At 31.7% G+C, this 116,322-nt stretch overlaps 3 protein-coding genes across 7 annotated transcripts; 2 read left to right on the forward strand and 1 right to left on the reverse strand.

The window, feature by feature from the left end:
• Window positions 1–1,474: 1,474 nt before the first annotated feature.
• On the reverse strand, window positions 1,475–36,032 carry LOC139519924 (protein FAM184A-like). The gene is made up of 17 exons (XM_071312244.1): window positions 35,871–36,032; window positions 32,249–33,121; window positions 31,249–31,369; window positions 29,026–29,207; window positions 28,244–28,450; window positions 26,112–26,234; window positions 24,690–24,851; window positions 23,888–24,009; window positions 22,447–22,597; window positions 21,493–21,705; window positions 11,852–12,005; window positions 10,936–11,063; window positions 9,653–9,837; window positions 7,208–7,354; window positions 6,509–6,626; window positions 5,686–5,793; window positions 1,475–5,070 (listed from the first exon to the last, which is right to left on the reverse strand). Exons 1-17 carry the CDS (start codon window positions 36,009–36,011, stop codon window positions 4,906–4,908), a joined length of 3,300 nt encoding a protein of 1,099 aa, XP_071168345.1. The 5' UTR covers window positions 36,012–36,032; the 3' UTR covers window positions 1,475–4,905.
• Window positions 36,033–36,482: 450 nt separating this feature from the next.
• LOC139519925 (tudor domain-containing 6-like) lies at window positions 36,483–79,281 on the forward strand. 2 transcript variants are annotated; one of them, XM_071312246.1, is made up of 23 exons: window positions 36,483–36,680; window positions 37,818–37,926; window positions 39,611–39,659; window positions 40,353–40,444; window positions 43,999–44,137; window positions 44,803–44,901; window positions 46,232–46,269; window positions 47,033–47,058; window positions 48,166–48,726; window positions 51,508–51,576; window positions 52,355–52,451; window positions 53,112–53,181; window positions 54,219–54,336; window positions 55,323–55,501; window positions 58,540–58,641; window positions 59,340–59,555; window positions 60,006–60,268; window positions 61,430–61,633; window positions 66,259–69,830; window positions 71,795–71,908; window positions 73,064–73,234; window positions 74,368–74,583; window positions 75,762–79,281. In XM_071312246.1, the coding sequence occupies exons 2-23, from the start codon at window positions 37,826–37,828 to the stop codon at window positions 75,830–75,832; spliced, it is 6,567 nt and encodes a 2,188-aa protein (XP_071168347.1). In that variant the 5' UTR covers window positions 36,483–36,680; window positions 37,818–37,825; the 3' UTR covers window positions 75,833–79,281. The 2 variants fall into 2 exon arrangements, with proteins under 2 accessions (XP_071168347.1, XP_071168346.1); XM_071312245.1 differs by having other exon boundaries at window positions 36,540–36,680; window positions 47,033–47,121.
• An 18,800-nt stretch (window positions 79,282–98,081) lies between these two features.
• Window positions 98,082–114,702, forward strand: LOC139519926 (casein kinase I). Of its 4 annotated transcripts, none has more exons than XM_071312247.1 (8): window positions 98,082–98,546; window positions 98,640–98,746; window positions 99,624–99,750; window positions 100,698–100,796; window positions 101,483–101,710; window positions 104,407–104,481; window positions 106,296–106,515; window positions 111,345–114,702. In XM_071312247.1, exons 1-8 carry the CDS (start codon window positions 98,421–98,423, stop codon window positions 111,350–111,352), a joined length of 990 nt encoding a protein of 329 aa, XP_071168348.1. In that variant the 5' UTR covers window positions 98,082–98,420; the 3' UTR covers window positions 111,353–114,702. The 4 variants fall into 4 exon arrangements, with proteins under 4 accessions (XP_071168348.1, XP_071168349.1, XP_071168350.1 ...); XM_071312248.1 differs by having other exon boundaries at window positions 106,296–106,509; XM_071312249.1 differs by having other exon boundaries at window positions 101,483–101,701.
• The last annotated feature ends 1,620 nt before the right edge of the window (window positions 114,703–116,322 follow it).

Genomic DNA, 116,322 nt, shown 5'->3' on the forward strand with positions numbered 1-116,322 from the left:
TCAGCAATAAATATGGCATAAACAGATGGACATTGATTCTAGGTTGTAAAGTAATATTTTTGCTTTTCATCGTTTTTTCTTTGTTTCTTTTTTTAATTGTCTTGAATCAAGATTTGTGATGTGGTGTATCTTAATGAGTTGTCTTGCATTGATGATTTTCGTTGTATCTTTTCTTGAATAATGGAAAGAAAACGTAAAAGAAATACAATGGAACAATGATGTATTGACAACAACCGATAAGGAAATCCGGGAACAAGAATAGAAACTTGAATATACTTATTTTTTATGTAAAAAGTTAGACATATATATGTCTCTGGTAAAAATTAACAAAATCACTCTTCATACAAAGCCTTTCTTACCCCATTACAATACTGAAATATGCTACTTAGGATCATACATCTAGAATTTAAAATCAATATATACGAATAGATGTGAAACAAGTGGCAGAAAATTTGTAGCCTATGTGGATGATGCGATTTGCTGAGTGCACTCACCAAGTTGGTCATGGTCATGTCCTATGGTTTTTAAAATCAAATTTGTCCACACTATTGTAAATATCCTGCTGCTTAATTCTTCTCTGAAAGTTTAATCCATCTCATATAGCCATGAATTTTATTTCATAATATTACAATTAAAAATAGTTTCACTCTTTCAGTATGCTGTTTTTCTATAGTTGACAACATTTAAAGATACATGTAGACAAAAAATACCAAAGGGACATTTAACTCAGAAGTAGAAAATAAATCGACAACGCCATGACTTAAAAAAACACAAAAAGATAAACAGACAAACAGACAAACAGACACACAATAGTACACACAAAACACAACATATAAAATAAAGGCTGAGCAACACAAACCCCACCAAAAACTGGGTGATCTCAGGTGCTTTGTAAGGGTAAACCGATCCAGATTCACATGTGACACCCGTTAACATGAATTCATATTCATTCACACCAAAGGAATGTTGAAATTTGAAGGATACTTTTATTTATATTGTTAGTTTTTAAAGATGTTGGTGCACTACTATGTGTTTTACATATCTCACATGCACTCTTAATCTGCTCTATGGTTGAGTTGTTGTCTTTTTGACATATTCCCCATTTCCATTCTCTATTTTACTTAAACTTAAGTTATTCTCTGGAAACTCAAATGTGTCTTCAGACAATGCCGACCTCGACAAAATATCAATATATAAAAATGAGGCTAACATTTTAAATTTAACAGCACAACATCAAAGACCAGATGACACAGATTCCTTTTGATGAGCTGTTACGTTAGTCTCTTCATGAGGGGGTCAAACTAGATTTGAATCCATTGGAAATCTGGTGTGTTTATTCTTTAGGTTCATACATTTTGTTAAAGTCAGGTAAATCTTTCAATCAGGCAATTTTTGATCAAGTATTCATTGGAAATTACTCTTTCTTATCCATTTAAAACAACCAGTTTTGGTCATACAAAGAATAACAATCAAATATTTGATAGTTTGTATTTATTTATAGCCATTCCAACTATAAAAAAAACTTACATATAAATCAACTTAGCCACAACTCAACATAATGTAATGTGTTATTAAATCATACAACAGGTTAACAAAACCATTAAAAAACAAACAAATGACTTAGCAACTCTAGAAAGGTTTATATAAATAAGGTCAAACAGAACCAAAACATTATTTTCATCAAACAGAACCTGTTTAATTTGCAATCATGTTTTTTTTAACTTTCTTTTAACTAGAACCATAAAATACCAACGCAAGATCTTATAATTTTTATTATTTTGTGAATCAATCTGACGATAGAATAAGAGACCCTGCATATGAGAGAGCATTAACTACCAGTACCAAAAAATATCCAAGTTCTAGTCAAACAAAAAAACTAAAATAGTATATAAAAATACAAGAAATTAATATTTGGACGGATGATGATAACTATAAATGAAGACACCTTTAAACAATACTCTTGTTATTAAATATCATAACAGTACTTATTTCTACTTTATTTTACATTATGTTTTACCTCAGGGAATCTGTTTCCTTCATGAAGATTTATTTTTTCATATACTTAAGGTATGGACACTATTTTAAACTAAGTGCTTTAGACATTTTTGTTGAAACAAATACAACAATTACCGGCATTTCATTTGGATTAAAAAATTAGGAATTTGGACACAAACAGGTGACTTATAAAATTTGGACATAAACAGGGAACTTATAAAAATCCTCTTATATACAAATTATTCAACAAAATCCTGCAGGCAACAAATATTGTTTTAATAGACATTATAAATATCCAATTGTTAGCACTATCCCAATATGTTTGAGCTGATTAATGTAAACACAAATATTCAAACTCTCCATATGTTACTTCAAAACTAAAAAACAAAGATGTTAGTTGAAAAAGTGGCAAGATTGAACCCAAATTACTGACATTTCACAGAATAAAATCAATAATAAATCTAACAGAGGCGTACGGAAAGACCTGAAACATTACAAAATATGAAGAGAAAAAAATAAAATAAGTGGTTCTTTCATAAAGCGTTACCAAATTATTTGACTTGTACAAAATATTAAGAAAAACAAATACTACTTTTTTTTTTAAATTGTTCACTTGCATGACCAGTACACAAAATCAAGGAAAACATCTGTGTTTATATATATATATATAATGTATCAAAACATTGATAAAGTTTTGGGCCAACAAGGAATGTCACTTTTTAAAAAAATATCATTTATCAAGATTTGTTTATTTAATAGTGTATAAATGATTCTATTCTCAGGTTACAGGTATGTAAACAAGAAAATTAGTAACACTAAAGGAAATGCCCATTTTCACAATTTTTAATTACAGTTTTTTCTTATTCAATCCACAAGTAAAACTCATCTGACAGTCACTAGATTGCTTTGAGGGCAGATTCTACATAACAGTAACCTGTATCTTACAATAAAGAACTACCAATTTTTTTTAAATGGTCCAGAAAAAAAAACTAAGCTGAACCCTTTATTTACCAGAAATCAGTCTGAAGTTTTGTAACTTCTAAGCTGAACCATTTCTTTACCACAAATCAGTCTGAAGTTTTGTAACGTCTAAGCTGAACCCTTTCTTTACCAGAAATCAGTCTGAAGTTTTGAAACGTCTAAGCTGAATCCTTTCTTTACCAGAATTCAGTCTAAAGTTTTGTAACAAGACAAACAATTAACTATTGATAATAATTAGCCCATTGTAAGCTAAAACATGTTTACTCTGAACAAATCTTTAGAACAAAAGGGGTTCACTTAACACAGATTTCTCTGAATTCCATTTTTCATGATATTCATTCCATGTGGGGAATCATTGTGTAATGAACTATTAAATTCTTGGTTGCAGACCTTGCTCATAACAAATCAATGCTAAATTCAATACTTTTTAGATGCAAGGTTAAGATAAGGGTTGAAAAAATATCTACAATTAACTAACAATATGGGTCACTTATTGAAAAACAGGGTTGCAATTTAGTTTATTTCTTCATTTGATACATTTCTAGAATATAAACCAAAGTATACAAAGACAAAGTAAATAAAGACAAAGTAAGAAATACACAAAAATTGGTCATTTCCAAACAAATCACAGTATTTGTACAGTAGGTATTAAAACATATTAATAGCAAATAAACAATACATGTACATCAAAATTGAAAGTATCACAGTTACGCTTCATTGAATATAAACTTTATCATAATAATATAAACTAAATGCTATATCACAGCCTCATATAAGAATGATTTTGAAGGAGTTTCTATTTCTATATGGTTATATCATACAAAAAAAGTCTTCAATTTGTAAAACATTTCTTATCCACATAATAATTATTTGTATTTTGCATATCAATGAACTTCATAGTTCCAGTGAGAAATAAGCTAAAGGCAAATACTGGAAAAATCAGAATAACCATGTGATAACATGGAAATTTACATAAGCACTAAATTTTCTTGTATTAATAAAGATAAAAATAATTAAGACCTGAGTGATGAATAAATATTATATTCAGAAAAGTTTCCATCTTGATTTGCTCTAGATTTACACAAATGTCACACAAGAATTTGCGATGCAACTGCAAATTGCTATAAATGCATAGAAGTTAAAAAGATCATTGTCACATTTATGTTTTATTTCCCTACACACATTTTTCAATAACTGAAATTTGTGAAAACAAAATGATCTAGATCTGACCAATACAATTTTAAGGATGTACTTAGGTGAGGTTTTGGAATAAGTGTCAAATGATCGGACTCCTTGGTGTTTTTCCATACGATACAAGGTAAAATATTTTGCCCCATAACACCAATTCATCTTTTAACATAATACTTAGTAGTTCATAAAAGGTCATTTGGCAAAATTTAGGCAGATTCTTAATTTTCTTTCTTTTGATTTGAGACCCAAATAATACCAATGCAAATATAAGGTAAAAGTCGGAGTCAGCCTTTTCCCGTCATATTTTATAAATCAAATATATCGAAAAGGAGCTCCATGACCTATCAATATGTTTAGCTTATTTTGATCCTTTACAATACTCTTCCAGCTTAAAGTATCAATTTTGAATTCTTAATTTATTTGATTTTACCTTAGCTCGCCTAAGTATATCCTTAATATATATATTTATTCAAAGGGACTTCAGAACACAAAATTCCCATAATTTGATGTTTTTCCTCTATTTTACTGCATTATACAGTATTTAGTGAACATTTTTTGAAAAACAGTAGCTGGTATCAGCAGTTTTGTAAAAATTTAACTTTGCTAGCAAACATATAAGGCATCACTATGGATTACTTATATCATACATTTATATAAAATACATATTAATGTCACTTTCCATTGAACTTAGCTAGCATGGCAAATACACATTATATTAACAATTGTAACAATATCCTATCATTTCACAAATTTTTTCGTGAAACTGGGTAATGGCCGTGATGGATTTAAGTTCCCATTGTGTAAAGGAGAGTTTGGTAATGGATCAAGTTTTTGGTGACTGCCATTCAGATTTGGCGAGCTTGAATGTTTCATGGGTAGATTCTTTTCCCCTTTCTTTGGTTTCTGAAATCAGAGAAAAGACAGATGATAAATGATCAAAGAATTTTTTGTTCAGTAAATACCAAACATTTTGTTACTAATTTGAAATGTCAGATATAATACAAATATAAAAATACTTAAACTATCACATTTCCATGTTCAGTGAACTGCAAAATCAGTGTCGAATTATGTTGGTATTTGAGAGCCACTAATAAGTCTAACAGGAAGCTTAATACAATTTTTTATGATAAAAGAGATGATTTTTCATTTCCTATCATTAATTATCCATTTTTAGATGGTGATGCTCCCTTGTCACCAACCTTTGGTGTTTATATATCTCAACTTGTACGATTCGTTCGTGAATGTCAAAACGTATCAGATTTTAGCGAGAGAAATTTAATTTATGTATTACTGAAAAATTATTACACCAGGGTTTTCGATATCACAAACTAGTCAAAACATTTACTAAATTTGCCAATGATGATTGTGATCAAGTTTGGTTTAATTTGGCCCAGTAGTTTCAGAGAAGAAGAATTTTGTAAAATTTAACGACGACAGAGATGGACGCCAAGTGATGACAAAATGCTCACTTGAATGGCCAGATGAGCTAAAAAAGAAAGTAACAACACACTAGCTTACCTTTTGTTGCAATGGGTTCATCACTCCTACATTGGGAGTTGTGTTGAATACTTTGTTGAAATTAGTTTCTCTGTTGACTAGTTCCATTTGGTAGTACCGTTTCTCATCCTGGAAAAATGATTAATACAATTTTTAAACTACAGTCAAACCTGTATTAACAGACCACACAAGTAAGAAGGCAAAAATAGTCTCTTAATACAGGTAGTCTTTAACACAAAGTTGGTCATCAAGTGCAAAAGTCAATTTTGACAATTCTTCATCCTATTTCTTGACCCCAAAGACTGAGAGATGGTAGCAGCAAATTAGTTTAACCCCACCACATTCTATAAGTTGTGGTAGTTTGATGTTAATTTGTTGAGGTTCAATCTCCAAGAATAACATGACCGCCCAGTGGATGTGAATTTCAGTTTCCTGACTTTTCCTCTGAAGTCTGATCTGTGTTACATAATCAATTGTTCACTCTAAAAATTACAAAGACTTATAAGAATTTCCGTCAGGAGCATGTAGTTCACTGGTTGTCCTTGGTTCATGTCTGTTATAATTGTTTTGCATAAATTGTTTTGTTATAAATTAGGCTGTTTGTTTTCTCAATTGTTTTTCCTCATATTTTTCATGTGAGGGCCTTTTCCAGCTGACTATACAATTTTTTCTCTTATTGTTGAAGGCTGTATGGTTGCCTATAATTGCTTTCATCCACTTCATTTGAACTTTGGTGGATATACATGTACCAAAACCTAATTTTTAAATGGGTAGGTTTGTGTGTAAAGCCAACTGTTTCCCCTTCCACACTTAGACTACAGGTACCAAATCTGGTAAAACTTACAATTAATTGTTTCATTCTCTGTTCTTTTTCAATGATTGAATGTCTTAGTTGTTCTATCAATTCAAGATCCTCTGGTCTTGATTCCCTATTACGATACCTCTCTGATGCTTCTTGTAAACTGAAAATATATACATGTATATAATTAAACCATTAAAAAGTGTTTCAAAATAATAGTATAATTAAACCTATAAAAAGTGTTTCAAAATAATAATATAATTAAACCTATAAAAAGTGTTTCAAAATAATAATATAATTAAACCTATAAAAAGTGTTTCAAAATAATCTGAATTAAAAATATAAAATTAATTAAGAATGTTTCATGCTAGCCAAAAGTCTGATGCCACCAGCCTTTAACAACCAGCTTCGCCAAGAAAGAGATGGACAGCAGATTTAATGTGATAAGTGTGACACAATCTAAAAAATTCTTGTCAAAAACAGTGAACACTTAAGTGTCAAGTAACAGATAACAGGAATCCCATTTTAAAAAAAAACAGTTAACAGTGCAAATTTTAACAGAACAGATAACAGACAGTGGGTTGAAAACAGTTAACAGAATAATTTTATCTCAAATAAAAACACTTTATAAAAAAGACCAAAACAGGTTAACGTAAAAAGATATTGAGACAAGACAAGACAATTCTACAAATTTTCAATGTCTAAAATTATTATTTTATAGTCTTTAGAGTCTTCCATACTTACGCTATCTGTGTTTCTGAGATTTTATCTTTGAGTATTTCTTGAGCTTCAGTAAAATCTTCCATCATTTGCTCAATCTCTTTGTTGTGGTCAGTTTTCACATTCTCTAAATCATTCTTAAACTGTTTGGTCATAACTTCTTCTTTTTTCCTGTTCAAAATGTACAGAATTATTAATGATAATTGTTCTCCCACAGAAAATTTGCCTTTCATAGCTTATTGTGTAGATTAATAATAAATTTATGTCAAAATTTTGCCCTGCAAATTCAACAATATTTTTTATTTGACAAGCTGTCATATTCAACAATTTAAGGGCATTAAATGGCAAACATATAAATTATTTTAAGCATAATTTTTTTTATATTCATGTTTTGATGGCAATAAGTTTCCCTTACAACCTTTTTCTCCCATGAAGATTTATTTCTTATTTCACACTAAAGAGTGCGCTATATGGATAAGTTATAACAGAAATGTGTTAAATGGGTTTCCATGGTCACAACATAATACTTTTCCCTTGTAGCAACAGACATTTGTGTTTTCTTGAATAACATACAAAACACGAATGTAGGACAGAAAGGTCACAGGACAAAAAGTCACAGGATAAAAAGTCACAATTCAGTTTTGAGATTATTTTTCTTTGGACAAGAAAACATTTATTTTGAAAATATTTTTTTTGTATTTTTCTTAAAGTCTACACTCATGTTCCATCTAAAAGATTCTTGATGCAACTATAGATCTTAAGTATTGAAAATGTCTGATTTTTATGTTTGACAACAGAATCAGACCTATAAAGTCAAACTGTTAAGGTACAAAAGAGAAGAAGAATGTTTTGTGGTATTTTCTATTTTAATAAAATATCATTTTTGCAATAAAATAAATAGGTTTCATGACACCTGTCAATATTTAATTTCAATAATAAACTTGCCAAATGTTTATTTATTATATATTAAAATGACATAACTTGAGTTGATATCAAGTAATGAATATCAATAGAATTTACCATTGCCAATAAAGCTAAAAAGCTGGAAATTTGAATGTTATTCCAATCTGAATTCAAGAACAAAGCAACATGATGTATTTAGCATAATTACAAAACACATGGACTTCTATGACTGATTTAGTGATGAAGATTATAGACTTTTTAGTTTATCTTGGTCTGATATTTTTAATACAATTATATTAACTTATGTGCAATTTTCTATTATAGCATTATCTTTGCATTTTCTAAAAAATTTGTTATAATAAAATTAAAGAAATGACATTAAGCACTCTATTTTGAAAAATTACAGTAATCAGTACAGAAAGATATCAAATATCTATACAATACAGCTGATAAAGACAATTTCAATCTTTATTGATAAGTAACAAATTTTAAAAACTTCTTAAAACAATACAGCTGATAAAAATTCAATTTCTATCTTTATTGATAAGTACATGTAACAAATTTTAAATACTTCTTAGGGGTCATCTATAATTGTCAACCAATTTTCAAAGTGTACAAAATGTACACTTAGGGGAGAGGGTTAAAATTCAACATTTTTACCGTTCGCTTTTTTTTAATTTTTTGATTTTTTTCCTATAGCAGGGTTCGATTTTTTTTATTACCGTGATGAAGCCATTTATCATCTATGCATTTGAAAATAATGTGAAATTGTACATTAAAAGTAGCCTGTTTTAAAATATATGTGATACAGATTATGATGGCTCACAGTCAGATATGTTTCAGGTTATTTTCAATGCAAAATGTCTATATCAAACTAATCTATAATAGACAGGATCTTCTTTTTTTATTAAGAATGATTGATTTTTGTCTTGAAATCTGAAAATGGTTAATATACACTTTTTGAGGGAGGGTGTGGGGTCTGTAAAAGTGTATGTTTTGTACACTTTGTAAAATGGTTGACAATTTTGGATGACCTCTTTTTTAAAACAAGAATGCGTTCATAGTAAACAGATGCCCCACTCGCAAGATAATTTTCTATGTTCAATGGGCTGTGAAATTGGAGGTAAATACTCTTATTTGGCATTAAAATTGGAAATATCATATCATAGGAAACATGTGTACTAAGTTTCAAGTTGATTGGACTTCATCTTCATCAAAAACTACCTTGACCAAAAACTTTAACCTGAAGTGGGACAGAGGAATGAACGATAGAACAGACGAACGAACGGATGCACAGAACAGAAAAAATAATTTTCTAGATGTAATTGTCGAAGAACCAGTAGGATTATGTTTTTCAGTCCCTGGACAAGTGCAAGATTCAGGTTTATGGCATGTGTAATTCAATTTTTAATTCTAAATATTCTTTTTTCTCAGTAAGAAATACTATATATTTTCTACAGTTATCTTGTCAACAAGGGTGTATGTAGGTGATGAGTCTGCTGACCCCACTGAATCTGTGTCTGCAATCAAAAATTGACAGAGTTTGAAATAGTTAAAGGTACCTACTTGATTTGAAGATTAGCATCACTTCTAACTTTGAGTATTTCCTTCCCTTTTCCCTCCAACTCTCTAAGTAATCTTTCAATATTGTCTTTCAGATCATGTATTTCATCTTTAAGGTTGTTTATATGTCGTTCTCTATGACCTATTTCACTTTGTAACTCTTCAGTTTTCATTTGATGATCTTTGTCCTAAATACACAGAATTAATTTATACATTAAGATTTTTTAACACAGAACACTTCTTTATGTTATTTTGTGAATCCTTACTTTTGTTGTTTTTGGAATATAATCATGGGTTTTTAATTTGTTTTTGAATGTGTGGTTCAGATCTTGCACATCTTAAACCAATGATAATTGTGCATTACCTTAGGGTTGATTATTTTTTTTATATTTTACAAAAAATCCACAAAAAAAGTTTCAACTAGTATACTTATTCTCCTAGTATGAGTATGAAGTATAAGGCAGGGATTGGCATTCCAAACAAGAGGCTCGTAAGAGCTTGGATCGTTCACCTGATTTTTTTTTAGCTCAATTCATTCATCAATCATGATTTATATTTTTGAGTTAAAATGTATATCAGTGTTTGCTTAAAAATGCTACTTTTTTTTTGTTTTGGTCATATATGCCTCAATATAAATATCTAAGTTATGTTCTTAGTGCTTACGAGATGAAATGTAACAAGCATTCTGTGAGTATTGCATGGCAATAAATAATCCCTTACCGTTTAACAATCATTGTATTGAAACAAAATTCTAAGTTGATCTATAACTTGTTATGGTGTAAACTAAATCAAGTCAATATCTTCAAGCATGACAAATAAAAGTGTTAAAAACTGATTATTACAGTGAATTTTCTAAGTCAAAGGACCATAACTCTGTTGAAAATCATCAGACCTAAACAAAATTTGAACTTGATCTGCATTTTGTCTCGATAAAACTATATACCAATTTTCAAATCAATATTTTCAAGCATGACGGAAAAAGTGTGGACAACTTATTCTTTGAGTGAATTTTCTAAGTTCAAGGACCATACCTCTGAAAAAAATCATCAGACTGAAACAAAATTCATCTGTAACTTGTCAGGATAAAACTATATACCAATTTTCAAATCAATATCCTCAAGTATGATGAAAAAAAAAAGTGTAGGAAACTTGTTATTTGAGTGAATTTTTCGAAGTCAAAAGACCATACCTCTCAAAAATTCATGATTTGCATTATTCCATGTGTCAGAGTGTTATTGTAATATAATGAAATTCTTTCTTATTGTTAGCAGAAAATAAAGCCAAACCTTCTGCCTTGAAATTTCTATTGATCTCTCCAACTCTATCCTAGCTGTGTGCATCTGTGAAGCATGGCTTTTTTCTACTTCATCTACAAACTGCTGATGCTGAGTAGATAGCTCATCTCTTACATTAGCTAAAATTAATATACCAATATTACATAACACTGATTATACTTCATCTAAATGACCTTCATTCTGCCTTTTTTTATACAACAAGGTTACAAGTGTTCCTTATTTCATCTAAATTTCTTCTTACTTTGTGTCATTAAAATAATATGTATATCATTGTAACTAAGACTACAATCACAGGTTCCTGTAAGGGCTATTCCAGAAAAAAATGTATGGGGGGGGGGGGGGGTTGGAAGGCACATTACATTAATAATACATGGGTGATGGGTATCAGAGCAACTTTTTACACTATAATGCACTATAATTCTCAATTACAATTGTCTCGGTGGTGGGTGCTGACAAAAACTGCCTTCCAACCCCCCCCCCCCCCCCCCCCCTACATTTTTTTCTGGAATAGCCCTAATGAAATATCAGATTTTTTAGGTGTAGCCAAATTTCCTGTCTTCTAAAAGGTTCTTATTTTTACTTTTTGCCCATTTTGTTAACAATGTGAATCCATAAATGGTACAAGAAATTGCAATCAAAATTTCTGGATTTCATTTTAAAAAAGAACAAATACATTCTTACTCGCATCGTATAAATTACAAAGTAAAGCAATACCTTTACATGGAAATTAACACCCTCATAAAATTTGCATAAGATAGTGTTAATAGAATAGATCCTTCAAATATAAACTTAAATGACTGTCCCTAAAACATAAATGCTTAGCAAACAATTTACAATTATTTTGATCTTAAGATATCTATTTTAAATTTCATTGAGTTGTATTGCTGTCTTTAAAGATTTGTCATACCTATTTTTTCATTGTGTTTCTTTGACTGTGATTCCAGATCAGCAAGACGTTTATCTTCTGCTTCTGACTTTACACCTTCTACAGCTGCTTTGTGAGCTGTCAAATGAACTTGCATATCTTCCATATGTGCTGACTTCATTTTTCTCTCTAATTCCTGAAATAAAGGTCATAAATAAGTTTATAAATATTTTATAACTATTTTCTAGTTATCTTTGAAATAATAAATGGGGAATGTGACCATAGGAGACATATGATGCCCCTGCTTGCATATAATGTATAAAGGGACATAACTCAAGAAAGGGGGGGGGGGGTGCATAAAAACAGCACTTGTTTTGCTTTTTATTGTCAGGATGTTATCTTGATGATTTATTCAATATGTGGTGTTTGTTCTCAGGAAAGCAACCTTCCAGATTTTAATCAATAACTTATATGAATTGCAATTCTGTACCAAACAATTCTTTTAATAAAATGCTTGGCTGAGCACAGCCTGATACACCTGCAGTAGTCGAACCCTGAACAGTTGGTGCAAGTTTGGACACAATATTCGAGGTTACATGGTACGGTCTGAATTGGGATTGTCATCAAATTTTTGACATAATATATAAAATACAAAAATGTAAATGTGTTGAAAGATCTTAAACGTTTAAAATGGGTAGAAATATTTGTATTAATTTTCAATTGAAGATTTCTTGCTATTGCTCAATAATGTGCAATTGAAGATTTCTTGCTATTGCGCAATACTGTGCAATTGAAGATTTCCTGCTATTGCACAATACTTTATATAATGATTTACACATCATATTTGGTGTGCATCTCCTGCCATATCAGTATTTTTTGCTTTAATATACAAATAAGAAATATTAATCAATGCAAAAATTTACATATATAAAACAAGAGGCTCTCAAGAGCCTGAATCGCTCACCTTAATTCTTTTAGTTAAATCTCTCATCAATGATTATTTTGGCTTTTCAATTTATCTAAATGTTTTTTGGATCGTCCTATTTTCTTCAAAAGCCAAAAAAAATAATCATTTTCTCCTATGTTCTATTTTAGCCATAGGAGCTATGTTTCTTGACATACAAGGAAATAAAATATAAAATTTATACTAGATACTCTGAAACTCATTTAGCCTAAGTTTGGCTGAAATTGATACAGCAGTTTCAAAGGAAAAGATTTTTTAAAGTAAGTCAACATGATGAACAAATTGTGAAAAAAGTCTTTAAAGAGCAATAACTCCTTAAGGGGTCAATTGACAATTTTGGTCAAATTGACTTAATTGAAGATCTTACTTTGCTGAACATTATTGCTGTTTACAGTTTATTTCTATCTATAATTATATTCAAGATAATAAACCAAAAACAGCAAAATTTCCTTAAAATTATCAATTCAGGGGCAGCAACCCAACAACAGGTTGTCTGATTCATCTGAAAATTTCAGGGCAGATAGATCTTGACCTGATAAACAATATTACCCAATGTCAGATTTGCTCTAAATGCTTTGGTTTTTGAGTTATAAGCCAAAAACTGCATTTGACCCCTATGTTCTATTTTTAGCAATGGCGACCATGTTTGTTGATAGATCATAACTTCGGATACAATTTACAAACTAGATACCCTAAGGAACATTCAGTTAAAGTTTGGAAGTATTTGGCCCAGTAGTTTCAGAGGAGAAGATTTTTGTAAAAGATTACTAAGATTTACGAAAAATGGTTAAAAATTGACTATAAAGGGCAATAACTCCTAAAGGGGTCAACTGACCATTTCCGTCATGTTGACTTATTTGTAAATCTTACTTTGCTGAACATTATTGCTGTTTACAGTTTATCTCTATTTATAATAATATTCAAGATAATAACCAAAAACAGCAAAATTTCTTTAAAATTACCAATTCAGGGACAGTAACCCAACAACAGGTTGTCTGATTCATCTGAAAATTTCAGGGCAGATAGATCTTGACCTGATAAACAATATTATCCCTTGTCAGATTTGCTCTAAATGCTTTGGTTTTTGAGTTATAAGCCAAAAACTGCATTTGACCCCTATGTTTTATTTTTAGCAATGGCGACCATGTTTGTTGATAGATCACAACTTCGGATACAATTTACAAACTAGATACCCTAAGGAACATTCATTAAAGTTTGGAAGTATTTGGCCCAGTAGTTTCAGAGGAGAAGATTTTTGTAAAAGATTACTAAGATTTACGAAAAATGGTTAAAAATTGACTATAAAGGGCAATAACTCCTAAAGGGGTCAACTGACCATTTCCGTCATGTTGACTTATTTGTAAATCTTACTTTGCTGAACATTATTGCTGTTTACAGTTTATCTCTATTTATAATAATATTCAAGATAATAACCAAAAACAGCAAAATTTCTTTAAAATTACCAATTCAGGGACAGTAACCCAACAACAGGTTGTCTGATTCATCTGAAAATTTCAGGGCAGATAGATCTTGACCTGATAAACAATATTATCCCATGTCAGATTTGCTCTAAATGCTTTGGTTTTTGAGTTATAAGCCAAAAACTGCATTTGACCCCTATGTTTTATTTTTAGCAATGGCGACCATGTTTGTTGATAGATCACAACTTCGGATACAATTTACAAACTAGATACCCTAAGGAACATTCATTAAAGTTTGGAAGTATTTGGCCCAGTAGTTTCAGAGGAGAAGATTTTTGTAAAAGATTACTAAGATTTACGAAAAATGGTTAAAAATTGACTATAAAGGGCAATAACTCCTAAAGGGGTCAACTGACCATTTCCGTCATGTTGACTTATTTGTAAATCTTACTTTGCTGAACATTATTGCTGTTTACAGTTTATCTCTATCTATAATAATATTCAAGATAATAACCCAAAACAGCAAAATTTCCTTAAAATTACCAATTCAGGGGCAGCAACCCAACAACAGGTTGTCTGATTCATCTGAAAATTTCAGGGCAGATAGATCTTGACCTGATAAACAATATTACCCAATGTCAGATTTGCTCTAAATGCTTTGGTTTTTGAGTTATAAGCCAAAAACTGCATTTGACCCCTATGTTCTATTTTTAGCAATGGCGACCATGTTTGTTGATAGATCATAACTTTGGATACAATTTACAAACTAGATACCCTAAGGAACATTCAATTAAAGTTTGGAAGTATTTGGCCCAGTAGTTTCACAGGAGAAGATTCTTGAAATAGTTTACGACGACAGACGACGGACGACGATGGACGCCAAGTGATGGCATAAGCTTTAGGTGAGCTAAAAATGCCAATGAACCCCCATTTTTCTTTATATAAATCTTTATAAAAGAGAGAGATTTATATCACATGGCACAATTATATTCATGTGTATAGAATTGTAATTCTACATAATTTTCTAACTAAAATGCCCATCTAAAAACAGAAACATACAATCGATGATTTGTTCACTATGATGTGATGCATCCATGAAGCAATGTCAACAAGCATACACAATGGGTAAAACATGTTTTCACAACCATTACACAAGGATAAGAAGAAAATATATAAGAAGTTCAATTTTTACATGATTATGGAAAAAATAGTCTGAATAATAGCATTAATTGATCATATTTAAATGTATCCTGTCTTTGTTTGTCCAATATATGAGTTGACATTCATGACTGGCTAAAAATTTAAACTGGAATTTTTCTGTTAACAAAAATGCATACTATATTCATGACAAATTTCACCCTTCTTGAGTAAAAAATGGAATTCTATAATTTAAAAAGCACTAACCAAAAATCAAGAGATCAATACCAAGATCATTAAAGAAAGCAAGTTTGCTAACATATCCTAACCAGGTGCTCCCCAGGGCGCAGCTTTATACGACCGCAGATGTGGAACCCTGAACAATTGGGGCAAGTATGGACACAACATTAAAGCTTGATACAGCTCTGAATTTGGATTGTGATCAAATTTTTGACATAATATGAGTTTCTGACACAAAACAAATGTCAAAATCTTACAAATCTATTGCACAATATTGTGCAATTAAAGATTTCTTCTTATAACTTTTAAAAAATTTGGAATTTGAGAAATTTGGAAAAAAATTAATTGAAAACTACTACCCTTTTTTGCAATTAGTCAAAAACCTGACATTCCTTTATACATAATTTACAAGAAGAGTAAGGGAGGTATATCTGAACATACCTGATACATTGTATGTTAAATGCTTTTGAATTACCTCCCTTACACTGCTTTAAATTGTCTTAATTGTCCATTGACTAGAAAAACCTTGTGTTTCCCCCCTAATTCCAAAACATTTTGAGCCATAAACCCCCAAAGTCAATACTAACCATCCCTTCATGGTATGGAAACTTGTGGAATAATTTCAGAAAGATTCATACACTTAAACACAAGTTATCGTTTGAAAACTGCAAAAATGCTCATTTTGGGCCCCTTTTTGGCCTCTAATTACTTAACTATTGGGACCAAAATTGATCCCAACCTTCCTTTAGAGGTATTAAATCTTCTGGTAAAAATTTATAGAGATTCATTCACTAAAACTTCACTAAAGTTATTGTCCGGAAACTAAATATGTCTTCGGACGACGACATGATAGCATTATATGAAGCAAAATTTGTTTGGCGATGTATAAAAACATGAAGAAACGGATATTACAGCTGCATTTATTTCTCCCTTCTATACAGCTATATTTCAAAATATTAGAAAAGCTTGCAAAGCCTCTTACAGTCTTTTACTAAGTTTCATTAAAATGCAATACATGTATATCAAAGTTAAGGTTGGTGTTAAATTTTGTAATTTTTAAAGAATATGCAAACTGATAAGAAATACATTTGAACATATACAAATTATTTTCATACTATTAATATACATATGAGTATGGTAAAGCCTAGAATCATAAATAAATGTTATACAAATACATGTATCTAAACTTTTCCACACTTTCAAGTTAAAACAAAATAAGTGTCAAGGAACATACAATATTGCACAGAAGTGTGTGAGTTCAGCATGAAATAAGCAATCATATATGTTTAATTTTTGCACTCTATAGCTATATGTTACACAAACTATTTCATGTGACATTTAATTGAAATGATATACTTTACATAGGAAGACCCAAACAAAAGATTTTTTTTACATAAAACAATAAATTCTAGTTCATCGCCTGAGGTATCTGACACAATGCACAAGAACACACAAGCACAAAAGTCCTGTAGGAATGTTATAATGTAAAGGCATGAATATAAAACATGGATCAATCTGAACAATTATTGTGAACCCAATGATACTTTTCCACAGATTAACCTGCAAGTTACCTGTTGATTTAAACTTTTTTAAGTAACTGTCCCATCTAACAAATAGTTCACTGTGTAGTTAATTCACTTGGACCTTTAAATTTCTTCTAGGAGAAATCTATCACTCACAAATTAATTTACCTGAACGAAAAATTGAACTGTCAATGATGAAAATACATGTACAAATACTAAATAAGGACTCATTGAAATTGCATGTAGTGTTGTATTTATTCAATATCAATATAACATTTTTAATTGTTTCAATATAAACACTGTTTCAAAAACTAAAAGTTGATTTCTGATCAAATTTTTAATACTTTACCTATTTTAAAGTTTGCTTTTTTGTGTTTGACAAATAATAACTTTAAAATAAAGGAGTAGGTTCAGTAAGACCCCTTCTTGGCCCCAAAATATAGCAGTTTTACAAAAGTGTGAAAATGTTATCTTTCAGCTATTTATTGGAAAGTAAAATGCTTCAGCTACATAAATATGGGCTATTTTTGATAATACAATGCACATATATCGGGTACTAATCTCATTAAGTCATGCTAAATTACTAAAATCTTCATAATTTTAGCATTGTAGTCAAATTTTAGACAGTTTCTGTCTTAAATGAAAGTGGCCGCATTTGTGTTCATTATAATATTGAATTGTAAGTTGAAATTGATGATAATACAAAACATATATAAAGGTTGAAGATGAACACATATGCAGCCACTTTCATTTTTGACAAAAAACATCTGAAAAGAGACGTTTTTTTGGCATATTTGATAGATTTTTCATATTTATAATATATAAGCTTGAATCCGAGCGTTTTAATGACTGAATCAAATAAAATCTTTCACATAAACGAATCGAATCAAGTGAAATAGACATTTAAGTGTTTAAAAAGAGTCCAAAATCTGTCGTTAGATGAACCTGAAATTTGAGGCCAAAATCTGCCCTTACCGGCACTACTCCTTTGTTTAAATTAAGGTCTTGATAAATGTATTCTATAACTGAACATATACAAAACATGCAAATGCTTTGGAACAATACCAAATTTTTTGTCAGAAATAAAGTTTTTATGATTAGATCCATGTTTATATTGAACAGATTGAAAATGTATTATTGAAATTGAATAAATACAATCATGCATGCAGTTTATGCAAGTTTCTAAAAGTATTTCAATAAAAAAAGAAGATAATTTTTTGGTCAGGTAAACTAATCAAAAAGGTCAAAGTGAAACTAGATGTGTCGAAACATCACGAATGGCCCTGTCTCAAAAAACTGAAAAATCTGCTATTTCAACAACAGATGTGGATACAAACATGATGGTAGTCTCATATATCAAAAATCACCTCAAAATTTGAAGGAGTATAGAAAAAAGTCTGTGTAAAAAAAATATGATTTTCAACAATTTTCAGTCTTAACTAGAGGCTCTAAAGAGCCTGTGTCGCTCACCTTGGTCTATGTGCATATTAAACAAAGGACACAAATGGATTCATGACAAAATTGTATTTTGGTGATGGTGATGTGTTTGAAGTTCTTACTTTACTGAACGATTTTGCTTCTTACAATATTATCTATAATGAACTTTGCCCATTAGTAACAGAGAACTATGTTTGGTAAAAATTTACATAAATTTACCAAATTAATGAAAATTGTTAAAAATTAAGGGGTCAATGGACCATTTAGGTCATGTTGACTTATTTCTAGATCTTACTTTGCTGAACATTATTGCTGTTTACAGTTTATCGCTATCTATAATAGTATTCAAGATAACCAAAAACGGCAAAATTTCTTTAAAAATTACCATTTGGAGGGCAGCAACCCAACAACCAGTTGTCCAATTCATCTGAAAAATTCAGGGCAGGTCAGATTTGCTCTAAATGCTTTGGTTTCATAGTTATAAGCCAAAAACTGCATTTTACCCCTATGTTCTATTTTTAGCCGTGGCGGCCATCTTAGTTGGTTGACCAAGTCATGCCACACATTTTTTTAAACTAGATACCCCAAAGATGATTGTGGCCAAGTTTGGATTAGTTTGGCCCAGTAGTTTCAGAGGAGAAGATTTTTGTAAAAGATTACTTTAATTTACGAATTATCTCTATCTATAATGAACTTGGCCCAGTAGTTTCAGAGGAGAAGATTTTTGTAAAAGATAACTAAGATTTACGAAAAATGGTTAAAAATTGACTATAAAGGGCAATAACTCCTAAAGGGGTCAACTGACCATTTCAGTCATGTTGACTTATTTGTAGATCTTACTTTGCCAACATTTATTGCTTTTTACAGTTTATCTCTATCTATAAAAATATTCAAGATAATAACCAAAAACAGCAAAATTTCCTTAAAATTACCAATTCAGGGGCAGCAACCCAACAACGGGTTGTCTGATTCATCTGACAATTTCAGGGCAGATAGATGTTGACCTGATAAACAATTTTACTTCATGTCAGATTTACTTTAAATGCTTTGGTTTTCGAGTTATATGCCAAAAACTGAATTTTACCCCTATGTTTTATTTTTAGCCGTGGCGGCCATCTTGGTTGGTTGGCCAGGTCACGCCACACATTTTTTAAACTACATATCCCAATGATGATTGTGGCCAAGTTTGGTTTAATTTGGCCCAGTAGTTTCAGAGGAGAAGATTTTTGTAAAAGATTACTAAGATTTACGAAAAATGGTTAAAAATTGACTATAAAGGGCAATAACTCCTAAAGGGGTCAACTGACCATTTCGGTCATGTTGACTTATTTGTAAATCTTACTTTGCTGAACATTATTGCTGTTTACAGTTTATCGCTATCTATAATAGTATTCAAGATAACCAAAAACGGCAAAATTTCTTTAAAAATTACCATTTAGAGGGCAGCAACCCAACAACCAGTTGTCCAATTCATCTGAAAAATTCAGGGCAGGTAGATATTGACTTGATTAACAATTTAACTTCTTGTCAGATTTGCTCTAAATGCTTATGTTTCATAGTTATAAGCCAAAAACTGCATTTTACCCCTATGTTCTATTTTTAGCCATGGCGGCCATCTTGGTTGGTTGGCCGGGTCACGCCACACATTTTTTAAACTAGATATCCCAATGATGATTGTGGCCAAGTTTGGTTTAATTTGGCCCAGTAGTTTCAGAGGAGAAGATTTTTGTAAAAGATAACTAAGATTTACGAAAAATGGTTAAAAATTGACTATAAAGGGCAATAACTCCTAAAGGGGTCAACTGACCATTTCAGTCATGTTGACTTATTTGTAGATCTTACTTTGCCGACATTTATTGCTTTTTACAGTTTATCTCTATCTATAAAAAATATTCAAGATAATAACCAAAAACAGCAAAAATTCCCTAAAATTACAAATTCAGGGGCAGCAACCCAACAACGGGTTGTCGGATTTATCTGAAAATTTGAGGGCAGATAGATCTTGACCTGATAGACAATTTTACCCTTTGTCAGATTTGCTCTAAATGCTTTGGTTTTTGAGTTATAAGCCAAAAACTGCATTTTACCCCTATGTTCTATTTTTAGCCATGGCGGCCATCTTGGTTGGTTGGCGGGGTCACGCCACACATTTTTTAAACTAGATACCCCAATGATGATTGTGGCCAAGTTTGGTTTAATTTGGCCCAGTAGTTTCAGAGGAGAAGATTTTTGTAAAAGTTAATGACGACGGACGACGACGACGACGACGGACGACGGACGACGGACGCCAAGTGATGGGAAAAGCTCACTTGGCCCTTCGGGCCAGGTGAGCTTAAAAAAATTATGAAAAAAAAAATTCACCCCCAAACCCCCATTTTTTTTAACCCCCCTTTCAAAAATCACCCACAAACTCAATCCCAGCTTTCCCTGTTTTGTGATACCTTGCATTGCAATTTTAGAGTGATCCATTCACTTAAACACAAGTTATTGTCTGGAAACTAGAAAATTGCTTGTTTATTGCCCTTAATTCCTGAACCTTCAAGGTAATTACCCCCAAACTAAATCCCAGCCTCCTCTTTTGATATGGAACCTTGTTGTACAATTTTGGAAAGATCCATACACATTATTGTCTGGAAACTAGAAAAATGCTCATTTTGACCCCTTCTGGGCCCCTAATTCCTTATTGTTGGGACCATAATCCATAAAATCGATCCAAACCTTCCTTTTAGGGTTTCAAACCTTGTGTTTAAGTTAAACTAATGTTATTGTCCAGAAACCAACAGTCTTCGGACGACGCTGACGACAAGGACAACATGATACCAATATACAACCACAAATTTTTTTTGCGGTTGCATATAAATGATCACTAAACCATTTATCTTGAATTCCCAAGAAAATAACTTGCTTTAAGCAAGCATTTAGACAGGTAAATGACCTAGTATTTTAAACAATGACTCTTACCTCAGCATCTTCATTTTTCTGCCTCAGTAACTTTTCTTTTTCTTGTTCATGCGAGGACTCTATAAGTTTGACGTTTTGTGAGTATTCATCTTGAGCCTCTACCATCTTCCTCTCTAGTTTTCTTTTCTCTTCTTCAGCCTCCTTCCTCAATCTCTCTATTTCCTCAGCTGATTCAGAGTAACTCTTTGATATTTTACTTTCCATACTGGCCATCTGTTAGAGGAAATTAAGATTAAGAATTGGGGCTTCTACAATTTTTTGTTGCTTATACCTAGACATGATCCATATAATTCTTGATTTTTATAGATACATGAATGCACTAATGTAGCATCAAAATAACTTTCCAAGTTATAACAATTTGACCTCATTATCAATTATGTTCTAAAAAAAATATTTGATGAGTACTCATTGAAGAAATGAATTCATAACAAGCAATAAGGAATGTTATATTAAACTCGATGACGACCGCATATTTATCATGTTTATAGATTGGTTAAATAACCAGTGGCGGATCCAGAACTTTGCCTAAGTAGGGGCCCGCTCCAGTCATGCTTCAATGATTCCATATATAATCAACCAAATTTTTCCCACGAAAGGGGGGGCCTGGGTCCGCCTATGATAACTGAACATAATTAAGGTAATGGTAATCAAAGCGACAGCAATACAACGGAATACCCTCAGGGTCATTGGCTGTAAAAACAGCTGACACTCAACAACTTCACAGGTAAACGCGGCGTCTTCAACTTCAAATATTGATTTGTATCATATGACTTTGCCCCCAATTCTTTTAAATCTCTTATATTCTTGCAGAAACTTTGAATTAAACACTTAACCCACTCAGAATTCTAGATTGCTAACAAACTTTCCTGAAACTAGAGTATTTATATTTCCCAATGAGACCAAAAAAAAAGTACCAGACAAAAACTAACTTAACAGTCCAATTTAACGGTTTACCTGTTTCTGCAACTCAGCAATGATTTTTTCCAACCCAGCTTTGCCTGCTTTCATTTCCTCATCTTTAAGTTTTGACAATTGCTGCAAAGCAGCTTTTCTTTCGTCATCCTTCTGCTGTGTGATGTCATGTTTTAATCTAGATGATTCAGTTCTAAAATGATAAAAGAAAAAAACCTTAAAATTCTACATCGAGTTTAAAAATAGCACAGAAAAGCTGATTGAAGATGAAGTTAACAATATCATCTCCTTGGCCAAATATTCAGCCTTTTTTTTTAAGAGGCATGAGAAGTGAGTCTAAATAAAATAAATGTTCATTAATTACAGAAAATAGATTTTTTTCTTCAGCTTTATCATAAGAAAGATGAAATATTATGATTGACATTAAGATTATAGTCTTTTAGTGATATTTTTAAGAGCAGAGTAGTTGTAAAATGTCATGCATGGTGACTTAATAGTCTACTTGTAATTATATATATAAATGTAAAGGGTTTACATCTACCTGTGCCAATAATTTTATGAATAAAAGAACAACCAAAAATCATAAATAAACAAAGTCTTCAAAAATAGAGTATGGCTATCACAATTCACCTTATCACTATTTGTCCGCCATTACTTGACATCACACAGGTTATCAGTAAAATTTTGAATTCATAATAAAAAATATCTGACGCCACAATGGAAAAGCGATTGTTGTTTAACGTCAATAGTTCAAGCAGGCAGATTCTCGGATTGAAATATGGATATCAGTCTTGTTCCAGTCAATTACAAACACCCCAAAAAAAACTTGATATATCTGTAATTTTGTTTAGGTTATTTTAAAAGTACTTAGTAAATCATTATCTTAGCATTCCAGTTTCCTCCAAACTCATCTCAAAACAGAAAGACTTTAAGGTGTAAAACTTAAAGAATTTGAGAAAAGTGACATCAGACAAAATGCTATTTTTAAAATTGAGCATTTTTATTTTAAGATTGTTGTAATTCACTGTGTAAAGCTAGAAATTATGTACTTAAATGAATCTGAAAATGCATAACATAAAGCATGATACTAAATTTAAGAATCTCTGAATTGCAGTTCCTGTGAAAGCTACAAAAATATTATGGGGCAGACATAAAATGATTTACCTTCCTATTTGAGTGGTGGTATAATATATAATTCAACTTTTACTTGTGAATTCATTTTTTTTTTACATATAACAAATAACAGAAAAGAATCAATTTTTGATCAGGTTTCATTTACACTTCTTGACTTCGTTTCCTTAAAAAATTTATCCATAAATAAGGGATCTCAATTATAAGATGAAATTTTATTTTCTAGGTAAGAAAGTGATATGAGATGAATGCAAATGAGATACAAGTAACAATTTCACAAGGAACAGCTTTCAAAGGTATTCTTCATCTCAACACTATCTTGAATATCTTGCCTATAACTGTGCATGCTCACCTTAATGTTTCTGACCATTTACCCTCCAAATCCTTTGATAACTTATCTAGTTGATTTTGTAGATCTATTTTGGCTTCTTTCATTTTGCTGTCATACATGGCTCGTAATTTATCAAGTTCAGCCTGAAATTATACAATTTTCATAAGACTATTTCACAACATATATAATGCAACTAATTGATGTTACATTGAAAATTATTTATTTTCATTTGCATATTTTATATTCAGGCCTTTACAATAATTTTTTTTCAACTTGCCCAATAGGACAGGTACATACCAAAACTTACTTGTCGGAATGGAGTTGTAACTTGTCCAAAAAAAAACCACACATTTATATTAGCCTTTTTTTGCATTTGAAGTTGATTTAATGAACAAGTCCATATTTAAAAATATGTCTGTTTCCCCTGGATTTCACAGGAGGGTAGGTAGGTAGGTAAAAAAAAAGAAAATCTCTAGCAGTTTTTACTATTGTAAATTTCCATGACCACATACATTGTACAAAGCCTTATACTTATATTGCTCTTCTTTTATTTGAAGTTGAAAATTTGAAGTTTGACAGTAATATTAAAATAAAGTGGACTTAACAATGCTAAATGCATGTATGATGTTATATCTTTTCAAACATGTAAGTACCAGGGATAGCATTATTTATGGTCACAGATATTCACAATAAATTGTCACACAAATTATCATCCCTGGTTACTTGGCCTTTCAAACCATAAACCGAATTCCTTTATGAAGTAAACAGCATACACAATTCAACATATCCATCCAAAAATTCTGGATCCTTGGCAATGACTCACCTTATAAGTTGCAGCATCATTTTTGGCTGTTCGAAGTTCATTCCTCGTCTTCTCCAGTTCTGTTTGAAGCTGCATTGAAGCATCTTTTAGACTGTTTATCTTACTGGATGCAGATCCCAGACCAGCCTCACTATCTTGTAGTATAGCATTCAATCTTGCAACCTAGAAGAGATATTAATTAAGAATGAAATATTATTTAAAATAAAAAGTAAATATTTGTTCCTAAACTAGTAATGCTAGTATTTCACTGACATCACAAATTCCACAAAAATGTTAATTCAAATTATTTCTTTCTTCAAAATATTTTATAAACCTTTTTCCTTAAAAAATTAGTCAAGCAAATTCAAAAAGTTACTATAACACACAAAATGACCTGAAATTAGCTCTATATTATTCCCCCCCCCAAAAAAAAATAAATAAAATATTTACTTTGTACTCTTAAAAAAATTACACAGTGGTATTCAATAAATCTGTTTCGTATATCATTCTAAGAGACCTGCCATTAAAAATCCTCATATTTCATATACTGTGATTTGATTAGGTGCACATAACATAATCACCAAGACATACATGTATATGATGCTACTTTTTTTTTAAATACAATGTTGCAGAAAAATCTGATATTGTTTGTAAAACATTTATGTTCACTGTAAAATGCAAACTATAGTAGTGAATAAAGAAAATCCATCAAATTCAGCATAATAAAACAGTTCCAAATTTACTTATTGTGATCTATCTTATATTTGGTGTGATCTTCCATCCTAATAACCCTTGGCCGAAAACTTATATTGCTATCCAAACAATGTTAATAAAAAACAAACCGTTCTGCTTGTCTGTATAAATAGATCATTATATATATATAATTATATTCTAATAGTCATTTATGAAAAGATCAGATCATTATATGTTAATATAGCCATATAAGTATTTTTCCAGCCTATTTAAATTATTCCATAGCTATAGTCCTAGTAATGGACTTCTGGTCGTATGTTAAATCTTTTATAAAATATAACTTGCTGAAATCGTACAGACTTTTTTCAATTATTAAAAAAAATTATTGAATATTACATTTTGACTTATTCATGCATATACTATTACAGATTTATGATTACTAGTTTTAATAAAAGAGGGTACTGTAGTTTTTGTTTGTTAGTAAATTTTAAGTGTAAAACCTCATTGCAAGACTATTGTAATGATTTTCAGTTGTACATCAAATACTGTAAATATAAAGTGAAGCCAAAACAAATAACAAATGCCTAATAACAACTTTATTCTTTTTTAGACTGGAGCCGTTAGTTCAGTTGTAAAATACAGCTTTCACTCAACACAAAAGAATCTGCTACTAGTTAACTTCTTATAAGGATGTCTAGTAACTTAAAAGATGCTTTACTTTTATTTGAACACTAAGATTGTAAGTCCTACCTCTTTTTCAGAATTTTCTAATCTAACTGTTAATTCTGATTTTATCCTCTCATATTCATCTTTCAGTTTATCTTTTTCAGATATCAGATGTGTGGTGTCATCTGTGTATTTCTTCATCAATTGCTGAAAATATTAAAAAAAGCCCATAAAATAATTGAAAGTTACAAATTTATTCTTAAGAGATTTTGTAAAAAATCTACTGATTCGATAGTTCATTACCCCAATTAAATTCACTTAGGACCATGTTAACTTTTTTATTATATCTATGCATGATTAAAGTAACTTTTTAAAAAATTGAGTATGATAAAATTAAGAATGGAAATGGGGATTGTGTCAAAGAGACAATAACACGACCAAAGAGCAGAAAACAGCTGAGGGCCACCAATGGGTCTTCAACACAGCCAGAAAATCCTGTATCTGGAGGCGGGCTACATCTAGCCCCTAAACAAAATGTGTACAAGTTCAATGAAAATGAAGGTCACACCAAACTCCAAAACATAAAAATGAACTAAAATTAAGAAACATACAAGACTAACTAGGGTCAGAGGCTCCTGACATGGGAAATGCGCAAAAATGCGGTGGGGTTAAACAAGTATTGTGACCTTTTCACCAAAGCATGGAAAACTTAATAAATTTTCATATATATTTTTCCATCCCATAAATTCAGGGATCTCCAGATGAAAATTTAAAGATGTGAGAACATTCACCTGACAAAACCACACGTCTAAGGTGTGTTGTGATAGAAAGTATATTATTCCTCCATTTCTATGTAAGGAATGGTGAACAGACTAATATATTGCTTATTATATTTATTACACTATAGAATAATCAATATTTTCAGTAATTGTCATTTATATCAATTTCCATGCCAAGCTTGCATGACTGCCCCTTAGTCAAGAATGACCACAAGCTGTCCTTCAGGTCTCAGGTTATTTTTTTGCTATATTGGTAATTGTTCAGTACTTAAAAATCTGGGTTTCATTTTTTTCACTATCAAATTCAGAAGTCACGAACAAGTAAAGAGAATTTGCTGCATCAACAACAAGAAGTTTTGTACCCTTTTCGTAAAACAGATTTAGAGGGCAAACGTTTACAACTTTAATGGTTTTCATGAATTCAAATGCAATTTTCATATTGAAAGAAATCTATGCAATATACATTTTTCTCTTCTTGAATTTTAATTACGGAATTACGATACCAAATTTCTTCAGATTATCAAGTTGCAGTTAGTAGTCATGTATTTACTTTAAAACTTGTAAAAGTGATTCAATATTTCGATAATTATTTAACTCCTATTATTTGGCATGAAATTATGTTGTGTTTTAGGTCTTATTTAATACTCGTTGAAAAATGGGGTGTTGATTGTATACAATTTACTTCGTAATTTGGTTTTAAATTTATTATTTAACCTAAGTTTTTATCAGCATTTGCTAAAATGTAAAATCGTCAATTGTGGTCAAGTGTTCCCTGTCAGGTGTGGGGATTAACCTGTACAAGTTATTAGCGATCTTTAGCCGTAATTTCACTAACAGCTTTAAAACTGTAGTGAGTTCACAAATTCACAAGTTTTAAGGTCCTCAGGAAAACATGTCACCCTACCTTGACACACTATTCTGACTATGAGCTACCCAGTATTTGATCAGACTCCTAAATGTCATGTACTTGCTGAGGAAGCAGAAAATACCAATTTATTGTCTTTGATGTGACTTGTCTCAGATTGACCCCAAAATTTGCAATTGAATAAGCATGATGCCATTAGACCACTGTGGCAGTTGCAATTTATATCAAAGCTTATAAGATACACCATGTATATGCATATTTTGAAAATTTATTTTATTGTGGAGCTTAATACCAAGTAATGGAAAGTCAAAACCACCAAATGTAGGAATAATAAACAAAACAGAAGTTGCAAACATTTTCCGAGGAACAGGCTATGCAAATTTCTGTATTTTCAACTTAAATTTCTCAAATATTAAAATCAGCCTTGTAAAATCTGAATGGCCAACTTGGTTTATCGTATTCTACAGGGCTCGTTGTTCTTAAAAAATGTAATATCTACCCAAAGAACAGAGAAATAATTTGTTAACATTTTGTTTGTATCCTCCAAAACACTCTGTTTGTTGAACAATTACCTGTTTACATTCTGACAAGTAATTCTCTGCCTTTTGTTTTTGTTCAGACATTTCGGTCTCTGTTGACTTTTTCAGATCTAACATTTCTCTTGCATGTTTCTCTGCCAGTTCTTTAATCTGTTTTTCAGATTTTTCTACTTGTGTCTGTATTTCTCTTTCATAACGCGTGACTAATGTCTCCTTTTCTATAGACAGATCCTCCAATGACTGAAAAATTCAATTGAAAAAAAATATTAATAATATTATAATTTATATATAAATCAATTCTGTAATCGTATTCAACAAAATTAAGATTTATTTTATAGATATTTTAAAAGTAGTTTTGACAAGTATTAATTCATAACAAAACTAGAAACTAGAAACAATACAAGAACATATTTTATTGTATAGCAATATAATATTTGAAAGTAAAACATTGGTTTAAACTAAGATTTTGACGTTGATGACGTCATGAATTTTGAAGATTCATTGCACTAGTGCAATATTGGAATTTATTGCACACTTAACTTTTTTTTACTTTTTGTGGGAAATATTATATTGCTTTACAATAAAATATGTTCTTGTATTGTTTCTACTTCTATAAAACAGAAAATGAAAAAGCTTGTTGACCAAAAGATATAACAAGGAAAAGCCATTATGGTATTCAAGACATTTACTTTAGCACGTGTCTACTTGTTTATATTCATAAATGTAATTTTTTAATACTGTAAATTCAGAAATTTAGTGAGGTTTTACTACGGGCTGTTCCATAAATAAATGTATGGGTGTATTTCATTACAAACCTGTTCAAGAGATCTTAGTTGTGACATCTTTTCTTCGGACAATGAATCTTTTTCACTTTCAAGTGTTTTTCTCTCTGATTCTAGCCATGAAAGTCTGTCCTTTAAACGACTTATTTCCTTCTGTAAATCTGCAATCTTTGATGTTTTCTGAATATTTGTACCTTCTAATTCTCCAATTTGACCTACATATAAAAAATAATTTTTAAATATCAATAAATTATCAATCTGAAAATTATATTTTCCAGACATCATACAAATTAAGTTAATACCATGACAACTGGATTGACTTCTAGTCATTCTGGGCAAAGGTTTATATTTGCCAGTCATGACCTAAAGTCTAAACTAAAAGCTATTTGGCCTCAATGGCAGATTTGGATTTAGGACAATTTTTACAGCGGATGACTGTTGAATATATATGCAAGTAAAAAACCATTTTTATCTATGCACATGTACAGAAAAAATTGTGTTTAAGCATGCAGAAGAATATCTCAAAAACAATTGCAATCTCCTATATGTGTTCCGAATGTTCAAAGCTGAAAGGTGGTGGATATGTTTTTTACCTGTGCGACTGAAAATTGTATTTTATGTGGTGGAGGCATAACATTGAGAAGATTCAAGTTTATTAGTGTTCCCAAACATTTCTTACTGGCCAGAAACTATTATTTAACATTCAAAAACGTCCATTCCCAGGGCTTTCCATTGAAGCCGGTAGCCGGCAGAAATCCGCCGCTTACGGTGGCTTCAAGTGTTGGCTACTTCACTGCCAAAAATATAAATTCAAAAAGAAAAAAATATCTTTTTCAAATGTTTACAGGCAGCCGAGAGACGTATATTGTCGCAAAGTCGCGGTCACAATAAACAAGGATGAAAAGTCAATGTTTACCTTGGGCTAAATATAGTTCACATGAATTCAGGTCACTGATTGGTTGTCTATTTAAAGTCAGAATGCATCGTTTCTTTTCAAAGATAACAAGAGAGACGTTCCGGTGGTCATTGAACGATAACAATAGAGACGTTCCGATGGTCATTAACTCGTTGGCTTTTTTTGGCTTTTAAAACGTGAAGACAATCAAATAGGATGACAATCTTATGTTATGGAATAATATTAGTCAAATAAAAGAAAGTGTAGTAGATCATTTTGTTCAGAATCTGGAAAACATTATCTTTTGAAGTTCATTTTTCAAAGCCCACGTGGTGTTCAGAGAATTAAGGTAAAAAAACGAAAGTAGAATATTGTCGACTCGACCTCAAATAAATAACATTTCCAAATGATTTATGTATCCGACTTATTGAACAGTTTACAAAAAAAAGAGAAAATCAGAGGATATATCAATTTTCTGTCAATGCTTAAGAAATAATTGTATGATTTAAATATGCGTAACAGTCTTTAGAGAGAAAAGGGGGGTCATTTGTTTACAAATGCACGTAGTTATGCAAAATAAATCGATCAAAATTTCTAACAAAACCGGATGATTATTTAAATAAAACTCCTTTAAAAGTAAATGAATTTTAAGCATAAGGTAATGAAAATAAAAAACTGACATAAAAAAAAAATGAAATTTCTTTGAGTTTTTTTTTCTTTCTTTCTTTAATTTCATACATAAAAAATGGTATTTGAAAGATTAAATTAGGTGCCAGGAGATTGCGAGAATGCAGGATTTTGCTCTATTTATGCCAGAGCTTCTGGGGGCCTTGAGCGGCCTTGAGCCACCAGACCCCCTGCCGTAAGGCACCAAGCTTACAGCTTGGTGGGCGTCTGGCTTCGCCGAACGCATCTTATAGCCGCCTATAATTTTAATTCAGCCTTCTACTTCCATTTCAATGGAAAGCCCTGCATTCCTACATTTTAAAATTAATATATTTACAAGACTTTATAATCATTATAATGTTGTTTTGCTTTATAGCTTCTCTGTTCCAGCATTTCATAGCCCGGTATGGTCATCTTGAACAACAGAAAAGACCTTCAGGGCACATGACTTACATGTACTGTAATTACACTATTAAAACCATATGTTTTCCAACCACAAGTTTTTTTTATGTGTCTAAACCAAATTTTGCAAATACTTGTACTACATGTAGTTCGAATGTTTGACTAATCTGGGGCATCAGACTAGTATGAAGCTAATGGTACAGAATGGCCCACAAAAATCCAGAAAAACATGTCAAAAGCAGTAATTTAGTGTGCTAGCCAGATTGTCATTCCCATTTTAAGCGAAAACCTACCAGATTTGGTGAGTAGGTCTTTGGCTTGTTCTTGACATCTTTCTTTTGTTACCATTAAATCTGATTCTAATTCTTTTAACTTTGTCATTGCTTCTGAAGCTTTCTGTTTGGCATCTTTCAGCTAAAACACATTTAAGTGATAATAAATTTGATGAAGTATACATGTACATGAACACATCTAAAACTATTTGTTTAATCTGGTTACAATTTCTGCAGAAACCTGCATTCCCCCAATGATCCAAAAATACATGTACATGTACAGATGTATGAATTTTTTTTTTAGAACCGACTTACACATGTGTAAAATCAACATCTTTACATTTTCAATGGCTAGGGGAATAGTACATGTTATATACATGTATATTAGCTATATAGCCTGACATATGTGTCATGTACATGCTCAAGTATAATTGTCTAGCAAAATTCAGATCACATTACAAGTAAACAACTTAACAATATTAATGGCTTAAAATTCTTGCATTTTCAAGGTAGGCAGGATTTTTCTATGTAATTGACTTTAAAAAGAAAATCACGGTGAAGAGTCTTTTGTTTTTTTTGCGGTTGTTGAGCATGTTGAGTTACTGTTTCATTGATTTTTGTATCATTACATCCTTTAGTTGACATTCATAAATATAACCCTATATTGATTAAGCATTTTTTCAAACATTTGAATGATGAATATATATAACATTACTGACAGATGTATTCTATTATGGTCACTGCTTTTTTCATATAAATTAAGATCCAGGTGGAGGTTAGAGGTGTAAAGAAAGTACAAATGTCTGATCAGAAATAACATAGTAATAACATACCCATGACCCCAAGAGTTTTACTGAAATTGCTACACTGTAACTGAATTTATATAACATACACATGATACATGTAGGTTAGAAAAATGTACATGTACACTCATACATTTATTTTGACTAAAGAACCATAGATAAAGAGCAAAAGATAAAAAAAAAATATGGCTTTTACTATATTTCTCATGTTCACAAACCTGTTGTTGCAATGCAGAAGAATTTTCATCCTTATCATTTAAACTTGATTCTAAATCTGCAAGTTGCTTTTTATATTTTTCTGTTTCATCTTCACTTAAAGATAATTGTTCAACTAAACTGTCAATTCTTTTTTTCATTTCATTTTGTTGTGCTGCAAATTCCTTTTTCAATCGCTCTTGTTCTTCTCGTAAAGCAGCTGATAATTGTTCTTGATTCATGTCTTTAGAATTTTTAATAGCAGCTAATTCCTTTTCATAAAATGCCTGAGCTTTGCTCAATTTTTGTTCATAGTCTTCTGATGATTTGCTTTTGTCTGCGTTTAACTGTTCAATTTTTGAATTTAATTCCTCAACTTCACTTTTGTATTTGTTTTCGACCTTTGCCACCTCATTTAACCAATCACTGTTTTGACCCCGATGAAACTGTCTTACATCCTCCATTTCTTTTTCATGTGCTTTTTTCAAGTCTTGTAAACTTTTCTCTTTTTCTGAATCAACCTCTTTTTTCCATGCATCAAATTTAGCTAATTGGTCTTCAAAGTCTTTCTTTGCCAATAAAACATCATGCGACACTGATAGCATTTTTTCTGAATTTTCTTTCTTTAATTTCATCTCTCTGTCGTCAGCTTGACGTTTAAATGATTCAAATTGTTGCATAGAATCTTTTTTGTGTTTTTCATGTTCGAAAAGTGTGTTCTCTAGATGAGTGATTTTCCTTCGGTAGTCAATGTCCTCATCCAGTTTCCGTTTGAAAACCATAATTTTATCTTTTGTTTCAGACAAAATTTTTTGCATTTCTTCTTCGTGTTGGTCCTTAAGACTCTGAATTGCACCGTCATGTTCGTCATTCTTGGTGTTAAGGGCATAAATGACCTAGAAAAAAGTTATTGAATGTTACAATACATGTAATTGAAGATTTAAAATCATAATAAAAACATAAGTGCCTGCCATTCTTATTTCATTGTAGGACAGACAGACAGACACTTGTCCACCTTGTCAGACCCTTTGCCTTTCCCTTTAAGTGAGACCCAAGTATGTTTTTTAATAAAGTTGAATCAGTTCATTATTATTGAAAGCCAAGTTCTCAAATAGTTAACACAATGTACATGAATGGAAAATACCTGTCATATCCCATACATAATACAGAGATTTTGAAGGAAATTGATAGCAAACACAACAAAAACCATTGTTTGATATAAATGTACATATTTTGCCCTTTCTCAATCATACCTAAAACACCTTTTTATACTAAATTACTGGGAAAACCAGGAACTAATATTATTATACTATAATACAGCCTCATCACCAACATCAGCAATGAATAGTTCTAAAAATAAAACAGTAACTTCAAGTACTGAATTTCAAAATTTTCAAATTAATAAGACAAAAACAGGCTGTTCATCTTTCATTTCTATCTGTGATGGAATGAATTCTTCACATACATGTATCTCTTTAATTTAGACAATAAAAAGTTAATACTTTTACAGAGAAACCTTGTTTGAAAAACTAATAAAACAGAAATAAACTTTGGTAGGGGGACCAATATTCAATCCTTATCTCAGAAAATAAAATGTTTCGCTGAGTGCAGCCTGATACGACTGCAGAGGTTGAACCATTAACAGTTGGGGCAAATTTGGACAATATTCAAACTTGATACTGTCTGAATTTGGATTGTGATCAAATTTTTGACATAATATAGGTTCCTGACACAAAACAAATTTCAAGATCTTACAAATTTATTGCGCAATACTGTGCAATTAAAGATTTCTTCTAGAAACTTTTCAAAAATTTGAAATTTGAAAAATTTTGAAAAAAAAATTGAACCCCTTAAAAAGATTAGAACCTAACAAAATTTATGAATCCCCCCTTGGAGAAATTACCCCCACACTTGATCCCGGCCTTTTTATTTTGTAGTATGGAACCTTGTAGTATAATTTCAGAGAGATCCATACACTTAAACACAAGTTATTGTCTGGAAACTAGAAAAAAAATCCCAGCCTTCCTTTAGTGATACGAGTGGTACAAGTTTGCATACATGTAGGTTTGAGTTTGTTTTTAGTGGTACGAGTTGACATTGGTAGGAGTCTGTATTGGTACGAGATAACTATAATTTGTATACCAGTACAGAAAAATTAAAATATTCATTCTATAATTTATGCACACAGCTCATAGTTAAACATTTATGCTCATGTTATGTGTTTTCGTACCAACAACAATTTTCACTGCTTACGGTTTTCTCTGTTTTTATTTACGTGTGTGCTCAAATTTTAAAAGCATGTTCTGTCATTTTTTTTTAGGTATTTAGATTTTTGTCAAGGCTGGCTAAGATTTTTTACTGTTCCCGATTATTTTGCGATTTTTGTATGTCAAAAAACAGAATCATATGTTTTTCGTATGAAGTAAAAACTGGATCAGGAAATAAATAGAAAACCTGGAAATGAGTATTTTTCTAAAAGTCATTTCTAAAGTCATGGTTCTGGTAATTGCTTGAATCACAAAAAAAACAGTATTTATTCTTTTCAGTACTAAAGCTCACTAAGTCATGGTTCTGGTAATTGCTTGAATCACAAAAAAAAGCATTATTTATTCTTTTCAGTACTACAGCTCACTAAGTCTTGAGAATAGTTTTTAGTTGATGTTTTATTTGCTGAAATTGTAACATAATGATTTTTTTTCAGATTGGCACTGGGGTTCTACAAAATACATTATTTTGGGGAATTTAAGATGCAATTTACCAGATTGATGATTATATGTGAAAAGCTAATCTAATTAATCTTTATGTTTTATTATACATGTTATATATATATATATATATAAAGAATTCTCAATATAACCTTGAATAAATGGAGTTTGAAGAACCATTTAAGTGGGTCTCATTTGGGTCTAAGCAAGATGCAGGATTGACGATTTTTTGTAAGCGTTGACACGTGAAAGTAAAATTATTGTGCGGTGAAAACAGGAAATGAAGTCTAGCGGGACACAGGAAATTACAAAAAATGAAAATTGCTTACTTACATAGTGTAAGCAGGATACAGGAACATGACAAAACAGTAAGCCGGATCTGGGATCAGAACCCCCCCAATGATATCCCCATTTAATATAAGAACCCTGTTAATTTTATCTCGCTGGTTTGTAATTAAAATGGCCAAAAAACACATGACAGTCACATGTCTTGAAGATCCAGTGTCTGACAGGCAAAGAACATATCTGTAATTTTATATAAACTTTATAATAAAGTTAATACACCTTAAATCACAATTTGTCCATTACTGAAAATCACACAGGTTCCCGATGTCATAAAACAAAATATCTGACGCCGCAATGGGCGAGGGGTGATTGTTGAATGCGTCAAAAACTCAAGCGGCTGGGTCAGCCGGGATTAGTGATAAGGTGTATTATGAGGCGGCTTATAGAAGTTATCAACTTAATGATCACCGCAATAATCCAGGTCGGTAGAATATTCCAAAAATAATGTCAACCCACAGGCGAAAATTTGTCGTATGTGTGTGGATAGTAAACCCCACATTGACAGAAACAAGTGCCTGTGTCAACCGACCGTGTAAAAAAATCCCCCCTTTTCAACGAAGTTGTGTTTTAAAGGAAAAGTACAAATGTGAGGAACCTTTGTGAGCTGAGCAATTTTCTTTGACATCTTGAGATGCATGTCATTTGTAACCTCCACATCCTTCTGTGGATTTGCAGGTAGAGTTCCATATTTTCCATTTTGGTAATAGTTGAACGACATTTTGGCACTGGCCGCCATGATGAAAATTCGGTTGATGAAATAGTTCTTAGTAACATTACCTGTAAAATCTTTTGATTTTTTTCATATTTTCTAAATATTCACAAAAAACAAGTTTGAACAACGAATGTGATTAGAACCATAATTTTTAGTGGTTATTAACATTTTAATTCTTCTGTTATTGTCATTGTCCACATATTCATACGCTAAAAATTAGTTCTAAAGTTTACGTGTTGCTAAGCAATACAATAGTATTACATATAAAATACACACATACTTTATGTTATCATAGACACAATTTTATTGTTAAGTTCATATTAATTGGCTTAAAAACTGCTTGATCCTCTCTGTATCTATTTTATAAATTAAGCATAACGCGTCAAAATATCAACAGACAGGTGCCCTTATCGGAACTCTTTTGGTGTTTTCCATAAAAATTCGGGGACATTCGATAATAATTGGCTTTATCGTAGGAAATAAAAATGTGTTCTCATTCTGTTTTACGCTTGAATAGTATCTTGACACTTCCTCCCATTCAAACGTTTTCCTCATCAACAAATTGCATCAACAAAGTTGCATGTGCTCCCATTCCCATCTCGGCATCTGATTGTCCAGATCTTTGCACTATATCTTAGGATATAGTAATATTTTGAAATTTGTTTTGTGAATAGTTGTACAGTAATAGATGAGGTAATGACTGGTTATAGCCGTTTACACTGTTATATGTCAATAACTTTAACAAGATAAACTGAAATTGAAAAGGAAAGTAGTAATCTTTCGGTTTCCTAAAAAATATATATGGCGGGAAAGAATGGCCATTTTTGTAAAGCATGGACCATTTGACTTTCTTTGCAGGGAGATGGTGGGAAAAAGCCAGATTTCCCCCATCATATGACTCATGCAAACCGAGCAAGAACATTATTTCAGTCAATCCAAAGCAAGAATTTTTTTTCAACATTTGGAAATACACAGGAATTGTTCGAAATTATAGGACATAGCTTTCTCCTTTGAATTGTTTTACATTGACATTTTGGGGGCCTTTTATAGCTGACTTAATAATGCAGTTTGGGCTTTTGTTTTTTATTTTCCATTTATTGCATGAAATCTACAAAGGGCATGTTTTAACTGTATCAGTACTGAGTATTTGTAAATATTTAAAGTATTTCAGGAACAACAAGACAAGAAAAGATAAAGCCTTGTTTTTATACGACCGCAAAAATTTTAATTTTTCATCGTATATTGCTATCATGTTGGCGTCGTCTTGCGTCGTCGTTGTCGTCCGAATACTTTTAGTTTTCGCACTCTAACTTTAGTAAAAGTGAATAGAAATCTATGAAATTTAACACAAGGTTTATAACCACAAAAGGAAGGTTGGGATTGATTTTGGGAGTTTTGGTCCCAACATTTTAGGAATTAGGGGCCAAAAAAGGGCCCAAATAAGCATTATTCTTGGTTTTCGCACAATAACTTTAGTATAAGTAAATAGAAATCAATGAAATTTAAACAAAAGATTTATGACCACAAAAGGAAGGTTGGGATTGATTTTGGGAGTTGAGGACTGAACAGTTTAGGAATTAGGGGCCAAAAAGGGGCTCAAGTAAGCATTATTCTTGGTTTTAGCACCATAACTTTAGTATAAGTAAATAGAAATCTTTGAAATTTAAACACAAGGTTTATGACCATAAAAGGAAGGTTGGGTTTGATTTTGGGAGTTTTGGTCCCAACAGTTTAGGAATAAGGGCCCAAAGGGTCCCAAATTGAACTTTGTTTGATTTCATCAAAAATTGAATAATTGGGATTCTTTAACTCAATGTTATTTTTTTTTAGCTTTGAACATGGATTCATGGGATCCAAGAAGAGATGACTTTGATGACAAAAAGTTCAACTCATATGACAGAGGACCAGGAAGAAACATCAGAAAAAATCAGGATAAGAGGTATGTAACAGTAATTACAGAGTTGGAGTCTGGTTTTTATATGACCGCAAAAAAACTTTGTGGTCTATATTGGTATCACATCGTCATTGTTGTCTGAAGACAGTTGGTTTTTGGACAATAACTTTAGTATAAGTGAATAGAAATCTATTAAATTTAAACACAAGGTTTATAACCACAAAAGGAAGGTTGATTTTGCGGATTATGGTCCTATTAGTTATAGAATATGGGGCCAAAAAAAGACCATAAAAGGCATTTTTCTAGTTTCCAGACTTGTGTCAGAAACCTATTCTGAGTCGAATATTGAATCACAATCCAAATTCAGAGCTGTATTGAGCTTGAGTGTTGTGTCCATACTTGCCCCAACCAAGGGTCCGGAAACGGTCAAATATGCCAGTCATAACCGATTTGGAAACTCAAAAGTCCTAAATGAATCATTGGGATTTAGGTCAAATATATTTTTCAACAGAAATAATTTCGGTCATTTCTTTAAGATCGAGTTTCAAAATCGCCATTTTGAACACATTTTTGTTTTGTTATCGATTTTATGTAATTAAACTGTCACTTAAGTAAAGTGTTATAATCCTGAGGGCCCTCCTAATAACTATATTAATGCCTTGGGGAGCTATTGGCTAATGATCGCTAATTTCTTTACCTGTGTTTTTAATTCACACTTGGCTATTAATCACAAGCTCCGAAATTATTTTATAAAGAAATTAAAATTCCATACCATCTCTTCATAATTTAATTACTTTTCAGCTAAGACAATTGTCAATTATGATTTAAAATTAAATTAAAACTTGATTTAATTTACGTAGAAAAAAAGTTTTTTTCACTACTAATACACATGCTTTGTTTACTATGTAATACGCATGCCTGAAATTCTCATCCGCAGATTAGACACTAAATCGTAAATTTAAAATGATTTCATGCTAAATATAGCAAGTGCAACTATTTTGATTAATATTCTCACACTATTAAAGGTAAAATATTAAAAATCTGATGATTTCGTGTGAATTTGATAAACAAAACTAATCCCGGAAATGAGTCCGGAATTGTTCGTTTTAGTATTGTTGCATTACATCCGGTTTGAATTTCGACTTCAGAATTGAAAAAAACGTAAGCAATGACTGAGAAAATAATCATTTTGAGTCATTAAAATCATATTATTTTTAAACTGTTGCCTTCCCTTAAATGCTCTTGATCGATGTTAGGAAAATGGAAGGATAAATCGTGAAGTAAATGCTATAGATGCAACAGTGAAACAAGTTCGATGATGCTACGAGTATGAGCATACTCTTGCAGTAATGAGATTTTGACAATCTTTATTTTGAAAAGGGCACCAACATTTAAGTTATATGAAAATGACCGAAATTAGGTGAAAAAAATTCCGGATCCTTGGCCCCAACTGTTCAGGGTTTGACCTCTGCATTTGAATCAAGGTGCACCCTGTGGAGTATTTTATTCAATTATCATAAGCATAAGGTCAAATATATTTTATGTATAAAAAAATTGTAAGGTGTATATGTCTGTCTGACAGCATTTATTGGACCTGAGTTTTTGTGATGCTTTTAGTTAAACTTTTATCTTTAAGACTTTCAATATAAAATAAATAGTCAGTAAATCAGGCAAGGCATTTCAGTGTGTGCACTCTTGTTAAACCTTAATCTTTCAATTAATTTTGCAGAGAAGGAGTCCAATTGTATATTACAGGCATACCTAAAGAACTGTCAGATGTAAGTATTTTGGATTACAATCGGTTGTAAAAAAAAAAAAGTACTGATTTTGTTTGATGTTTGCTACTTTTAGTCTGAAAAATGCAAAGATATATTATCCTAGAACACAGTTATTTCGTAGTGCATTTGTTTTGGACAAAAAACGCAAATTAAAAAAATCACACCTCACAGGTCTATTCGAAAAAGAATTTTACAGTGTATTTCACTACTTTTGGGACAAATTATATCAGAATTATAGAAAAGTTTATCGGCTCTAACTCACAATATGAATAATTCTGATGAAGTTATAACTGATTTTGCCGAAAGTTAAAATGATTTGATGTATGCTGTCGTGTAACATACCCAGCTGAAACATTTTTTTTGAAAAAATATATCGTTAATGCCTTGAAGTATAGTAAACAACAGATTTGATTTTATTCTGAGGATTTCATAACAGTCCGCGAGAAAAATAAAAATAAAAGTAAGAAGCACTACTTTTATTTTTATTCTGAAATCAGGAAAGGTGCAGTCTGCGGATCTCGTTAAACATAATAAAAAAAAGTTCGGCCTAAAGAATGCATGTGAAAAGTTCAGCAATTTTGACTGAAAATTATTATTTCATGAAATCCTGTCTTACCAATTGTCTTTATTAATCTTATTTTATTGATGCTAAAATTTGAGAATCGCTTGCCTATTCTGCTATCTATTTTATAGGATGGTCTATCAAACCTGTTTAGTAGAGCTGGTAACGTATTACATGCTAAGATGATGGTATCTAAACGATCTGACTTAAAGAGCACCTTTGGGTAAGTTTATATGAATAGTGTTTTGAAAGCAAAGGACAAAGTATTAAACATTAAATACAGGTGAGCGACACCAGCTCTCGAGAGCGTCTAGTTTAAGTATGCAGTGCTTCACGAAATGTGTATTGAATAATAACAAAAAAAATATATCTTCCTTGTATTTATTTATCTAATAATGTTTCTTTATTATATTTTTAATACTCCCACTTTTACGTGAAGTGTTATTATTACACTAGTTCTGTAACTGAATGTAGATTTATTAGAAAGGGTAGGCTTTCTAGTTTGAATTTCTGTAAAAATTTGGATTGATTTAAATGTAATCTGGCGTCAGAACATAGAGTATATTGCCTCAATTCTATCCTTTATTCTTCCCCGGAAGAAGACAGACTGACCCTGTTGTCAATCAAAACAAAATTTTGCAACGGAATGCCGGTCATGAGGCACTGAGATTGTACTTGGAAACTTCAAAATAATGCCTAACATGAACCAGAAGTCCCAAAAGTGGCTATCAAAATTATTAATTAAACAGGACCCCATTTATTTACTATGATTTTCAATGCATTTCATATGACATATGTATTGATTCATATAAATGTTAGTTTGTATCTGTGAACATGGTTAAATGGTGGTTTATATATAAACAAAAATAGAGTTCTGCCCAGCTTTTGTGATTCACTGTTGCAGAATTAAACATCATGGCTAGTATTTTCAATAGTGTAAAAATCATGCATTGGTTTACAGCATCCTTAACAGTGGTTAATAATAATATACAACCAATGATGTACAGTACTGTTCAAAAATATCGATTCGATAACTTTTTTCTCCGATTTCCGTGTTTCTCGGAATCACACCGAGTACCGCGGATTTCACTCCTAAAATCCTCCAAAGATTCTCTCCCAACACCGCGTGGCTGTTAATTGGTTTATTGCCCATCGGATGTACTTCAAATTAACGACGCGTGACAACATAATTGGATTACCCAGATAATTTACCTTTGAACATTTAATCGATCTTGGTTGCACAGGTGTGCTTTAAAATCACGGTATTATAAATTGAACAAATGTTTTCCTTTCTTTGACAGAAAAAGATGTGACAATATCATTTAGAATAAGATAATTATTATCTTTTATATTTGTGTCTTATGCCGTTATCTTTAAAATAGAACGTACATACGAAAAAGTATGAAGAAAATTGTTATTTTGTGTTTCTATTACAGTCCGGTCAGGTCATACATTGTGTTCTTTCAGCAAGGACGATTTTGCCACAATTAGTTTCTTTTATAACTTATTCAATAAGCAATATCAGCGCATTAATTGTTCATTATTAAAAAATCAACTGGCTAATAAAATCATGTTTTTTTTTCGGTAACCCGATTCATCGGATCATCAAGTAAACTTAATTTATTGAGCAATGTAAAATATGATGTTTCACCACCTCGGTACATTTATACAGACTTGAATAATTCAAATTACGAACAGAAACTGTTAAATGACAACTCTGTTGACAAAGGAAATAATTTCAAGTGATATTGATAGTGTTCGTCATTTTCGCATTTTACGGAACGGTTTTCAAATTGACGAAAGTATTTATATCAATTTCGTCATTTGAATTTGGAAAGTGAAAAATATTTTCACATTAATTATATTATAAATGTACTATAATTCTACCGGTGTTTGACAAGTTTATGACGCTCAATCATTTTACGTTTACAAAAGATGTTAAAAGTTGTGATGATAAGTAATCCGCTTATCGCTATCCGATAGGTCACTAATCCTTTAATTATTAATAAAATTTATCAAACCTCATAATTGCCCATCATAATATTCTATTCCAGTTAAATCAGTCATCATTTTATTTTCAAAATTTGCCAACCGCCTACAATTGGCATTTCTTTATCGTATTATCATGATTATTGTCATTTGAATACAATCAGTCACCCCAGACAATTTCCACCATAATTTCCATTAATACATCACCAACTGTAAATCTATATTATTGACCATGGACATATAACTAATGTACTTTCTTTTTTGAAAGATAAAACATTAAAATTCAAATAGTTAAAAATGTGTTCACGTTTATTCGGATAAGAATTATATTTTCCCGATAAATCAATTGTAAAAGGACCTTCTGGAGCCTCAATACGATTGCAAAAAATGTCGTTCTGCAACTTTAGAAACCTTGAATGGACTTTCCCACGGTCGGCCAGAAAGGTCACCTGAGTTTACTAGTACGCGATATTTTTTCCCGCCCTTTAAAAAACTCGTGCTGTGGATAACATTGATGTTAACTATTTTTAGCATTTAACATTGTTAAGTAAGTCAAGTTCAAGTTCAACCCAAACTGTTGATAACTGAGATGTGTATCGTGGAATTGTCTTCGCACGGCAAATAATTGTTTTTAAAATCTTTTGTTGAAAATACACAAATTTACATTCATTGTGCGAAAGTTAATATTAAACAAAGACGAATTAATGCAGCTGGAAGTATTCCTGTTGTAACGGAAATGTATTATTATTCTGCTGTACTGCCAACAAATCGTAAAACGAAAATGCCGTAATTGTTAAGCATAACGAATGGTGAATAATCTTTTCCTTTTTACTTGAATATACAAAACTTTCAAACACGTAATTTTATTTAACTGCTCAGATTAATTTAGCGAAAGTTTCCGGTTATTTTTACACAAGTATGCTCATTTCGTAAATAAAATATTAATTTACTGGTGAAGACATCGAGGTCAAAATTAAGTAGTTTTCATTTTTTATAAAACTTAAATACAATTGAAAGAATTAACAACAACATTTTGCTTTTAAATCTTTTATTCATTCCAGCAATTAGATAATCGTAAAAAGAAAATGCCGTAGATTTACACAATTAATACGGGGCAATCATTTTGTCTAATGAATGGTGAATAAATTTTCCTTTTTACTTGCATATATAAAACTTTTAGACTTATAATTTTTAAATAAAGACTTTAACTTTGAAGTAGAATATTTTGTTTTTCACATATTCCGCTATATTTTATAATCGTTTTTTTTTTAAAGCAAGTACATTAAGGTTAAGATATTTTTAGATGGGCTAACAAAAAATACGAAAATATTTTGACTTTAGTTTTTATTACCACAAATGAAATTTAATTAGTATAAAAGACATTTAAAATTATACACCGGTTTGACACTTAAACTGGTACAGTAGACCGGAAATATAACTCTTTATAACTTCAACCTTTACCTGTCAGGTAATCCAATTACCCATTCAGTCTTGTGCCGGTATAGATCAAAGTAGGATAAGGGCAATTAATTCCTCGGTGTCGAGAGTGAGCTCGTTATCACAATAAACATTTACCTGATTTTGGGAGAGATTACTCCCAAATTCCTCCCAACATTTTGAGAGGAATATCGGAGTTTGTCGGAGTGGCTCCGACATTTTCCTCGGTGTAGGGTGTGGGAGAGTTGGTACTCTTGAACTGTACTGTACATTAGATGTAGTTCTAGCTTCTATTATTGCAACCACATACATTATAGAAATTTACACACAATTTTAAAACTTTTTTGAAAGGTTTGTGACCATGTCTAATTTGGCTGAAGCAGAAGATGCTATACGTCAGTTGAATAAATTTGAATTGAGAGAACATACCCTAAAAGTTGCTATTGCTATGTCAGATGAGGACAGACAAAGGAGAAGGAATGAAAAACAGGTATTTATGCAATTATTAAGAAAAAGTCCTGCTAAAAGTTACTGAAGTAGCTCTTACAACACAGATTTTTTTGTAACTGATATGAAAGAATATGCTTTTACCTGTAATATTCAATAGAGAAAAACAACCTGATTTTTTAAAAACTTTTACCGTTCTTGAGTTATGTCCCTTTATAATGTTACATGCAAGAGGGGGCATCATTCCATATTTATTTTATTCATCAGTTTATCAAACAAAAGATTTGTTTCAAAATATTTGTTTCAATATCAACATGTAAAATTTATCACTATATACCCACTTTTAACTTTTGAAATATTTTACAGTACTCTAAGTCAATTTGCCACTCGTATGTAAACTGCCAGGAAATTAGAATTTGCCATGGAAAATTGGGTATCTGTACAAACATGAAAATATTGCCTGATTATAAAAATGCAACTGACAGGATAACAGTCCTGAGGAATGCATGTTTAGCCTCACTTATACAGTAGGTGGTGAAATCATATTAATCAGTCTTTATTTCTCCTTATTGCCAGGTGCTACAAAGTGACAGAGAGGTCGTGTGCGGCAAGGAAAATGTCACTAGACTTGTGTTATGTTTTATTGTATTAATTAAAGTTTGAAAGAAATAGATAATAATATAAGTTGATGTATTATATTTTAATCAGGACCAAGAAGAATTTCTTAATTCCTTGCCTTCAAGTAGAATGGGTGGTCAATCCAGGTCCAAAGGTTCAGACAGTGACAGTGATAAAGGCTCAGTAAAGGTAAAAACAAAAAGGAAAGCCTTACAATACATTTTTAGAAAAACATGTGTTTTATACGACCACAAATATTTTTTTGGGTTGGTATAATGCTATGATGTTGTTGTCAAAAGACACATTTGGTTTCCTGACAATAAGCAGGAGGAGTTCAAATAAGCGGTTGTCTGAGGTCAGGGACCTTCCACTTTTGCAACTGGACCTTCGATTTGAAGGAAATTAAAAATTAACTTTGCCAACCTTTTTAACCAAATTTTTTTTCATCTTTATTATTCATGACAGCGATATTCATTTTGTTCAACCTCTAGAATTATACTGAGTAAAATGGTATCTGACTGACAAAAACAACATTGAAAAACAATTGATGCCATAAAACCAGAAATGTGGTCATATCAGGCTGTGCTCAGGGAAGCATTTTATTGTAATTTCACCCAACTGAATGCAAGCAGTTGTATTTTTCCCGTAATTATATATTATATGGCATCCTAAAGGAGAAAAGGTTTGGCATATTGCTAAATTAGACTTTTACCTTGTATGCATGAACACTTTTTGTCAGATTTCCAGCTTTCAAGACTTCTGTCAGTTATGTAAACATTTTGAAATGATACATCAGTAGTTTTCATAATCCCCTGAAAAGATTTCTAAGCTGATCAAGATTACTAATGCACTTCTGTGAGTTTAGTTATTTGTTTGTGACCTGTCATAATCCTTTTATTTCAAAATTGTAGATTGCTAAGCCTTTTTTTCAAATCGAATTTCCTGTTTCATATACATATCTCAGTAGTAATTTGTGATTTCTGTGTGAATCTTTTATAAATTTATATCATACCAATGTATGCTTCGTATAGAACATATCATAGAAACACTTTAACAGACAATACTGATTCTGACCCAATTCTGGATGACCGTAAATTGAATTGCAATCATCAGCTTTACCCCAGTGACTTCTTCTGAAATAAAAAAAATTAAAAATAAATTGCATTAAGTACAACATTCTATAGATATCCTTGAATATTCCAAGAAATTTATCAATGAAATATTTACTCAGATATTCAAGTTGCAAAATTACCAACAAAATGCACATGTTAATCTAGTAACTTTTCTAGGAGTATCAACGGTTTCATTGTTGTAGTAATATTTTAAGATTAAAGTTCCCACTGTAAAATGAATACCATCTTGAATCTTTACTGCGCACAAGCATTTTTATTAATTTCATGATCAGAGTCCTTCAATTAAGACCAAAAGTAACCACTGTCAAAAAAGTATGTGGATATATAAGCATAATCATAAGTAAAGAGCACAAACCTATTGATTGTATTGTCTGTTCTTATTTCAGTCTGGAAGAAGAATTGTCTTAACCAATGGACAGCTTGGGTAAATATTTTTCACTGAAATTTTGTTCAAAACATTCATAAGGTACAGCTGGTATTACTCTTGAAGGACAAATACAAAAATATTTATCCGATTTTTATTTTAATAAAATGATAGACAGATATTTATGTACGGGCTTTTCCAGAATTAATTGTAAAAAAGGGGAAAGGGGGGGGGGGGGGGGCACTTTTATTAAAACTTGATTGGTGGGGGTTATTTAAGGAAGATTGCTTGAACATTTAAATGAAATATCTATTTTAAAATGTATGCATGTTTGGGTCAAATAAAAAGTGCCTTCCTTCCCACCATACATTTATTTTTGGAAAAGTCCTAAGAGGAGAAGATATATGTAGAATAGACATATTTACACTGTCTGCCATTACATAAAATCATATAAGTTCCCATAAACTTTGACATCACACTTTTAAAAATTTGAGGTCACAATTAAAAAGTGATTGTTGCTTGACGTCGGAAGGTTATGGACTCATAATTTTTTACCTGCCGAATGGAAACCACTGTTAAGTGAAAGTTTTCAATGTTGGAGCTACAAATTTTCACTCTTATAGCAAACTATTTGTTGAACAAATATGTCAGAGCTAGCCAAAATATTCTGAAATTGAGATATTCTTTCAAATATCCAAATAGGATACTAAAAAAATGAGCAATTAAAAACCATATTTCAAAAGAAACAAAACAAATATTACTAATTTCCATTTAGTTTATGAATATAATTCCAAATCTATTTTTATTATTTATTTTTTTTCAGAGGTCACAAACAGATGAATAACCAAGGTATAAGAAATGATGGCAGACAAGGACTTCTTGGCAGTTATTTAGAGACACACATAAAATGTGGTGAGAACAGGGGTTAATGCTGAACTCATAGCATTTAACTTCTGACTGGATATTCTTGTATATTTATATTCTATTCCATTAAACCCCTACCAACAAAGTGGAAGGGGACTTAAGTTTTGCACTCTGTCCTTCTGTCTGTCAGTCCATCTGTCAATGTAGCAAATCAGTTTTCCAGACTTTTTTTCTTCATGCTTGAAGATAATGACTCGATATTCGTAATTTAGTTTACAACTTGACTAGTTATAAAGCAAGATAGAATTTTATTTTAATACAAAGAAATTTAACCTGTCAGGGACTATGTATTACCATGCAACACACACAGAATGCTTGTTAGTCACCTACCATCGTAGTCGAATGGGACTTTAGGTTTGCACTCTGTCTGTCAGTCCAGCAAATCAGTATTCCAGACTTTTTTTCTTCATGCTTGAGGATATTGATATTTGGTGTGTTGTTTTATCATGACAAGTTACATGTCGGGTTTGATTTTCAAAATTTTAGCTGTTCTCCTTGTTCAGTTAAAGCCCTTTCCCTAGAATTAAATTTTTGATGAAAATACTTTTTAATTACTAGATTTCTGTTCAAAGGGAAATAACCAATTTTTTAACTTTCTCTAGAATTAAATTTTTAATGAAATAATTACTAGATTTCTGTTCAAACTCATTTTTTAGTAGATTTGTAAAATACATTGTATTAAGATAAATGACATTTTGAATAATTTCCTTTTTGTTAGTATATTTGAATATTTGAGAACAACATTTTAAGGTTGCAATAGAAAATATCTAAATTTTATATATGACATATGAAAAAAAGGGATTTTCGATAATTGCTGAAAAGAAAAATAATTGCTAAAAAGAAAATGGTTTAGTTAAAACATCAAAGCTGTGATTAAATACATATTTGAAATAATACACATCTATACCTATTTGAAATAATACACATCTACAGTTGCAAACTTCCCAGAGTTGCTATCCAGCACTTTGATTTGTGGAAATTATCTGTATTTATCATGTTTATAGTGATAAATAAGTAGGAGTTATATTCCAGGTGGACGAGTGACCCCAAACCCATCATATATGCCTGTTCAACATGGACCATCACAACTCAGTCAAAGATTTAACCAGTTTGATGGAAATGGATTGATGGAGTATGATGGACAGTCTGATTGTGGATCCTATGCTGGTGCAAGAGGACGAGGCCGTGGCGCAAGTCCTCACAATTTTAGGAACAAGAACTCCAGTGGTTATGGGCGTGGGATGCCACAAGGGGACAGAGGATATGGATATGGGGGAAATCCAGGCTATGGGAATCCCTTTGGTGATGGGTATGGGCGTGGCAGCAGGCAACCAAGATACTATAATGATGGAAATTGCATGGATTACAGAGGTTTTGGGCGTGGCCAACCTTACCAAGGTGGAGATTATAACAATGGATATGAAGGTTATGGGGGAGGTTATCATGAAGATCATAGCTATAACAATAACAATTATGGATACACATACGAGGATAACTATCATCATAATACACCTAATTATGGAGTTCACAGAAAGGGTAATATGGATTATGGTAAAAGACAAAATATGCATTCAAGCATGGAATCTTTAGCAGGTAAGCATAACTACAGGTAAATTTTGTTGTACTTGAATTCATTTATTTTCATGGATACCAAATTTTGTTGATTGAAGAAAAATTGTATTCGCGTTGGTAGTTGGTTTTATGGTTTTTCCAAAGTCTGTCCATATGTCAATAGAAAATGTGTACTACGTTAAACATTTAAATTCATGTTTTACCTATACCAACAAAATCCAGGAATAATAACCAATCCGCAGTAATTTGTCTCTAAATGGTTAATTTTGAGTTGATTCAGCACAAACTGACCAAATGTTTTAAAAATTTTGAAAAATCTTTATATATTTACTTAGGGCTGTTCCAAAGATAAATGTATCAGAGGGTTGGAAGGCACTTTTTATTCGACTCCACCATGCATAAATTTTTGATTAGACATTTCCATTAAATGTTCAAACAATATTACCACCACCCATCCAATTTTGATAACAGTGCCCTCTAACTCCCTCCGTACAATTAATTCTGGAAAAGCCATTAGATAAATGTATTGTGACAAAATATGTTGTGTAAAACTGAATGTTGGACAAAGTTATCATTGCATGGTAAGGATAACAACTGCATTAAAACACCAGATGACATAAGTTAATATTACCTTCAAAGGGCATTCATTTATAGTTTGTTTCTCAATTGAAAAGAGACTTCTAGCAACAGTTTTAACCCTCACAACTAAAACAGTTGCAGATCTCTTCAAATTTGAATTTAGGTTTCAATGCCATGTATGAGTTTGACTGAATTAGAAGAATATGAAATGTGGAACATTTTTTATAGAGGACAGTGTTCTCCCCAGGCCGTTTTATCTTCCTCCTGTGACGCTATAATCATTTCCGCGACGCTATAAGTATTTTGAGGATGTTATTTTTCTTGTTTCTATATCGCAAATCCATGTCATAAATTTTGAATTTTCAGATCTAATTACCGCTTTTTATCATAAAAAATATATCACCTGTAATTGTAATCCCTTCAAGTCAGACAATAGAGGCAATTTAAAGTGATTGAATAGGTGTTAATTGCCCTATGGGGGATAACTGTTTAGATACAATATACCCCAAGCTGACACTTGTGACATTATTTATACCACATGGGTTGCAATCACAAATTTCGACAAGGAGAAAATATAATCAGAAAAGCAGAAAAAAATCGAAATATATGTTTGCAGAATGGAAATTCAAAGAAATAAACAATTTTTTCTCTTTTCAAAAGAGGTTTGGTCATATCTTTTTATGGCTTTCAAAAATTTACCGTCTTTCTCTTCCTGTACTTCTTGTAAATCGAGAGCGAAAATTTTGATTTTGAGCTAAAAAAAAGTTTTGTAATTTCTTTAGAAAGTGGTCAAAATAGACTTTAGTTTATGTTTCATCCATTTGATGCATTTATAAAAACTTCATATTCATTCCCAATCTCTTGTCAAACATTGTATATTTTCGTATTTTTCATTTTTCATTTTTTTGGCGGCCATTGAATAGTTCAGTGTAAACTACTAATCCAAACCGGACCAGATATGACAAAAATCCACATTTTACGATAATCACTACAGATGCACAAATGGCACAGTAGACAGAAAAAATAATACCTTGTAAAAAATACTTCTTGTTATTAATAGCATCTTCATTTTTCATCAGATCTTCTTCAGACTTTTTCAAAGGTTTCCACAGACCAAAACCTCTTGACTAGTTCGATAATCACAAAATAATATCCCATTTGTCAAATCTGAAATTTGATCTTACAAAAAAGATCAATGAAGATGGACTGATTCCTGATACTATAGCATTCTGTAACTGAAATATGATGTATTCTAATATGAAATTCTTCTTTTGCTTTGGAAACAAAGCTATGTTCCTATTCCATTAAAACATGGGGCTGCATTTGATAGATGTCACAATTGAAATTGTTAGTTGTGTTTTGAACAAAGTCATAAATTAAATCAAATCTTTCTGAAAGTAAGTTCACATGTATCTGTTCATTTTAATGCCCCTGCATACATCCCAAAGTTGGTTTCCGTTCTCTAACTTTAGTTTGCCATAACCAAATGTTATGAAAGTTATACACAATGCTTATAACCATAAAACACAGATCCAGTTTGAATTTTGGTGGCATCACTTTAATCATTCTAAAGGTATGAACCTTTACAAATGGAATTTTTTTTTGTTTCCTTTCTCTAATTTTATGAACTTAAGCTTGCCTCCATCAAATGTTATGAAATTTATACACGATACTAATTACCACAAAACTCATCAAATTTATATGATATGCAAGTGGGGGCATCATCTGTGTCCATGGGACACATTCCCCATTTATTCAATTGTGAAATGGTTTATTTTCAAAATCGTTTTGGCTTCATCAAATCAAAATGGATGCCTTTCAAAGGCCTGTTATAGTTCTGCCATCAAAGTACAAAAGTTATGAATTTTCCTTTAAAAATCCAAATAATTTTATCATGCCATGCTCTATGTTCATTTTAACAGGGGTTGGCAATATATTGTCAACATTTTACACCTCGCTTAACTTCGGTATAAAGATATTGACAAATATTATGTTTACCCATGTTAAAATGAGTATAGAGCATGGTGTGAAAGAATTATTTCACTAAATATACATACATACAGAGATTATCTAATGATGCTTGTTTGTGTTTAATGATCTTGTTTTTAACTCAACGTAAAAGCATCAGTGTCAAGTCTTCTCCTTCTTTCTTGTAGTATGAATAATGATATACAAGAATAAAGAGAAAAACAGTTCATTTGTAGTGTTTTGTTTCTATTTTAGGTCCAAGAAAAGATGTCAAAAGAGCTATAAAAGTGGATCCAAGACCATGTAATGTGTGCTCTACAACAGGTACATGTAGATTTTATTCATTTAGAAGAAATATTTGCAATAAAATAAGGAAATGAAGTTTACAGTACAATGCAGAACACTCTTTTAATCCCTATACTTTATATTTGGTAGACCTTGTACATGATCTGTCTGTAGTTTGTAAACAAAATGGCAAACATGATTGATAGCAATAACTTCAGTGTAACATCTAAAATGTCAGTTCCATGTGAAATGTATCCAAATATGGCATACTATTTTAATGTCTGTCATTAAGGACAATTAATGCAATAATAAAGGTATAATTGTAGGTATATTAACTATTTTTTTTAAATTAACCAGCATAATCTCACCAAATATAAAGTTGTTTCTTGGGTGCGCACATACTTTTTCAATGTAAATTTATACTTAAAATTTGATGAAAAGGCAAGGAAAATCACGAAATTTAACATAATATGCAAATTAAGTCATGATTTGTTGCCATGGGAACTTGTTCGAAGTCAAATTTGTTTTGTTTTTCTTAGTACCTTATACCTTAGTCAAGTTTTCAGTTATTTAAGAATATGTATGATAACTTTTTAATTTGCAGTAATTTTGGGGCCAAATAAGGGCCTTATTGCCCCTACTCCTTTGTTAAAAACATCAGCTGTGCACGTACAAGAATATTGGTTAGTTAATCCATTGATTTAAAGTTGAAGCCAAATAATTTGTAGCTATTCAAAAGGTCCATATTGTTCTGTTACATGTAGGAATTTTCGTAAACATTGTATTTTTGTAATAAAATTATATGTGTAACATACAGGTGTTTTCCAGTGCAGTAGATGTAAGACTCCATACTGTAGTGCAGAATGTCAGAAGTCTGACTGGGAAAGACATAAACAGTTTTGTCAAGACCTAAGGTATATTTTAGTTAATATATATTATGAAATACTACAGTCCTAGCGCTCGTCATACGAAAATGTTGAGGAAAGTTTTCAAATCAATTTCGTCACTTAAATTTGAAAAAGTGAAAAAAATATTTTCTCATGAAAATTCTAATCTATCTATACCTGTCCATGTTTTTAACAAGTTTATGACCCTCATCCAATTAACGTTTACAACAGGTGTTACAAGTTGTGATTTGAGGTGATCTGCTTATCACCATTGGATGGGTCAGTTATCCATTAATTGATAAACCTCATCCATTATTGACCATCATTATTATTTTTCTCAGTAAAATTGGTCAGTCGGCATTTTGATTTCAATATTGCTCGAACGACCACAATTTGCAGTTTGTTTATCATAGTTTTGTCATTGGAAGAAAATGTTTTCTCCCAGGGACTGTTGGCTTTAACATATCAATATATCTCAAACGATTACAATTTTTAAATTGTTTGTCGTAATTTCGTCAATCAAATTTTTGCATATTTCATATAACTTTTCATCAAAAACTTTCAACAATTTTGATTAAAGAGAAAGAACTTTATTAAAAACATCTGAATCTGAATATGATTTCCTATGATTACATATTATTCCTTTGTTCGGTTTTTACAATTGAATGAGACCCTTCATATTTTCAGGAAACAGAATGAATTTGCTACAAAATTTGAGAACCAGTTCGAAATTGATGTTGGAGAAGAAATTGTAGAGGTATCATTATTTTTATCTTTCTCTTACATAGTCATCAGTAATTTGAATCATTAAATTTTCAGATTCTATCGATTGACAAATCACCACTTTCATTCAGTCAATGATATTTGATATGCTGTTGCATAAGCAATACAATCAATTGTACTGGATTGCATAATTTGTTCATTTGACAAACTTTCTACTGATCAAAACCATTTGTTGATAATTTACATGGCCTGGTTTATTGCAAAGGAAAAAAATGACCTTGAGATATTCTTATATAAAATTTTACACTTGTTATTTATTTTACTGGAAAACCTGCAAAGAGCCCACTTCTACTTTGCATATGGAAACTACTGTAAATTCAGAAATTATTGGGTTCATTTATTATAGTGGTTTTGGAAAAATGAGCATTCAGATATATAAAGTGAGATTTCATTATTTTGATGCTCAACCAGTCCCATTACTCACTAGCATTAAACCTTGCAATAATTTTAGAAATTTATTGTATATTGGGGTCAAATGATGGTGTTATTCACTGAAAAATATGCAAGCAGCGTTTAAAGGATGTTAAATGCACAGAAGTACACTTTTATGACAACACTTAAGAATTATTATTGTTGATGACATGGTTTATCATATACAATGATATGCAGGTTCATTTTAAATATTTGTAATAGAAACCAGTCTATTTATAGATCACCACCCTGTGTTATTCATCATTCAGGAAATGACAATGCACTTCAATATTCATAAACGTTTTTAACCTCAGACATGTAAAGTTTTTTGGACATTCACCAATGTGCATGTGGATTCCAGCTTTTTTTACTTCATGAATTTCTTTTACTTCCATTAAGGTACAAGACCCAATTAAAGTTGGTTAAATTACATAACGTTTCTGGAAAGTAGGCTATACAAATAACCAAAATCCACAGTAGTACATTACATTTCCCTGAGGGTTATTTAACCCCTGAGTCACTTGCATAGTTTTTTGTTTCCAGGAAATTACTGTATTTCCATTCATTTTGTATGACATAAAATTATATATTCCATTACAGCAAATGAAGACAAAAGTAGAACAAAGTACAGGTGGCAAAGTAGACTACAAGACAAGAACCGATTCACAGAAGTCAACAATCAAACAGCATGGAGAGAAAAGTCCTAAATCTTCAGATGGTTATTACAGAAATATAATTATTTTTATTAACTTGGACTCGATTAATATTATGCATGCATTTGTTTGATAAGATACATGTATACAGTCTGCCAAAAGTTAAGCACCACCTATTTTTATTGCATCGAAATTTTTTCATTTAAAAAATCAGTTAATCCTAAAAAAAAAAAAAAAAAGAATTTTAACAATTTTGCTAACATATACCATAAACAAACCATCAACTTAAGTTTTGTCTCTTGTGCAGGTTCTATGCATTTGAATTTGGTGTTCATAGAAATAGTTAAATTTCACAATTTAGTTTCACTGATTTTATTTTTCAACAACAATTAATCACCCAATATCATAAAAGTCTCTACAAATATTCTTTGGCATGTTTGGCAAATTTAATGTCAATATTTGAGTCAATAGGATGTGTAACCACCTCTCTTACGCTACAGTTCAATATCACAGCATTTAATACTCTGTACAAGCCTTCTGAACTTATCTGAGCAAATATAAAAATATCTGGGTGTTGTTGTCTTTTGTGACACACAATAAAAAATAAAGCTAAAGAATTCATCTATTTTCAGTGTTGAGAATTATTGCATATTTTAAATGCAACTTCTCAAGGACTGTTTTGCGTAAAGCACTCATTATTATTAGGATAGATTGCCATCCTGTGTAGTTACTCATTTCATACTGTCATTTTGATCAAAATATTTTTCTTGGGGTTGTTTGACTTGAGCCATCTATTGGCTATTGTACCACAATGTTATTTCTTAATTACAGCACAGGGGGAATTGGCTTTCAAGTAGCAATCTTGTTTTCAAAATACTGCATAAATCTCTTTTATAAATATTAAGTTAAACCACAATTTTATGATTATTGCCATGACAAAAAGCCAAGAGTTATGCATAGAAGACAGGAGAGAGATATTAGATCCTAGAGTGTTTCTTTCTTGTAAGAGATATATTATGTATTATTTAACAGCATATGTATTTATATATAGGTGAAAAGCAGACGTTGTCAACATCCCCACAGAAGCAGCAATCAAAAATGAGCTCAAGAACAGAAGAACCAAGAAGTCCAGTTTTAAAAAAAAGTAGTCCGAAAAAGAGTCCATCAAAGTCAGAAGCTCCAAAGCAGGATATTGACTACTGCACCCTACCACTGAATTCAGAAATAGAGGCAAGTGTTATAAACATTTAGGGCATTAATTTCTCCCTCGCCATGCTCATCCTATTTAAAACATTACTATACTAAAATCCTTGGTATGATAAATAAAACAAAACTTAAGGTAAAGGTTTAGTTGCTCGCAGTATCTTTTCTTTTCTAGTAAGCAATGTTTAATAACATTATAAACCAACATATTATAAGTACACACACAATTGTCCAATACAATTCAATTGAAGTATGATTAGAGACCAAGAATTTAAGTGATTGTATTCTAAATCCTGCCATGCAATACCAGGAGAAAACGTCACGACCTACAGGAAGTAGTCAATATTTTATTTATTAGGTCTTTCAAAGTTTCTGTGGAAAGACCTAATGTATTTGTTCTGATTTTTTTTTTTTTTTTTCTTCCGCCTAATTTTGTACGTGCGATAAATATTTGTTTCACAATATGTCGCTTAGATATTTGGTATATGATATCGAACAGTTTATGCGCTTTTGAAATTTACCCTGTGTAACCAAAAACTTTTCTTTGTAGGAGTTATCTCCCCAAACACTGTTTTCCTTGTGACTACATTTCCGCTGTTACCCTAAAAGAAATAGACAAATTTTTTATAAAATTGGTCGTTATATCCTTTGCATGATTTGTCCTATTTTGACCAAAGCGATTAACACTCCATATGAGAGTTATTTTCCCTTGTGCATTTGATATAAATGATATGCATTTCTATCTTGTAAACCATAAGTGATAGAGACCTAAGATATTTTGATTTGAGGTTCTTGATCCGAAAAATTAGGTCAAGGTCATATTTAAAATTTTGATTTTGGCTTATTTTTAATTCTTTTCAAAATCCGTATAAGATATTGACAACATATTTTTACTAAATTTTAAGTTGCGACATGTTGTAACACATGATTTTTGGTTGAAAGGGTAGGCTAACATTAAACTTGAGTTTTCTCCTCTCTTATAATAAAATTTTAAAATTAACAATTTATCTCCCTTATTTAGAAAAAAAATGTATAGAAACCATATAGTTTTGGAATCAGTGTACAAAAAGCTATTATTTGACCCTGGATATGATATTTCAAACTGAATTTTCATAGTTCTATATCATAATTGATCTGTATGGGTCAAAGACCTTCAGTTGTTCTCTGAACAATTGGTTTTTAATTGATTATTGATTTTCTTCTTTATTACTGAACATATAGCAATAAAACTTTGTAAATATGTATTTTATGTCAAAATGAACATATTTTAACTTTAAGTAAAAAAGTCGTGAATTTTCCCTTTAAGAAGTCCAGACATTTCTGTGTGTGCACTCTTGTTGTCTTTGGCAACTAAGCAAGTTGATGTCAAATGTAAACACCTGGCATTTATTAAAAGGCATCTTGTAAAATTGGATAAAAAGAAAATTATTATAAATGTGAGGGTTTTTTTTTTAAATTGAAGAAATATCATGTTAATACATTCCAGAATTCATAATGTTGACTGACAGTAGCTACAAGATTATATGCTTGTTTTCATGCTATCAGAACTAATGATACAAAATGTTAATATCAGCATATATATTACTGCCAGATTGTGAAGTCTAGGCCTACAGCTTTCCTTTAGGGAAAATTACAGCGGAATGGCAAAAAAATAATCTGATAATATATTCCAGAATTCATAATGTTGACTGACATTAGCTACAAGATTATATGCTTGTTGTCATCCTATCAGAACTATGATACAAAATGATTGCATCAGAATATACATTACTGCCAGATTGTGAAGTCTAGGCCTACAGCTTTCCTTTAGGGAAAAATTACAGCGGAATGGCCAAAAAATAATTAATGACATTAAACATCAATTAAACCATTTAGAAAGTGAATGTCAACTTAATCTGAAGCTTTGTGATAAGCATAAGTGAATTACTTGAATTGTGGTTGGTTTGATAATACCAGAGAGTTGGGCTTTCCTACATCCACCAACCAAAAAGTATACCAATAGCAATGTACCTCTTCAATCATTTAGAATAAAATGTCATTTATGCCATTTGTTTTAGAAGGATTGCACTCATTTAATGAAATAATCAGCGTTTTGCATTTGCGCCGATCTGCATTTCATTTGTGCCGAATTTTTTTACAGGTAAATTACAAGTGTAAAGATATAAGAAGATGCAGTATGAGTGTCAATGTTATAGTTTTTTATTCTTTAGTTTTCTATGTTGTGTCATGTGTACTATTGTTTGTCTGTTTGTCCTTTTCATTTTTAGCCATGGCATTGTCAGTATATTGTCGATTTATGAGTTTGACTGTCACTCTGGAATCTTTCGTCCCTCTTTCGTTTACCAGTTATCAACCTCTTCCGGAAGCCAGTTGTACAAATGTTATGAATTGTCAATTATAACATGTATATAACTGTTGTTCTCTGCTCACTACGGGGAGGTGGAAGTAGGGTTTCGAGCAAAATAAATTAATATAAAAGCTATATATTTACATTCTTTATAATCAAGCAGTAAAAACCTAAGATAAAAGCACTCTGTTAATGCTAAAATGAAGAATTCAAATCTATTTAAACGGAATAAATTCAAATCATAAATCTGTTCACGTGGAGTGTGTATAGGCAACACATCTAATATATTCCTATAATTGTCGCTAACGGGGTCCATCTTTTCTTTGTCTGGCTTACGTACTGATGCAAGCATTTCTATAGAATTCGCATTTTAACATACGTTACGGCCTGGATTTTCTTGATAACATCTGTAAAAACATATATAAGTTGGGGTGCAGCTGCTCGGAAATGAGGTGGATAGCGTTACAGTGTGCATATACATGTACTTAGTCTGTAGGCTAAGAATGTAAGACATTTGTCATCAGAAGGAGCGTCAGACATATTGTCAAACGTGAAGCAGTCATTGATTTCATTTGGGGGAAGGAATGGTAACCCGAAAAAATGGGATAGCCATTTACCAATGATGCTTAATTTGTCTTTATACTCTGTGCTCATCCCATGTAAAAGTAGTAACTTGTTGTGGTTTAAAGATGTACATGAATTAACCTGATTTTTATAGGTGTTACTGGCAGACAATACATCACCAGACCATTTTGCAGTTCAACTTCAGGATGCAGAGATATTAACAGCCGCTGATGAACTGTTGAACAAAATGAATAATGTAAGTTGTAATATAATAATGCTATGTATTCAGTAAAATTGGGAAAACTATTTGTAAGAAACTTATAAAAGAAAAAAAATTGTCTTTGTTACAGCAAAAATATTTGAGTATTAAGGATTTTTTATAAAAGTTGCTTTGAAATTGAAAAACAAAATCAGTTTTGTTGAAAAAGCTAGATATAGCAATCCTACATTGCGTGTTATTTTTATTGCAGTGTTATCCACACACTTCTTTTTCTACTTTTAAACATGTACCCTACTGTAAATGGATACATGTGCGGGAATTTCTCGCTACATTGAAGACCTGTTGGTGACCTTCTGCTGTTGTTTTTTTCTATGGTCGGGTTGTTGTCTCTTTGGCACATTCCCCATTTCCATTCTCAATTTTATTTGACGGAATAAAAATCGAGGCAATTATCTATCAGTCGTCTCTGGTTGCCTAATGTATTTTTTCATACAGTAAATATGAAACAAAAACAATAAATAAGATACAAAAATGGAGGTTACAAGACATATTTTGAACCCTAATATTAAAATTTTCAGTCTCGTCTGGAATATATGACCATTTTGGAAGCCATGCCTCATGGTTTAATAAGAGCTTAATTACACTTTAACAAAGTAGATATACAATTTAGACAGTTTTTTTATATTCTTTTGCAAATTGATATTTGATAACTTTCTCTGTTCAACATCTAACAGTTTTACAACACTGGTGGAGAGATTGTACAGTCCCCCAATATTGGGATGGTGTATGCAGCACAGTTTAGTGCTGATAATAACTGGTATAGGGCAAGAGTGGATGCTATCAATAGAGATTCTGTCGCTGTCACATACATTGATTATGGCAATACAGAAAACTTATTAGCAGAGAAACTTCGACTACTATCTTTTGATATGACGAGTATGAAGTCTGCAGTAAGTATACCATTTTCCTTCTCTGAGAAAGATGGAGGAATTTATGTTTTTGTCTTTTGTCTGGACTCTCATTCCAAGGAATTGTCTCCTTAATAAAGTATGTAATTCTACAAAAATCACTTTTACAGCATAATTGGTTTTGAATGCATTAGAAATACCAACAATGTTTAGTGTATTTGGTATGAAGTTTTACTTGCAGAAACTTAACTAATTTCCATGACGGTTTCAGTTTTTGACTTACAATATCACATTAAAAACAGATGAGACATATCTTCATGTCTACAATGTATATAGAATTTAATAACTTTAATTAATTTCTTAGATAGAGAATTTCCTTGAAAAGCAATTCAAAATATACCGCAACTGATTTCATTTAAAAAATGAAATTTAGGCAACATTTTGGCAATATGAATATCTTTGTTTTTCTATCACACTGATCTTTGTTTCCAGGCAATTATATGTCAGCTTGATGGTTTACAAGCAGTAGGAGGTTCTTGGAGTAGAGAAGCTATTGACAAATTTAAAACACTAGTAATCCCAGTAATTGTCAGTGGCGTTTTAACCAAAGTCATTGCTTCTTCAGTACATAACAGAATTCATAAGGTCAAAGTTATGGATCATAATGGTGTTGATGTTGGTCAAACCCTGGTTAATGATGGGTTTGCTACAAAGGGAGGTGCAATGGATCTGTCACAAACAAAGAGTGAATTGAGGTAAGAAAAAAATAAATCATGAATGAATGAACCAGCTTTCAAAAAGAGTTCTAAGGAGAAGATTTATAAACAACTATAGAACACCATACAGTCATCAACAATGAGAAAAACTCAAACCATATAGTAAGCTATAAAAGGCCCTGTGGAACAATTCAAATAAAACTTACAGCTTAACGAGTAACAAAGCTTATTACAACAAAACTCAGATCAAGTATAAATTTGGGTAGTGTCACTTTTACCTTCCTTAAGATATGCCCCTATCCTATATAACTTTATATGCAAGCGGGGGCATCATCTGTGTCCCATGGACACATTCCCCATTTATTTTTTGACATAGATATAGGAAGATGTGGTATAAGTGCCAATGAGATAACTCTCCATCCAAGTAACAATTTATAAAAGTAAACCATTATAGGTCAAGGTACACAAAGAGATGGTTATGATTGGCTTGAAAGGGGAGGGGGGGGGGGGGGTTATGGCTCAAACCGTTTGAAATTAGGAGCAATAATAAGGGGGGGATTGGTTTCCTGGTTAATGGACAATTTAAAAGCAGTGTAACGGAGGAAATCAAAAAAACAAATTTGTACAATGTTATACAATGTTGGACTACCTCCCTTACACTACTTTAAAATTATCTATTTAAGACTTTTAATGGTGTATTTAAATGAGTAATTATGATTGCAAAGTCCATTGGAAATTTGAATTGAGATTATGAGCATATCTTGAGGGAAAGATTTTTTTTTCGGAAAAGGTGGGGAAGCAAGTTTTTCTTATTTCAGATTTCAGAAAATAAACAAAATTTCTTCATATATTTTTTTGGGGGAAAAAATAGGTTGGGTTCAATTTTCAACAGCATAATGTATTGCACGAAAACAAAAAAAAAGTATTGCAAAAAAAAAAAAAAAAAGGGATTATTTTTTTTTTTGGGGGGGGGGGGGGGGTCAATTGGCAGGCACAGTGTATTAAGTTCTTTGACTACAGTTTTTTATGTGTTAGAAACCTATTATGAGTCAAATATTTATTTATAATCCAAATTCAGACTTGTATCAAGCTGGAATATTGTGTCCATTATTGCTCCAACTGTTCAGTGTTGGACATCTGCGGTTGTATCCAGCTGCAGCGGCTAAGCAATTTATTGTACATTGAAAATATTTTTTTCAGATCACCAATCATGTCATCAGAACTGAAGAAGGTTGCAGATAGTCTACATGTAGGAAGCAAAGAAAATGTATTGGTCACTGAAAAGAATTCTCCAGTCTTATTTTATGGACAGATTGTACAAGAAGAGATAATTTCGAGATTCTCAACATTTGATCAGGCGCTTGTCATGGAAATGGATAGCTTGAGAGAAATTGTGCAATATAGGTACCTTCATAATGTTTATGCTGTTGATCTTAAATTGAATGAGAAAGTCTTACCATGTACACAATGCTTATTACCACTAAAAACAGATCAAGTTTGAATTTTAGGGTTGTCACTAAAAATTATAGATTTATGCCCCTTTACATAAGGAAAAATTGCTGATTTTTAGCTCACCTGTCCCGAAGGGACAAGTGAGCTTATGCCATCACTTGGCGTCCGTCGTCCTCTGTCGTCCGTCGTCCGTCGTCTGTCGTCGTAAACTATTTCAAGAATCTTCTCCTCTGAAACTACTGGGCCAAATACTTCCAAACTTTAATTGAATGTTCCTTAGGGTATCTAGTTTGTAAATTGTATCCGAAGTTATGATCTATCAACAAACATGGTCACCATTGCTAAAAATAGAACATAGGGGTCAAATGCAGTTTTTGGCTTATAACTCAAAAACCAAAGCATTTAGAGCAAATCTGACGGGATAATATTGTTTATCAGGTCAAGATCTATCTGCCCTGAAATTTTGAGATGAATCAGACAACCTGTTGTTGGGTTGCTGCCCCTGAATTGGTAATTTTAAGGAAATTTTGCTGTTTTTGATTATTATCTTGAATATTATTATAGATAGAGATAAACTGTAAACAGGAATAATGTTCAGCAAAGTAAGATTTACAAATAAGTCAACATGACGGAAATGGTCAGTTGACCCCTTTAGGAGTTATTGCCCTTTATAGTCAATTTTTAACCATTTTTCGTAAATCTTAGTAATCTTTTACAAAAATCTTCTCCTCTGAAACTACTGGGCCAAATACTTCCAAACTTTAATTGAATGTTCCTTAGGGTATCTAGTTTGTAAATTGTATCCGAAGTTATGATCTATCAACAAACATGGTCACCATTGCTAAAAATAGAACATAGGGGTCAAATGCAGTTTTTGGCTTATAACTCAAAAACCAAAGCATTTAGAGCAAATCTGACGGGATAATATTGTTTATCAGGTCAAGATCTATCTGCCCTGAAATTTTGAGATGAATCAGACAACCTGTTGTTGGGTTGCTGCCCCTGAATTGGTAATTTTAAGGAAATTTTGCTGTTTTTGATTATTATCTTGAATATTATTATAGATAGAGATAAACTGTAAACAGGAATAATGTTCAGCAAAGTAAGATTTACAAATAAGTCAACATGACGGAAATGGTCAGTTGACCCCTTTAGGAGTTATTGCCCTTTATAGTCAATTTTTAACCATTTTTCGTAAATCTTAGTAATCTTTTACAAAAATGTTCCTTAGGGTATCTAGTTTGTAAATTGTATCCGAAGTTATGATCTATCAACAAACATGGTCACCATTGCTAAAAATAGAACATAGGGGTCAAATGCAGTTTTTGGCTTATAACTCAAAAACCAAAGCATTTAGAGCAAATCTGACGGGATAATATTGTTTATCAGGTCAAGATCTATCTGCCCTGAAATTTTCAGATGAATCAGACAACCTGTTGTTGGGTTGCTGCCCCTGAATTGGTAATTTTAAGGAAATTTTGCTGTTTTTGATTATTATCTTGAATATTATTATAGATAGAGATAAACTGTAAACAGGAATAATGTTCAGCAAAGTAAGATCTTCAATTAAGTCAAATTGACCAAAATTGTCAATTGACCACTTAAGGAGTTATTGCCCTTTAAAGACTTTTTTCACAATTTGTTCATCATGTTGACTTACTTTTAAAAATCTTCTCCTTTGAAACTGCTGTATCAATTTCAGCCAAACTTAGGCTAAATGAGTTTCAGAGTATCTAGTATAAATTTTATATTTTATTTCCTTGTATGTCAAGAAACATAGCTCCTATGGCTAAAATAGTACATAGGAGGAAATGATTATATTTTTTGGCTTTTGAAGAAAATAGGACGATCCAAAAAACATTTAAATAAATTGAAAAGCCAAAATAATCATTGATAAGAGATTTAACCAAAAGAATTAAGGTGAGCGATTCAGGCTCTTGAGAGCCTCTTGTTTTTTTCCATTCTCTAACTTGAGTTTGCATCAACCAAATTTTGTGATTCTTATACAATACTTATTACAAAAAAATTATGATCAAGTACAAATTCAGTTATGTCCCTTTATAACTTCATATGATGTGCAAGTGGGGGCATCATTTGTGTCCCATGGACACAGTCCCCATTTATTTTAAAAGGTATTACTCCAATTCTTTCCATAGGTTAGTAAGAGTCCGTATGATTATCAACTTTCATGATTTTCAAATAATTACACTCGAAGGTGCAAGTAATAATTGGAAACAAATCAAGTCATAATTCGCTGCAGTTAATATTTCATTACCTGTTACATAATTAAATAGACACAATTTATAACACTGTATACACACATAATTAAATAGACTCAATTTATTAGGTAAACAGACAGAAAGTCACAGGACATAAAGTCGCAAATTTGGTAGGACAAAAAGTCACAAATAATAATTTAACAATTGTTTGAATATTTACTTTTCAATACATATTTTCATATTAAAGTTTAGGAAATGTGTCATTATACTTGAAAAATGAAGATTTATTTAATTTTAATCCTGCAAAAAAAAAGATTTCTTGGCACCATGAAGCCATTTAAGTGCCAAGCCACTTTGACATTTTGTTTTTTTAACAATTATTTGATTTACTTTGATATTTTTTTGATAAATTTTGTTTACAAAGTTAAATTTTATACAATAGTTCAAGAGGAATACAAAAATATTTTGGCAGAAATGAGCGTTTTTTATTTAAAGAAAATAGTCAGAAAACATGAATTGTGACTTTTGTCCTATGACTTTTTGTCTGTGACTTTTTGTCCTGTGACTTTCTGTCCTACATTCATTTATTACACTGTATACACACATAATTAAATAGACACAATTTATTACACTGTATACACACATAATTAAATAGACACAATTTATTACACTGTATACACACATAATTAAATAGACACAATTTATTACACTGTATACACACATTCTTGACCTCAATGGTAGGCCAACAAATGTATTATTTATTATGATCTAAACTATTTAAAAATATTCTGTTGATTTTGCTAGCTAGCTAGGTGAATGAATAATCAGATGTGTGGGGTTCAAAGAAAGGCACCAAAGTTATAACGATATGTATAAATAATGCAAGCAAATTTTATTTCACTCAAAAAATCAGTGTTGTGATCATCTGACATGAGTCAATAATCAAATTCTAATTAATTATTGAAAATTTTCAGAATTTTGGTTCGACGAGCAATAAACAAAATTGCATAACTCGTACCTGAGCATTTTCTGCAATAAAATCTATTTGTTAGTTCTACATTGATATCTCATTATATTGTTATTTAACAGTTATTGGAAATACCTCAGAGAAAAGTATTTGAACATTTAAATTATTTAGCCATTTATTTGTCTCATACTGATGAAGTTAAAGGGCACTTTAGGTTTGCACTCTGCCTGTCTGTCCAACCGTCAGTCCTGCAAATCAGTTTTGCTGTCAGACTTTTTTTCTTCATGCTTGTATATTATGATATGATATTAGGTGTATTGTTTTATCATGACAAGTTACTGGTGAAGTTGGATTTTCAAGATATTAGCTCTTCTCCTTGTTCAGTAAAAAAAAACCTTTCCCTAGAATAAAATTTTTGATGAAATGCTTATTAATTACTAGATTTCTGTTCAAAGGGAAATAGCTCATTTTTATACGACTGCAAAAAAAAAAAGCTTTGCATCGGTATATTGGTATCATGTTGTCGTCGTCGTACAAAGAATCTTAATTTTTGGGGTTATGGGCCTAGCGGGGTCAAAATAAGTATTTTTACACAATTGCAAAAAAAATGTGCGATCATATATTGGTATCAGGTCGACGTCATCGTCTGAAGCACAATAAGTTTAGTATAAGTTAATAGAAATCTATTAGATTTAAACAAGGTTTATGACCACAACAGGAAGGTTGGGATTGATTTTGGGAGTTTTGGTCCTAACAGTTTAGGAATTAGGGGCCAAAAGGGTCCAAAATTTAACTTTTTTTTGTTTGATTTCATCAAAAATTGAATTATTGGGGTCTTTGATATGCCAATTTAACCGTGTATTTAGATTCTGAATTTTTTGGTCCTGTTTTCAAATTGGTCTACATTAAGGTCCAAAGGGTACAAAATTAGACTTAGTTTGATTTTAACAAAATTTGAATTCTTTGGGTTCTTTGATATGCTGAATGTGAATTCATATGTACTTAGATTTTTTATTATGGGCCCAGTTTTCAAGTTGGTCCAATTCGGGGTCCAAAATAAACTTTTGATTTCAACAAAAATTGAATATATGTTTTTGTGATTGCTGAATCTAACAATGTATTTAGATTTGAATGCCATATTTATGGGCATTATGTTTTCTGGTCTGTGTGACCATCCGTTCGATCATCCTTCTATCTGTCTGTCATGCTTCAGGTTAAAGTTTTTGGTAGTTTTTATTACCAACCATCTAATGATGTACGTAACAGCAGTTATGGATATCACATTTACCCCAGTGATATGCATACAGTACAGATAAACCCTAAATAAAAATGGGTTGCAAGTAAAAAGATTCGGTTCTACTTTTAAAAATTTAATATTTGCTTTATTTCAGACCAAAAAGTATTGGAGAAATTGTTTATGCCAAATTCACAGATGGAAAATGGTATAGGGCAGAAATATTGTCTGTTTCTGGCAACGATGCATCTTGTCTATTTCTAGACTATGGAAATAAAGCAACAGTAAACTTCTCATTAATACAGCAAGCTTCACCACTGTGCAAGTCTGTTCCACAGATTGCTGTAAAAATGAAAATTGAAGGTGTATCAGAACCCCAAACATGGACTAAGAATACACTGGATGTGTTTGATGACTTAATAAATATGGATCAGCCTAAATTATTTGAAATGGAAATAAAATCTGTAAAGTCTGACATAGTGGAAGTTGATTTTCTGGACGAGAAAGGAAAGTCTGCCTCTGCTCTAATCTGTCAAACAATGGCTAGTCAATCTCCTTCGTCTGTCATAATGACTTCCTCCATTCCAAAGGAAACTTTATCAGTTGATGGAGCTAAAGAGGATATGATGATAACTGAACTGTCAATTCCTTCAAACAGAATATACTTGCAAAAGGCAATACAAGAAAATGCAGAGAGAATTGAAGCTATTCGCATGGAAATGACCATGTTTTGCAAGTCAAATTCAAACTCATATCAACCTGTTAAGGGAGAATTGGTTTGTGCTCTGTTTCCAGATGATGGCTTGTGGTATAGAGGTGATGTTTTAGAAGTTCCAGGTGACAATTACAGAGTACAGTTTGTTGATTATGGAAATGAAGCTGTTGTTCATCCAGACGGCATCTGTAAAATCTTGCCGTCGTTTGTTGAACTACCTCGACAAGCTGTATGTTGTACTCTAAAAGGTTACGTGTTATCAGACTTGAAAGAGAATCAGTTAATTACGTTATCAAATACTGCAATGAATGCAATAATAACAGTTGAAGCTCATGACATACAAAATGATGCATATGTTTCCACATTTTACCCAAAAGGAGATGGAACAAGTATTAACAATATGTTGAGGGAAGAAGAGAGTCATGAAATAATTATAGCCTCTTCTGTTCCAATGGAGACTGTTCCAGTCGATGGTTCCAAAATTGAAGTGCTTATAACAGAATCATTAGATATGAAACATGTTTACATTCAGATATATCAAGAAAAATATCACCAGAATTTACAATTTTTGACACAAAAGTTACAAAGCTACTGTCAATCCAACAATGAACCCTATATGCCTTCCAAAGGTGAACTTGTATGCGCTAAGTTTGATGCTGATGGAGTTTGGTACAGAGCTGAAGTTCTGGATATCAGTGGCGATGACTACACAGTACATTTTGTAGATTACGGGAATAAGTCATTTGTCAAATCATCCTCAATCCGTAAGATCAACTGTTCACTTTCTTCAATGTCAAAGCAGTCCATATGCTGCAATATAGTGGGCGTTGATTTGAAGAGTTTATCAGAGGATAAATTGATGCAGTTTGCTACCATGGCAATGCAGGGTAAACCAGTGAAATTGCAAGGTCTTGAGAAGAAAGATGGATATTATGATGTTAAATTATACACAATCAGTGATGAGAATATTAATGCCATGTTTGGGTCAGTAGTGGAAGAAGTTCAGCAGTCTGCAGAAACAAGCCCACAACTAAGGAATGCTACTGCTGAGGTTATCATGGCTACATCTCTGCCACAATTTGAATTGCCTCTAGATGGTACAAAAATAAGGATGAAATTGTCTGACATTGGAGACTATGAAAATATTTACTTCCAGTCTGATCTTCAGGGGGATCAGCACACACTATCTCAATTGTCATCTCAAATTGGGAGCTTTTGTCAAGATAATCCCCTTCCACATAAACCTGTGAAAGGTGAGCTTGTATGTGCCTTGTTTTCTGAAGACAGTACTTGGTACAGAGCAGAAGTTTTGAATATATCTGGAGAAGATTATGAACATCGCTTTGTTGATTATGGAAATTGTGAAACGACAAAATGCAGTAATATTCGTAAAATTGATGAAACATTGACAGTTATACCAAAATTTGGTGTTTGCTGTAATTTGAAAGGAGTGGATTTAAAAAGTCTACCAGAGGAAATGATACTAGAATGCCTAACACTATTGACAAGTGACACAGTTCAAGTTCAGGCAGTGCAAAAGAATGAACAATCTTATGATATTGTAGTGTATACATCTAATGGAGAAAACATTAATCAGAAATTTATGTTAATGCCTTCAAATCAAGAGCCAGTTCCTGAAATGTATATGGCATCAGAACTGCCAATGAAGACATTACCATTAGACAGTTCAACAGTGAATATGGTTATTATGGATGCTACTAGTCTGGACACCATTTACCTGCAATATTGTACAGTTGAGGACCAAGAGACAATTATCGATTTGCATAGGGCAATTAACGTGTATTGTCAAGAAAAAGCTTCTCCATATAAACCAATTAAAGGTGAACTTGTCTTTGCTAAATTTGATAGTGGGGATAGCATTGATTGGTATAGAGCAGAGGTATTGGAAATTGTTGGGGACACATTCAAAGTGCGTTATGTAGATTATGGTAATACTTCAGAAGTTAGGTGTGATCAAATTAGTAAAATAAACAAAACATTGGCAACTCCACCATCACAAACTATCTGCTGTCGTCTTCATCAAGTTGACCTGAAAGTATTTTCACCAGAGAAACTTTTACCTCTAATCAATTTGGTCAGAGAGAATAAACCTGTGCAAGTTCAAGCTGTAATATTAAAAGAACGATGTTATGATGTGCTATTATTTACAAGTGAAGGGATGAATGTGAATGAACAATTGTTGGTACAAGATACCCCACAACCAATACAATCAATTATTCTAACCAGTAGCCTTTCAAAAACAGTGTTACCTGCAAATGTAGAGATGAATGCTGTGATAACAGAAGTTATGGATGACTGTCTTTTCTATTTACAAGCAAACATTGAAGAAACAAAAATAAGTCTTGACAAAATTTTAGAGCAGTCGCACCAATATTGTTCAACTAACAATACTCAATATAAACCTGTGAAAGGAGAGCTTGTGTGTGCTCAGTTTTCAAGTGATAAAGTATGGTATAGAGCTAACGTTGAGGATATAAATAATGGCAAATATCTCGTTCACTACTTAGACTTTGGCAACCAGGAGTTGACCACAGAACAATCAATCAGGAAAATAGATCCATCACTAGCTGTGGATCCAGGTCATTGTGTTAAATGTTGTCTGCATGATGTGCCAAAAAGTGAGGAGGTGAAAAACACACTAAACAGTCTGATGGGAGTTATAGTAAACATTAAAGTCATCAAGGAAGAAAGTAACCTCTATCATATGATTATTATAAACAATGGTATAAATGTTAACCAGCAATTGAAAGGATCTAGCAAGACACCAGGGGCTGGAAGGCCAAAAGTGAGTGAACAGCTACAGAAATCTACATCACCCAAGGGTAGATCAGATGAAGCTAGTCAGGCTCAGCAGTCCTTGCCTTCTAGTGGAGGCAGTAATTACCTGTCATTAAAAGACATATCAAAGACAGAACCAAGTGCCAAGAACCGTTTCCTTATAACTTATGTTGTTGATCCTACAGAGTTCTACTGCCAGATTGCTGATCCCAATGGTAAATATACAATTTATAGTACAAAAATAAGGAGATGTGATATGATTGCCAATGAGACAACTAAGTTTTGAATCTAATTGGCATGGATTATGAAGTTTTTCTTTCAGCATGTATACTTGGTTGTGTTTAAAGAACATTATTACAGTTAAATTTGTTTGTTTGTTGGTGATCATACAATCAATAAAACTTTTGTTCAATAGTTTTTATTAGCAAATCAGATATTTGAACAGGAAAGAAAAGGATTACTGAATATCCAGTTTGCATGGTCTGTATCTTTATTTACAATAGCTATTAGAGAAAGTATTGTGCATCTATCAAATAGTCTAGCTTTAATGATTCCTATAGAAAATAGTCAAAATGAACCAAATAATAACTTTTTTCTGGTGGCTTTTATTTTCTACTTTCTTGGTGCATTTAAGGAATGACTGATAGCGAGGTGTAAAATATCGACATAAAGGGACAACCCGTGGTAAAATCTAGATATATTCAAGCCCCCATGAAATATTTCGATTTTAATAGGACAAATATGGCAATTCTTTTGGATCGAAGCGCTCTAGGTGGAGGCTGATATTTGCCGTTCCCATAAATAAACGCACTATTCAATTGGCGTAAAAGAACGGAACAAACTAAATTAGTGACATGCTTAAACTATTTACAATAATGTAATTAGATAGTTTTGGATGAATTTAATGATAATTTACTTATATGTCTTATACGTTTTTTAAAAAAATTGGCTTATATCACATTTTAGCATCGTTTGTTTAGGTTTTCTTGTTGTGATGATTTTCGGTTTCACAAGCGTGTATTTTCCCGTAAAATGCTTATATTCTGACGTGGTTGTTCTATGACGTGGGGTAGCTCATTCATTAAAATACATATGACATGGGAGTACAATAGGAACAGCCCTAAACAATATATTCATATTTTACCACGGGTGTGTACTCAAAGCGTTTGAAGGACGTCATGTTAGAATTAACAGCGTGCACCACATTTTTTATGTTATTTAGAATAGACAGAAAAAATATTAGTCATTTTTTTAATTTAATTCTAATTCCATTTTAAATCGTAGAAAACCATGAAAAAATGTTGATGACGTCACGGTCACATGTCTAACTTATAAGCTGATAACAAAAAAACGTCAGCCAATCAGAAGACTCGTTACATCCAAAATTAAAATCTAACCATTTGCTAGTTATGCAGTAGTTGTAGACAATCTTAAAACTAGACAAAGTGATGGAACCCTTACCAATTTTTTATGAAACTTATAAACTTGGTAAATTATATATATCTATTGTTGTAAGCTAGCTCCATTTTGATTTTTATAAATTTTAGATTGTACGTTTCTGAGTTATTAGATTTTATCCATAGAAAAGGGGTGGTTTTCAAGTTTTTGGACAATATCCTGAAAGTGCTTAGAGCAGTCTTCATTAGACTTTAGTTTGATGACTGATTTATATCTTTTAAAATAACTTCCCTTTAGCTTTTTATAAATTTTTGATATAACATTGAGAAGTTATTGAACTTTATTGAAAAAGCGATGGGCATTTCATGTGCTCATGGTGCAGCTGTTTATTCCAGTTAATGCTTCATCTGTTGATGTATACTGTGAATGTTTTTTTGTTTTTTGGCCTGTGTGTCTGTCTGGACCACTTTATGTTAAAGTTTTTTGTCAAGGTAGTTTTTGATGAAGTCCACTTGAATGATCTTTCTAATTTTAATGCCAAATTAGAGTTTTGACACCAATTACACAGTCCACTGAACATAGAAAATTATAGTGCAAGTGGGCCATCCATGTACTATAAACATATTCTTGTTGACTATATAATAATGTTGAAAGACATGCATAAAGTCAAACAAATTGTTTAGTCTTTAAGAAAACTTGTAAGATTTCTGCAGCTACTTTTGCTAAATAGGTGCAAATTTGGTGCCGTGATGTTTATTTTATAATTAAAATTATTTTTCAGAAATTCAAAAGTTGGCTACATTGATGCAAGGGATGATGTGCAGATGTGAGATAGAAGATCCTGATCCAGGATTCAGACCCCAGGTTGGGGATCTTGTCTGTGCCTTTTACCCTTGTAAGTTTAATTGATATGAAATTGACCATTCTGATACAGGATTCACATTCCTTGTTACAGATCTATGCCTTTTATCCTTGCAATTACTATTTGGTGTCAGAACGTGGATCCATGCATGAAGTGTGACACCCTCTAACATACACACACATATGCACCATAGCCACCACTTAATTCCAGGAAAACTGAAGATGAAAATTTGCAACAGCATAGTGTATTGCACAAAAGCAAAAACTTGAATATAAATTCAAATCATATAACCAATTCTAATTTCTTTGACTACAGTTATTCTGTGTCAGAAACCTATTATGTGTCAAATATTTAATTACAATCCAAAATCAGACCTGTATCAAGTGCTAATATTGTGACCATATTTGCCTTATCTGTTCAGGGTTGGACATCTGAGTTCGTATCCAGCTGCGCTCAGCAAAACTCTTTTTATAATTTATAGCTGAAATAACGTTAAAACAATTTTCAACTAAAAATGAATGTTACTTTTTTCTGGGAACAGTATATCTAACTGGAAATAAATCTGATAGGCTTTTCAGTATAAAATTGATAAAATCTCTGACTGCACAAGACTTTGCGTGATATATGGATTTTGGTTGCATCTGACTAAAAAACTATCTGAACTGCTCAATATATTAACCACATATTTTCTTATCGTAAATAGATACAAGTTTTATCATAAAGTAGAGATATTTAGTCATATAAAATGACCAAAATAAGTGTGATTTATTTTACGTGAAGGGTTTTGAAATGTTTTTGAATTGGGAATGCATACAGGGCCATTTTTTTATTTCCCTGTTTGCATCAGAAAAAATTAGGAGTATAGCGTGAACATTTTTAACACCTGTCCTTTTTCGGTATCGCATCTTTAATATCTATATCCCTATGATAAAATTGACTATATTTAGGGAGAGTCAAGTACGGTCAATATATATGCTCCTGCTCTATTTGAATATAAGGACTTTGTTAGCTAAATCAATTAATTTTATTTGAAGATATGAATTTTTATGACAAAAGATAAAGATTCTTCTTTATGGAATTCTAGTCAAAACAATTAATTCTTTGATGCATGTTTTTGGTCTAACTCTAGACAAATGCTGTCAGTACTGAGGAAGTTATGTAAAAATATGTTTTTGTTTATTATTTCAGCGGATGGTAACTGGTATCGAGGAAATGTGGTAGAAGCTTATCAGAACAATACTTATCTCATACATTACTTGGATTTTGGAAATTCTGAATTGTTAGAAGCCAAACAGATCAGGTCTATGCTTCCAGAGTATATTGAGATGCCATTATTGGCATTTAAATGCTCTTTGCCAGGTTAGCTATCTTGAAATTTATGTTCTGTAGAAATTTATTGATGATTTATATGTACAGGTTAAAACAAAGAGTCCACACCCTGAAATGGCTTGCCTGCTTTACTGACCATTGATAGTCCTAAATATAACTCAACTACAAAGATTACATAAACTGAACATGATAAAAAAAAAATGAGGTCAAGGTCATATAAACCAAACAAAACAAAAACGTGTTCATCTTACAATCATTCTATACACCAAATATAGTTGACCTATAACTTAGTATCTTTGAAATGAACTTAACCAGGAAAGTCGACTAATGAACTTAACCAGGAAAGTCGACTAATGAACCATAAGAATGAAGTAAAGGTTAAATGAACCATGGCAGACAGACATGTACACCTAACAATCAACCTATGCATCAAATATTAACACTGACCAAAGAAGTGTGAAAAGGAGGTCATGGTCAAATAAAACCTGCCAGACTGACATGAACATCATGAAATATTTTCATACTCCAAATTTTGTTCACCTATTGCAGATAGTATTAGAAAAAGTGATAGAAACCTAATTCAAATAATGAACAATGAAAATGAGGTCAAGATCAGATGACAACTGCCAGTTGGACATTACTCCCTATATTCATTCCATGCACCAAATATAGTAGACCTATTGCTTACAGTATCTGAGATATGAACTTTTCCACGAAAACATATCCTTAAAATTCAGGATGGAAATGGGAAATGTCTCTTAGACAACAACCCGACCATAGAGCAAAACACAAACGAAGGTCACAACAGGTCTTCATCACAACTAGAAAATCCTGCACTTGGAGGCAGGCTTCAGAGCTGGCCCCTAAACAAAAATGTGAACTAGTTCATTGAAAATGGACATTACACTTAACTCTTAACATAAAAATGAACTATAATAAATAAAAAAACAAAACATGCAAGACTAACAAAAGCCATGGTCTTCTGACTTGGGAAAGATTTGCGAAAGCGGTGCTAAATTATTATTTTTTTTAAATAAAATTTTTCAAAAACAAGAGCGAGATTCCCAAGAATTATTATTAAAATTGGTGTGGGGAATTACTAGTTTTGTGAATGAATTTTCTAGTGCTGTCTCATTCATTACACTATTTCTACTGTTTTACAGACCTTGTTCCTGTAGGTCCAATTTGGGATACAGCTGCAAAAGAGAAACTGAAGATTTTTCAAGCAGTATCACTAGATGCTGAAATTGTGAGAAGAGATGGAGAAACATATATAGTTAATCTAGCCCACTCTGAAGAGGAGTCAAAACAGATCATTGATGTGTCAGAACAGCTTATTAATGATGGTCATGCTAAAAAAAAATCAGGCAACAATGCAGGTAATATAAAATTGAATTATAGTTCACATAAATTTTTACAGTGAATTTACAATGAATATCTACTATACAGTCTGACAAAGACATTCTCTAATGAACCATGTATCAAATCTCTATCATCTATTTTAAAATTATGGGTCTCTACATGAAAATAGGGAATGACCAATGCAAATAACATGCAAAGCATGAAACGGTCATCTACTTTTAATTTTCAAGGCTTTCTTAAGAGATTTTAACATAATTCACGATCTTTTTGACCCAACCTTTTGCCTTTTACAGCCACACATTACCAGTCATAAAAGTAACCTGATCGTTAAGAACTATCAAAACAATCAATTAAAAAAAGCTTAAATTGTCATTGATACCTTTATCTCGCGTTTATTTCGAATATTTTCTTGAAGAAATAATGTAGAAAGAGCTACTTACACTCTTTAATGCTTGCAAACATACACAGAATATATGTATCTGTCTCTGGTCCATGTTTTACCATTGTTAAGTCATCATCCGGCGTATTAGATTTAAAAACGAAAGTAAAGTTTTTGACTACGTTATTTTGCACAAATAAAGAGTCTAAGGCAGATATAAGTATGCCGATGTTGCCAACTTCAAATGATGCACTGCCAATTTAAGTTTATGTCAGAACTTGGAATTTGATTCAAAGAAAGTTTAATATCGTTTTTTGGGATGGCCAACTCGACAACTGATAACCATAATTGTCTTTTGTTTATTTAGTCTTAAGGGATTAAAATCGGGATAATATATAAAATTAATTAGAATTAATTTTGGAAGCCCTGTTACAGACTTTTCAGCATAAATTCAATGATAAATAAGACCGGCAAGACATGTCAGCATACACACATAATAAATAAGACCGGCAAAACATGTCAGCATACACACTCTTGTTAATAAAAGGATGTTGATACTGAACAGGAAATCAATAGTTTATCGCTTTCTATGTACAAATGTGTGAACAATCATTATTTATATAAATAAATCATCCAAAAAAGACTTCCTAATATTTATTGAGAATAATTTTTGAAAGTGATAATTCTTGTTAGTTCTGAATAAAAAAAAATCAATTATGACTTCTTAAACTTTCTTTCAATAATGAATATTGACAAACGTCTTTATTTCACAGGGCATGTGATCAAAAATGTTTAGTTTTTAATTTATCTTTTCAGATGAGGCTGACTTTATCCAACAACAGATAGCAGCTTTACAAGCTCAGCTAGCTTCCATGGGAAAGAAATGAATATTATAGATTAAATCAGTTTTTAAACTTGTTTGTGAACTGGAACAAATACAGTGAAACTGAAGCATACAGCTGTGGAGATGTGGAGGAGAATAAAATTTAAATACACAAAAATGTCTTGAGAAACTGAAGCATACAGCTGTGGAGATGTGGAGGAGAATAAAATCTAAATACACAAAAATGTCTTCAAGAAAAATTATGTCTTGGATTAGAAAATAAAAATTTAAAATCACAAAGCTAGACATTTTCATGTTGCATACAAATTTCTGTAAGCCATTATATTTTGTAAATATTTTTAAGAGCATTGTTGCATCATATTTTTGTTATTGATATCTTTATGCATTTGTTATTGTAATCATCATGTACTGGCAGATAGCCATTTTGATTTTTATACGACTGCAAAAAAACAATTTGCGTCTTATAATGGTATCATGTTGTCATCTGTGTCGTCCGAAGACACATTTAGTTCCGGACAATAACTTAAGTTTTAGTGAATGGATCTCTAAATTTTTACCAGAAGGTTCAATACTATTAAAGGAAGGTTCCGATTGGTTTTGGGGGTTATGGTCTCAATAGTTTAGGAATGAGGGGCCAAAAAGGGGGCCCAAAATAAGCATTTTTGTAGTTTTCAAACAATAACTTGTGTTTAAGTGTATGATACTCTCTGAAATTTATAAGTAAAAATTGGTTATTGATATGGGGATGGCCGGCTGCCAATCAGTGTCAGCTCAATAACATGAAAACCCTTTGACAAAATTAAGTTTTGTTCATTTCCTGTGACGAAATGAAGGTTAAGTTCAATTTTCACTATTTTAGCTTTTCTAGTTATTGAGTTATCGCCCTTTTTAATATCTATAAGTGGTACATTTTTGTGATTGAGGTATTTTTTCCTTTGATCAGAAATTGTTAATTGTATACACACAGTTTGATTACATTAAGCCTTTATATATACTTTTCACCTGTTTATATATCCTTTTATCAGTTTACCAAACATATGGTTAATGTCTTATCGTGCAATTATAATTGGAGTGACAGATTTATTTCAACATTTCCTGTGTTTTAAGTGTTGATGATTGATAGCTATATAGGAGTTAATATAGTTAGATATTTACTGTTCATTATAAGACATTTTGAAGATAATTACAGATAAGTTTTATAGATTTTTAAGACATTGTATTATGATGAATAAAATTTTGAATTTTCTTCTCTTTTCTTTGGTAAAATGTTTGAAGAAATTTGTGGCAAGTTTGTTTGTTATTCTGTAAAAACAAATTTTCTAAATGCTTTATATTTTTGTCGAGCCTTCGACTTTAGTTGAAAAAGTGAGACTAAGCGATCCTACTGGGTTCTGTGGAACCCTTACAAATTTTATTTTTTTATCAGGTCAACTCCTTAAAAACTAAGCTTATATTGTCTATTAATTATTTATTTTTTATATAGATTAGTCTTGGTTTTCCCGTTTAAATGGTTTTACGCTAGTAATTTTTGGGGCCTTTTATAGCTTGATGTTCGGTGTGAACCTAGGCTCTCTGTTGGAGACTGACCTTGACCTATAATAGTTTACTTTTATTAATTGTGGATGGAGAGTTGTCTCATTGGCATACTACAATTTCCCATATCTATATATTTAGATTTCTCTTTTTGAGCCCAGTTTTCAAGTTTGTCCAAATGGGTGTCCTAAATTAAAATGTGTTTGATTTCAACATAAATTGAATACATACATAAATGCTAAATCTAAACCTGTATTAATTTTCATTATTAGTTAGATAATACCACATTGAGGTCCAATTTAGGGTCCTAAATTAAATTTTTGTTATTTAACAACAATTGAATTCTTGGGTTCTTTGATATGCTGAGTTTAACCATGTTTGAGTGTTGAATCATATGATTTTCATATCTAATTTTAGAGAACTAGTCATCACTGGTTGTTGTTATTATATTTTTGATTATTATTTTACAATTGCTTTACTGAGCACAGCTGGATACAACCATAGATGTCCAACCCTGAACAGTTTGGGCCACAATATTCACGCTTGATACAGATCTGAATTTGGATTGTAATTAAATTTTTGACACAGAATAACTGTGCTTTCTATACAAATATTCCCCCATTTTGAAAGACATCAATCTGTAATATTTCAGATTATTTAAAGAAATAAATACATTATTTTTTCGATATTCAGTTGTAGTTCTAAGAGCCAAGTTGGTATGCAAAATCTGTGACATGGCCCATTTTATTTTTCCTTGACCAAAACTATATTTAAAAAGATTTCTGTTTGCTTCATGTTCTGAAACTTGTACACAATGTTTATTACCACAAAAAACAGTTCCAAGTTTTAATTTTGCTGATGTCACTTCAACTGTTCTAGAGTTATGTCCCTTAACAAATGGAAAAATTGCTGAATTTTGGGTTTCTGTTCTTTACCTTTAGTTTGCCTCAACCAAATGTTATGAAACTTTACACAATGCTTTTTACCACAAAATACAGACCAAGTTTGAATTTTGGAGATGTTACATTTAACCAAACTTGGCCACAATCATCATTGGGGTATCTAGTCTGAGACAAATCAGGCAACTGTTGTTGGGTTGCTGCCCCTGACTTGGTAATTTTTAGAAAATTTTGCAGTTTTTGGTTAATATCTTCAATATTATCTTAGATAGAGATAAACTGTAAACAGCAATTATGTATAGCAAAGTAAGATCTACAGGTCAACTTTACCAAAAACGATCAATTGACCCCTTTAGGACTTATTGCTATTTATGATAAATTTTAAACAATTTTTGTAAACTTTTACAAAATGTTTTCCTTTGATACTTCTGAGCTAAGTTCATTATAGATAGAGAAAATTGTAAACAGCAAGAATGTTCAGTAAAGTGAGATTAACAAACACATCATCATCACCAAAACACAATTTTATCATGAATTCTATTCTGGTCTATAATTTGTGTCCTTTGTATTATTTGCTGCTTGCACATAGACCAAGGTGAATGACACAGGCTCTTTAGAGCCTCTACTTTCCAGACAATAACTTCTACTTTCCAGACAATAACTCGTGTTTTTAAAAAAAAAATGGATCTTTCTGAAGGGGTAATTGCTCCAAGGGGGGATTCAAAGAGTTTTGGGAGTTCCAATCCTTTTAGCAAAATTTTTCAAATTTCAAATTGTTTTTAATTTTCAAGAAGAATCTTTAATTGCACAATACTGTGCAATAGATTTGTAAGATCTTGACATTTATTTTGTGGCAGAAATTTACATGTATGCTATGTCAAAATTTTTATCAAGCTTGAATATTGTGTCCAAATTTGCCACAACTGTTCAGAGTTCATCCTCTGTGGTCGTATCAGGCTGCGCTCAATGAAGCATTTTATTATATATGAATTAAGAAAGTCATACTAAATCTGTAAGTAGCAGGAATGAACTTGTGTTATAAAAAACTTTTAAAAATTTATATTTTGTTTTGTTTGTCCCTTGCCCTGTTGGGTAGCCCAAATATTCCTACGCCCCTTTAGTCTGAAGCCCTAATAGTCTGACAAAGGTTAATTACTGCCATAATAGAAACTCTACTTTATAGAATCATTGCTGAAGTGGTATTTGAACTACTGTTTCTTATAGAATAAAAATAAGGAGATGATGTACCATTGGCAATGAATCAACAATCCACAAAAGCTGTAAACAAAAAAAGTTGGTGTAAGCAATTATAGGCAACCATACGACGGCCTTCAAGAATGGGAAAAAAACATACTATATACGTTGCACTTTGTAAATACAGCTGTTTCTCAAACCACACCTTTTGGGGAGATTTAGAATATTCATAGATAATTAATTTTGTTTACATATTTGTTCCCAGTTCTGATCTGTAGGTTGAATCTCATGGAGCCATAACTTGGGAAAGTTACCAGAAAATATAAATGTGAATATTGCTTATATTGAAATCTACGGTAACCCTACAGTTGAGGTTGGGATAGTAAAGAAATTTAGTGTTAATCTAAACTCTTAGAAGTTCAGGGCATATAAACATTAAAAAAATATGCTGCACAGCTTTATATTTTAGCCTTTGAAAAAAATAGTAGTGCATATGAACTTTCCATTCTAGGATATGATTTTTTTCAAAACTTCATAGTAAAAGTGGTACAGTTTCAGCCATAAAGGAAGTTCCTATGGGAAAATGCATTGTCAATATTTACAGAAATAAAACCTATAGTTGGTTATGATAAAAGGCCCCAACATTAAAAATTTGGGAAAATAAATTGAAAACTCACAGCCTAATTTATAAGGGAACAATTAACTGAAAACAAATATGAAAATGGTTCGATGGAGAGTTGTCTCAGTGGCACTTATACCACATCTTCTTATATCTATGAAAAATCGACAACTACTGAAGTACATACTAGTCCTGACTTGGGACCGGCACAAACAGAATATGGTGGGGTTTAACATGTTAGTGAATGATCAACCATTCATTACTCTCAGGTGGGACAAAGGTCAGAGACATACAATACAATGTCTGAAAATGTGTAACAGCACAAACTTTTAAAATCAGTTGAAAAGGCCTTAACTCATCAGATCGATACAAACAAGGACGTATAATTAACATATTTATATACGTCCTTGATACAAAGCATTTATATATATAAAGAAATCAAACAAACACAGATCTGAGATGACGGTATTTTCATCTGTTACAACAAAAAGGACACAAATTACAGATTTGAGAGTACTCACAATTATTCAAAGATAAAATTACAGTGTTGTATTGGTAACCTTTTAGAATACGTTTATTTATGGGATTAATTATAGGTTTACCCGTATTGTATTTAAATTTTTGGGCTTGGTAAACCACAACACCATTAATTTAAGATGTGCTATTTTGTCTGAATTAAGATTTTTACAGGCGCAGTCAAAACTTGCAAACCAAATCTTTGTTGAAGAATTTAGTAACGGTTTTAAATAATTTATGGTACTGAAATCCCTGACTTTACTTGCTAATTTACCAATTATACATTAAATCCAAAAATTATAGACATCATACCACCAGAGACATATTGTATTATATGTAACTGGTACAACGAACATCACCGTAAAAATTAAGAAATTAGCAATTAAAGTGAAGAAAAATCAACCCTTTTGTTGTAAATGTTTGTGTAGAGCTTCTGGTGTAAAACTGGAATATTCTCGGAACAGACACTAATTGCTGTCAGTAATTGATTTATTTAAAGTAAGTTGTGTGGGTAAATGTTGGTACTTATGTAAAAGAGAATTCTTGATTATTGAACGAACAAATTTTACCATCAAGACAACGGTAAGTGTCTTTGAATAAATTAATTAAGGCAGTGTCTGCATTTACCCGCATGCTGGTCACGTAGCCAAATTGGCATTCTTAGGCTTCACATACCTCTAGTTTTATAATTAAATTTCATCGGATCGGGAATAAAATGTGAAATAAACCCGGAAATTATCGCAATAAGTGAAAGAATAAAGGTTATTCACAGAGATTTTATGATTTGAAATGATAAAATATCGACTTTGAAAAAAAAGTTCAATGCTGATTTTATTTTTACGCCATCCCTAATACGCTTTCATAGAAAAAAAAAAATCCCAAACAAAAGCATTGTAAAGGACTACTAAGTTGATTTAATTGTAAATTATGTACTGTGTATCATTGTAAGAGTGCATTCTTTCACGTCCGCACTTTTATCAGTCGTGTATGGCATTTTAAATAAACTTTTTCGGATAAATTTAGATTTAATACAGAATTTAGTAAGATTAAAGAATTCTGCAAGTTTCTGGAAAATTGTTCTGCCTAATATTGAGTTAAATACCATGATTGCACAGGGAGGGATGCTTTCAAATACTTTATTTCATTGTAATTGAATTATGACGTCGGCTGAGAGGGAATTGTATATATTGTCCATTACAAATATAGTAACAACACTTTGTAAAAATATTATTTTTGAAGACAGAAAAGTTAAAAGATTTTAAACAAAACTATTTGTCACAGTGAGGGTCTGGAATGGAGACAGCCGCGGGGGGAGGGGGTCTTTATTCTTTATTTCTTTGTTCTGCAATTTTTTTGGCCATTCTTGCCTATTCAGTAAGAAATGTGTTTATTCTTTAAATCATTTGAATTTATCACTGCACTACACAAATGAAACCATTTAACAATTATGGTTAATATCTGATTGAAACCAAACACGCAAATTAAAATAAAAATATTCTATAATTTCGATATATGGGATAAAAAGCAGTAGATTAGGGGAAATTAGTTATGATTGATCTTATCTAGTTTGTGGTGTGAGGTAATAGTACTGAGAATCTGAGCATTAAGTTTTATAACATATACAGCAGCATTAGTTATCCGACTTGTAGACGGTAACCTGAAATCTGATAGAGCCGAAAAAATTTGATCACCAGCACTAGATTTTATCATTGATAGCCCAATTTACCTGTCCAACAAAATATAGAAAAAATGCCTATCAATCAATTGTTTTGGAGAATATTAAAAATATATTCAACATTTATTCGTAGTGAGAGAAAAAAAATACCCCTCACAAATCTTCCAGACCTGAGCAATACATTGTTATTAAGTTAAATTGGAATGACTTATGGATTTACAAATACGAAAGAATCACGCCGACGTCAGAGAAGTTATGTTTCTGCAATTCCCTTCAATTGTCCCTAAACTTTTGAAATTATATAGAAACTAAGGTTTCAACTCCATCAGGCCTTCTTTTTTGCATCATTCGTTCCAAATATTCGACTCTAAGCGTAAGTGATCAATCGAGAATAGATCTTTGATTGTATGAAATTTATAATAAGTTGTTTTCTTGTTTTTTCTGCTATTGCAGAGCTTTTTGTTGTCAAAGGTTTTTTCGGTGTGAACTCTTTCTCGAACTGTTTTATCATTATTGCAATAATTTCTAACACAATGCAAGGAGAAGGATGTAAGGTTATAGTGGACGAAATAGTAAGTCAAGATTTGTCAACCGATGTGCAATATCATTTTATAGGAAAATACCGATGATTTCGAATAAACATAATTTTCATGGCTAACATCAATGAACCAGTTCTGATAGGACCAGGTCAACATTTCGTCCCTAGTGATCTACTTACATCAATAATGAATTTAGTATGCAGAAAACGCAGAGTTTAGTTATTTCGTTAATCATTCAATCATGTTTAAGACGGAGAGAAGAATTTTTCAAACAAGAAATAAAAAATTCTTCTCTCCGTCTTAAACATGTATGATGACAGGGCCGTAACTACCTATGAGGCAGGATAGGTCAGACAGATATATCACGTATCATGATAACACTGTTAAAACTAAACTTGTGTTGTTTGTAATATAAATTCAAGTTATTCTTGTACATATTTCATTTTATTACTTCCAAAAAAAAAAATGGTGTAGAAATTTCAGGGGAGGCAGTTGCCTCTCCTGCCTCATAGGTAGTTAAGGCCCTGCTGTCATCTTCCGGATTTTTTATCGAAAGTTAACCGTGTCAGCAAGGATTTGTATAATACCAAGGATACAAATCCTTGGTTTCAGTATAGTTTTATTTATTTTTTCGTGTGGCCGTCTGTCTGTTATTCAGTATATATTCGTACGAGAACACATATATGAAACTTTGCTTTCGACAATTTTGCATAAATTTTTTAACTATTCACATTCATTTAGGGGCTCAATTAAGCAGAGGAAGTTCCCTTCGTATTGTGAATCTTTTATGATATCGGAAATTCGTTATCGGCTGAATCAGCTGTTGGATCGTTTTTTTTAACGTCACCCGATCGTACGAGAACATTATGGTCAATGCCTTAGTAGTTAAACACTCCCATTCTTTGTAGCAGGGACTTTCTATACTAAGTATATACTTAGAATAGAAAGTCCCTGGTTGTAGTTATATACATGTCTGTTCAGCTTACAACGATATTGAAATTCAAGGTCCTCGATAAAAAAAAAAAATCTTGCGTTCTATATGATCTTGATTTATATGTTTTTTAAAACTTACCAGTTTGATTTCTAACAAAATTATCTTTAAATACAGATAATAATTGTTTTCATAAAAATTGCTTCCAGGATCCAGCAAAACTGATGTGTTTCTTAAAGTAAGGAAATCGAAGTCATTTCACTGAGAGAGAAAAATCGGCGGTCACAATGTATTTAATGTTAATAATTATAGGTCATCAAGACGAGGCCTTGGTTTACCCCGAACAGCAATCTCAGTCTCAGACAGCTTGTTTTTGCATAAAAATTGCTTTCAGGTTCAAGCAATACTGATGTTACTAAAAGTAAGGAAATCGAAGGAATACGGGTTATTTTTAGCCATTTTACCGAGAAGAAAAAATCGGCCGGGAGGGGGGGGGGGCTGTGCCCCAAGCCCCCTTCCTCAATCGGCGGCCCCCAAACCCCTGCCTCCCCTGAATTCGAACCGTAGTTACGGCCCTGGATGAGTGGAATATTTGCCACTGTACGACAAAAAAAAACAATAAGCAAACTATCATATATCCTCTTAAAATGCAGTAAAACGAGAACTATATATAGTGACTTTAAAAAATTGTCAAGTAATTAAAAAATCATAAATCTGTTGGTTAGATATAAACACGTCTCGTCACTCTCCTATTATTTCAAATTTCCGATACATAAAAATCTGGTCGCAAATGCAGTTTTACTGGCGATGCGTAATAAATATGAACATATCCATGATAATTCATGGTAACACAGAATAGCCAACTTATGTACATATTGTTACTGCATGACATTGGTTATGATGAGGAGTAGAAGGAGGATCGAGGAATAGGAGGATATACACTAAACTATAATATTATATGTTGACTTCCAGATGTCCTTTATTTGTTCTTTTCGTTGGGTTGCTGTCTTATTGGCGTATAACTTACATATCCTATTTTTAGGTCCTTTTGATTTACTTTAAAATCGGTGTAGGGAAAATCGTAGCTAAAATGGTTATTGGGTATAGAATAATTATCTTTCTTTCCCGGCCTCAATGATATGCTTAGATGAAGATGGACCTATTAGCGATGTACACAATCACTTGTTTTTTATACGACCGCAAAAATTGAATTTTTTTTGGTCGTATATTGGTATCACGTTGGCGTCATCGTCGTCGTCGTCCGAATATTTTTAGTTTTCGCACTATAACTTTAGTTTAAGTAAATAGAAATCTATGAAATTTTGACACAAGGTTTATGACCACAAAAGGAAGGTTGGGATTGATTTTGGGAGTTTTGGTTCCAACAGTTTAGGAATTAGGGGCCATAAAAGGGCCCAAATAAGCATTATTCTTGGTTTTCGCACAATAACTTTAGTATAAGTAAATAGAAATCAATGAAATTTAAACACAAGGTTTATGACCAAAAAAGAAGGTTGGGATTGATTTTGGGAGTTGAGGTCCCAACAGTTTAGGAATTAGGGGCCAAAAAGGGGCCCAAATAAGCATTATTCTTGGTTTTCGCACCATAACTTTAGTGTAAGTAAATAGAAATCTATGAAATTTAAACACAAGGTTTATGACCATAAAAGGAAGGTTGGGTATAAATTTTTTTGAGAGTTTTGGTCCCAACTGTTAAGGAATAAGGGGCCCAAAGGGTCCAAAATTGAACTTTGATTGATTTTTATCAAAAATTGAATAATTGTGGTTCTTTGGTATGCCGAATCTAACTGTGTATGTAGATTCTTATTTGTTGGTCCCATTTTCAAATTGGTCTACATTAAGGTCCAAAGGGTCCAAAATTAAACTTAGTTTGATTTTAACAAACATTGAATCCTTGGGGTTCTTGGATATGCTGAATCTAAAAATGTACTTCAATTTTTGATTTTTGGCTCAGTTTTCAAGTTGGTCCAAATCGGGGTCAAAAATTAAACTTTGTTTGATTTCATCAAAAATTGAATAATTGGGGTTCTTTGATATGCCAAATCTAACTTATATGTAGATTCTTAATTTTTGGATCCATTTTCAAATTGGTCTACATTAAAGTCCAAAGGGTTCAAAATTATACTAAGTTTGATTTTAACAAAAATTGAAATCTTGGGCTTTTTTGATATGCTGAATCTAAACATCTTGATATCTATATCACTAACGGAAAGCTTAATACTAAAATTAATGATAAAAGAGATGATTTTTTATTTCCTATCGTTAATTATCCATTTTTAGATGGTGACGTTCCATTGTCACCATCTTACGGTGTTTTTATATATCTCAACTTGTACGATTCGCTCGTGTATGTAACATTGATTTAGATTTTAACGAGAGAAATTTATGTATTACTGAAAAATTATTACACCAGGGTTTTCGATATCACAAACTAGTCAAAACATTTACTAAATTTTATCATCGTTATAAGGACATCATTCGTAAATATAGCTCAACATGCAGACTTCTTATACGTTCAGGTATTTCACATCCAATTTTTTATGGAAATATTCTTTATAAAGCACAAAAATGTCAGTATTCACCTCAGAAATTAACAAAACCTTTAAATAGACTTATCAAGAAGGGATATAGTTACGATACTGTTGTCAGGTCACTAAAGATTGCTTATTTTGGTGTTAATATTGATTCACTTATAGGGTCTTTGCATCGGAACTAAACACATTTATTAAAAAACCAGTTGTTGGCATGACACGGGTTATGTTCTTCTCATATATGTTATGATGGTATGATACTAAACCCCTAACGGGAAGGATTGTGCCTGATATTCATATGATGAAATCATAATCTTTCAATCAGTTTAATTGAAGTCTGGAGCTGGCATGTCAGTTAACTGCTAGTAGTCTGTTGTTATTGATGTATTATTGTCATTTTGTTTATTTTCTTTAGTTACATCTTCTGGCATCAGACTCGGACTTCTCTTGAATTGAATTTTGAATGTGCGTATTGTTATGCATTTACTTTTCTACATTGGCTAGAGGTATAGGGGGAGGGTTGAGATCTCATAAACATGTTTAACCCCGCCGCATTTTTGCGCCTGTCCCAAGTCAGGAGCCTCTGGCCTTTGTTAGTCTTGTATTTTTTTAATTTTAGTTTCTTGTGTACAATTCGGAAATTAGTCTGGCGTTCATTATCACTAAACCAGTATATATTTGTTTAGGGGCCAGCTGAAGGACGCCTCCAGGTGCGGGAATGTCTCGCTACATTGAAGACCTGTTGGTGACCTTCTGCTGTTGTTTTTTCTATGGTCGGGTTGTTGTCTCTTTGACACATTCCACATTTCCATTCTCAATTTTATGTACTTAGATTTTTGATTATGGGCCCAGTTTTCAAGTTGGTTCAAATCAGGATCCAAAATTATTATATTAAGTATTGTGCAATAGCAAGAAATTTTCGATTGCACAGTATTCAGCAATAGCAAGAAATCTTCAATTGCACAGTATTGTGCAATAGCAAGAAATTTTCAATTGCACAGTATTGCACAATAGCAAGAAATCTTCAATTGCACAGTATTGTGCAATAGCAAATATTTTCAATTGCACAGTATTGCACAATAGCAAGAAATATCTAATTGCACAATATTGTGCAATAGCAAGAAATTTTCAATTGGAGTTATCTTTCTTTGTCCAGAATAGTAGTTGAATCAACTTAAATCTTTGTTTTATACAATATACAATGTATATTCACTTTTACTACCAACTGATAAATTAAAACAATCTTTACCATTCAGTGATAACAAGCACTTTATTTTACATTTTAATATTTTATGATGTATTTAGATGAGTAGTTATTGTTGCAAACTCCATTAGAAATTTGAATTGAGATCAGTTTGGGAAAAAGGGAAATGGGGATGTGAAAAAAATGGGGGGGGGGGGTTATTTTTTTCTAATTTCAGATTTCATAAATAAAAAGAAAATTTCTTCAAACATTTTTTTGAGAGGATTAATATTCAACATCATAGTAAATTGCTCAAAGGCAAACAAAATATTTTAAGTTCATTAGACCACATTTATTCTGTGTCAGAAACCTATGCTGTGTCAACTGTTTAATCACAATCCAAATTTAGAGCTGAATCCAGCTTGAATATTGTGTCCATACTTGCCCCAACCGTTCAGGGTTCAACCTCTGCGGTCGTATAAAGCTGCGCCCTGCGGAGCATCTGGTTATTGTCGATCTTCACATGCATGTGGAGAATGAGTAAACAAAAGAAATGTTTCACTTTTCAATCTTTAAATTAACTAAATTTTATTAAAATGTAGATGTCTTTAATATTTCGATAAACTACATGTATATTTTAATTAGATTGTCTTTAACTCCCCCCTCCAATCTGTAGCTCCTCCAACCCCACCCTGTTTTGACACAAACTTTATTAATATCATCCTCATTAGATTCGATACCAAAATAATTACTTAAAAGGTGTACATATCTTAACAGTCTTAATAACTTCCATTGAGCACGAAAATAATCTAAATCAGATTTTATTTATTTGGATTTTCTACAATACATCTTTTTTTTTGGGGGGGGGGGGGGGGGGGGGGGGCGGCTGGCAGAAATTACAAAAACATATTTTTTATCTGGTTTGTTTGTGAAACACTGATTTCAGATTTACATTATAAAATATTTTATGTCCCACACTTTGATTGTAAAATATATCCTGTTTAGCATAAAATCGTCAAAAATTGTTTTTAGTCTCGCTACACTTGTTTTTTTTTTTAGCAGACAATGGCCTTTCCAACAAACAATGACAGTCTGCTAGTGTTGGTATAAAATTACATATCCTCATGTACAGAATTTGATTCAGGATACTCTCCGCAGGCCCGTAGCCATGAATTTCCAAGGGTGGGGGGGGGGGGGTATGGGGGCATTTGGCCCACAAACTCGACTTAACAGTCACAATTCGAACAGAACGTTGACTTTAACAGTGCTTATTTGTTTTCAAGGGGGGTTCGTCCGAACCCCTCGAACCCCCCTGGCTACGGGTATGCTCCGACACTAAAACATAATCAACTGTTCTAGCCCCATTAGGTGTATTACATGTTAGCCAACCAAAGGTGTCACCAAGAACGCGACCATTTAGAATCCTTATTTGGTTAATAATACACAAGTCAAGCAGGTTTGAGTCAAGTTTATCTTCTTTGCTCCTTCTTTCAAGAATTTCGCTGAAATAGGACTGATATAATGGAGAAAGATTATTGATCATTATTACTGTCATCTATGATAAAATCTGTAAAACTCACACAATAATATATTACCGTTTTTGGTAGGAAGTAATATCCTTTTCTAAACATGTAAGAATATCATGGTGGGTTATACACAACACATATAAAAGATCTTTGTCAAATCCAAAGATTTTTTTTCTAATTTCACCCACTGAAAATCTGGGATGGATGATTTTAGAATTTTCACATGTTGTTTTAGTGAGGGCTTGCGTAGTATTGATGCCAAGTCCTCCAACATGCCTGTTGTTATATTAAGCTACAGGTCTACAAATATGATGACAATGGAACTACCCTATATTAGTTATATTAGAATCATACCCCAAGTGGGTTTCAGCGAGGAACACTAGATCTAGATTTTCTATATATATATGTTTAAAAAAAGGGAGTCTTGAATCTTGTTGTTTTGTCTTCTTTTTAGACCACCCACGTTCCAGAAGCCCATTTTAATGGAAGATAAATCATCATAAGTCATTTTATAAAATTAAAGAGTGTCTCTTATTCTATCTTATAAATTTTTGAATAGTGTATGATTGAACAACTTGTTTTAATGATTTTAGATACTAATAAAAGAAATTGAATATATAAGATACTGGCTATCCTAACTCAATATCTTTATGCCACAAAATTTTAGGGTTTTAGCTACATGTGATTGTGATGTGAGAGTAATTATTCTGTAAATATTCTCACAACTGATAGAACAATGTTTCATCATAAACACAGATATTTATAAAATACAAGTTATATATTGAAAGCGAGACAACTCCAAAATATTTTCAAAAGTCGAACACACCTAAGTGCGATCGATAATTTTACATTGGAATGTGATCTTTGTTTTAACAACCAATCAAATTGAAGAAACTGTCTAGACAAACAAAACTATGTTCTCATTTGAATAAGATAAGATGAGATATTTGATCAGTTTTTATACGAGCGCAAAAATTGAAATTTTTTTGGTCGTATATTGGTATCACGTTGGCGTCGTCGTCGGCGTCGGGCGTCATCGTCGTCCGAATACTTTTAGTTTTCGCACTCTTACTTTAGTAAAAGTGAATAGAAATCTATGAAATTTTAACACAAGGTTTATGACCACAAAAGGAAGGTGGGATTGATTTTGGGAGTTTTGGTCTAAACATTTTAGGAATAAGGGGCCAAAAAGGGCCCATATAAGCATTTTCTTGGTTTTGGCACTATAACTTTAGTTTAAGTAACTAGAAATCTATGAAATTTTGACACAAGGTTCGTGACCATAAAAGGAAGGTGGGGATTGTTTTGGGAGTTTTGGTCCCAACAGTTTAGGAATAAGGGGCCCAAAGGATCCAAAATTGAACTTTGTTTGATTTCATCAAAAATTGAATAATTGGGGTTCTTTGATATGCCGAATCTAACTGTGTATGTAGATTCTTAATTTTTGGTCCCGTTTTCAAATTGGTCTACATTACGGTCCAAAGGGTCCAAAATTAAACTTAGTTTAACAAAAATTGAATACTTGGGGTTCTTTGATATGCTGAATCTAAAAATGTACTTAGATTCTTGATTATTGGCCCAGTTTTCAAGTTGGTCCAAATCAGGGTCCAAAATTAAACTTTGTTTGATTTCATCAAAAATTGAATAATTGGGATTCTTTGATATGCCAAATCTAACTGTGTATGTAGATTCTTAATTTTTAGTCCCGTTTTCAAATTGGTCTACATTAAAGTCCAAAGGGTCCAAAATTAAACTAAGTTTGATTTTAACAAAAATTGAATTCTTTTTTGATATGCTGAATCTAAACATGTACTTAGATTTTTGATTATGGACCCAGTTTTCAAGTTGGTTCAAATTAGGATTCAAAATTATTATATTAAGTATTGTGCAATAGCAAGAAATTTTCAATTGTACAGTATTCAGCAATAGCAAGAAATCTTCAACTGCACAGTATTGTGCAATAGCAAGAAATTTTCAATTGCACAATATTGCGCAATAGCAAGAAATCTTCAATTGCACAGTATTGTGCAATAGCAAATATTTTCAATTGCACAGTATTGCGCAATAGCAAGAAATATCTAATTGCATGTAATATTGTGCAATAGCAAGAAATTTTCAATTGATTGGAGTTATCTTTCTTTGTCCAGAATAGTAGTTGAATCAACTTAAATCATTGTTTTATACAATATACAATGTAAATTCACTTTTACTACCAACTGATAAATTAAAACAATCTACCATTCAGTGATAACAAGCACTTTATTTTACATTTTAATATTTATGATGTATTTAAATGAGTATTTATTGTTGCAAACTCTATTAGAAATTTAAATTGAGATCAGTTTTTGAAAAAGGGAAAGGGGGATGTGAAAAAAAAATGGCAGGGTAACTTTTTCTCATTTCAGATTTCATAAATAAAAAGAAAATTTCTTCAAACATTTCTTTGAGAGGATTAATATTCAACAGCATAGTGAATTGCTCAAAGGCAAAAAAAAATGTTAAGTTCATTAGACCACATTCATTCTGTGTCAGAAACCTATGCTGTGTCAACTATTTAATCACAATCCAAATTTAGAGCTGAATCCAGCTTGAAGGTTGTGTCCATACTTTCAGGGTTCAACCTCTGCGGTCGTATAAATCTGCGCCCTACTTAGCACCTGGTTAGATGTTAAACCACAGCAAGATCAGAGCTTTACAAGTTTACAACCATGTAACTGTAAATAGAGTTTTTAAAACACTTTAAAACAGCTAAACAAACACATTTATTTTAATCTTTTTCAGACCAGAAAACAAGCATTTAACCTGATATCTGCTGTTGGAATTTCTTTAGCAAAGAACGTCTGAGGATTGCTGAATAGAAATGAGGCACAGAAACCAAGCCAGAAGGGAATGGAATCGTTCATCAAGTACCACAGCAAGAAACTAATATCTAATAAAGTATTATTGTGTAAAAAAGTTGTGGAATGATTGTCTTTGTTGTATGATAAGCCGTTTTGCTATTTATTCCAACTTCAAGATATCTCATAAACTTTAGAAGATATCTTATATAGTTTATAAGATATCTTTTATAGTTTATGAGATATCTTATATATTTTACGAGACATCTTATATAGTTTATAAGATATCTCATATAATTTTCTTAGGAAGATATCTAATAAATTAAATAAGATGTATCATAAACTATATGAGATATCTTATGAACTATTTAAGATATCTTATAAACTATGTGATATATCTTATAAAGTATATAAGATATCTTAGATAAAAAAAAATTATTTATAAGATATATTATGAACTTTAGGAGATATCTTATAAAGTATATAAGATTTTTCATAAACTATATAAGATCTTGTAAAGTATATAAGATTTCGTATTTGAAGTTTAGTATGGCGTTCATTATCACTGAACTAGTATATATATTTGTTTAGGGGCCAGCTGAAGGACACCTCCGGGTGCGGGAATTTCTCGTTGCATTGAAGACCTGTTGGTGACCTTCTGTTGTTGTCTGCTCTATGGTCGGGTTGTTGTCTCTTTGGTACATTCCCCATTTCCATTCTCAATTTTAAGATATCTTATAAAGTTTATAAGATATCTTATAAAAAGTATATAAGATATCTTCTAAAAAGTATATAAGATATCTTCTATATTATATAAGGTATCTTCTATATTATATAAGATATCTTATATATACAGTTTATATAAGATATCGTCAGATTATCGGAATTCCAATGGGGACTAACTGTGCACCACTTATTGCGGACCTGTTTTTGTATTGTTATGAGTTACAATTTATGAAAAAAATAAGCAAAGACCCATCGAAACAACATCTGATAAACAAATTTAATAATACTTTTAGATATTTGGATGATATTTTGGCTCTCAATAATGACGACTTCAGTATGTATATTAATGAAATTTATCCTGTTGAACTTACTTTAAATAAAGCTAATACTAACAATGACCACTGCCCTTTTCTCGATCGTGATATCTATATCACTAATGGAAAGCTGAATACTAAAATTTATGATAAAAGGGATGATTTTTCATTTAATTTAATTATCCGTTTTTAGATGGTGACGTTCCCTTGTCACCATCTTACGGTGTTTATATATCTCAACTTGTACGATTCGCTCGTGTATGTAACAATGTTTTAGATTTTAACGAGAGAAATTTATGTATTACTGAAAAATTATTACACCAGGGTTTCGATATCACAAACTAGTCAAAAAATTTACTATTAAAATTGAATCATCGGTATAAAGACATCATTCGTAAATATATCTCAACATGCAGACTTCTAATACGTTCAGGTATTTCACATCCAATTTTTTATGGAAATATTCTTTATAAAGCACAAAGGTGTCAGTATTCACCTCAGAAACTTACAAAACCTTTGAATAGACTTATTAAGAAGGGATATAATTACGATACTGTTGTCAAGTCATTAAAGATTGCTTATTTTGGCGTTAATATTGAGTCACTGATAAGGTCTTTGCATCGGAACTAAACACATTTATTCTAAAAACAGTTGTTGGCATGACACGGGTTATGTTCTTCTCATATATGTTATGATGGTATGATACTAAACCCCTAACGGGAAGGATTGTGCCTGATGTTCATATGATGAAATCATAATCTTTCAGTCAGTTTAATTGAAGTCTGGAGCTGGCATGTCAGTTAACTGCTAGTAGTCTGTTGTTATTCATGTATTATTGTCATTTTGTTTATTTTCTTTGGTTACATCTTCTGACATCAGACTCGGACTTCTCTTGAACTGAATTTTATTGTGCGTATTGTTATGCGTTTACTTTTCTACATTGGTTAGAGGTATAGGGGGAGGGTTTAGATCTCACAAACATGTTTAACCCCGCCGCATTTTTGCGCCTGTCCCAAGTCAGGAGCCTCTGGCCTTTGTTAGTCTTGTGTTATTTTAATTTTAGTTTCTTGTGTACAATTTGGAAATTAGTATGGCGTTCATTATCACTGGACTAGTATATATTTGTTTAGGGGCCAGCTGAAGGACGCCTCCGGGTGCGGGAATTTCTCGCTACATTGAAGACCTGTTGGTGACCCTCTGCTGTTGTTTTTTATTTGGTCGGGTTGTTGTCTCTTTGACACATTCCCCATTTCCATTCTCAATTTTATCTTATCTTGAGATGATGAACACGAAAATGAAAAATGTTTTTCATCGTCAACATCATTTAAAGTGCACCTGAGACCTATTCTGTCTTGTCGGAGAGTACCCAGATAGCAACCTTGTTCAATTCTTATTCTGTGAGAAGAAATACGCAATCGAGTGAAATTTCTCCTCTGCCCAGATGATTGTAATAAAGTAAGATATCTTTCAAGACCAAAATGAGTTTTAAAAATGCTATAGTTTCTCCACTGTAATTTATAGTGCTGATACAAAAACTTTTTAATTAAAATTTTGAATCTAAAGTTGTTTGCAAAGGCTCGACTGTCAACCCCATTAATTTTTGTTTGCAAATAGTTTAAGGATCCATACCAAGAGAGAATTTTCGATTCAAATTATGAAATAATAGCTTTGACTCTAAATATGCATCTTTTAGCAATGGAAAGGATGAAACCAAATTTCCAATCCGGTGCCAGTATCTGATCATAGATTTTGTGATATCAAAATGTAAAGGAAATCTCCCAAATTCCGAAAGAGTGGCAGTTTGTTGCTCTTTTTCCCACACCTAATAATAGTTAACAAAATGTCATATGTAATCTTTCTGAAAGAAGTTTAGGATAGGCTTGATCAACTGTAGAAGTTTGAGAATTTTTTTTTTTAATGGTATTAAAAAAGCCCAAATTTCCGAACTGTACAAAAGAATGGGTTTAATTGTATGATCAAATACGTGGAGGCTGTTTTTAATATTTGGATTCAGTGACAAGAAGTCCTTTCGTAGCTTGTAGTATGCTTTCAATGCCTTATTGTCCAATGCCTTATTGTTCAATTCCTTCTGAGCAAACGAAAAAGATCCTGATGCACTAAATGTTATACCTAAATATAAATTACAATGTTGAACACAATCTATCAACATGTTATTAAAATAAAAATTATGTTTTATATGCCTGCCTGCCTTGTTTAATACCATCACCTTAGTTTTTTATAGATTAATTTGCATACACCAATCTTTACAATGAGTATTTAATTGATCAAGTCTACACTGAAGCCCCTTCAGTTTCCGAGGAAGAAAAATGACAATATCGTCAGCATATAATAAACAATGAACTGGTTTTGAGTTCACCAAGACTGGATAAGGTGACTTTTCTAGATAATCAGGGAGGTCATTTATGAAAATTTTAAACAAATTTGGACTCAAATGATCTCCCCGGCTGTTTCACTCCCACCTTAGTTGGAAAAAGGTCTGTCACTGTATTCTTTAATCGAATACACGATTTACTCTGAGCATACATACTCTTAATTATGTTATAAAAATTTGTACCCAGCCCGATGTTTAATAACTTGAGTTTTATACCTGGGTGAATGACGGTGTCAAAGGCTTCTGGAAATCAACAAAACAGGCAAACACTCTACATTCTTCAGTATGACAGTACTTATCAACAATGGTCTTAACTTATGAACATATGGTCAGATGGTCGTGCTTTCTTGTGAAACCAATTTGGCTATCTTTAATGATCTGATATTTATCTAAAAATTTGCAAAGACGGGTGTCAAGAATTTTTTTATAAAAAAGCTTCCCTAAAGCATCAGTAATAGTTATTCCTCTATAATTATTAGGATCAGATGCATCATTCCCTATAAATTGGGAATATGTAACCAGTAGTCCATTCAGTTTCCAATCCATATTTTCTGTCCAGTCCAATCAAATTCAGAAACTCATTACACTTGGAGCGTAGCCTAGAGAAAGTTGTGCGGCAAAATAACCAAGTTCAAAGACAATTTAATAATTCTTCTTTGTTAATTACTTTCTAACAAACTATCTTCATTGTTTTCTACCCGATTTTCATAAGCAGCTTGTACTATTTATTTTCCGGCGTGGGACGTTTGCGCTTTTTCATAGGACATTTGCGCTTATTTTTATGGACACTTGCGCTCCAAATCATAGGACATTTGCGCTTTTTAAATAAGGACATTTGCGCCTTTAACATAGGACATTTGCGCTTTTGCAATTTTTGATTTGTATGACTACCCTCCTCTTTAATCCGGGCTTGGGACTGGCATGTGTGACCTGGCAGAGTCTAAGTAATATTTTAAAGTTTAATAGAACATTCATGTCATAGCACATTGATATGTGTTTAAAAGTCTATATACACTGAGCTAAAAGTAAACATTCTAAAGACACACAAACATGCACGTACAGTCATCACAGGTCAGTTTTCGCTTAAGATCTGAAGCAAAAGGAGTGAAAACATTTATTATTTCGCCAACATTTCAGATATATATTCAAGTTTCTCTTTCTAAATTTTTGACAGGGGTGCCTGTTCATCAATATTACGATTCTTAATGTAATTCACAGACTGTTGCTCTTCAAAAAGAGAAAAATAGCAGGATGATTCGAAACTGTCCACTTTAGTGGGAAGGGAAGAATTCTAGACCATTTCTCGTACTAATGACAAATATAAGTTAATTCTATTAAAGAAATGATAAATTCTCATTGAAATTACAGGTAGACGATTGTAGGTAAAAAGCGCAAATGTCCGGTCAATTTAATACAGGTGAATCAAAATTTAAAGCGCAAATGTCCATAGTATTTGAAGCGCAAATGTCCTATCGTTTTAAAGGTAAAAAAGCGCAAACGTCCTGTGCCCTTATTTTCGTTAAATTATATCCCTTTTCAAAATGAATTTTATTTTTCTATTTTGCAAGCAGTGTTTTTCGGCAACTCATCTTTAAATGAATGAGTTTCTTAATGAAATTGAACTAAATGTGACACAAAATTTCCTGTTTTTTTTTCGTACATTATCCTGCATTTCTATCATTTGGATTTATACTTTTAAAAAAAATCATCGTTAACATACGATACAGTTTTGATCCCGTATTTACATTTTGATAAAAATTTCCATATAGACAATTTTTTACCTGAGTAAATCAAAAATGAAATAAAAACGTTATTGAGGTTTCTTGAATCAGAAGAAACAACACTTCTATCTTGTAAAAGACAAGACGGGAACGAGCCTTAAAAATAAAACAAGACATTTGATCGATTTCTTTTAAAATGAGCTTCCGTGTATATAAGTTTGTCATGTTTTGAGGTGGGAGACAAGAGAAATGGATAGGAGAAAGGAGCAGAGGGGCGGGAGAAGGGAGAAAGGGGGCGAGAGAAAGGAGAAAAGGAGGGGAGAAGGGAGAAACGTACCCCCTGTCCGCCCCCTTAGGTATAGGGGGAGGGTTGATATCTAAAAAAAAACAAACATGTTTAACCCACTGCATTGTCGCGCCTGTCCTAAGTCAGGAGCCTCTAGCCTTTGTTAGACTTGAATGATTTTTAATTTTTGTTTTTTTTTGTTTTTTTTGTTTTTTATATATTTCGGAATCAAGGTAGTATGACGTCCATTATCACTGAACTAGTATACATTTTTGTTTAGTGGCCAGCTGAAGCACGCCACCAGGTGCGGGATTTCTACCTGCATTGAAGACCCGTTGGCCTTCGGCAGTGTTATTTGCTCTTTGGTCGGGTTGGTGTCTCTTTGATATTTTCCCCACTTCGATTCTCAATCTTATTTTGAGTTTGGGAGAGGGCAAAAAAACTTTAACAAGCCAAACCATAAACGTGAAAAGCAAAATAATACAAAAACAATACAAAAATACTGTTGTGAATAAATTATATAGGAGATTATCAAAGGCTAAATATAATACCAAAATTCACAGGGACTTAAGAATTTTTGGCCGAAAACAGGAAACAAATGCCGTTTAGAGGGGAGTTGGGAAATAAATGTAAATGATCAGTTTAAAAAAAAAGTTTACTCAGTGAGTGACAAAATTATCAGCACCGACCGTACACCATCTTGATTTTATAAGTATAGGGCATAACATGGCCATTGGGACATAATGTATTAGATACCTTGTGACTGTTCCAACATAAGTCAGTAAAAGGTGCGTGGAAAAACGACGTATACAAACACATGAGAAACAATAGCAAACAAAACGTTAAAATTTCTACTTGAGAAATACCGGCCGGCTTATCGTTTTTACTGACACTCATCATAACGCATATTTTAATCAGAATTATGTTTACTGCTTTTCATATAACAAATTTGGTTTTCGTTCTTTCGATGTTTTATATTACAATTAATTATATACTCGCGCGGAAAGGAAAATTGCCCTTAGCAACGAGACGCCAAATCAGCTGATTTAAATTCTATCCCATAATTCCATTGCCTAGCTTTGTTATGTACGACTTGATCGTGTTACGACTGAGCAGCCACGATCATGACGAATTTGAGAACTGATTCAACACAATGAATTGATAAACAATCACCTCTGTATCAAAGCTATGGCGAGTGCTTCCAGTTCTTCAAAAGGGGAATTTCATGTTGGGGGGAAATACCGTTTAGTGAGAAAAATAGGAAGTGGATCATTTGGAGACATTTACCTTGCTATAAATATCGCAAATGGAGAGGTACGTATGGCGTTTCTTTGTTTGATAATAACAATGATATTTATTCATGTTTATATATGATTACGAATTAAATTATTTATTCAAATATTTCAGGAAGTTGCAGTTAAACTGGAATCTCAAAAGGCCAGACACCCACAGTTAATTTATGAAAGTAAATTATACAAAATCTTACAAGGCGGGGTCGGAATACCCCATATACGGTGAGTGTACCCCAAATACATTTATTGATAACAGTTGTTGCTGATGTCTTGGCTGATGATCTAATTATATACATAAGCCAACAATAACATTGGCAAATAAAGTTGGGAACATGTCATTAAATAGATACATTGTCACAAAGAAATGTACATTGTTGTTATTTGCAATTAACATGTTTTACTTTATCCTCATTGACTAGAAGCTTTTACTAATTTACTTATTGATTAAATGAATCAACATTCTTAGTGATTATAAAGAATGGAAAAAAAATTTCGGTAATTTGTAGCAAATTAATTATTAAGTGTTGTTTCAATTAACATGCATGGTGTCAAAAGTTTATGACGCTCTATATATCTGGACACCTGTATACAAAACTCAAATGATATTATTAGTTATATGGTTTGCCACAGACCCCCTAGAGATCCATAGAGGATAAGTAAAATCCATAGGGGGTGAGGCTTAATCATGTTAATTATAATCCAAATAAGGACCAGTCACCTAGCTGATTATACATGTATCTAGCTTGAATATGTGTCCATTTTTGCCCCAACTGTTCAGGGTCTTTGGGAAGCAGTTTATTGTCACACTATGACCAGTTTTAAGGCAGGGGTGGATCCAGCCATTTTCTAAAGGGGGTTTTCAAACATATATGTCCAGATACAAATGCATTGATCGTTTCAACACCCCCCCCCCCCCCCCCCCCCCAGAACCCCCTGTATCTGCCACTGTGAGGTCTTGCTTATGAATGAAATAGTCCCATTTAGTCAATTACGTTAAGCCATGAGTAAAGTATGGATCAATAGCTCATTATACATCTGGTTACATGAAGTTCAGAACATGTGTATCTACTTTTGTTCACTGGAAATTGAATAATTTCAGATGGTGGGGACAAGAGAGAGAATACAATGTTCTTGTTATGGACTTGTTAGGACCAAGTATAGAAGATCTCTTCAATTTCTGCTCAAGAAAATTTACCATGAAAACAGTATTAATGCTTGCTGATCAGGTAATTATGAAAATTTTAGATATAACATTTTAATTGGTATGTTTATTTCATGTCTGGCCTTTTTTGGAAACAAAATTTTTTTGCGATTTTTTATTTTGTTAATCTATTCATATCAGAGAAGACCAAGTTTTGACATGATTTTATTTACCTGGCAAAAGATACTAAATTGATTGTGAAATGTCAGTGCTTTAAAGTTTACTACATGTAGTTGAAACTGTATTATGATTTGAGTTTTATTAAACTAGAACAAAAATTAAATTGGTGTGGCTGTACCACAAAATGCAGATCAATATTGATTTTTGGTTGTGTTACTTAAAATGTTTAAATGTTTAAAGAATTATGCCCCTTTTAAATGGAAAAGTTGCTGAATTTTTATTTCTGTTCTCTAAATTAAGTTTGCCTCAACGAAATGTTATGAAACTTATACACAATATTTTTTGCCACAAAACTCAGATCAAGCACAAATTTGGGTAGTGTCACTTTTACCCGGTACTGTTCTTCAGTTTTGTCCCTTTATAACTTAATATGATAATGCTATGCAGGAGAGGGGGCATCATCTGTATCCATTCATGTGAATGGACACATTTCACAATTATTTTTTCTCTCCTAAACAAAAGAAAAGATAATGATGACTTTTGAATGAAAATCTCATCTAACACTACAAAACACATTACAAAATACATAAGGTAAGGTAAGAAAAACAGCCAGACAGATGGCTTTATATAAAAAGGAAAATTCAAACATCTAAATATTAACTGTTCTTAGTGGCCCTCCCCCCAAAAAATCTGTCTCTGAAGACAAAACAGGGCATGCAACGTAACTTTCAGAAGCAGTGATAAAAAAATCAAACTGGCTCCTTGTACATGTATATATAATGCATACTACACTCGACTGGTCAGAAAATCCATCAATATTGTCGTCACATGATTTTGTTTTTCTTATTTTAGATGATAAACAGAATAGAATATGTTCATAATAAAAACTTCATACACCGTGATATAAAGCCAGATAATTTTCTGATGGGTATTGGGCGTCACTGCAATAAGGTGAGTTGTGTACAGAAAAAGTGATGTTGTTGATCTATTTCAAATTAAAATAGAAATGAAGAACATCAATTTTAGCCATTTTTTTAAGGGGGGTGACAAGTCCATGAAGGCATTGTTTCACCAAGGTTTGATTGATCAGTATCATTAGAATATACAAATATAATTTTTGATGAAAAAGGGTGGGACAATAGTCCCAGAAAAAGGTAACAATGCTGTACAATTAGAACTCAGGAATTCTGTTCTAACAAATAGTGTACCCTAAATGTGTTTGGAAAGATATGCAAATTGATGTTCCTATCTATAAATTTTTATGCCCCCGTCGTAGGGGAGGTGGCATTAAGTTTTCCTCTTGTCTGTCTGTACTTATGTTTGTAAATCTGTACATACATCCCAAAGTTGGTTTCCATTTAGTTTGCCTCAACCAAATGTTATGAATCTTATAAACAATGCTCATTACCACAAAGCACAGATCAAGTTGGAATTTTGGTGGCTTTACTATAATCGTTCTAGAGTTATGTCCCTTTACATTTAGAAAAAATGCTGAATTTTTTGTTTCTGTTCTCTACCTTTAGTTTACCTCAATCAAATGTTATGTTACACAATGCTTAAAATATTTTTAATGCAGATATATATTGGTAAAAAAGGTAACTGTATTTATGAAGTAAAGTTTAATTCTTTAATTTTAGGTTTTCTTAGTGGATTATGGTTTAGCTAAAAAATACAGAGATAGTCGAACAAGACAACACATTCCCTACAGAGAGGACAAAAATTTAACAGGCACAGCAAGATATGCTAGTATAAACGCTCATTTAGGTATAGAACAAAGTAGACGTGACGATATGGAATCACTGGGGTATGTTCTGATGTACTTCAACCGAGGATCTCTCCCGTGGCAAGGTCTGAAGGTAAATAAGGTATAAAATCAACTCTAATACTGTCCTCAATTTCTATTCAGTGGTTAAATTCATGATCAAAGCAGTCAATTATTCTTTTTGTTCAAGATAACATTATGATCTTGACAGTTCTAAAATGTACAATCACAAAAATACAGAACTCTTGAGGAAAATTCAAAACAGAAAATAGCAACTGAAGAGAAATTGAGGATGATAAATGGTATGTATATTAATTTACATGATAAGCTTATTTGAATAAAGAGATGTGGCATGACTTTAAAATAATTAAAAACTTGACTTTGTATAATTGAAAAAAATGCTATATTCATGTCACAATTAGCTATGCTAAGGTGGATCATCAGGAAATGTCTGCAAATAAAATAAAACAAGGAGTTTCTCATTCACATTGTGTATTTTAAACAACAACAACAAAATTAAATAACAAAATATACAGTCGCATTTAGTGTAAGAGCCAATCAATTATGCTTTATATGTAGTTGAATCAAGTTTGAGTTGCACATAATGATTGTTTCGAGATGTTAACAAGTAATGCACAGACCTGTTTATTTAAAATATTCACAGAGTTTTCATGTAATATAAATTATACAAAAATGCTGTCAAGAACAAAACTTTGTTTTCATAAATATTGAATACTTAACTGAACAGTACATCAATTGGTCTATGGTAAAAATATTAGCCTAATATGACTCACAAAGTATGCATATATAATCAGTCCTTCTGACTTCATACATTTTGTCAGAGAGTCAGCTGAATTAAGACTGTATATAATGAAAACTAATTAATTTCCTTTGGTGAAAATGCAGTGCATATACAATAGAAATGTATCGACTTACAGTGAAAATAACAGTCAAGTATCAATATTAGACAGTAAACACGTATGGCATAACGAACACAGCTATAGTGGAATTTAATTCAATATCAACAAAAGTAATACAACATTATTAATAATGTTAAAAAGTAATTTTTTCTGCAAATGAAATTTAACTGCTGCTTTTAAATCTCTTGCACACTCTGTTTGTGACCTACTCTTTATATTTATCTATTTTTGTATCAACATTCCACCTGGATGTCTGTAGGTGCGACGGAAACCCATTCACATCTCTTACTTTAAGTTACCTATATCATGAACTAATAAAAACAGTTCATATTTATAGATTATCGTTGATCATCTCAACGAGATCGATTTTCTCGCTTGAGCCGGGACTGAGATGAGATGACCAATGATAATCTGTTTATCGCTATTTTACCTATGACGATGTTGTCATTTCGTTAGCAACGTGCCTGCTTAGTTTCTAGCGATAATTTTCCATTTCAAGCGAGTAGCATGATATGAAAAATTATCACAAAAAAAGATCAAAGGAAAAATGCACAAAATAGCGATAATATATATTATTCGTATTTTATTCAATAATCTTGATTTTTTTGTTGGTGTAATTTGTTTATTTTTGAGATAAAGACAGAAAACAAACAAGCAGGATTAAACACATGTACCTTTTCATGTTTTGTCTTAAAGGTATCATGAATTTGTCATTCTACATCAGAAATTCATAACTGATACAATTGAAATTGTATTTCAGGATTCACACATTACATACCCGTACACTGGCTTTATTGATTATAATCATATCTAGTTACCTAGTTTGAGTTTTTTCCCTTTGCACAGAAAATATATGGATAAAATTAAATTGTAACTAAATATAATTCAAAATATTTCAAATGCTGAATTTTAAATATTATTTTTTTAGGCCCAGTTTTCAAGTTGGTCCAAATCATGGTCAAAATTAAACATTGTTTGATTCACAAAAATTAAATTTATGTGGTTCCTTGAAATGCTGAATCTAACCATGTATTGAGAGATTTTGGATTGTGGGCTCCTTTATCAAATTGGGTCTTAATTTAAACTTTTGTTTGATTTCATCAAAAATTTAATTCTTGGAGTTCTTTTATATGCTGATTCTGAAAATGTGATTTTGGATATTAGACCATAATAGGTAAATGTCCAATTTCAAATATTTCAGTTCCTTGACCACATTCATTTTGTGTCACAAACCTATGCTGTGTCAAATATTCAATCACAATCCAAATTCAGAGCAGTTATATGAATAAGCTTAAATATAGTGTCCATACTTGCTCAACTGTTCAGGGTTCGACCTCTGGAGGAAAATCAGAAAATCCGCTTTACTGTCACTCTGACAGCCTCTTGTTGGTTATTATCTTGATAGAGATAAACAGTAAATGGCAATAATGTTCAGTAAAGTGAGATCTACAAATAAGACTGCATGACCAAAATAGTCAATTGACCCCTTTTTAAAAGGAGTTATTGCTCTTTATAGTCAATTTCTAACATTTTTTTGTAAATTTTTGTTATCTTTTACAAAAATCTTCTCCTTTTAAACAACTAAGACAAATTTAACCAACCTTTGCCACAATCATTAATAGTGTATCAAATATTAAAAATATGTATGATGACTTCCAACCAACATGGCTGACATGGGTAAAAATAGAAGATATGGGGGTCAAATGCAGTTTTTGTCGAATATCTCTGAAATTAAAAAGCAAAAGTATAATGGTTGCATTATTTCATGCATCAATTGTAAACAAAAATATCTAGTGAGTGAGTCAGGCTCCTTGGAGCCTCTAGTTCAATTTTATTCTTTCAACATGTTGTAGAATATGATGGTTTTATTGTTTTCTAGGCAGCCACAAAGAAACAGAAATATGAAAAAATCAGTGAGAAGAAAATGTCAACACCAGTTGAAGTGCTATGTAAGGTTAGTGACATTTGAAATTCCATAGCAATGGAGGTGTTATACGAATCAGACTTGAGTTGATACAAAATTTCTATGTAATCACAAAAGAAAGAAACACCTGGGGCCCCTTTCTAAAATTTGAGAAAGAAAAACATGATTTAAGTTTTAACAGTCCTTTAACACAGCAAATTTTAGTGTTGCTTTCAGAGTTTACACATTATACATGTTATATAGTCAAACCTCATTGTGTTGAAGTTGAGGGACCTGACAAAAGTATTTGACACATCCGAGGTTGAATGTATCATAATAAATTTGGATTGAATGAAATACAGTATGATATTAGTGTAAACAAGAAATTTGATCAGTATGATCAGTGTGCCTTTTTGTCGAGCCTGCAAGGGATAGTGATCCAGTGCTGCAGCGGCATTAACTAACTTTTTAAAAGCTTTATTTTTTTTAAGGTGGAAGACATGGATGCTTCATACTTTGTATATATAGATGCCTTATGTTATGAAGTTTCCATCTGTCACATGTCCATTGTCCTTGACCTCATTTTCATGGTTCAGTGACTACTTGAAAAAAAAGTTATTAGTAATATTAATTTCTTTCTTATGAGTAATAGGATAACTATATTTGGTAGGTTCGTACCTTGCAAGGTCCTCATGCCCGTCAGACAGTTTCATGGTGTCATTTGATCTTGACCTCATTTTCATGGTTCAGTGGTTAATGTTCAGTTTTTGTGTTTTGGTCTGTTTTTATACGACTGCAAAAAAAACTTGCGTTCTCATATTGGTATCACGTTGTCATCGTCGCTGTCAGTGTCGTCTGAAGACACTTAGTTTCTGGGCAATAGCAATGGATCTCAATGAAATTTAAACACACGGTTTGAAACCGCAAAAGGAAGTTTGGGATTGATTTTGGGTTATGGTCCCAACAGTTTAGGAACAAGGGGCCCCAAAAGTGTTCAAAATAAGTATTTGTCTAGTTTCCAGACAATACATTGAAATTTGTGTGTAAGTGCATGGATCTTTTTGAAATTATACCACAAGGTTCCATACCAAAAAAGGAAGTTTGGGGTTATGGCCCAAACTGTTTAGGAATTAAGGGCCAAAAAGGGGCCAAAAACAATACTTTTCTATTACTTTGTATAATTTGGTCCCCTTTTTAAATTGGTCAACATGAGGTCCAAAGGGTCCAACATTAAACTTTGTTTCTTTAATAGAGCAGTTTTCATTAAACTTTGATGTCTGATTTAAATTTATATCTATTAAGATAACCTCCCTTCAGTTTTTTATAAATATCTGATATAACATTGCTAAGTTATTGTTTGTTTATAGTCTTGAAAACAAATTTACTAAGTATTATGGAACAGCACAGTGTATTGCACAACAGCAAGAAATCTTTAATTGAATATAAATTCAATTCATGTAACCAATTTCAAGTTCTTTGACTACATTTATTCAGAAAACTATTAATAAGTCAAATATTTAATTACAATCCAAATTCAGACCTGTATCAAGCTTGAATATTGTGTCCATTTTTGCCCTAACTGTTCAGAGTTGGACCTCTGGGCATATCCAGCTGCACTCAGCAAAGCAATTTATTATTTATATTCCCTTTATTTTTATTATCAATTTTACATAAAATTGAGCCATATTTGTGGTACAAAAAGATAATTATTCACTACATAGCATATTTTAAATCACAAAAAGGAAAAATAAATGCATAACTGACTTCCTATAACAATGAACCTTATACAATGTCAATAAGTAGAAATATGTAAGATTGATTTCATTTGTTCACACAAAATAAAGATATCTATATTTTATTTATAGGGTTTCCCAGCAGAATTTGCCATGTATTTGAATTATTGTCGAGGTTTGCGATTCGAAGAAGCTCCAGATTATATGTATTTAAGACAGTTATTTCGTATTTTGTTCCGGACACTAAATTATCAATATGACTATGTGTTTGATTGGACTATGCTCAAACAAAAAGCAGCTGCTGCTGGGACTGGGATTGCAGCCACATCACAGAATGCCACCGCAGGTAAAGGTAATAATCAACATTTCATTCTGCATGCATTTTTAAAGGGAAACTTCGCAAAAAAATCAAAAATTGATATTATGTTCATTAGGCATAAAAATGCTCAAATTCATAGATATTATAGTTTTATTCCGCTAGATAAGCGATCACCATCGATTTTAAATTTAGAGAATCATTTCCATCCGTTCAGCCATTTTGTCTTCGTTCCCGGTTAATAAAATCGATATGTCTATAAACCCAAAAGGAACAAAACTACAGTAACCGATGTAGTCGTAATTGCATGTCGATATCTTGGCAATCGTACGGTTGTTTTATCCGACTTACTAACTTCAAGTTGATACGGAAAATATTCTTATTTTTTTTAAATTACCACGGTCTTTTGTTTTTAAACTGTTGATATTGGAATTAGGTAAAAAGTCAAAGTTGAAATCATAAATAAGTGATCCGTGAAAATTGTTTTCGAAAATCTAATTTGTTCATAATTCTTTAAAGTAATAAACTTTTTTCAAACAACTTTTAATCTTCCCTCATCTGATCACCAGCATGGCTACAGGTATTACTTTCAAAGGTATTGGGAGGGGTGTGAGGTGACACGTCCAGGTATTCAAGCGATTTCCTGTCGGGCTTGCAAGTTCATGCATCGTTTCACTTCTGCATGTATTGATCAGTGTACACGGCTGATAACTTATAACTTTCCATTTTGAACTATCAGATGTATAATATACAACTCTGTCTTACTTGTCATTACTAAACTCATACGCTTGTTTATAAATAACATTTCTGGTGTAAAGAATATTATTCATAAAAATATAAATAATACCCAAAAAATAAGATTTGATGGAATTAAAATCTATTTAAATATTTTTTCCAAGGGTGAATTTGGGAAAATGTAATATATACTCATTGTCAATGGTGAAGGACAGATTGGAACATACCAGAAATATTGATTTATAAAATGTACGCACTTGCCGATGATTCGTTTATACGACTGGGTTGAAAGTTATGGAACTAAAGCGTAATTTAAAATATATACATGTATACATTAAACATAAGAAAAAAAAACATATATTTTGAATAAATTGGGGTAAAAGTTTTGTAAATAGACTAGTCCACGTATGCCAACAGAAGGTAATCATCGAATGTCGATAGACTATTGTATACCAGAAGAAGAAGAGAACCAATTTGATTTAAATACAGGTCGATGTATAACTTTTGCTTTGGTTCATTGAAGTTGTCACGGGAAATAGTAAAATCACAGATTTATATTTCAATAAGATTGTTCTCGAACAAAGGAAGGAATTCGTCATCACAATTGTAATATATGCCACTGGACGAACACTAATTATCCCCAAGGGATGTGAATATTTTGCTGGCAAACTTTTGAGTATCAAAGTTTCAAATTAATTTCGGGATTTATTTTCTCTCTTGGTATTCAATAACAGAAAAAAGAATAAATTACTTGTCCGCTAAATAGGGGTATTCTTGTCAGATAAAAGACTTTTAGTTACATTTAAAAAAATATGGAAATATGACATTAAATTGGTTCTGTCGTTTTTTTAAACATCGTTAAAAAGATGTGTGTCTAAGGTGAACGCCACAAGACAAGAACCCTGTAATACTAGTACGAGAGTATAGCATTTAAACCTTGCTTCTCAATAATATGGTTATATCGGAAATCTTTTCATACAAATTGACAACTCATGGTCCGATATGCATGTACTATTTGCCACATAACGCCCATAGATCTTTCTACCATCATCATCTTATTCTTTGATATTGCTGTAAACATCGATGGTTCACACCCAAACAAAATGGGAGTAATGGACCCTCAGAGCTTCTCCGTGTTATACACTTGTGGAACTTAATTCATAGACGAAATTTCTGTATTGAAATGAATCTACATCTCACAAACAGGATTTTCAAATAATGATTTTGAGTAATCACCTTACAAACCAATATAAAAGTATGGCAAGATATAACCATGAAGGAATTTAGTTTTTGTCAGTCGCAAGAACTCATCACAATCATAAACGTATACGTATATATGCATGCAGTTTCAAATATCAAGAACAAGCGGTCGATGTCGATAGTCCGTTTTCTAACTGTTCAGAGTTAGACATGTCACTAGTTCATTCTTGGAAGCCTTCATATTCCCTGTCCAACGATGGGAACTCTTTCTGTTTGTATTGACTATAAATGCTTGTATGGTAATTCTGTCGTTTATCTGTACAAGTGGTTGCATTTCCTCTCCTTTCCCAACAAACAAACGAACGAAACGCTACTATTTTGCTTTCTCTGGAGCTCATCCTCAGTGGCGCTTATACGTCAGGAAACTTACATATATGTATACTAATAATGATTGTTGCAAGAACAACGATGTATGGACAAACTATTCTAAATTCGTCAATATCAGTTATGCATGACTAAGATATAAGTTTTATTACAACTACTGTATTACTTATTTGGATTAATGACGGCTATCATGTTCAACATTGCACAAAATATTATCATAGAATTTAAAAAAAAAAATTGTCAAAAAAAATAATGCCTTAGCTTAGATAATTGGTATTCTTTTCATAAAAAGTTCGTGTAAATGATTGTCAAATGAATTTAATTATGCAAGAATAAAATGTTAAAAAGAAACTAAAACAAAAAAATCATGCATTTTGTATGTTGTATTTTTTTTTCAATTAAAAACTTTAAAATTGCTATAGTTTTATAAGAATTTAAACACAGCCAGATTTGAATACAAGTTAAAAAATTCCGGTAAAGTCAATGATATCAAACAGATTGGCAATGGTATAACAAATTGGGTAATATTGCATTTAGTTTTTATTAAAGATTAAAACTACCATTTTTTACTTCATTTACGCCAATTACCGCCAAGAAAGTAATCAAAAATTGTTTCCTTTTATTTTTATACACTTTCGGAATTACGAATCTGAAATTTTATTTTCAATTAATTTACACAATTTAATTATTGTATCTTTATTCTCATCGTGTATTAAACTCTTAGTGTATTAAAATCGTGACAGCATACTCTTTCTAACCCTTTCTGTTTATCCTTTCCAAATAACAACATTTATACCTGTGTACGCTTGAACTCACACCTGCGGCTAAATAGCTACAAGGTAAACAAATTGACCTCAAGCCGAGAAATATACAGTGACCTTTACAAAATAATATACACACTCTGCTCACACTTTAGTTTCATTGAAATGATTATCAAAACAATAACGGTAAATAGAACTGAAATAATTTCAGTTCAATATCAGTAAAAATGTTCAATAAATATTTTATGAAAAAATTCTCAACAATAATTAATGAAATTTATTCGAAAACATTTACTAGAGATAATTTAATAGGAGTTTAATTCATCAAAACAAAACGGTATATGCATATTCATTTTCGTTCATTCTTGTATTGTGGTTAATGACTACGACCATTCGTCAGCTGTGCGCTTTTAATTACGTATATTGTCGATAAGCTATAAGAGTTAAACAGATTTTATTTTTTCCCAGAATTCAATAAATCGGGCTAATACGTCACGACCCACTCGAGAATTCAACCAAAAAAGTTTCAAATACTTGATTTTCTCCGTTATTAGAAGGAATATAAATTTAAAACTTTGCAAATGTGTTTTTTATGTTAAGATGAACATAATTAGATGATAAGTAAAAAATCGCGGAATTTCCCTTTAAGTGTTTTAAAATCACATGAACTGATTTGTTAAATGTCATAATATTTCTTTGCTGTAGGGCTTCACATTTGATATAAATACTTGTCTATGACCCTGTTCACATCAGCATTTTATTAAACAATCTAATTTGAATCGATCTTAATAAAACTAGTTCACGTTCACATTATTTCTTATCAAAGCGATTTCATATCAGTCTTATCTGAACCCCCTCAGTACAATTAAAAACGCAATCAATCTGACTTTTTTATCAGTAAAAATGTAAACATTGCATATAAATAGAACCAATTTATCAAATTCGTGTGTTGATACACTGATACTCACACTTGAAAAAAACAATTGGATAAAGCTATTGTTTCTCTTGAATCACAATCAAAAGTTAATATTTTAATAATGGTGTTATTGCAGTTTTCTTTAATTTTGAAATAGCAAGGAAGTTATATTACAACATGATGAAAAACTGTGGTTCCTCAGAAAATAAAATAAAATCAACATAAAAAAAGAAGACACAGATTTATTTGTGAAATTTGGTGTATAATTCAAATGATGCACAAATTTAAGAAGATGAGAAACTTTTACTTTCATTGACATTTGCTGAAATCTCTTTTGTGCGTTTATAACTCGTTTCTTTGCATGAAACCTACAAATGCACATGTTAAGACAACAACAAATGGAAGTTTTTAATTACCTTGACTGGCTATACAGCCCTTGCACGGTCGGTAGGTTAAGAATGAACAGACTCAGTGAATAGTTTTTAATATGATGAATTATATAACTTTATGAAAGATAAAATTATTTTATCCTATTTGAATTTACCAAAGAAATATTTATAAAAATGCGTACAACTGAGAACTAATAAGGGAAAATATATAGATTTTTTTTTACAGATTACATTAAAGTTGTGTATATTTTTATACGACTGCCAAATTTTTTGCGTTGTTTAATGCTATGATGTCGTCAAACACATTTGGTTTTCTGGATCTTTAACCACATTTATTTTGTGTCAGGAACCTATATTATGTAAAAAATTTGATCACAATCCAAATTCAGACAGTATCAAGCTTGAATATTGTGTCCAAACATACACTGTGCTAAGGGAAACATTTTATTGTTCTTAAATTATAATTTTAATTTGTTTCAGGGAGATGAAGAAATGGTTTGTGATAGAATGGGATCAAGATGCCAAAATGTGCTACCACACAATCACAGTGTGACACTGCCATTTTATATATCAATCAATACACCAAAAATATTTTATGAAATCAACATTTAGATAACAGATCTCTTGTCAAGAGGAGTATTCTTTTGTTATTAAAAACTCCACCTTATATTTTTACTATGTGTTCCAATCTTTTGTCATTGTCCTAGTAAGTGTGAAGAATGTGTATTGGTAAAGCTTAATTTTTAGTGATTTATATTTGTTTGTGTGAATGCAGAGATTTTGATGACAAAGTATTAATGTGTATTTTGTAATCATTCATTTGTATAGAGATTGTGATTTGTAAAATGTGTAGTTGTTCTTTACATACATGTACATGCACATGTATAGTCACTTGTTAACAATCTGGACAGTGTTTTGTTTGTAGGAATGAAATTGACATTTGTTTTTTTCATCTCATCAGGAATTGAAATTGGTAGGTAATTCTTAGGGTAAACAGATTTATTTTTATTTAAATCATCTAGTAATGTTCTCGGAATTTAACTTTTTATATATAGCTTTATCAGGAGAACTTTTTTGTCCTCATATTTATACGACAGCAAAAAAATTTTGATGTCATATATTGGTATGACTTCATCGTCGTCCAAAGACAGTTGGTTTTAGAACAATAACTTTAGTATAAGTAAATAAAATCTATGAAATTCCAACACAAGGTTTATGACCACAAAAGAAAGGTTGGGATTGATTTTGGGAGTTTTGGTCCCAATAGTTTAGGAATTAGGGATCAAAAGGGTTTGAATTATTGGGGTTCTTTGAGACGTCAAATGTAACTGTGTATTTAGTATTGTGAATCTCACATTTTTTTTAAGTGAAAGATTACGTTTTGAATATTTTCTTTGTTAAACTGTGAAATTGAGCACTTACCGGTATCAGAACTGAGTGAATTGTTATCATTTATCAGTTTTGGAAACTTAGTTTTGTTTAGAAATGATATTGTGTGTGTGTATTTTTTTTATGCAGATGAGTGGGATTTCCTATATGTGATTTAGGACAAAAGAGTTTACACAAGGTTTATTATGGTTATGATTATCGATTATCACCCACTAATAAAATGATGAAAAACTGTACCAAATAAATAAGGAATAAACTGATTTGTTGAAAACATTAGCACATTTAATAATCTCGGATTAGTTATTTTTCACACATAATCTTCTGAAACATTTGATTGCACAAATTAATGTTAATGTGTTCAAAAATTAAAAAAATTATAAAGGACATTCAGTACATAAAAAACAAGTCTTCAAAATGACTTGACAGTTTAAAAAAATACTAGAGTAAATCTTGAAGCTGTGAAGTTGATCAAAAAGTGAAATAGTCGGCATTGATAATTTTAACTTTATATTAGGTTAGCCAACAGTAATTTGAAATTTTCCGAATAGTACTATATGAATGATTGATGATGCCATTTAATCCGGCTGTCTTTATGATCAGACATTCCTGAAATTAGTATAAAGCTTCGTTAACTGTATCATGCATTTACACATTTGTTTATTTATCAAGTTACTGTTTACCTTATACTTATAGCAGGGGCATCTTGTTCAATTTGTCATTTCATACTTTTTTTCACAAAGAATTGACTTGTTTGCTAAACTCAGTTTTCCCACTAAGAGATGCAGACAATATTGCTTGTAATTGTACTTTTGTTGGATTGCAAGTTCAAATTTGAATTAATCTCATCAGTACTCTGCTTTTATTTTTTATTCAGTCTGATTGATTATGAGTTTATTTGTTGTATATAGTTTGACATGATAATACATTTACATTCATTTATTGTTGCTTCACTGATGCATATTTTATAGCACATTACACAACAGTGGTTCTTTTTTCATGTTCATGCATAAAAGTCAGTTTGCCAACTTCAAGGAATGTAATGTCAGTTACTTATTGAATTATATGGAATTTTTTAAAATAATCTTATATTTGGTCAAAATTTTTTCTGGACCTGATAATTAACAACATCATTCATGCGGAGCTTCTGGTTTTAAAAGCAGCCTATTTTTCAAATAATTCTTCTGATCATTTTGATAATGAGGTGGGGAGATCATTTTTATCAAAATTGATAATATTAAATTGGACATTTTTGAGCTATTTCTTTTGTGGAGTAAATCATTAAGTAGATACATGATATCCTTTTCAAAAAGAATTTTTTCAAAAAGTATCTGAAAAAAAGGTGGTAATGTTAACATAAGTTATTAATGTATAAGAAAATTATTAGTCCAGAAATATTATGGCTTGTGTTTGTACATGCTAGTCACATTTTTAAGATTTTAGAACCATGATTTCTTGCATTAAATGTTTGATTTGTTTTATAAGAAATTGCACTTTGAGTTACAGGCTGTTATGTTGAAAATGTATAGATATTGTGATCATATTATGAGAAATGTATCATATTTGTGACATGAGAATTCAGTCAGTTTTTATATGACCGCAAAAAAAATTTGTGTTCGTATATTGGTATCACGTTGTCGTTGTCATTTTGGAAGACATTTGGTTTACAGATAATAACTTCAGTAAATGTAAATAGAAATCTATGAAATTTAAACACAAGGTTAATAACCACAAAAATAAGGTTGGGATTGATTTTGGAGGTTATAGTTCTAACAATTTGCAAATTTTTAGCAGATTCACCAGCGGAAAAATAATATTCACAAAACGTTGTGTGCTTTTACGTGTATAATTTGGTAAAAAATTGTTTGATTTACAATTGGTTTTGGTAAATAATTTCCATTACATACATTTCTCTCGAAATATGGAATAAAACAATAACTGTCTTTTGTTTTGTCAAATATGCGGTTTTGTTGACTTTTGAAAAACTGGCCGTTGGCTTCAGTGAATGTCAGTTTTAAAAAAGTCAATTAAACCACACATATTATACCTCATCAAAAGGCAGTAATTGTATATTATCCTTTGACTACAGTTATTCTGTGTCAGAAACCTTTTATGTGTCAAATATTTAATTAAAATCCAAATACAGATCTGTATCCAATGCGAATATTGTCCAAACTGTTCATCGTTGACCCTTTGCAGTCGTATCAAGCTGCACTCAGTGAAGCAATTATTAAGTTATATGTGATTTAATATGACTGCCATGACAGTTTTTATTCACATTTTTGTAAATTGAATAAATCAGGCTTTGTATTTTATAAAATCTAATGTTGTCTTAAAGGGAACAAAAAGACTTTTACCATTTATTTTAAAAAAATCACTAATTTATTATATCCTCTGTTTTGTTTGCCATTTTATGAACTGTAAAGTTCAGAATAAAATGATTTTTAATGAATTATTTTTAATTGTCTTTATAATGCCATATTGACCTGCATTTTATTCTCTATTGGTAGTAAGCTATAGGGTTGAAAATTAACAGTAATCTTTCCACAGAGAAACTGCAATTAACTAGAAAAAAAATGTCTGTACATCCTAAATTTGATTTCTGTTCTCTAACTTGATTGCAACAACCACATGGTATGAAACTTATATACAATGCTTATTACTACAAAATACAGATCAAGATTTAATTTTGGTGGCGTCACTTTTACCATTCTAGACTTATGCCCCTTTACACATTGAAAAATTGCTGACATTTTCGTTTCCATTCTCTAACATTACTTTGCCTCAACCAAATTTTATGACATTATACACAATGCTTATTACCACAAAATTCCAATCAAGTGTGAATTTTTGTGGTGTCACTTAAACTGTTCTAGAGTTATACCCTTTTACAAATGGTAAAAAAAGGGCTGAAATTTTTGTTTCATTTTTCTTTCTTTAGTTTGCCACAACCAAATGTTATGAAACTTTTACACAATACTTCTGACCACAATACTCAGATCAAGTACAAATTTGGTTAGTTACCTTCTGCAGAAAGGTCCGTTTATCGCTATATGATATGGAAGCAGGGCATCATATATGTCCCATACCCTTAATCCCCATTTATTTATAAATAGGATATACATGAGATACACACATTGAACAGTAGGGGGCCCTTGATAGGACCTAGGAACCCCCTTATGAATGTCAGCCCAGCTGATAATTTGTTTTAATTTGTCGTAAATAAGATTTAAGAAATAAAATAGAATAGACAACCATATGTTGGTAGTTTATAAAGGTCCATTAGAACAGCAGCTACATCCTAGTTGTTTTCTAATGCTGCCTGCCAATCTTCTAGCATTCGTAACTGGGATGAAAAATATTTTCAAAAATATCACCCAAGTTGAATTTCAAACACCTTTTTATAAATTTCAGAAAAAAATGGTGGAACTCTGACAAGCCTATAATTGGATTTGTCACTTGCAAGTTGGTTTTTTTTTTTTGTGTGTGCAGGGGTGTTACTTAAGCTGCTTGAGTTTATCAGGAAATACATGAGTTTCTACAATTTATAGATTTGTCATTGTTGTAAACTGTGGCACAACTATAGGTTTACATTACAATATTTCTGCTGGTATGTCATTTACTCCAGTAGCTTTTTAATTAAGTTTTACCCTTGTCCTTGTGTACGTCAGTTAAACTTAGATTCTGTTCTCTAACTTAACTTTGTCTTAAACAAATGTTATGAAACTTAAACTCTATATAAAAAAGATGTGGTATGATTGCCAATGTGACAAGTCTCCACAAGAGACCAAATGACACAACAATTAACAACTATAGGTCTCTGTACGACCTTCAACAATGAGCAAAGCCCATACCTTATAAAAGGACCTGAAATGAAGAATGTAAAACAATACAAAGGAGAATACTGACAGCCTAATATATATACAAAAAATGAACGAAAAAAAAAATGTTACACATCAACAAACAACAACCACTGAACACAGGCTCCTGACTTGGGACAGGCACAAACATACAGAATGTGGCGGATTTAACATGTAAGCAGGATCCAAACCTTCTCCCTAACATGGGACAG

The sequence above is a fragment of the Mytilus edulis genome, chromosome 4 (assembly GCF_963676685.1).
Source record: "Mytilus edulis chromosome 4, xbMytEdul2.2, whole genome shotgun sequence".
NCBI lineage: Eukaryota > Metazoa > Mollusca > Bivalvia > Mytilida > Mytilidae > Mytilus > Mytilus edulis.

Bases quoted from the DNA above. Each gene is read 5' to 3' on its own strand.
- LOC139519924 (XM_071312244.1), bottom strand. From the start codon at position 36,011: ATGGCGGCCAGTGCCAAAATGTCGTTCAACTATTACCAAAATGGAAAA. The intron at 21,706-22,446 runs GTAAACCGTTAA...TTCCTCTAACAG, and splicing joins TTGCTGAGTTGCAGAAACAG to ATGGCCAGTATGGAAAGTAA. The intron at 9,838-10,935 runs GTTTGGCTTTAT...CTGTGTATTTAG, and splicing joins TAGAAATTTCAAGGCAGAAG to GACAAAGATCATCAAATGAA.
- LOC139519925 (XM_071312245.1), top strand. From the start codon at position 37,826: ATGGATTCATGGGATCCAAGAAGAGATGACTTTGATGACAAAAAGTTC. The intron at 37,927-39,610 runs GTATGTAACAGT...TTAATTTTGCAG, and splicing joins AGAAAAAATCAGGATAAGAG to AGAAGGAGTCCAATTGTATA. The intron at 40,445-43,998 runs GTAAGTTTATAT...CTTTTTTGAAAG, and splicing joins GACTTAAAGAGCACCTTTGG to GTTTGTGACCATGTCTAATT.
- LOC139519926 (XM_071312247.1), top strand. From the start codon at position 98,421: ATGGCGAGTGCTTCCAGTTCTTCAAAAGGGGAATTTCATGTTGGGGGG. The intron at 98,747-99,623 runs GTGAGTGTACCC...GAATAATTTCAG, and splicing joins GTCGGAATACCCCATATACG to ATGGTGGGGACAAGAGAGAG. The intron at 104,482-106,295 runs GTTAGTGACATT...TTTTATTTATAG, and splicing joins CAGTTGAAGTGCTATGTAAG to GGTTTCCCAGCAGAATTTGC.